General features: G+C 39.6%; 3 protein-coding genes across 8 annotated transcripts in view; 1 reads left to right on the plus strand and 2 right to left on the minus strand.

Moving 5' to 3' along the window:
• Positions 1-12,647: 12,647 nt before the first annotated feature.
• Positions 12,648-15,129, minus strand: LOC124873983 (granzyme B(G,H)-like). Of its 2 annotated transcripts, XM_047375097.1 has the most exons (4): positions 13,574-15,129; positions 13,353-13,488; positions 12,982-13,248; positions 12,648-12,883 (listed from the first exon to the last, which is right to left on the minus strand). In XM_047375097.1, exons 1-4 carry the CDS (start codon positions 13,885-13,887, stop codon positions 12,731-12,733), a joined length of 870 nt encoding a protein of 289 aa, XP_047231053.1. In that variant the 5' UTR covers positions 13,888-15,129; the 3' UTR covers positions 12,648-12,730. The 2 variants fall into 2 exon arrangements, with proteins under 2 accessions (XP_047231053.1, XP_047231054.1); XM_047375098.1 differs by lacking the exon at positions 13,574-15,129 and having other exon boundaries at positions 13,353-13,562.
• Positions 15,130-35,479: 20,350 nt separating this feature from the next.
• Positions 35,480-74,565, minus strand: fgf22 (fibroblast growth factor 22). 4 transcript variants are annotated; one of them, XM_047375109.1, is made up of 5 exons: positions 74,221-74,565; positions 73,962-74,055; positions 73,355-73,811; positions 40,491-40,594; positions 35,480-37,786 (listed from the first exon to the last, which is right to left on the minus strand). In XM_047375109.1, the coding sequence occupies exons 3-5, from the start codon at positions 73,725-73,727 to the stop codon at positions 37,592-37,594; spliced, it is 672 nt and encodes a 223-aa protein (XP_047231065.1). In that variant the 5' UTR covers positions 73,728-73,811; positions 73,962-74,055; positions 74,221-74,565; the 3' UTR covers positions 35,480-37,591. The 4 variants fall into 4 exon arrangements, with proteins under 4 accessions (XP_047231065.1, XP_047231063.1, XP_047231064.1 ...); XM_047375107.1 differs by having other exon boundaries at positions 73,355-74,055; XM_047375108.1 differs by lacking the exon at positions 74,221-74,565 and having other exon boundaries at positions 73,962-74,204.
• A 15,302-nt stretch (positions 74,566-89,867) lies between these two features.
• polrmt (polymerase (RNA) mitochondrial (DNA directed)) overlaps positions 89,868-144,179 on the plus strand; it is a 79,558-nt gene continuing 25,246 nt past the window's right edge. The window contains exons 1-15 of one of the 2 annotated variants that reach the window (XR_007039683.1): positions 89,868-90,055; positions 90,908-91,006; positions 91,243-92,090; positions 94,860-94,993; positions 104,247-104,433; positions 111,358-111,507; positions 115,472-115,639; positions 116,024-116,194; positions 117,949-118,188; positions 120,617-121,402; positions 121,562-121,684; positions 122,065-122,187; positions 124,170-124,349; positions 126,137-126,223; positions 128,978-129,091. Coding sequence is in view for 1 of the 2 variants with exons in the window: in XM_047375088.1 (XP_047231044.1) it covers positions 89,923-90,055; positions 90,908-91,006; positions 91,243-92,090; positions 94,860-94,993; positions 104,247-104,433; positions 111,358-111,507; positions 115,472-115,639; positions 116,024-116,194; positions 117,949-118,188; positions 120,617-121,402; positions 121,562-121,684; positions 122,065-122,187; positions 124,170-124,349; positions 126,137-126,223; positions 128,978-129,091 (3,543 nt within the window). In the remaining variant the exon portion in view is untranslated. The remainder of the gene's footprint in view (positions 90,056-90,907; positions 91,007-91,242; positions 92,091-94,859; positions 94,994-104,246; positions 104,434-111,357; positions 111,508-115,471; positions 115,640-116,023; positions 116,195-117,948; positions 118,189-120,616; positions 121,403-121,561; positions 121,685-122,064; positions 122,188-124,169; positions 124,350-126,136; positions 126,224-128,977; positions 129,092-144,179) is intronic. The other variant, XM_047375088.1, reaches the window with a different exon arrangement.

Below are 144,179 nucleotides of genomic sequence, written 5' to 3' on the forward strand. Positions count from 1 at the left end.
GATCCAGAAGTCCTTTCTATGGGAAGGAAAAGTAAATGTTAATGGATGTAGCTCCTTTAGTCGTTTCACCAAGAAAGAAAGAACAGATAAACTCTGAGCCAGTTTTCAAGGTTAGAGTCTGAAAGAGAGCACATACAGTTAGTCACAGTAAAAGCTCAGTCAATTTCCATGTCTAGGAGAGAGAAAGGGTTAAACACTGAAAGACAGGGCCATGTGGATCATTGGTAGAGGGTGAGCATTAAGTTGTTGCCAGCAGAAGCTTGGACGATGCCCCTGTACAGAAAGGTGTCACAGGTAGACACAGTCAGGCCAGGTGTAGCTTCTAGGAAGAGAAAAGAGAGAGAACGTCTCTTTTAGTGTTCTTCTGCTAAAGTAACATTGGCAGCGGCCACCACCTGTATCTGTCTGCCTGGTCAGCTGATCATGAGTACATTGGTATAATTTTAAAACAACTTTTTATCATGAATTGCTTAGATAGTCGAAGTAGAACAAAACCAGAGGATGAAACAGACTCAGCACACAGGATAAGACGGTAAATGAGGTTTATTTCTACTGTAGACTTTGTTTAAGGAATCTTGAGCTGGAGTTGTACAGAAGCCAGAGGAGGAGGAGGTAAACCCAGGAATCCAAGGAGAGAGAGAGAGAGTACTGGTGATGAGAATATTTACAGTGCAGTCCTTAGGAGGGAGTATTACCAGATGTTGGCAGGCAGGTAGGCAGATAGGCAGGTTGACAGGCAGACAGGCAGGCAGACGGATAGGCAGACAGACAGGAGTCCACATAACTGAGGTTATGTTCCAGCAAAGGTCTGTATCAGCAGCTACCTTAAGAAGCCCATGAGCTCATTAGGAGAATGCGTTGCAGCTGCAGACAATGAGCTGCCAGAACCAACCAGAAGGAGAGGAGCAGAGATCCTACAGTACCCTCCCCTCAACGATTGCCTCCAGGCAATCCAGAACGCTTTTCAGGATGGCGTTTGTAAAAGGACGTGATGAGAGCAGGGTCCAGGATGTGAGAACGGGGAACCCAGGTTCTCTCTTCAGGTCCATATCCTGCCCAATCCACAAGATATTGAAAACCACGCCCCCTACGCCGAACATCCAGGATACGATTGACCGTATATGCAGGGTGGTCATCAATGAGTCGAGAAGGAGGAGGGGGCTTGGTGGGAGGACTTAGGGGACTTTCTGAGACTGGCTTGATCTGGGAAACATGGAAAGTAGGGTGAATGTGCATGGAAGATGGTAGTTTGAGTCTCACCACAGATGGGTTGATGATCCTCTCGATGAGAAAATGGCCAATGAAACGGGGGCCAACTTTCTAGAAGTATCTTTTAATTTAATATTCCTGGTGGAAAGCCAGACTCTCTGATTGATGCGATAGACAGGTGCAGCAGAACGGTGGTGGTTAGCGAACCTCTTATTTTGTTCCAGGGTGCGTAGGAGGGTCCTCTTGGTCTGTTGCCAGATCCTACGACACCTGGAAACGTAATGCCGAACAGAGGGAACTAGGATGTCAGATTCAACACTGGGAAACAGCGGGGGTAGATAGCCCAGTGAAGCCTCAAAGGGGGACAATCCAGTAGCAGAGGAAGTATGTGTGTTGTGAGCATATTCGATCCATGTGAGATGTTTGCACCAGCAAGAGGGGTTGTCATTTATTACGCACCTCAAGGCGACTTCAAGTTCCTGGTTGCATCTTTCTGTCTGTCCATTAGATTGGGGGTGGTATCCAGACGAAAGACTTACGGAGGCACCAAGAGCTTTGCAAAACTCCTTCCAAACTTGCGAGATGAACTGCGAGCCTCGGTCAGAAACAACGTCCAAAGGTATGCCATGGATGCGGAAAACGTGGAGAACCAGGAGTTGGGCAGTCTCCAATGCAAATGGAAGCTTGGGTAAAGGAACAAAATGGGCTGTTTTAGAGAATCTGTCAACAACAGTAAGGATGACTGTGTTACCGTCAGATGGTGGGAGACCAGTGATGAAATCAACGGAAATGTGGGACCAGGGGGGGGCAGAGGTTGAAGAAGACCAGCAGGGGGGTGATTAGTGTTCTTGTTTCGAGCACATGTGGGACAAGCTGCAACAAAATCTTTAATGTTGAGGTTCACAGTCGGCCACCAGAAAAACCTTTTGGTAAATGTGATCATACGAGTCACCCCAGGATGACAAGTCAATTTATTGTTGTGCACCCAATCCAGAACTTTATTGACGACAGAGTTGGGAATGAACAGCTTGCCCACTGGGCCAGTACCTGGGTCAGGTTCAGACCTCTGTGCCTCCCTGATCTCCTTTTCAATGGCCCAGGTGAGGGCGCCCACAATACAAGAATCTGGTAGGATGGAAGCTTCAGTCTTGAGTTGGTCAGAATGAGAGAACTGGCGAGAGAGAGCATCAGGCTTAATGTTCTTGGAACCGGTTCTGTAGGAGATAGAAAAATGAAAACGAGCAAAAAACAGAGACCAACGGGCTTGTCTGGGGTTAAGTCTTTTGGCATTTTGAATGTAGGAGAGGTTCTTATGATCAGTCCAAATGAGAAAAGGGACTTCAGCACCCTCTAACCAATGCCGCCATTCCTCAAGCGCCAACTTGATGGCTAAAAGTTCACGGTTGCCCACATCATAATTTTGCTCTGCTGGAGACAAGCAACGAGAAAAATAGGCACATGGATGTACTTTATCATCCAGAGGAGACCGTTGAGAAAGAATAGCCCCTACTCCAATGTCAGAAGCATCAATCTCTACAATAAATTGTGCACATGGATCAGGATGGGTCAATATGGGTGCTGAAGAAAATAGAGTCTTTAATTCCCCAAATGCCCTTTCTGCCTCAGGAGTCCAATGGAACGTTTTCAGAGAGGAGGTGAGTTGAGTGAGAGGTGCTGTGACCTGACTGTAGTTTCTTATAAACCTCCTATAAAAATGTGCAAATCCCAAGAACCTTTGAAGTTGCCTGCGATCAGTTGGAGTAGGCCACTCTGCCACTGCCTTGGTTTTCTCGGGATCAGTTCTGTACCTGCCTGCCTCAAAAATAAAACCCAAAAAAGACACAGATGTGACACTGAATTCACACTTTTCGGCTTTAACAAAGAGTTGATTCTCAAAAAGCCTCTGGAGAACTGTTCTGACATGCTGGCAATGTTGTTCTATGTCCTGGGAAAAAATCAAAATGTCATCCAGATAAACGAAAACAAAGAGGTTGAGAAAGTCACCAAGAACATCAATAATAAGAGCCTGGAAAAAGGCGGGTGCATTAGTCAACCCGAAAGGCATAACCAAATACTCAAAATGTTATAGGGGGGTTTTGAAAGCTGTTTTCCACTCATCACCCTCTCGGATCCGGACCAAATGTTAAGCATTGCGCAGGTCGAGTTTAGTGAAGATCTTGGCAGAATGTAATTGTTCATGTATGGAATCAATAAGTGGTAGTGGGTATTTATTTTTAATAGTGATTTGATTCAATCCTCTATAATCAATACAGGGTCTTAATGTGCCGTCCTTCTTACCCACGAAGAAGAATCCGGCACCAACAGGGGAGGTAGACGGACAAATGATCCCAGATGCTAAAGAATCCTCAATGTACTCTTTCATGACCTTTCTCTCGGGTCCGGAGAGATTAAAGAGTCTGCTGGATGGTAGCGGAGCACCTGGGAGGAGATCAATAGAGCAGTCATAGGGGCGATGCAGAGGTAAAGAAAGAGCCCCTTGTTTGCTAAACACAGATGCGAGATTGTGGTATTCAGGTGGAACTTTGGACAGATCAAGAGGCTCAGAAGGTTTGAGTTGTTTGATAGAGTGAGAGACAGCAGTTCTTAAGCAGTTCTGGAGACAGAGATTACTCCATATCCCTACTCTGCCCTCCACCCAATTAATAGCAGGATTATGTTTCTGCAACCAGAGAAACCCCAAAACTAATTGTGGAGAGATGGAAGAGACAACAAAGAACTCACCCCATTCATGATGGTTACCAGAGGTGATGATGTGAAGCTGAGGCACTTTAAATCTCACTTGAGACATGGTTTGACCAGTGATGCCAGTGACATAAAGGGAATGGTTGAGAGGCTGAGAGGGTATTTGAAGTTTATCAATCAGATCCGAGGAAATAAGATTCTGTTCAGCACCAGAATCAATAAAAGCGTCAACAGGAAACTTCTCTTGGCCAACAATAATAGTGACCGGAAAGCACAGACGAGAGACAGGGGAAGAATGGGATATGCTCATCAAAGTCCCCTGACCTATTGACGAGCCCTCTCTTTTCCCTTCTTGGGGCATCTTGTGATAAAATGTCCTCCTTGTCCACAATATAGGCAAAGACCACCCTCAAAGCGACGTTGTCGTTCCTCTGGGGAGAGTCGAGTGTGACCAATCTGCATCAGTTCCGGTTCCGCAAATCCCTCTGAAGAGGAAGTGGGTGCGTCGAGGAAAGTGGTTCGATGCGCCAGAGAGTGCTGCCACTGTGAATTGTAGTTCCTTTCTGTTTGTCTCTCTCTTAGACTATTAATTCATCCAGTCTTTCGGGTTCATCTCTCAAAACCAACTGGTCCTTTACTTGATCTGCAAGGGAATTAACAAAAATACCCTTGAGTGCCGCTTCATCCCAACCCACCTCCTGCGCTGCCACCCGGAAGTCGATGGCGAACTCAGCCAACTCAGCCAACGCTCTCTCCCTGTTTGAGGGTGAGTATCTTCTTAGCCGCTGCCTCCTGCTGGAGTGGTTGATCGAAGACTCTCTTGAAGTGACTGAAAAAAATGGCATAACTAAGAGACTCAACAGGGTTAGATGCCAAATAGGCGTGCGCCCAGCGCACACCAGATCCCTTTAGCGAGGTAACAATATAACTAATCTTGGAGGCAGCAGTAGGGAAAAGGGAGGGGGAATGACTAAATGCTAATTCACACTGGAGAGAAAAACCACCAAAGTTATTAGGATTACCATCAAACAGTTCAGACGGACGGACGTCAGGCTCTCGGATCCCAGAAGATAGAAGATAGTGGGTGGCTGAGGATTCTCTAAACGAGCTGGAAGATTGGAAGAGGCAGGTGAGAGTTTGGTTATGATTTCGCTTAAAGCATGAACCATACCACCAAGTTCTGTGAGATGAGAATCCGTAGTCCTTTGTTGTTGCAGTAGCTGTTGAAGCATGGTTTCAGTAGATTGTAGGCGTTCCTTTAAGGAAGTCTGTTCATCATCTGAATTGTTCTTCGACATGTTAGATGGCTGGAACATACTATCATGAATTGCTTAGATAGTCGAAGTAGAACAAAACCAGAGGATGAAACAGACTCAGCACACGGGATAAGACGGTAAATGAGGTTTATTTCTACTGTAGTCTTTGTTTAAGGAATCTTGAGCTGGAGTTGTACAGAAGCCAGAGGAGGAGGAGGTAAACCCAGGAATCCAAGGACAGAGAGAGAGAGTACTGGTGATGAGAATATTTACAGTGCAGTCCTTAGGAGGGAGTATTACCAGATGTTGGCAGGCAGGCAGACGGATAGGCAGACAGACAGGAGTCCACGTAACTGAGGTTATGTTCCAACAAAGGTCTGTATCAGCAGCTACCTTAAGAAGCCCATGAGCTCATTGGGAGAATGCATTGCAGCTGCAGATAATGAGCTGCCAGAACCAACCAGAAGGGGAGGAGCAGAGATCCTACACTTTTACACTTAAAAAGGAACAAAATTGACCATCTTTGATGACTCAGCAAAAATGGCCAATGGTTGTTTACTTCACCATTGGCAGACTTGGAGCAGACTGATGAGTGGCAGCTGATCAGTTGGATTGATGCAGCTGACAGGGTTAATAAGCATAACTTTACTGCAGTAACATTAAAAAAACAGTGATAAACGTAACAGGCTCTTGTAAAAGTGTAGCTTGTTAATATAGCACTGTATCCCAAGGATATGAACATTTTAAGGTTTAGTTGTTTTAATTTGGTAAAATCAGCTCATCCAAGGTGGCACACATACTTCAAAGATGCAAGAGCACTTGATGCCTAATTAACTTCATGCTTAATTTTTTGAAATAAGGACAATGTAACATGATTTGAGATGCTAAAACATGCATGAAAAAAATAACACTTCATGCATATACAGTACAGACCAAATGTTTGGACACACCTTCTCATTCAAAGAGTTTTCTTTATTTTCATGACTATGAATATTGTAGCTTCACACTGAAGGCATCAAAACTATGAATTAACACATGTGGAATTATATACTGAAAAAAAAAGTGTGAAACAACTGAAAATATGTCTTATATTCTAGGTTTTTCAAAGTAGTACTTTAAGAAATGAAGGTCAGTCAGTCCGAACAATTGGGAAAACTTTGAAAGTGTCCCCAAGTGCAGTCACAAAAACCATCAAGTGCTACAAAGAAACTGGCTCACATGAGAACCGCCCCAGGAAAGGAAGACCAAGAGTCACCTGTGCTGCGAACGATAAGTTCATCCGAGTCACCAGCCTCAGAAATCGCAGGTTAACAGCAGCTCAGATTAGAGAACAGGTCAATGCCACACAGAGTTCTAGCAGCAGACACATCTCTAGAACAACTGTTAAGAGGAGACTGTGTGAATCAGGCCTTCATGGTACAATAGCTGCTAGGAAACCACTGCTGAGGACAGGCAACAAGCAGAAGAGACTTGTTTGGGCTAAAGAACTCAAGGAATGGACCCTAGACCAGTGGAAATCTCTGCCTTGGTCAGATGAGTCCAAGTTTGAGATCTTTGGTTCCAACCACCGTGTCTTTGTGCGGTGCAGAAGAGGTGTAGGTGACTCTACATTCCTGGTTCCCACCGTGAAGCATGGAGGAGGAGGTGTGATGGTGTGGTGGTGCTTTGCTGGTGACACTGTTGGGGATTTATTCAAAATTGAAGGCATACTGAACCAACATGGCTACCACAGCATCTTGCAGCGGCATGCTATTCCATCTGGTTTGCGTTTAGTTGGAGCATCATTTATTTTTCAACAGGACAATGACCCCAAACACACCTCCAGGCTGTGTAAGGGCTATTTGACCAAGAAGGAGAGATCACCTGGCCTCCACAGTCACCGGGCCTGAACCCAATCGAGATGGTTTGGGGTGAGCTGGACCGCAGAGTGAACGCAAAAAGGCCAACAAGTGCTAAGCATCTCTGGGAACTCCTTCAAGACTTTTGGAAAACCATTTCAGGTGACTACCTCTTGAAGCTCATCAACAGAATGCCAAGAGTGTGCGGAGCAGTAATCAAAGCAATAGGTGGCTACTTTGAAGAACCTAGAATATAAGACATATTTTCAGTTGTTTCACACTTTTTTGTTTAGTATATAATTCCACATGTGTTAATTCATAGTTTTGATGACTTCAGTGTGAAGCTACAATATTCATAGTCATGAAAATAAAGAAAACTCTTTGAATGAGAAGGTGTCCAAACCTTTGGTCTGTACTGTACATTTATAACACAATTTTCAATCCCTCAAGAAAGACTGTTTCTCTTCAGTATTCTTTAAATTCATTAAATAACAGCACTTTGCCATAAATGAAAATGTGCATACACAATTTCTTTCAAGGGGCCTTAATGTGTTTCTAGTATGGTTTTTCATGATAATTTCCTTTCATTCTCAAGTTTTTCATTTTTCAATCTTAAAACATTTATGAGTGGTGTGTAAATTGACTGCATGCACTCATGAACTAAGATGTCAGATAAGAAAGTAAATGCTTAAGATATGCAAATATTGATGCAGTTAAATGTTTTCAGCCAATCTTTTTCAGCTTTCTAGCATTTTTGTTTGACCCCAGGGAATTATTTATACAAAGTCAAGAAACGAGCTGAAATATTTTAGTATTTAGAAAGCAATCCCATAAGCAAACCTGTAAGAGTGCAACTTAATATCAGCTGGTTTAGTTCTTATTGATAGCATATAAAAAGGTTTCTCATCACCAACATATCACAAAAGAAGCATTTCATGCTGAGCAGAAGTGAACGACTCTCTCAATACCTTTGCAACCTTATTCTCAAACACATACAGGTGGTATTGGTAACAATTTTTATGAACGTTGCAGTGCTTTGGGGCCAGAGTCTAGATGTGCAAAGAAAATAATTTTATCCTCAAACAGTCAGAACACAAAATGTAGTTTTTTAATAAATGTTTTTATTATTAAGGGAGAAAAAAAACAAAATTTCCCAGATTTCTCCTCCATCTATATGCTGCCACTATTTTTGAGTGGAAAACCCTTTGTCGCATCACTATAGTTGCAGTTTTTGGTTATTGCTTTGTTCTATATGTACTCCAGAGCAGCGGACAGGACGTTAGCTGACGTACTATTGCAATACCCTACAGCTGCCACCTGCTATAGTATCTGAAGAACCATTGTGACTCATTGTGTCATTTCTTGTGTCATTTCTCTGAAACAGATAAGGATCTCTGTAAGTGACATACATAAAGAAAATGGAACTAATCTGATTGGAAAAGTTCAAACCTTGTGAACCTCTAGAATCAGACAAATCAAATATTTGAGGTTATTTACACATTTATGGGGATAAAGTAGCTGGGTGATTTTTGTGTAAACTGAAATAGCTCACATTAAAGCATTAACAAATCCTCCCTGTATTAGATGATTTTAGCAATTAAACGCAGCTCAGACAAAAAAAAATCAGATTCATAGAAGACCAGGGGGTCCTCATAAGATTTCTGTCAGTGAAGTCAATAGTAATTAGAAGCCTTGTCCAAGAGCCACCCACAGAGAGCTCTAGAAAGACTTGGATTTGCAAGTAGAGTTTTTCCATAAATATTAGGTAATTTAGTCAGTTGTATTAGTATATACACACACTCAATGCACGAGACCCCAGTGCTGAAGAAAAAGCTTGTTGAAACTTGTTTAAAGTTTCCTGTACAAGTCAGTGAAACACTGGGAGATTGTACATAGTCTAGTCAAATGAGACCAAAATTGAACTCCGCACTACACACCATACCGACAGTGACATTTGGAGATGAAAACAACCTAGACTTTTTCACAGGATTGTCAGATAGAGAGGCTTGTGTCCAGGGACAGCATTCTTTACACCTCTTCATCAGACACTTTGCTTTGCATGTTCGTTGTCGTCGTCTTCCGCTTTATCCGGGACCGGGTCGCGGGGGCAGCAGATTCAGCAAGGACGCCCAGACATCCCTCTCCCCAGACACCTCCTCCAGCTCCTCCGGAGGGAGCCCAAGGCGTTCCCAGGCTGGTATGGGGGCCCAACGTCCACAAATGGAGGTGGTTCTTATAGCCCAACACCGTGCAGGACGCTTGGCATTTGCCAGAGAACACAAGGATTGGCAAATTCGCCACTCGTGCCCTGTGCTCTTCACAGATGAAAGCAAGTTCACACTGAGCACTTGTGACAGACGTGACAGAGTCTGGAGACACTGTGGAGAGCGATCTGCTGCCTGCAACATCCTTCAGCAAGACCGGTTTGGCAGTGGGTCAGTAATGGTGTGGGGTGGCATTTCTTTGGAGGACCACATGGCCCTCCATTTGCTCGCCAGAGGTAGCCTGACTGCCATTAGGTACCGAGATGTGATCCTCAGACCCCTTGTGAGACCATATGCTGGTGCGGTTGGCCCTGGGTTTCTCCTAATGCAGGACAATGCTAGACCCCATGTGACTGGAGTGTGTCAGCAGTTCCTGCAAGATGAAGACATTGAAGCTATGGATAGGCCCATCCGTTCCCCAGAACTGAATCCGATTGAGCACATCTGGGACATCATGTCGCGCTCCATCCACCAACGTCACGTTGCACCACAGACTGTCCAGGAGTTGGCGGATGCTTTAGTCCAGGTCTGGGAGGAGATCCCTCAGGAGACCATCCACCGTCTCATCAGGAGCATGCCCAGGCGTTGTAGGGAGGTCATAGAGGCACGTGGAGGCCACAAACAATACTGAGCCTCCTTTTGACTTGTTTTAAGGACATTACATCAAAGTTGGATCAGCCTGTAGTGTGTTTTTCCACTTTAATTTTGTGTGTGATGCTAAATCCAGGCCTCCATTTGTTAATAAATTTGATTTCCATTGATGATTTTTGTGTGATTTTGTTGTCAGCACATTTAACTTTGTGCAGAAAGTATTCAATAAGAATATTTCCTTCATTCAGATCTAGGATAAGTTATTTGAGGGTTCCCTTTATTTTTTTGAGCAGTGTACGTATAGAAAATGGAACCAATCTGATTGGGACAGTTTAAACATTGTGAACCTCTAGAACCAGACATATCAAATATTTGAGTGTATTTACACAGTCATGGGGCTAAAGTAGCTGGGTAATTCCTCCAAGAAGTGTAAACTGAAATAGCTTACATTAAAGCACTAACATTGCAAAACTGGCACTATCATAAAGAGATTGTTTTTTGATGTGAGACTCTGTGAGGTTATAATTCAATTCAAATTCAAAAATACTTTATTAATCACAAAGGGAAATTAAATATAACTGGTTGTAGTTCTTTTACATGTTGTAGAAAGCTGTGATCTTTAGTGAGTTTGTAGAAAAATGAAGAAATCCTTCCTGTATTAGCTGATTTTAGCAATTAAAAGCAGTTCAGACAAAAAAAAAATGTTCAGATTCATAGAATCCAGCGTTCTATTGGACATTGTTAACTATCTGTACTGTCACAAAAGTCTGCTGCAAAATGTATTACTGATTTTCAGCCAATCTCTTCAATTCAATTCAATTCATTTTATTTATATAGCGCCAATTCACAACACATGTCATCTCAAGGCACTTCACAAAAGTCAGGTACATACATTCCAATTAATCCTAACCATTGAACAGTGCAGTCAGATTCAGTTATTTATTCAAATTAGATACAACGTTTTTCTGTCTAAGGAAACCCAGCAGATTGCATCCAGTCAGTGACTTGCAGCATTCCCTCCTCCCAGATGAGCATGTAGAGACAGTGGATAGTCACTGGTGTTGACTTTGCAGCAATCCCTCATTCTGAGCATGCATGTAGCGACAGTGGATAGGAAAAACTCCCTTTTAACAGGAAGAAACCTCCAGCTGAACCAGGCTCAGTGTGAGCGGCCATCTGCCACGACCGACTGGGGTTTTTGAAAGAACAGAGCAGAGACACAAAGAGAGCAAAGAAGTAATGATCCAGGAGTCCTTTCTATGGGAAGGAAAAGTAAATGTTAATGGATGTAGCTCCTTTAGTCGTTTCACCTAGAAAGAAAGAACAGATATACTCTGAGCCAGTTTTCAAGGTTAGAGTCTGAAAGAGAGCACATAGAGTTAGTCACAGTAAAAGCTCAGTCAATTGGAATGTCTAGGAGAGAGAAAGGGTTAAACACTGAAAGACAGGGCCATGTGGATCATCGGTAGAGGGTGAGAATTAAGTTGTTGCCAGCAGAAGCTTGGACGATGCCCCTGTACTGAAAGGCGTCACAGGTAGACACAGTCAGGCCAGGTGTAGCTTCTAGGAAGAGAAAAGAGAGAGAACAACGTCTCTTTTAATGTTCTTCTGCTAAAGTAACATTGGCAGCGGCCACCATCTGTATCTGTCTGCCTGGTCAGCTGATCATGAGTACATCGGTATAATTAAAAAAAAACTTTCACACTTAAAAAGTATTTAGAAAGCAATCCCATTAGCAAACCTGTAAGAGTGCAACTTAATATCAGCTGGTTTAGTTCTTATTGATAGCATATAAAAAGGTTTCTCATCACCAACATATCACAAAAGAAGCATTTCATGCTGAGCGGACAGGACGTTAGCTAACGTACTATTGCAATACCCTATAGCTTCCACCTGCTACAGTATCTGAAGTACCATTATGACTCATTGTGTCATTTCTCTGAAACAGATAACACATGTCGTCTCAAGGCACTTCACAAAAGTAAGGTACATTCATTCCAATTAATCCTAATCATTACTAACAGCTGGTTTCACAACTAGACTTACTGCATATGTGACTTCCTATCATTGTGCCAAACTGTTTTCACTGAGTCACCAAAGGTGACCAATTCTTTCATAAATGTTTCTAGCAGCAGTGTTCATGCCTCTGTGCTTGATGTTGCACCCCTGTGGCCATGGAAGTTGTTGGAAAGTCTGAATTTGGCTATTTGCAGGGGTGAATGAATACATTTGGCAATCAAGCATTTACATAATAGACCAATGTTTGTGCAAGCTACATGACAAAACATAAAAAACCCACAGACCACAGTTTCCACAGTTCAACGGTTTTTCTTTTTTAAAGATTATACTCACTAGCCGAACACAATGACAGTCATACATTGGTTATATTCCTTTATCAGAGGATTAGTTATCTAACTAAATTATCTTTCAAACAGCTGGTCCACTAAAAGTTTAAAACATCATTAAACAGCTGAGGGCTACGGGTGTATGCAAATACTGTATAACCAAATGTGCACTGAAGAACATAATTACACCACAAGCAAATGCATTTTCATTTTTTGTTTAAGTCAGAGCAACACACTCAAAATTATACATCTTACATACCCTACAAGAGGTAAAATATTAAAGTATTTGCTTTTGGGTGTGTTAGCAATTTTCATTTTTGGGACCTTTCCAGGACAATCTAAAATTAGAGCAACTATGAAAGATTAATTCCTTTTTACCACTCTAAATGGAATTCCTTCTGTATTTAGGTAGAAATGAAACAGTATGAAACAACACACAGGTTTTAAAACACATATCTTTTATCATCTAATATAAGAGCCAACACAGAAAGACCTCAACATTACATGTGAATGCTGTGTTCCACTTAACAGTGTTTTTGCTTGAGAACTTCTTTGATCCAGGACACGTATTTTGATATATCTGTGTAGACGTTGGGTACATGTGGATCACAGTCCTTGCTGAAAGACACGATGCCTGTGGCCATCTTTCCACACACTAGAGGTCCACCTGAATCACCCTGTGAAGAAAACAGGGCTTGATAAGTTAGTTTCTTATTTGACACTTGGCAACAAGCAAAGCTTTGTGAAAAAAATAAAATAAAAAAAAGATGTATACCTTACAGAATCCTGTTTTTGTCTTATGTCCAAGTGCACAGGTAACATTGTTTGGAAGATTGTGCCTCAAATATTTCCATTTACCTTTACATTCCTTTTGGGTAATTATGGACACTTGAGCTACTTGGAGCAAATTGGAAACTTTACCACGAGTTCTGGTGAAGCCCCAGCCAGCAACACGACACTTAGCTTTGTCTTTCAGTTTCATCTCAGCCCTTGGTATCTGGATCAGCTGCACTCTGTCATTGAGTTGCACTTTTTCTGACAGCTTCAAATCGTAGAAAAACACAACGAGGGATTTAAAACTTTGACTTGTTTTCAAGTTTCAGGATTTCCACAAACATTTTTGAAGTGATAAAAAAACATGCTTACTTTGAGAAGCATAATGTCATTACCAGATATAACACGGTCAAATTTTGGGTGCTTGCACCTGGTAATGCCATATCTTATTGTGCCATCATCAGCTTTCTTGAGATTGTGAGTTCCAAGAACGACACTTGTAGGGTTTCTAAATGAATGAAGATTTTGTCACTTTTATTTGAATAAAAATATTAAATATCACACCTTTAAGTATTGTAAGTCTGAAAACTCACTGTTCATCACAGTGTGCAGCTGTGACCACAAAGTCTTCACTAATGAGAAATCCTCCACATATATGTTCTCCGTTGTTCTGAACAGAGGCCATATACAGCATCAAGCCATCAGGTACCTTGTTGCCATGTATGATCTCAGTCCCATGAGCTGCAAAAGTGGAAAAAAAAATGTTAAATGCCTGTATCTGCTTTAGCAAAGAACAATAAATATGTTTTATAACATCACCTGTTTGTCTGAGAAGTGTCAGAAAATAAAGAGGCATTAAGACCTGCAGGGTCATTATCATTCTATCAACGAACTCATAAATTGTCATCGGGGGGATGCTTACTCTCTTATATACAGCCTGTGGTTTTTATTAAACATGTGTCAGTGCATTTCTTCTCTGTCTGTGTGGTCAGTGAACAAACAAGGCATCAACAGCTTATGTGTTACGGTAAACCATATGCCTGTGGTTCTCTTGCTGGGAAACAAAAGTGCAAATGCTCTGTGCATTTAGAAGAAGAAATGAGTTCAGCTTAGCCTATTATTACAAAACAAGACAGTCAGAGGCCACATACCTCCGCCACCTAAGATAGGGTCCCTGACGGCATAGAAAAAGGTATTTCTTGGAAAATGTCATGGGTTGTTCCTTGGGTTAAGACACACCTCTGGTAAAATAAATTCATAAGAATTTGTCTGTGTGAAGTTACAAACAGACAGACAGACAGACAGACAGACAGACAGACAGACAGACAGACAGACAGACAGACAGACAGACAGACAGACAGACTTAACTCAAAACATAACCTCCTTGGCAGAGGTAACAATATGACAAACTGAAACCACTCTCAGGTTTGAAGGTTTTTTCACTGGTCCTCTATGATTACAGTAAAGCAGTAGTTTTCCCAGTCTAAGCCTACGAGCCTCCTTTAGTAAGAACAGTGGTGCAAACTGTCATAGTGTTAAAGTCCAATCTGATCCACATAAACAGAAACACCCGGAGAACAGAGGACCGTTTAGGAAGTTTATTTACAGGCTGTGGAGTGGGAAACGACAGCCGCTGCTTGGAACTGGAGGCTGCAACAGAGAGAGGGGATGAGACATGGCTCGGAGGATAATTAAAATAAACAAACTGTTGTACGGACCTAGCTGGGTTCTGATCCACCAGGGAGAGAGAGAGTCCAGACCTGCGGATAGCTGCGCTCTAGTCCACCAGGGTTTCTGAGACCGGAGGCTGGAGGATTGTCGGAGGGCGAACAGGTTCGGCAAGGCGGGGCTCAGGCGGATTGCCGGCCGGTAAGTAGTCCTGGTCGTCTTCTGTTCAGGTAGGTTATGATCTCAAAGTTCCGCAGGAAGCGAAGGGGAATTCACTCAGGCGACAATGTACTGGGAATCCATCTTCTTTATACGTCTCCAGGTGATCATCTCAATCAGCCACACCTGTTACCCTCCGAGAACGGTCTCTGGTGGCACCTGTTGGGACCCACAGCCACGAGTTACAACGTGAAAGGCCAGTACAAACCTTCCAGAAACTTTCAAAATAAATTGCATTAACCTACTTCCAGCACAGCCAAGAAACGGGGTAACTGCGGACTTGCTGTGATGTCACCAGTGTTGGACCACTTGTTTGCTGAGTATTGGACTGTCTGCACGTTGTTGGATGTCACTGTGCCTCTCCAATGGCATCGGCCATTTTGTATCCAGGACAGCCCGCTACTACATATCCCGTCGAGCACTGCGACTGATATGACGAGCGTCCCAAGTCTGACGTCACAAGACGCTATATAGGAAGGGCTCCGTTTGAAAACCCCGCCTTCTGCTAGGAACCGGACTAGCGTCTGAAGTGCGCCACTTCAAGAGAAGAACTCTTTGCAGAGTTCATTCATTCTCTCTCGTTGGACAACGAACAATTCATAACTGAGGTTTCTGGACTAGGAAGGCCAGAAATTTCACTTTGCCGATCGAAGACGTGAGTTTAGCACGTAACTAAAAACACGGAGTTCGAGGAAACGAACCGCCACCGTGTTTTCATCACAAGTCGACTTTGATGGTCAGATCATATTTTTCCTTTTTGTCAAGAAGGCCAAAGGACGGGGACTGACCGCTTTCCTGGAGTTGAGCTGCAGACGCGCACAACGCTTCAACCCCCCCCTCTTTCCCTCTCACTCGCTGCCCCAGAAGGAGCTTCACCAAGTAAAACCCATCCTTTATTTTTATTTCTTTATTAGAAGGCCTGGGCAGGGTCAGAGGTTGTAGAGCGATCAGAATCGCTAGTTAGGATCTCATGTGTTCTGAACGATATGTGCATGTAACCTTGCTTATTGGAACTTTGATGTGTTGTGTTGATGTATGAAGCCGCTGTGCTAGCTCTTTGCGTGTTTTACCACATGAGAGTCAACGCAGGTGTGTGGTAAGACTGGACTGTTAAAATCACCTCATGGTGAAATTCTCCATTTTCCTTTGTCTCCAATCTCACTGCTCGCTAGCTTGCCGCCAAAAGTTTTATAACGCTTTGTCTGCTCAGGAGTTGGGGGACGTTTTATGATCAGGACATCACTGAGTACAGTTGGAGTTGCGCCCCCCACTCTCCACTCACCCCCCACACCTCTTCGTCATATTCTCAATTTTGCCATAAATGCTGGTTGATTCAACACCCACTGCTGTTTTCTTTATTTTTGCTTAGTTAGATGTGTTACCCTTGTTATGTAGAATTTTGCATGTTGAGTAGGTGAAGATTAATAAGTATTCACATAGATAAAGAGAGAGCGTTTTGTGTTCATTGTGTGCAAAAAGTGATTTGTCAGTCAAGATAAGGTTAAAGTTCCACACGTTTCGGCAGAAACCGTCAATTAAACAGTGACATTTCCGGCAATAGTTATTAATTATTACGGAGTATTTAACGGTTGTAATTGTCAAAGGCGTTGAGCCGCAATTACAACACCAGAAACATCTCTGGTCTCGATTCATAAATGAGGATTTTGGTTAAGAAATTGATTTTGTCAAATTATGATATGTAATTATAATTATTGATCAAGATTAATCAATCAATAATCATAACCCCCAACACCGGCCAAATAAAAGCACCGCTCTTGCTACATCCTGCCTCTTCCACACAGCCTCCAGAGAGACCGGATAGGGGGGTCTCTTTGCTGGCAAAAAGACATAAACTCTTCAAACTGGATCCAAGGGTGTCATACGATCATCGGTCACATGCACTAAGATAAGTACAAATGAATCACTGTCTGTGTATCTGGTAGATTCATTCATGAATGGGAATTAAGGCATAAGCCTGGCTTGACTTTCTCTCTGAGGCCTACAAAAACAAACTGTGTTCCAGAGAAACCCCTGTAAAGACGCTGTCTCTACGAAGCCGTCTGGAGCAGTTTCCCAATCGGAAGGACTGCATCACCGTGGTTATGGTAACGTGCAGTTGGTTGGCGGACAGAACGAGCCATTTTTCATCCACAGCTCGGAGGTTAGCTGGAAGCTAACCCTTTGTTCACAGAGCTTTCTTCAACTTCGTCGTCGCCCGGACAACCCCTCTTCAGCATGGTTCATACGAGGTTAGGTTTGGACAGGATAATAGAGAGGTAGAAGTGATTTAGAATGAAATAACCTAAAAGTTTTTCCATTTTATGAAGTTTGTTTTGTTTGTGTGTTGAACTCAGCAACTTGGTGCTAGCGGACCATCAGCAGCACATGTGCTCAGCTTTATGTTCTGTGTTTGTATGTTTTTAAAGTTAAGACAAACTTTACTTGAAGGGTGATTTTAAACAGAAGATTGATCATAACGCGTCGTCCGCACTTATGCATTTTAACCCTTTTATTGACGGTATTTTTAAAGGTGTGTGTTTGATTCTGGTGCTAAGCTATCAGCTTCTTTTGTTAGCTTTAACTGCCAACAGCTAAGGACACGTGCTTGCTGCCAAATAATATTTACCCAGAAAGGTTTAGTTTTCAATCCAGTAAATAATGTGTCCCTAACATCATTTTATTAAATTTGATAACTAAGTAAACACCATTAAGCCTCATTTCTCCAGATAGATTTGGCTCTTTTCCAAAATATTCCCTTAAGTATTTTACCATTTCCTTTAATAATATTTCTTTAAACATTATTTCAATAAATAAAGGCAGCTAATGAGACACCATGGAGAATTAGTCATCCAGAAGGTTGGTTTTATTGAGCAGATCATTCTTTAAAACATTATTTTATTAAAATAATATTTTATCTGATCTTGCATTGTGAAGGGTTTTCTAAACGTTTGCTGATTATTGTCTAAGTTAGTTCCAAGACTAACTTAACTTCACTTCCAGATTCTTCAAGATAATCCTTGGTTCTCAAACATAAACAACATTTCATGGTAATGTTGTATCACTCTTTTGGTCATGGTTCTCAATCATCTTTAATCAACTTGTTTATATTTTACATAGCCCATTAGTCTTCCCTATTCTTTAATTCTGCTTGGTAGTTTAGTTAGATTGTTTTAGCATAGTAAAGAGTTTGTTGATTGAAATATGTTTGACTTTGACTTGACTTATTTTTATTAATAAATTCTTGTATTTTAAGAAATTGTGTGAATTCATTCCATGTGTGTAGAGTTTATGCTGTTCAATAATGTCAGAGCTTGGCTCACACTTTGTCCTAATACCATCGCCTTACTGGGCTGGTATTCAGAGGACAACCCTTAACAGACCGAAATATTATTTGATAAAATATTAAAATATTAATATTAAATAATATTCTCAGATTCATAATCACAACACACCTAGTGGTTGAAGATGGTTAATAGCAGCTTCAGACAAATCCAGTCTGACACAAAAAGTAAATCTATGAAAAGCCATTATAATTCGTAATGTTGTGTTTGACAAAGTCTCTCACATTTATTCTATTTTAGTATAAATGACTTATCTGAGCCTCCCTAAAGCTGCTATCTGAAGTCTAAAGTAACATTATAGCTCATAATGTAATTTGTCTGAAATCCAGATTTGCTTCTTAGACATGCCATTCTAAACACTACAAACCACCAAAATCAAACAAACCAAACATTTGCATGAGAAGCATGTATCCTTAGTCATAGGGGTGATGTCTGCATGATTAGTTAACAGGGCACACTACCCACCTGCAGCAAAACAGACCTGGGTAAGAGCAAAGGAGTTGGTTTTTGTATTTGCACAAACAATTAATGGTGCTCACAAAGCCAGCCTGTGGATAGATACTACTCTCCACATCTTAAAGCCTGACATTTTCCTGCAATCCTTTTTAACAGCCCAGGAAACTAACAGTAGTAACCATCACAACTATTTATATACCTTTGGGTGCCAATACCAGCCTACCCCTTGTCTGTATTCATGGTGTATCAGATCTCAAGAGGTGGCTACACCCAGTGCACCTGGTTGCAGGGGTGGTTTCTAATATAGGTGATGTGGTCAGCTGCCCAAGGTGGCAGGGTGGCCTGAGTCCCCACCACCGCCCTCCCCCTCAGAAAAATTAAATACATGTCATATAGCCTGTCTAATCTACATATTGGTTTCCTATCGCCCACTTGTGGGGAGTGGGCACCCTTCGCCCGGTGCAGTGGTTGTAGCTTGCTGCTGAGGTCTGACACAGGTTGTGAAAGATGGGGAATTGGGGGCAGTAGGGGATTCTCTCACCTCCCTTGCTGCGCAGGGATCTTATAGCGCATCTAATATAATTCGTTTGCTGATTGCTCTGAAACATAGCACATTTCATTCATAATATTGTGAATATAGCCAAAAGTTCACAGCTTATGCTTGTGAAACTGCTGGAAAAAAATTTATCTGCATGCCAAGGAATGTGAATCTGTTTAGGCCTAAGTTACTTTAACTCTTACTACTCCACTGGGGCGACAATTACACAGATTGCAGATGGACAAGGAATATTCAAAGCCATCAGGTACCCAGTTTAGGATAAAGAGGAGAAACGAGCAAAACTTAAAAGGTATGCAACTGTGTCATCTCTTGGGAGAATGAAAGGTGTTATATAGGCTATAGCCTCTTGCAAGATAAGCCGCTAACTGTTGTTTACTAAACAGGCTAAGACCACCCATGCTGCTAAGAGCTCATTCTATCTGACAGCATTCCCACTTTATTATTTCAATCAGGCATGTTTAAAGACTGTTCTTCCTAATTTCTTCCAATATGTGAAATGCTCCAAGATAAGAACGTGTCAAATCTCTGTTGGAGAAAAACAAGAAAGACAAGAATAGCTGGAGATCGGGATGCATTTTAAGATTTTTATGTACATTTTTCTACTAAGCTAGAGCAGCATGCAAGAGAGAACAAGAGCATGCTTTTTATTTATGTGGTTACATTTGATCAGCAGACAGCAGACAGTCTCTCCAAGTCCAGTTCTTCTAGTTACCAGGTTCTCCAATCCCCACCTTTAGGCGAAGAAATTCAAACACAGGTAACTTCTCAGACTAAGGACTGTTTACATATTTACAGCAGCTAATTGTGAGTGTGTCCAGGATAATTTCCAAACAATCTTCAATGTCGTAGATCACAGTAATATAATTAAAATTATTACAAGTGAAGTGCCAAACTTGCTGAGTAACAGACAGAGAGTGCAACACTTTAATAATAATAATCATTATTCAGAAACTGATTTATTTTTTATCTGTCTAAGTCATATCAAGTAATCTATCATGAATTCTTAAAAGTATTTTAATGAGTTATGACAAGCACACAGTACACGAAGGAAATGCCACAGAGCAACTGATTTGCAATGCTGCTCTGCTCCGTGCATCTCTGCAAACTAAAGCTTTTAGGCTCCTTGCAGCATGTATTGTGTCTCTGAAGAACAAAACTAAAAAGTAAAGTTTCTACCTGAAATACTATATGTCCATTGGTTATTTGCTCTTTATGAGCAACATTACATAAATTTCACAATGAAAATATAACAAAACGTCTCCCACTAGCTTGTAATTCAGTCACTCGGGATGCATCTTAGTACCCAGTCTGAGTAGACATTCATACTTTTAACATAAAGACATTTGTATGCAATCGATGCTTACTTTAATGTTTCAGTCTTACAAAGGTATTCAAATTTTTTGCCTATAATATATGTCACAGGGTGTGCAAAGGAAAATAATGCTCCTTTCAATTTTAGCAAACTTTTTTTAATATGTCTCTTTTTTCATCCTATTGTTTATTTCATTTCCACTATTGATTTGTTTAATTTCTGTTCATTTCTCACACCATTTATGCATTTCCTTGCAAAGGCAGATTAGCTTGTGAGTCCACAAATTAAACCACACACAACACTGTTTTTGCAACAGATCTACGTGACAAAACTTAAACCCACAATGTACCTCAGGTTCCACCCTCTGAACACTGATGTCTTTGTTCTCATAGTTCAGCATCAGTACCTCATATTTCAGTTTTTTGTATAATCAAGAATTAAATACACTAGCGGGTAACGCTACATGTAATCACATTTTTGAGGTCTGATTGACATATTCAAATTACTGTTTGTAAGAATTCTTATTTCCTCCATACAGGTAATTAATTGCATCAAAAATATATAATCTGGTGAGGTTACCTTGAGTAGGGACAGGTGAATACTCAGTGTTCTGTTCAGCAATTTGTCCAATTACATGCTCCACTTTCAGGTTTCTGGTTTCCCACTCAGCTGCGACCAATTAGTTAACTATTCTCACCCGCTCTTTCTACCAGTAATCACTTCCCACATACAGACCCATTCAAGAAATTAGAAAGTTGTTTCACTAACTCAATGAAGTGAATTGAAACACATTACATACATTAATTATTCACAGACTGATGTTTTCAGACCTTTATTTTTGTGAATCATGATGGGTTTTCACTTACGACTAATGAAAAAACAACATTTAAGATTAGAATATTACATCAGACCAACAATGTAATGTAGAAATATCAGCTTAATGAAAATTGTTTTTGTTTGTTCTTTAATTTGTTTTTTGCGGCACTAGTGGCCTTTATTTTTCTTAGGTGCACTACTCCTGTGCCACCACCGCTCCCATAAAAACAGTGTTTAGTACCTGTTTAAAGGTTATTATTTACTAACATGACTTTTAGTCTGACCAATGAATGCATATTCTAATTTATTGAATATGACTGTACATTGCCCCTACTGTTGTTCACGGCTCATACTACTGGTTCATGGATTGTCTCTGTTAACCTCACCATTATGGATCCATACACAACGTATCTCATAGCTGTGATGAGAAAGAAACAGAAAGCAAGGTTTTCAAATCTTTACCTTGATCTCCCTAATTAAAATCCAGTGCAGCCAATTGCCTTCACTACTCTGATAAGTAAAATAAAGGATGACTAATAATTGTGAGCAAATCCAGAACTTTATGGAAGAGTTGCAAGAAGTAAACTACTGTTCAAAGAAAACCATTTAAATGTAGAATATGCAACAAGATGTATAAAGGAGCTCTAGTCAGGTAAGATCAAACTGAATTTTCTGGCCTACATACAAAATGTTGTGTGTGACAGAAAACTAACTCTGCACATCACCCTAGGAGCATCCTCCCCACGGTAAAATGTGTGGCAATGTAATCCCTTTCTTATATGGACAGATAAGCTGTTCAGAGTTTATGAGAAGAGGCTCAGTCCTGGAATAAAACCCCTGAGATTGAGGCAGAGGTACACCTTTCACTTAAAGTCTTGAAGGGCCCCAGTCAGAGTCCAGAACGAAATCTAAGAGAGTCTGCGGCAACACTTGAAATAGATGTTCACAGATTCTTAAGCTAAGGAAAATTGGAAAGGATTTCAATCTCTATATGTGGAAAGCTGGTAGAACCAACCACTATCCTAGCATAATCCCCCCATACATTGTTACAATAAGAATTTTATGCTGCACAAACACATCTAATTGTGTATGATGTACTATTTCATCATCTCAACAACTTATTGGGGAGTAAAAACATGAAAAAACTTTGCACGGCAGTATGCTCAGCAGGTTTTGCATTCCATGCTGGCCTCAATTACTTCTGTTTAAGTAAGATGTCATAACTTCCATCTACAAAGAAAATATGAAGAAAGAAAGATGTATAAATGACAGAAAAGCAAATAGGGAACTAAGAAGGAGCAAACTACTTATTGCACACTGTTACCAAAAACAATCTATTTATATCCTTTCTGGGACTTTCAACAATTATGTAGTCTGGATGGGATCTGTGTTTGAGTCTTCTTTTTAAGTCTCATGCACTTACTGTCACTGTTACAATCTATGTGGCAGACTGTTGAAGAAAACCAATACCCCAAAAGTGCCTTTTCCAAATTATATAGTATTAGAGATGCATGAAAAACGTGTAGTTATGCACTTCATCAACTTTTTCTTAGAAGTTTTATGATTTTAATCCAAAGTCCCTCAAACAAATAAAAGGCATTTAAAGCACCTGAATGTTAAGTACTTGCAAAGTAAGAGGATGGAAGATGAGAAATCGGTATTGGTATTTGTTTAACTTTGAGCAGAAGGAAGATGTAGAAGGAAGATTATTTATTGCTTTGCACAGCATTTTTGTGGTTTGTGGCCTGCTTCCTATCTACATCCCCCCTTTGCATGTGTTGCAGTTCTGGTGCACACTTATATTCACCGGTTATGTTTTTTCTGGTCATGTTTTAGGAGCCCTTTGATATATTTTCTTTCACAAAGTGTAATGTGCACAGGTTGCACAAAGTAAATAGCACTGCGCATATGTTGTATGGTTTCATTTAAACCAATCCACTTTATTGTGGTGAGGCAGGTCACAGAACAAAGCCATGCATGCGTTAATCCACCAGATAATTTACAAACTCATAAAAAACAACTGATTTAGGTGAGAAATATTTAAAGGAAAACGACAGCCAAAACGTTTTTTTATCATCTCCGGTTTTAACATCTTAATGTTTAGTCTAACTACAATGCCAGTATGGAGAAGATTGGAACAAATAGAGAATCCATGACTTAAAGTGCAATATTATACCCTGTTTTCTCTTAGGTCTTTAAAATACTAGTTATCATACTTCGTTTTTTCATATGTGCAACAAGAAATCAGTCCAAAGACTTTCACTCTGACCAACAGAGGGAGCCATTTGTCTGTCTCAAACTGAGGTAGTAAACATGATCTTTGTGCCTAATTTCAAGAAAAAACTAAACAAACTTTTTGAAAGTAACTTGAGTAATGTCTGGTAAATTGATCATTTCTCAATAGTAAATTAAATGTATAAGTCATAATATGCAATCTGATAACAGTTCTGTGTGTCAATAAACAGACAGTAAAATATAGGGGAATTGCAGTAAGTGAGGGGAAAACCGCTGTGAGCCAAATTAGTGTCTTTGCTGTGCTTTGCATGTTGTACTATGGTCTGAAATTTACAATGTAATCTTTTTAAAATTACTATGATGGCAAACATTTTATTAAAAGCAAGGCAATTATAGAGCTTCGAATTTTGCTGTATTAAAAGAAAGATGTGTTTTAATTTACATCCAAGCAGAGTTTGAAAGCAAGAGGAATTTGCAATGGCCCTTTGAACCTAATATTAGCATTATTGGTTTAATATTTCACTATTACTTTTGAGCTGTCAATCTGTTTACTGTTTATGTCTGGAATAACCATAACTGTGAATATAATGTACAAATTGCATTTTTTATGTAAGGTGTCCACTGAGGTCTAGTGGTCTCATTATGGTGCTCTTTGGATTCAGTTCTCTAACAGTGGGTTTTGAAGATTTCCCTCTCACTTTTCTTGGTGGGTCTCATGCCTTTGAACTGTACAAAGTATTTTGGAAAAGACACAGCGATAAACATATCAAAATGTTATTTTTATACAACGTTAACATGTCATGATAAAAATGGGCTAACTTTTGACATTTTGGTTTAGACTGACGTATTGGAGAGTCTGGGCTGAAAAGCAACAATTTGGACTTATGTACATTATGCAACAGTGTCTGTTTCACAAAAAAAGTGCTTACAACTTCATAAACCAATATTTGGATCAGTAGGCATGTAGGGGTCAAGTGCCTTGCCCAAGGACACATCAACATGTGAGCAACTATGCTTAAAGGGAGTAGGAAGTAATGGATTAATAATTACAAATGTCCTAGCTATTCCGATAAACTTTGAAAATGAAGTATAAATGACAACAAGTCACAGTTACATTTATTTTAATGAAAATATTATATAGGCCACAATTGTTGACACTTGTGATGACGTCAAAATCCATAATTTCTTAACCACTGATTTCATGATCCGGGGTACTAACCCTCACTGATTAAGTGTGCTCAAATTAAGGTTGGATTTTTTGAAAATTGTTATTGCAACATAACCCTGCTGCCATTGAAAATTATTTAATAATGTTTTTTTGCACATATTTACCAGGTGTGCCAATGACTGTGGAGTAAGCCTGGGTTTGACGAACATTTCCCTTGCTCACTCAGTTAGATGCCGAGGTGTTAAGTTTAGGTTCCTCATCTGACAACCTGACGACAGAACTGGAGGGAGGAAACTGACATTTGCTTATTGTCTGATTTTAATCCAATAAAAACCTTCATACCTGGTATATTTCAACCTTACCTACAACAAAATGGGCAGAACCTGACACTGTGCAGAAGTGTTAAAGTAGACCATCCACCTGTTGATCTTTGAAGTGAAAACAAATATCACCATGCTCGCAGTGACAAAACACAGAGTTTGTCTGGTTTTACCGGCATAAAGAATTACTTCACATAAAGTGGGTCTTAAGAGCGCAGGGTGGACAGGCTTTGGCACAATTCTGGCTTTGTGCGATGTCGCTCTGCCTTTGGTCTTTTCCACTCACTAATGGCCAAAGACAACCTCGCAATGACAACTGGGACGTTGGCCAACAGCCTGCTGGCCTGCCTCAGCTGACCAAACAATATAGATGGAGTCCATATATGTTTCTCCTTTTTATTTATTTATTGGCTTAACATCTTGCTGGCTAAGAAATTTCTATATGAAATATAGAGAAAGTTACAATTGCCTCCTGATATAGTTTTTGAGTACATGCAGGTATACAGGTCCTTCTCAAAAAATTAGCATATTGTGATAAAGTTCATTATTTTCTATAATGTAATGATGAAAATTTAATAGTCATATATTTTAGATTTATTGCACACTAACTGAAATATTTCAGGTCTTTTATTGTCTTAATACGGATGATTGTGGCATACAGCTCATGAAAACCCAAAATTCCTATCTCACAAAATTAGCATATTTCATCCGACCAATAAAAGAAAAGTGTTTTTAATACAAAAAACGTCAACCTTCAAATAATCATGTACAGTTATGCACTCAATACGTGGTCGGGAATCCTTTTGCAGAAATGACTGCTTCAATGCGGCGTGGCATGGAAGCAATCAGCCTGTGGCACTGCTGAGGTCTTATGGAGGCCCAGGATGCTTCGATAGCGGCCTTTAGCTCATCCAGAGTGTTGGGTCTTGAGTCTCTCAACGTTCTCTTCACAATATCCCACAGATTCTCTATGGGGTTCAGGTCAGGAGAGTTGGCAGGCCAATTGAGCACAGTGATACCATGGTCAGTAAACCATTTACCAGTGGTTTTGGCACTGTGAGCAGGTGCCAGGTTGTGCTGAAAAATGAAATCTTCATCTCCATAAAGCTTTTCAGCAGATGGAAGCATGAAGTGCTCCAAAATCTCCTGATAGCTAGCTGCATTGACCCTGCCCTTGATAAAACACAGTGGACCAACACCAGCAGCTGACACGGCACCCCAGACCATCACTGACTGTGGGTACTTGACACTGGACTTCTGGCATTTTGGCATTTCCTTCTCCCCAGTCTTCCTCCAGACTCTGGCACCTTGATTTCCAAATGACATGCAGAATTTGCTTTCATCCAAAAAAAGTACTTTGGACCACTGAGCAACAGTCCAGTGCTGCTTCTCTGTAGCCCAGGTCTGGGGAATGCGGCACCTGTAGCCCATTTCCTGCACACGCCTGTGCACGGTGGCTCTGGATGTTTCTACTCCAGACTCAGTCCACTGCTTCCGCAGGTCCCCCAAGGTCTGGAATTGGCCCTTCTCCACAATCTTCCTCAGGGTCCGGTCACCTCTTCTCGTTGTGCAGCGTTTTCTGCCACACGTTTTCCTTCCCACAGACTTCCCACTGAGGTGCCTTGATACAGCACTCTGGGAACAGCCTATTCGTTCAGAAATGTCTTTCTGTGTCTTACCCTCTTGCTTGAGGGTGTCAATAGTGGCCTTCTGGACAGCAGTCAGGTCGGCAGTCTTACCCATGATTGGGGTTTTGAGTGATGAACCAGGCTGGGAGTTTTAAAGACCTCAGGAATCTTTTGCAGGTGTTTAGAGTTAACTCATTGATTCAGATGATTAGGTTCATAGCTCGTTTAGAGACCCTTTTAATGATATGCTAATTTTGTGAGATAGGAATTTTGGGTTTTCATGAGCTGTATGCCAAAATCATCCGTATTAAGACAATAAAAGACCTGAAATATTTCAGTTAGTGTGCAATGAATCTAAAATATATGAATGTTAAATTTTCATCATTACATTATGGAAAATAATGAACTTTATCACAATATGCTAATATTTTGAGAAGGACCTGTAGGTGCCCAACACTGAAGGTAATGTACAGTTGAAACCAGATACAGACATATAACCTTTTTTTTTTTAATCACTGTCTGATTTTATATTAGACTAAACCTTGTCTGTTTAAGTCAATTAGAATTACTGCTATTTTTACTACTACAGCTTAATTTGCTGAATACCAAAATAATGAGTCAGAGAGATAATATATTAAATCTTTTGGTTTTGGGTATCCTTACAAAATGTAACAATAGTGAAATATGGCCAAGCACCTCAATTTTAGTCTCATCAGACCACAGGGCATGTCTCAAAAGATTAAAGTCAGAGTGCATTTGCAATCTGTTTTTTTATGCTGCTTTTGGAGTAATGGCTTTTACGTGTCTGAGTGACCTCTGGACTTGTTTTACTGTGGAAACTGAAACTCTCTGACCAGTTTCAGCCAGCATCTTTACAAGGCATTTTGCCTTTGTTTAAGGGTGGATTCACATGTTCTGCTCCAAAACACGTGGGAACATAACCTTTCTCCATCCTGAACAGTATGATAGCTGAACCTTCCCTTGCTGTTTATAGTTGAGTATAATTACCTGAATGGATGGACATGACATATTCAGGCATCTGGAAATTGCACCCAACGATGAACCACACTGGTGGTTTCTTGGCTGATTTCTTTGAAATTTTCTACTGTGTCATATGAGGAAGCAGTGTATTTGAGATGTTGCGTTAAAAACATCCACTGGTGTGCCTCCATTATTCATGGCGTTTATAATGTCCATGTAAATAGTTAGTTTCAAGTATGTTTTAATGTTTTATGTTTTCTTCAAAGGTGGATGGAATTTGTTTCCATATTCCTATCTTTTAGTAGACAAACAAAAGAGCAGTATCAAACCAGTCCCTCAGCAAAAACGCAAATATTCCCACTTGCTTTCCCTTCACAAATCATCTCTCCACTCGTCCCTCCAACTCAGTCCCCCAGCGTCTGGCACAATGACAAGCATGCAGAGAATTCCGGACGTGGGGTTTGGCTGGTCAGCACCACACATACCTGCAGCACGGTGTGGTTGGGATTAGGGGGAAACATGGCGCAGGTGCCACTCAGCGGCCCCATCTAAAGTCCACTAAGTGGCCTCAGACATGAACACTAATCCACTCAGTGATGAGATGTCCTCAGTCTGATAGGTCTGCAGGAGCCTGCCAAGACTGTCCAGGCACAAAACAACTCCAGAGGGAACTTTTGTTTTCATGAAATTGTATTTCCTTTGTATGTATTTTATGTGCGATGAATCAATTTGTTCATGTTTTCTCTTGCTCTTATGAAATATTTGCTTTAGAGAGTCAAGACATGAAAATCTGTCTTTATACTCACTTTGTGCAAATGAGAAGAGATACACAAATATATGAAAGAGATAAATATGTTGGTTCTCTTGAGAACCTTCTGGATCTGGAATTAACACATCACGAAGAAAGCGTGAACCACCTATGGTATATCATGCACCATAGAAGGTACTCATACTCCTACTTCTTTCACGTTTTGTCATGTTGCAACCACAAGTTTCAATGTATTTTATTGGGATTGTATGTTTTTCAGTCAGTCAGTCGGTCAGTCAGTCATTTTCTACTGCTTCTTCCATAGTGGGCTGCGGGTACACCCTGGACCAGTCGCCAATCCATCAGGTGAAGATAATGAAACATGGTTTACAATATTTTTGCAGATAAAAATCCTGAAAATTGGGGCATGTTATGGAATTAAACCTCCATTTTCTCTGATACTCTAAAACAAAATCAGGCAATATCAACTGCTCTGAGAAGTCACCTAATTAGTTAATTGAATCTACCTGTGTGTAATTAGATCTCAGTATGAATGCAGCTGTTCTGTAATCGTGTTTAAAGGTTTGTTTGAGAACATTAGTGAACAAACAACATCATAAAGACCAAGGAATAAAAAGGAAAAGGTTGTGTAGAGGTTTAAAGCAGGGTTAGGATGTTGTATATCCTAAGCTCTCGACATCTTAATGTGCTCCTATCATCAACTCCAAATCTACCACAACATGTCCCTCCACATAAACTGACAGGGCATGCAAGGAAAGCAACTATCAGAGGAGCAGTCAAGAGGGCCCTTGTAATTCAGGTAGAACTGCGGAAGATCCACAGATGTGAGAATTTGAGTTGGCAGGTTTTAGCTGTGTCTACAAATCTGTGGCCTTGTGTACAAAAGAGTGCACAGCTTTCATACTAAAAGTTTGCGATAGGGCAAAATTCTGAAACATGCGGTGCAAAAAGAAATACAGATGTACGAAAGCCTGCGTAGACATGTCACCGCACACATAGCTTTCATACCTCCCAATTTGCGGTGACTACAAACATCCCTCATGTTGTGTAGACACCGTGAGGGATGTTTGTAATACGTTAGAGCAAACTAACAACTTCTTTAATGACATCAGTGACTCAAACCTGGCTGAAAATAAAACATGTGTTGGCTCGTACCTGTTTAGTTTAGTGTGTATCTAAACCAAACAGCGGTGTGTAGATGCTGCACTAAGCTCATTCAAAGCTCAATGGTGATCATCATAATAACATGAATATGCCTCCTTTATTTTTATTAAGAAGACTGTCACCACACACACTATATAAGGGGCTTTAAATCTTTACAACCATTCAGGACGTCACATAAAAAAATGGAAAATTACCTAGTAGCCAGCCATTGCGCACAGAAGTTTGATCCCAACACAACTATTATTATTAGTCAGTCAGTCAGTCATTTTCTACCGCTTCTTCCATAGTGGGTTGCGGGGAAGCTGGTGCCTATCTCCAGCAGTCTATGGGCGAGAGGCGGGGTACACCCTGGACAGGTCGCCAGCCCATCGCAGGGCAACACACAAACAACAAAGCACACACTCATTCATACTACTAAGGGCAATTTAGAGTGACCAATTAACTTAACAGGCATGTCTTTGGACTATTATTATTAAATTAATTATAATTATTTTTATTGTATAAAAAAATCATGATTTGAGGAGACCATTGTGCCACTGCATTAGTGACACATTTGCGCATCACAAATAGGTTGCACGTATATTGAATTAAATTTCTATTCATAAAAACATATTCACTTACAGATGTGGCCCTCATAATAGTATGAGTGCCGTTCATAGCTCTGATTACATTCAGAAACCGCCTCCTCGCTGCAAATGAGAGTAACAGTTTAGGGGAACATTGTATATCAGAGCAGCATACGGATGAGGCTGTTCCATATGGCTGACATGGCCCGGCTCAGGGATGACTGTTAAATACCCGACCTGTCAGTCAGCTCCACCTGAAAAGCTCTGGTTATAAGGTAAGGAACTTGAACTGGTAGCAGTGATGCATGGTTCTTCCTGGTTCCCCTCTGTAACACTGAAGCCAGCTCCGTGTAGAGCTCCAAAATAATTGCCCTGGGCAATCTAAAGCGGCTGATAAGCCATGCAGCATCATGTGCCGGCAGATTAGTACGATCCCTGAAAAAAACGCTCCCTCCAACTTCTTCCACTGGCGATGTCCTCCAGCTGTGCCAAAGCTGCCATCGTTTCACAATTATGTACTTATTCCAAGTAGTATGTTTGGCATAAAAACACCTCATATAAGAAACACCATAGCCCATATGAAATAGTAAGATGGTGGTGGCTGCGTCATACTCTGGGGTTGCTTTTCTTGAGATAAAACTGAAGTTTTTGTCAAGGTGGATGAAGATGAAGTTATGCGTGCTTCCAAATACATGTAATTGTTAATCTAAATGCTTCTAGCCCTTGCTAGAAAGCTGAAGATGAAGCAAAATTGTATTCTTCAGCATCACACTCAGCACTAGCACACATCAAAGTCAGCAAAATAATGAATGACAGCAACATTAAAGTTTTGGAATGGTCTAGCCAGAATTCAGAACTAAATCTGGCAGCAAATCGTTGGGCTCACCTGAAGAGGGCAGATGGAAAAAGATGTCCTCATCATCAGATAGATCTGAAGAACCTTTGCATGGTAGAGTGGGCAAGTTTTGCCAAGTCAAGATGTGGTATGCTATATAATTGTGATGTCACAATTACACAGCTTTTGAAAGTGTGCGCTTTCTAGAAAAAATAAAACATTCATTTATAACCAAAAAAAGGCTGAATGTTGTTTTTTTTTTGCATTTGGACTGTTTGTAGAAGCATTAGAGATCCAAATGGAAGTATAAAAATGATCAAAATGTGAATTTTGCAAAATATATCCTCTTTAAAACCATTTTAAAGTACAAGACAGTATTACAAACACCTCAGTCAGTGCTGTACTAATGTCTAGATATGTCCCGCTTCTATACCTTCTCTAAATAGGTGCATAAACTCTCATTAAGAAAACTTAATACCTGAACTTGATCAGAGTGTAACGTAATAACTATACATGCACACATACTCAAAAACTCACAGCCTCACTCATCCATTGCGCACCCTTCTGTCCATCTATTCAGCGTTATAGCTCGGACTGTTTTTGTAACAAAACAAGCTCTAATCCTAAATTCAGGGAGCTGTGAATGTGCCTCAACAAATGGCAGACAAATGAGAAGGATTAGCAAGGGGCTGTGAAAGAGTGATAGGTTTGCCATTGATCTACGGTGGTCCAGTTTCTCTTTCAGGGCCACTCGGTTTGAAAACCCCACTGAGTAAGAGCATACAGGGCCACTCCAGAGCCCCCTAGGCCACCGAGATACACACAACAGCCACAATTAGTCTCAGGAGCTGTAATAGCAATTCAATAAGCGCTTTAAAATTGTGCCTTAGTCCGTCAGATACCCCCCTCATCGCATCCCCTCCCATTGCTACCATTTTCATCAACATACATAAGATTGGTATTATGAGTGGTGAGGGGCTCTTTTTTCTTTCCCACCCACCACAGTTCTTTTCAGCTGCTGTGAGAGAAAAATGACCACACAGGGTTTCAAAGGTTTCAGAGGCTGTGGTTTGTTGTCGCTAAAGCAGCATGACTTGTGCCCCTGTAGATTTTGGCTGAGGCCTTCAAAATGGGCTTCTACTATTACTTTCTTCTGTCACTCAGCTGCAAAAGGAAGGTTAAAGCATTTAGAGTATCCTTTTCTATAAATTCTACTTTAGGTTATTTGTGTAGAATTATTCATGTGGAGTTTTGATGAAAATGAAGACGTATTAGGCTCTGCAGATTTAGGTTTCTTTAAAGATTGTGAACCTTCTGCTGTGTGTGCAGATGTATGAAGCTAGAACCTCTCATGCAACTTGCCAGGTGCTGTCTTGTAAAAACTTTAGGTCAGTCTGTGCATGAATTACCCCTGATCTGATGTAAGGATGTGTAAACACCTGTGCTAGTGACATAAAGGCCACAGAGAAGGAGCTGTCAAGTACATTCACCTCAGCACCCTGTTTTTCGGACATTCCTTTTTTTATTTTTCACAGTATTTAGGGTTTTTTCTTATGCTCCCAGATCAAAGACCAAAGCCTTTGATGAGGACTTCCAAAGAATCTTTGCCAAAGAGCAGACACTGACAGGACAGTGGTAGAGCAATGATAATCACAGCTTCCATTTACTGTGCCTGTAGTTGGCACCAAAAGTCAGTTGCGCTCAGAAAAAGAAAGAAAGGGGAAGTTCTTGGATGGTTTAAAAGGGAGAGAGAAGAGGTAGAGGACAAAAGAGTGAGGACAATGACAAAGAGGTGAATAAGTTCAAAGTACGAGCAGAAAATGAGATTACTTTGCACCATGCAAGTTTTGGTGTGTATCTGCAATCCCTCATTATATATTTCTGTCCAGAGGTATGGAGTTAGACGTTGTTTTCATGTAAATGCCAAACCTTATAAATCCAGCAAAATTGTAATGGATATGTAGAAAGAACAACCAGACTGGTATGGTTCATTTTCAATGCATATGGCCATAATAAATATAACATGGGGTAAGGAAGTCCTCAAACAGCAACAGATGTTTGAACACATTTTCTACAACCAGGAGCAGATGATCACTTCTATAATCATATATAAATATGTGGTCTTTAATTGACTACATATTTGTACACACATTTCACACCCAAACACATTCATATCTGGGACACAGAACCAATCTTCTTTCTGGACAATCTAAGGGCTGGACATTCCCATGATTTTTATACTTGGGTATAAGTTCTTGAACAGATAAATGTGGCACTTTTAAGCATCTGAACATTTTACTCATGGATGAACCAGACGCGTGGAGGTCCACAATTATGTTCCTGATATTTTGCTAGATGTTTTTGATTTTTGGATAATGTCACAAAGCTAAGCAGTGTGTTTGCGGTGCTGCCTCAAAATACATCCATGGTTTGCTGCACTAAACTATAATGTCGTGATAAATAACCTTTCAGAACCTTTCAAAGCCGTTACAACATCGTCTGTGGTTTTCGGTATCATTTAAAGTCATACTAATCGTAGTTTACTTAAACTTCTGACTTTGAATAAAGTAATAAAAAATCCCAATAAAATTGAAATTATTTTAATCATCCTAACTGACTTAAAACAAGACAGCTTATTGTGATTTAATATTAAACACTACCAAAAATGGGTAGATGCCTTTTTTTTACACTTTATATAAATGTTTGGTTTCAATAGTATGTGCCACAGTAAAGAAGTTTATGCAATTGTTGAATACATGACCCGATGATAATTAATCCCATGCTACATTGTGCAGACAGCCTGTCAGCACTAACGAAGAGTCACTCACTTCTACATGTTGAATGCTTTAGCTCCAAAAGCAAGGGAGACAACCCTGTTTGCTTATTAATTTTGCTAACAATTATTTGACGACTTGGGGGCACTGAGACTGAAGATTTGAGATGGTCAGGTATAAAAAAAAATTAAAAACAGGGTAATAACATCCCAGTAAAAGTAACTGGGTCCTAAAACTGTAGATATTCCATAACTGCAGTCCTCACCGGCCAGTGTCCTTTAAATGTGTGTCTGCTTTAACACACCTGAATCAGTTAATTAGGTCTCTTGACTTTGTAGAACTTTTTAGAACTTGATTGCGAGCTGAAGAGTCTGTTCAGGAGTTCAATTAAGGTGTGCTGGACCAGGGACACATCTACAAATTGTAGGATACCAGCCATTGAGGATACACTGTCACATTCAATTAATTAGAATATGCATTCCGATAAGGTTCATTGGTCAGACTCAAAGTACCTTTTCAGAATAACATCTAAGCAGAATAGTCAGAGCAGCAAAAGCGCTGCAAAGGCCTGTTGGAATTCAAATGTATCTTATTCTCCTGACAAATAAATTGGCTCTTTGGAGGCCTAAGGATAGATGAAAACTAGCCAAATTTTGCACACGCATCAGTCATGCAGCAAATTAAAATATTCCAAAGGTTTCGCAAAAGTCGCAATAGAAATAGGTCCACAGCGCCCTCCTGAAAATCTCAAAATACCCTTCTCATTTACCGTACTTTATTGTAAAAGGAATGAAATTCGATACATTTGAAGAACCTCCCAAGACCTTTACAAAATTGTCTTGCACCCATGGTCTACAACAAATAGGACATTGGCCATCTTGGTTTGAATTTGTGATATTTACCTGCATTTATCTGCATTTGAATGAGCCTAGAGGTTTTGACTATTAAACACATTAATAAGGTAAATTTATAACATAGCTATAGCCCTGCCCACTGAGAACAAAATCACAGTCTTCTGTCTATTGAAATTTCAAATGTTGTCTAAGAACATTTTATAATTTTGAATTACATTTTCAAAACACCCCAGGAAGTCTTGCTTAAGCCTTCGCAGCCAAACACGAAGTGACTACAGCTACCATCAAGGAAGGATTTCGGCTGAAAATTGGCTAGTGGCAAAGTGTGAAATTGCATGATAGGCTCGCTGGAGGCGTTGAGGTGGCGATGGGGAACATCTGTGGCTGCGGCACTGCCCGGAGTGGTGCTGAGGTGCAAGGGCTGTTCAACACTGTTTGCAGCTTTATTTAATCTATGTAAGGCATATCACTTTATGAACTGAGTAGCTCAAATAAAATAACTTTTCAACAATATTCTAATTTATTTAATATGACTGTATATCTGAAACATACCTCATAAGTGTGGTAGGACTTGATGTTTTAAAAGATTTGATTAATTTCATCACCTGTAGATCCATGTTAAATACATTTTCAGATGTGCCAACATAATTAGCAATACAGAAATAATGTGTGCCAAGAGGAAGTCTTCTGCCTCAAGGCCTCTCCTACTGTAAGATTTGATCAAGAGGAGGAGGGGGATTTATGTCACACAACTCTGATGGAGATGTTTCAAACATTTCACAGACAGTCGCACGTACCAGATAAGAATTCACAGGGAAGATAAGAAATTCAGCGTGAATTTTCCAGATTTTATTTAGGTTTACCAAACTCATCTTGCACAAAGTCACTCAAGTGCTTTCTAAGAATGTATCCTTATATACAGCTGACCAATAACTGAAAACTGTGCTACATACAGTATGCAGATCACAAATGTACCAATATCCAGTAGTAGTATCATACAAACTGAGACAAACATATACTTGAATACAGCTATTTTCCTTAAAGTCCAACAGAAAAGTTGAAAATAATGCACATCAACTTCCACAATCAAAGAGTAAGAATAATGTTAAATATATTAAATGTTCTATCAGCAACAGTTGTCTAGGGTTAGCAAGTATTTACAGAGAGGCCATCTGTATTAAACTATTCACTACTCAGTTTGAAAGTTTATTGTGTCTGCTGACATGTGCTGTAGCAGAAGCTAGATAGGGCATGCTGCATGTTTTATGTTCCTGCTTTCAGAACTATTATCTATGGGCTGGGTACTAGATGAAGTCTGCCAGAAATATACCGAAGCATACAAAGATTATTGAAGAATATAAGCTTTTGAGGGCCTTAGTTTCTGTTCTTCTCTAATATATGAAGAGGTTGTAGTCATTTTACCTCTTCATATTTTTTTCATATTTGCAGTTTTGATGTTTTTGTTCACTACTTTTTAGGATTCAAAATGGAGCTGTATGCTGCGAGGAGATTTTTTTTACCAGCCATGCATCAAATTGTACCCATTTGGGGTTGTTTCAAACCCACTTTTACAGTAGATGATTTAAAGTAATTTTCTACTATATACTCATACACACAGAAATGTAGTTATTTGAGCTGAAAAAAAACAAACCGATTTGAACCCATGTTAAATATTCGAAAATCTTTTATGTCAAGTATTTTCCGAAATTATGGAGATAAATAGTGATAAAAATGCTCAAACTTCACATACAATATGAAAATTATTTTGTTTAAACTTGTATTATACCAAGTTTGTATTTATTTTTATTTATTTATTCTTTTCCCCATTTGGGCAAGCTGACTTGTACGCCCGAAGATCAGCCCAAGGTAACTCTATGCGACATCCTGCCGTTAGATGTTTTTTTGTCAAAGTAAAATAAAAACGTTACTTTAGACTATGAATATAATATAAAATGTTTCAAACTGCCGGTGGCCATACTTGGTAGAAAATATCCTCCTGATGAGTACAACTGATGAATGTTTGTTATGAAGACGTTCCATTTCTTTGTTTTTTAAATGACCAAAACTCTACATGAAATAGCAAAGGGGGGGAATGACCAGCACCGAACCCCTACTGTCAGAGTTTGTATTTATTACTAAAACACCCTATATAAAACTCTTCCTTTTAAGTCATATTTTGACTTAGAAAGTAAGAAATACCAAATTCAACACAAGAAAATGTACTGGTTTTACACAATGGTTCACTATAAGTAAACCAGTATATGAAGTAATGCTTAACACAGTGAACTCCTATGTGCAATATGTAATTTACTTTGTACCTTATGAGATTATGTTTCTTATGTAAATTTGATTACATGTTTTATTGTTTTATTTGATCATTTTACTTGATTTTTATGTCTTAAGTTAGTTTAAAGTAGTGAACTTTGCCTAAGATGTAAGGTAAAATCACTTTATTTGTTGGTTTGTTTTAGATACACAGTATAGATGAAAATAGGTTAATCTGTGATTAACCTTAAACAGATTTTTGTATGGTTTTAGAATCACCTTAAAATCACCTTAAAAATAAAAAGAACAAAGCCGTGTTTTTTACCTCTGATATTAAGCAATTGTATAATTGCTTTTTGTCTTAATACTTATCTTTTGACAAATTGTCAGTCAAGTTTGATGCAGTTTACACATACACAGGTGGAAGCTGTGCAGAAGAATGCAATATATATTTGCGTTAGACTGCACTGTATTATATTAAACTCATTAGACAATGCAGAAAATAACTTAAGAAGCAGATATTCTATCTCTAAAATGTTGCAGACCTCAGCAAATGTACATTTATGTAACATGAGGATGGATAAATAAAAAGGAAAGATTGTTGTCACATCTAGATCAGCACTAATATGAGAGGGCAGGTGAGCTAAGCAACTGCCAGTTAGAGTTCAGACTCGGATGCGACTAGGAGGGAAGCATGGGCAGGAAGTGAGTGGATGGGTGCCTTCGTCGAGCCTTGTGACCTCGCCGGGGTTTCCCGCGTCCATTCAGCGAAACAAACATCTGCCTGCCGCTGTGCTTCCAGCGAAGTGAGGCATATGTGTTGTAGCCGTTTTCCTCAATACGTTCTTTGAACTTGCAGCTTGGGGTGTACTTCACCTGCAATCAAAGAGAGGACGAAGACATATTAAGGATGTTGTAACAGGAAGGTCTAAATCTTAAGGCTGAGAGAGTTTCCTGTCAAGGCCAGCTTCTGAGAAGGCCCAAAAAGGTCAAAGTCTGTTGTTGCACTGAGAGATTTTCCAGGTGTTTGCAAATGTTGCAGTAGGGTGCTTTTTTCTACCATAAATAATCTTGATTGTTCATATTTTTAAATTAAAGGTAATGATTATAAAAGTAGAATTACAAAAAAAAAAAAAAACACACTTGCCTCACCCTTGACTATAATCATCAAAGCAAGAATTATCATATACAATTACTGGACACTTTTTTAGGCACACCTTGCCAATACAGGATTGAACCTTTTTGACTGTAGACCTGCCATCATTATTTCTGGCATAAACTCAACAAGGTGTCGAAAACAATTCTCAAAGAGTTTGGTTTATATCATCATAAACACATTTGTTTGTTGTATTTAATATGTCTGCTGACTGCAGAGGCCTTTGAAGTACAGAGAACTCGTTGTCATGCAAAATAAACCACTTTGAGATGATTTGAGCTTTGTGACCTGATGTATCGTCCTGTTGGAAGTAGCCATCAGGAGATGAGTTCACTGTGGTCATAAACGGATGAACATTGTCGACAACAGTAGCAAGAAGGCCCCATTTAAATGATGCTAAATTGGTACACCCAAAGTGTTCCTAGAAAATATTCCTGTACCATTACACCACCAGCAACAACCTGAAGCATTGATATATGGCATGTTGTTTACTCAGATTTCCAACCCTTGATGTTAATGTTGCTGAAATGCTGCTGTTGTTGTTGAAATTGAAACTCATCAGACTAGGCAGTGTTTTTCCTATCTTTCAGTGTCCAATCTTGGAAAGGCTTTGCAGATTGTCGCCTAATTTCCCTGTGTTTAGCTGACAGCTCTGTTCTAGCACTTAAAAGGCCAATTCAGATGTAGATTGATTTACTTTTCCTTACTGTGGCTGTCTGGCTGGATGGATCATGTTGACTTTGGACAAGTGACTTTGGTGTCCAAATCAGACTGTAGTGCATGGGGTGTATTGGACTGAATCAAATTGGTAGACCCAGAATTTTGCTATTATTCGTGATACCTATTATTAGTTTGTGAGTTTTAAAATGCATAATAAGAATAAACAGAGACAAAACATCTTCATCCACAGAACTTCACCTCACTGGATATTTTCTCTTTGTCAGACCATTATAAGTAAATCAAGTTCTGATTATTTCTGATGCTTGCTTTGGACATCAGCAAGTCATCAACAGCACATCTGGATAAATACACTGACCTGCTATTTATGTTAACAAGCAATTAATTAAGTATAAAATATATTTACACATTTGAAACTTCTTTTGTCCAATCTGTTCTGTGTCAGTGGGCAGCAATAGCCTTTGCTTTCTAGTTTACTGAGTCCTGACAATTACATTTTTCATTTGGAGGATCTTAAAAACACTAATCTTTGGCTGATCCTTTTTATTGGAAGGACATTTTTTTAATTCAAACGAGACTTTTTATGGATATCTTTGAGAAATGGTTTTCTTCTTGCCACTCTTCCAAGGCCAGATTTGTGCAACGTACGGCTGATTGTTGTCCTATGGACAGACTCTCCCACCTCAGCTGTAGATCTCCACAGTTCATCCAGAGTGATCATGGGCCTCTTGGCTGCATCTCTGATCAGTCTTCTCCTTGTTTGAGATGAAAGTTTATAGAGGGACGGCCGGGTCTTGGTAGATTTGCAGTGGTCTGATACTCCTTCCATTTCAATATGATTGCTTGCACAGTGCTCCTTGGGATGTTTAAAGCTTGGGAAATCTTTTTGTATCCAAATCCAGCTTTAAACTTCTCCACAACAGTATCTTGGACCTGCCTGGTGTGTTCCTTGGTCTTCATGATGCTCTCTGCGCTTTGAACAGAACCCTGAGACTATCACAGAGCAGGTGCATTTATACGGAGACTTGATTACACACAGGTGGATTCTATTCATCATCATCAGTCATTTCGGACAACATTGGATCATTCAGAGATCCTCACTGAACTTCTGGAGTGAGTTTGCTGCACTGAAAGTAAAGGGGCCAAATAATATTGCACGCCCCACTTTTCAGTTTTTTATTTGTTAAAAAAGTTTGACACATCCAATAAATTTCATTCCACTTCACGATTGTGTCCCACTTGTTGTTGATTCTTCACAAAAAATTAGAATTTTATATCTTTATGTTTGAAGCCTGAACTATGGCAAAAAGTTGAAAGGTTCAAGGGGGCCGAATACTTTCGCAAGGCCCTGTAAGTGCTTGCAGTAGACATCACACATTTATTTCGTGTGTCTGATTTTAACAATGAAAAGTGATTACTTTTGAAAGCTTGTAATGCGAGACAATAAATGGCAGATAGCATGAAAGCACTTAAATGAACCCAGCTGGCTCTTTGTCCCTGTCTGATGTTTTTTTTTTCTTTTTTCTCTTATCTATTTTGACAGTGTAACAAGATGGGTAAGGCTGCAGGTATTGTCAGTCATGGACCAGGTGTAGAGCTATGATTAAAAGCAATCCTGTGGCCTCTTTTTGGACTTTCTTGTAGAGGTTTACCTGCAATCCATCTTGTTTACCTTTCCCACCCTCCCCGTGGTCATATTTGGAAGTTTCAACCACCAACAACAATGTTATAAGGTTCTATACGCACCGATCCAAACAGTGTGCCTTTCTTGGACATTGCTAAGTACAGCCCGGTACTGACAGATTTGATGGCAACAACTCCCACACTGACGGATCGGATTTCCATCAAGCCTGAAAAACAAAAGAGGGGACAGGAGTCTGGGTTAGAGGCTTTAAAGGTTTCTCTGTTTCACCATGAAAGGCCTCTCTGCCATAAGATCACAGGTAGTATGTTCTTTAAGGACACAACAAGATATAAGCCATTCCCATCACTCAAAGGATTTTTATAATAGATATTGTCAATGTTATGCAAGTTCTGTAGTGCAAACACAGCTATAGAACACCACAGTCTGCACCTTCTGGACATTTTATGTCTGCCTTGCTGTGTGCATCAATAAAAACCTCTTTCCTCAGGATGTGACACTCCATCCTAATGCTACCAAGTGTTGTTTACTGAAAGAAATAAAGCCTATGTCTCGCTGCCACTTAAGTGGGCTCTAAAACCCAAATAGGGATGCCATACAGGCACCACACTTTTTATTTGCATAAGAAAATAATGGCTGCAGCTATGACAGAAAGGTTTTTGAGATTCCCTCCTAGTATTCTGAATTTAAGTTGATTTGAAGTCTTTCTATCTCTCTATTTTCCTGCTTACTCCTTCAAAAAGACCTTGATGTGGTTGCCTATATGACTGATGTGAAACCTTTTTCATCACTGCGAATTATTTGCCGGAAAACTAGTTTGATGTCTTATGCATATTTGTGTATAGATTTTTTTTATTTCCTTTGTATTGTGTTGTATGCCATAAAGACAAGAAGGATCATAAAGGTCTTGAACAGGGTGAACCAATATTGGTAGTAAATAGGTTAGATTTAACCCATCCAGTTGAAAAAAAACAGCAATCATATTTTTGCTAATCTATCTGACAGAAAGCAGAAATTAAAATCTAAGTATCTTCTATCCTTTTTATTAGTATGAACAAGAAATAAAGCCTAACAGATTTTACAGAAAACACAATCAAGTTTAATTTGACCTTACCTCACTCACCCTCTATTCATTTTAACTTGGGATTTCTTTACTGCTTGTATGGATGGGAGCCTGAATTTCATCAGACATACAGATCCTTGAGTACTTTCAGACTTGATCAATTTGCAACCACGAAATTCTATTTCTTTAATTTCTTTTCTCTAATAAATCAATAAAACATAGTGAAAATGTTTACATTTGTTTCACAAATATAAATCTAAAAAGTATGGTGTGGATATGTATTCAGCCCCCCTGAGTCTATACATTGTAGAGCCACCTTAAAATGCAAAACAGCTGCAAATTTCTGCCTGTTCTTTTTGCATATTAGCTCATACTGTGTCAGATTGGATGGATAGTGTCTAAGAACAGCAATGTTGCAATGTCTTATTGTACAATATTTTTCTGATTCAATTTAGCTCTGGACTTTTACTGGACCTGTTCTGGACAATAAACCTCCACTCCTATCTAAAGTCTTTTGCAGCCTTTGACGGTTTTTATTTTTTTTTTAGAAATCACGGACTGCCCTATATGCTCCATTTAGATCCATCCTTCCATCATCTTCAACCAGCTTCCTGGTTCCTGCTTAAATAAAGCACCCACACAGCATAGTACTGCCACCAGCATGTTTTGCTGTGGTGATAGTGTGTTCAAGGTTATCTATAGTACTAAATTCACAAAAGTACAATCATGTCTGTGGTTGTAGCATCAGGAACATTTGTTCATGGGGCCTTTATCTTTTTGCAAGGCACTGTATTATTATTTGAGTTGATGATTTCACATATAACATTGAACTATCTACACTTCTGTGCCAGATGGCTACCAATAACATAAGAAGCTGTCAAATGCAATATTTCTTGGGGCCTCAGAGAGTAAAACAAACAGATAAACCTCGTTCCTCTCACAGTTGTCAACATCCCTAGTTTTAGTTATGCCTAAATGAGGTCATCTGCTCCAGCCACCCACACAAAGAAGTACAAAGAATAAAAACATGATAAGGAAGAGTATTGTAAGTAAGCTCATACTCCTTTCTTCTCTAACAGGAACGTGTAAATAATGCCTTGTCGAAGCTCAGGGACAGCTGCAAGGAAGGCAAGAATGCCTCGGTTTAGTTCATCCAGGTATCTTCCCAGCTGCACCCCTATGATTCCTGCACTGCCTCTGATCCAAGGAGGAAACATTAGCACTTTAAAGGGTGTCTCTCTCTCTTTTTTCATGAGCTGTGTGTACAAACACCGGGTGTAGTCTATGGCAACACCTGGGGCGTGCAAAGGACTTGTAAGCAATGAGCCGAGGCTCGGTTGAAAATTTAGGATACTGCACGGGTTTATTGGGTATTAGTCCAGGCCAGTGAAAACTGCTGGTGCCTAAAAGTGGTGCCAGCAGTAATTGCCACCATTTGCTGTTTGGAGCTCCAGGATTGAATTTGTCACATCTGAGACATTTCAAGGATTTTTGTGTAAATAGTCACATTTGGTTATTTTAATGTGTCTTTTGGGGTTTGAAACATAGGCGAGTGTAGAAAACCGCTTCGGTTTGTTTATTTAAAAAGGGGGACATAGCTGACGCTGAATCATTTTAGTTTTTTAACTTCTTCTATTCTCAAAGCTTTTAAATTGCCATCCTAAATATCGTTTTTTTCCACTAATACATTTTATTCCTACCTGTTGCATTCATCCTTTTCAGCTAGACAAGAAAAAGATCTGAAGAAGCGAGAGGGGAATTTCCCACTCACTTACAGGAATCACTTAGGTCCTTGACGCTTGACCACACATCTATAAACACCAGGGAGATCCATATAACTCACAGGCCACCATTTGAAAAGTTACACCATTGTGTTCAGAGTGAGTTATTCCAAGCTATTAAAGAGTTTTCCTAACTGTTGAGTTTCAAATATCCCTAACCCTATCACTTTAGTCTGGGCCTTATACTAACAAAAGGTGTCAGTATGATGGTATAGTTTTCTAAGTATGCAGGGCAGATTTTCCCCTGAAATTGTTGTGAAATGTATGTAAATCCTGTTTTAAATCAAACTAGAAATGTAATGACTGCATCAAACATTACATTTATTCCTAGGTAATTTTGTTTAAAAATATTACATTTATCCTGTACAATTCCACAGAAAAAAATAAATCTGTTAGATTAATATAAGGAAAGCGGGGGCAATTACCAGGTTGTAAGTGTGCGCACTCTAAAACTAATACTTTGTTAAAACGTTTTGCCCACTCTGTCTTGTAAAACATTTTTCAGATTATGGGTTCTTCAGCAAAAGGTTTTTCTGTCAGATCTACTCCTGAACTCTGGCTAAGCCATTCAGAAACTGCAATTTTCTTCCGGTGAAACCATTATTTTATGTATTTTTATTTATGTCTGGACAGACAGTGATGATCGAAAGTTAATGTCCATGTGCCAGTGGTATTATAAAAACCTCTTGTCAGGGGGTGTGGGTGAGTTGAAGGACCAAAGCGCAGACAGGAAAGTGAGCTGAGCAATATAAAGATTTAAGAATGGTAAAACTTACAAAACAATACAAGGGGAACAGGACGTGGAGCACAAGCAGAAAAAAAGGGGCAACGAAGGTAGGCATACGGACAGTAATGGGAAAAATAACAGGAGGAAAGAAAGACAGGCAACCCAGAGGTCATACCAAGGCAATACTGAAATATGACAGGCGGTTCGGAAGTTGCATCAATGATGCATATAGTTCTTGTGGGCATCGCGCTCAGCAAAAGGGTCTCATGTAGGAATGGCTTGGGCTTGAGATACAGGAGACGTAGAGGTTGACCTGGACAATGACAGCACAAGGAGGTCTGGAGACCGGCGGCGATGGTACAGGATTTCTGGAGGTTGGCCAGAGGACTGGGAGATCCCAAGCAGAATTTTGTTTGGAGGCTGACGGGGAGTCATAGTCAACCCAGGGAGGGCTCTGGAGCCTGGCCCACAGGTTTCTGGAACCCACAGTGGAGCCCAGGAGGATGGCTTTAGGGCAACCCTCAGAGGAGCACTGGAAGACTGTGCTGGGGCATCTAGAACCCTAGGAGAAGCACTAGAGAGCAGCATGGGAGCTGGAAAATCTCAGATTGGGGCTCGGGAACAGAAAGACAAGGCGCGTCTAAATGGACACATTTGCCAGAGAACTTGGGATCAGAAACATGAGGCAGGTTGTCCTTGATCCCCTTGGAGAACTCAGGAACAAGAGCATAAGTCTTAAGTGGAGTCATAGAAGGCTAAACAGGAGGTGCAGATGGCCACAATGATCATGAAGGAGCAAGAGGTGCAGATGGCAATGAGGATGATATTGAGGTGAACCTTATTAATGATTAATCACATTTTTAGAATTGATCACAGGTGTGTACTCAAGGAGATTGAATGCATCAAATAATTTAAAAAGTGTTTTTTCAGGGTATTGTGTGGTGTAGGGGTAGAATGGGTGCTCCATTTACAGAGGCTTTGACGCAGCCATCATGGCTTCGATTCCAGACCTTGAGGCCCTTGCTGGATGTCGTCCCCCTTCTATCTCTGCCCATTTCCTATCTGGTAACTGTAAATAAAGGCCACTAGTGCTTATTAAAAAAGGTGTTTTGTCAAAGTATTAGTTTAATGGTGTTTAACCAGTTTAAAGACTTAAAGGTCTATTAAACGTGTGAAAACAATCTGAAATTAATTATCCTGGTCTCATTTTCACTATTACAAAATCCAGCCCTTTTAACACTTTTTATATCCACTGTAACATATGGTCATGACTACATGGGAGGGAATTCTCTTGAACACAAGTGGTTATGAATATCTATCATACTCTAATTAAATCCTGATGGTATTTCAAGAATGAAGATTTCTTAAGCAAATAAATAATTCAATAGTTTTGAACAAATATCACTTTAAGGAAGACCAGAGAGAAACAAACAATGAGAACAAAATAACTCTTTTTGCAGTTGGATCCGAAGGTCACCACTTTGCTTCATTCTGCAGAGCAAGTATCAACTGATGGCCCTATTGAGCAAAATAAAAAGGCACTTTTGGCTCTCCACTTGCAATTGGCAAGATCTCTTAACCTTTGACATGTTTTGGCTGGGATTGTCAATAAGCTCAAGCTGCCATTACAAGCAAATCCTGCACTATACGTGTCTAGTCAACTGTGGGCTTACCATTTATTTCTTCTCTAAGGGATTTTTAAATCAGAAAAAGTCTTTACGAAGACTCTCTTTTACTCTTTCTTCTCTTTCTTTCCCCCGTATTTTGGACGCCAGCCCATCGTCAGATCATTGAAGCCTTTTCTGACCTTGAAAAAAAAAAAAACTGAAGGGAACTAAAGAGACACTCTCCCTTAGTTATCTTTTGTCAGAATCCCAGTACAGGGATGGGGTAGGAGGGAGAAGGACAGGAGGGAGTACAGGGTGAAGGTGCTGGTTGGACAATGATGGGTTTGGTGGTGGGGGAAGGTGCCTTGAAAAACCGCCCTCTATCAAGTCTTTGTTGCCCACCTGTGAGGTGAAAAGCTGGACAAGATCTAATTAATGTACAAGTGTTCTGAATGATGGGTTCCACGGTGGAGGAAAATGGCTCCTTGTACCTCTTTTGCCCCTGTTGCCTTTTTTGCTAATTTACCAAGCCCTTCAATTTTTCATGCTGCTCCCTGAGCAACCCTACGTCCGTGGCTTCATTCTCGACCAGAGCAAGGCCTGGGAATTCTGGAAATCCCGCTGTGTTTCTGCACTTGATTAACATAACTTTTCAATTATTTCACAGTTTGCTTGCTTTTTAAATGAAGAGGGTCTTGTTGATTTTTTTTTCTTTTTTCCATTGCCCTCCTTTTCAAAAAATAAGCTTTTCATGTTGGGTTGGAGCTGCCAGGCCTAATGGCTGTGACCAGCACCTTTGATCTGCCATGACCCCCTTGAAGTGTCTGGTAGTGGGCAAAAGAGCTGCCTATGTATCAATGAGGACAAAGCATGCATCACTCACTATGGCTTTAAACACCTTGAGAAATTAGCATGAGAAACAACTTCCAGTGAAGGTCTTCAAAGTGCCGTGATAGAAACGCTTGCATGGCAAACCTTTAATGTACAACAATGCCACATTGTAGAACTTGTGGCAAAGGACATTTCTAGACATAAATTTACACTCTACACATAATGCATGCGTTCAGAATTATATAAATTACTTTTACAGTTTTATAACCTTTGATTTTCTATTTTCCAAACAATGTTTTAGGATAAAAGCAAATTGAATGACTGTACGGTTTTAATCTCAAGCCGTCAGTGGATAAGAAACAGGATGCACCCTTTACAGGTTCTCAGTCCATCAGGAGACATATGCGACAAAAAACCAATCAATGTGCACACTGAGGTGAGCATAGAATCCCACAGTCTAATAACATAACCTTTGGGCTGTGGGAGAAAACTTGAGTAGCTGGATGCAACATGCAAACTCCCCACCAAAGTGTTTCCATATTGCTTAATTTGATAGACATTTTTTTCATTTTGTTTGGCTGGGAAAGCAAACATTTTTAGCAGTGCAGTTAGTTTTGTCACTTGTAATTTGTCAAAAATACTTTTCTGTCTTAGAGTTTTCAAAACTTCTCATTTGATTTCAATAGCCCCTCAGGAATGCAGAAGGTTCAGGTTGAACTTGTTAATGGGAAAATCACAGTCTGACAAGATTTCTAGAATTGGTAACACTGAAACACTGAGGCTACTGGCATATTGTGATAAAGTTCATTATTTTCCATAATGTAATGATGAAAATTCATTCATATATTTTAGATTCATTGCACACTAACGGAAATATTTCAGGTCTTTTATTGTCTTAATACGGATGATTTTGGCATACAGCTCATGAAAACCCAAAATTCCTATCTCACAAAATTAGCATATTTCATCCGACCAATAAAAGAAAAGTGTTTTTAATACAAAAAACATCAACCTTCAAATAATCATGTACAGTTATGCACTCAATACTTGGTTGGGAATCTTTTTGCAGAAATGACGTGGCATGGAGGCAATCAGCCTGTGGCACTGCTGAGGTCTTATGGAGGCCCAGGATGCTTCGATAGCGGCAATTAGCTCATCCAGAGTGTTGGGTCTTGAGTCTCTCAACGTTCTCTTCACAATATCCCACAGATTCTCTATGGGGTTCAGGTCAGGAGAGTTGGCAGGCCAATTGAGCACAGTGATACCATGGTCAGTAAACCATTTACCAGTGGTTTTGGCACTGTGAGCAGGTGCCAGGTCGTGCTGAAAAATGAAATCTTCATCTCCATAAAGCTTTTCAGCAGATGGAAGCATGAAGTGCTCCAAAATCTCCTGATAGCTAGCTGCATTGACCCTGCCCTTGATAAAACACAGTGGGCCAACACCAGCAGCTGACATGGCACCCCAGACCATCACTGACTGTGGGTACTTGACACTGGACTTCTGGCATTTTGGCATTTCCTTCTCCCCAGTCTTCCTCCAGACTCTGGCACCTTGATTTCCGAATGACATGCAGAATTTGCTTTCATCCGAAAAAAGTACTTTGGACCACTGAGCAACAGTCCAGTGCTGCTTCTCTGTAGACCAGGTCAGGCGCTTCTGCCGCTGTTTCTGGTTCAAAAGTGGCTTGACCTGGGGAATGCGGCACCTGTAGCCCATTTCCTGCACACGCCTGTGCACGGTGGCTCTGGATGTTTCTACTCCAGACTCAGTCCACTGCTTCCGCAGGTCCCCCAAGGTCTGGAATTGGCCCTTCTCCACAATCTTCCTCAGGGTCCGGTCACCTCTTTTCGTTGTGCAGCGTTTTCTGCCACACTTTTTCCTTCCCACAGACTTCCCACTGAGGTGCCTTGATACAGCACTCTGGGAACAGCCTATTCGTTCAGAAATTTCTTTCTGTGTCTTACCCTCTTGCTTGAGGGTGTCAATAGTGGCCTCCTGGACAGCAGTCAGGTCGGCAGTCTTACCCATGATTGGGGTTTTGAGTGATGAACCAGGCTGGGAGTTTTAAAGGCCTCAGGAATCTTTTGCAGGTGTTTAGAGTTAACTCGTTGATTCAGATGATTAGGTTCATAGCTCGTTTAGAGACCCTTTTAATGATATGCTAATTTTGTGAGATAGGAATTTTGGGTTTTCATGAGCTGTATGCCAAAATCATCCGTATTAAGACAATAAAAGACCTGAAATATTTCAGTTAGTGTGCAATGAATCTAAAATATATGAATGTTAAATTTTCATCATTACATTATGGAAAATAATGAACTTTATCACAATATGCTAATATTTTGAGAAGGACCTGTATGATCATCGTATGTTGTGATACTGATGCTGTAAGGATATTAGTGCTGACTTCAACATGACCCACGACTAATACTAGCTACTTGACGAAATAATATGTATTGCACTTCCTATAATATGACATTTAAAACCACATATTTCTTCACATGTTGGGAAAGTAAATTAATCTAAGTTTCAGCAGTTTTCAGACATCTGGAGCTTTTTGTGTTTGTGGAAGGATCACAAACTTCCTTGTGACTAAAGAGTAAACTATTACCTCCCATATCTGTCACATGGGCATGGCTGTAAAGGTCCACAAGACAAGAAACGATGATCATCTTCCCGCGCCTGTGTTAGTCTGGCTGAACTCAGAAAATCCAGCTTCCAAGTTCAAGTCCAATTCACCTTATCGCTAGTACTGTACCAGAAAGTTTTTCATTCTGGTTTGTAATACATTTTATGTCCATGTAAACATGTCTACTGAATACCAGTACTGTGATAGGATGCCACCCGTGCAACAAGTCCAGTTGTGAAATTTCTTTGCTACTAGATATTCCACCTACATCTGTCAGTGGTATTAAAAGAAAGTGGAAGGCCACGTAAACTGACCGAGCAGGGTCAGCGGATGCTTATGTGCATAAGGCCTGATCTTTGAAAGGTTTGTGTGCAAAAACAAGAGCAAACTGGATTGTGTGTGCAAAACTGATCTACAAACCAAGTGAATCGAATTGCATGTGCAAAATCAGTGGAACAGCAGGCGCAAACGTTTTACCTTGTTTGCCTGCATGAATGTGCAAAACATAAAATAATGACCAAATATGCACATTTATGAGAAGAGGGTATGTAAATGTAATTGCTTACCACCCACAATGAACCTGAAACAGTTGCGGGTGCGTTTTTGCGTCTATATGTAGCACTTTTGAAAGGCACATGCAAACTGGCATGCAAAAATGTTGTGCCATGTTATTTAACAAACAAAACTGAACAAAAACAGCCACCTGAGACCAGAAAACCATCTTGGAGCCAAAGGGACCTTGAATGAAAAACAAATAATAAAAAAAACTGACCTGTGCGCTTCTTGTGCAAAGAGAGATTATTTAATTATTTTCTCTCTCATTGTTCCGTTATGGCTCAGTACGAAGCACAGTCATGTTATGGGGGGCCTGAAAGGCGTCTCTGTTTTTTTTTGTTTTTTCTGCATGGAGTTTGCATGCTCTCCCTGTGCATGCGTGGGTTCTCTCCGGGTACTCCGGCTTCCTCCCACAGTCCAAAAACATGACTGTTATGTTAAGTGGTCTCTCTGCATTGCGCTTAGGTGCGAATGGGTGTGTGCATGGTTGTTTGTTTTGTGTGTCAGTGTTGTCCTGCGATGGACAAGTGTTTTGTAGCACTTTGAGGGAGTGATATACATGTATTATTGTTATTATTATTATATATATTATATATTATATATATATTATCTGACACTCTCCATGGCAACAGCCAGTGGCATACGCAATTTCCTCATTTAAATAGGGAAGTCCAAACTGCTTTTGCACCTGTTATCTTCTGCACACGCTACCTTTGTAGATCACGCGCAACACGCCTACTTATAGAACGTGCAATTTTGTTTTTGCACAAGCAATTTCGAGCTCCTTATTTGGAATCTTTGAAGATCAAGCCCATAGTGTGCAGAGGTGGACTTTCTGCAGAGCCAGAGGCTACAGATCTCCAAATTTGATCTGGCATTCAGATTAGCTCAAGGACAGTGTGTAGAGAGCTTTATGGAATGGGTTTCCATGGCCAAGCAGCTGCATCCAAGCCACACATCACCAAGTGCAATGCAAGGCATCGGATGCATTAGTGTATCTCCATCTGGGAATCTGATGGGGAAGTCTGGGTTAGGCGGTTGCCAGGAGAACTGTACTTGTGCGACTGCATTGTGTCATGTGTAAAACTTAGTGGAGGAGGGGTTATGCTGTGGGGTTGTTTTCAGGAGTTGGGCTTGGCCCCTTAGTTTCAATGAAAGGAACTCTGAATGCTTCAGCATACTAAGAGATTTTGGACAATTCCATGCTCCCAATTTTGTGGAAACAGTTTGGAGCAGAGGTGCACAAAGCGAGGTCCATAAAGACATGGAGGAGACAGTGGACAGCTTACCAAGAGGGATTAAAGTTATTATAGCTCCAAAGAGTGGACCAATATCGTATTAAACCCTGGATTAATGGCATGTCACTTAAATTCATATCCGAGTCAAGGCCGGTGAGCGAATACTTTTGGCAATATAGTGTATGTTGAGTACTGTAGTTGGAGCCAAGGTATATTTGATTTTGCCATATGTTTCTGTTCCATACAGATCCACACAAAAATGGCATAAAATCACAGTTTGCTTCTCATTAAAGATGAATGTTAATATAAATATGAAGCTATGAAGATTTTTCATTCTGTGACAACAACTTGTACATTTGACAGTTCTTTTGAATCAAAATTATTATTTAAAACATTTAAAATTCATAACAATGTACCATTCAGATTTCAGCAAATTTTAAAATACAGAAAGTCTTCACAAACGTCACAACAAATATGAAATTATGTCAATATATAGAGATCTCTATTCTGTATGAGAAATCAAGTACCCTTGGGGTTGGGGATGGGGGTTTCTGGCCTAGAGGTCCTAATAATAAGCCTAGTTCACCTGTGCATTCCCTTCTGACCTATTCGAAGATGTTGGATTTTTTATCATTTTCTTTTTTTTTTTGCTGCTGCTGCTGTTCCACAACTTATTTGTTCTTTTTTTTTCCTTTTTAATGAGTTTACTAGAGAAAATTCTACTGTATCTTCTAAGCTGAACATTTACTCAAGTTAACAGGAAACTGCTCTGTTATAATTCAAAACATTTGAGTAAAAGGTTTATATCTAAATAATTATTAACAATGCAAAAATTCACCAACTGATTACTACCAGGCCCTTATTCACCTTCTGGTAAATTATTTAGAATATAAATAATATTTAGAAGAGAAATAATTGTTTTGCTTGTTTTTAATTGTATTGGTGTATACAGTATGTGTGTGTCTGTGTGCTTGCAGCTGACCCAAAACCAGCTGTAGGTTTACACATGCAACAACCCCACCCTCCAACCTTCCCCTCTCTTTCTGGGACTGTACCTGTCGTTCTCCCATTTCTCAGCCTGCGTTCCTCTGTCCTTGGTGTGTTTTGGTCTCAGTTTAGGTCTAGTTATTTCCTGGCTGGGTCACAACCCCAGCCCCGATCCTTACCTCCCACCTCCATACAACCCACCTGAAAATGCATCATATCTCTCAACTCTCACAGTACCAGGGTGATATATTCATCCAAATAGCAGCTGTGAGATTTTGTTCTAAGCAAAAGCTGTATGGTTTGCACACAGATGACTGCAAGAAACACAGAGAACGCTTACTAAGAAAGTCTGCAGTTGCTATTGGGACGTTATTGACAATTGTTGATATGAGTGTGAGGAAAACTAGAAAGATTCCTAAAAGTATCTGAGCTCACAACCGTCATTCAACAGATGTTAGTCAAAGAAGGCACATCCAGACCAGCATCAAGACCCTCTTGTGCCTGTGATCTGATTCTGTTCCTCAGATTAGCTCTGACTTTAAAAGTCTAAACAGTGTCTCCTTTAACTTATTTTGCTCTAAAATTCACGAGTTTACAATTACTTAGCAAGAAGCAATGTGAGCTTTGATCAGTTCTAGTCAAATAAAACTAAAGTAAATAAGAAACCAGATTACACTTGCACCTCATTCTCACTTCATTCTTTCCTGCATGTTTGATGTTTCACAGACATAAACACACTGTCACTTTTGTAATCTACCCATACACATGGTTCTGGGGGAACAATATAATAGCCACTAACCTGAAGAAGTAGGACACTAGGGAAGCAGTTTGTCTCTGAGTGCATTTCCCTGCATGCGGCCCACCCTTTTAGGAAAATAAGGACAGACGATGAATAGAAAGAACAGGAAGGCAGAGAAAAGACTGGTCCCAAGCATCGTTGCTGTTCCCACATTCCTTTAAATCCCTGGGGAAATGACAGAAAAGATGAGCCTGAAAGGAATTTGTGCGTCTTGTCCTGCTTTTTTAAGCTTAATATCATATTGTTATTATTAATATTATTATTATTATTATTAATTAATTAATTCATTCATTCATTCATTCATTCATCCATTCATCTTCTATACCGCTTATTCCATAGTGGGTCACAGAGAAGCTGGTGCCTATCCCCAGCAGTCTACGGTCGAGAGGCTGGTTACACCCTGGACAGATCGCCAATCCATCGCGGGGCAACACAGAGACTTACGGGAAAAGCAACCATGCACACACTCATTCACACCTAAGGGCATTTTAGAGTGACCAATTAACCTAACAGTCATGTTTTTGGACTGTGGGAGGAAGCCGGAGTACCCGGAGAGAACCCACGCATGCACGGGGAGAACATGCAAACTCCATGTAGAAAGACCCCTGGCCGGGAGTCAAACCCAGAACCTTCTTGCTGCAAAGCAACAGTGCTACCAACTGCGCCACAGTGCAGCCCTTTTTATTATTATTATTATTATTATTATTAGTAGTAGTATTATTATTATTATTACATAAATCATTCCAATAACGGTAAGTCAAATCAACAAGTCTCTAACTAGTTGTGACTTGGCAACATTGAGATATTTAAAGACATTTATGATTGGTAGACCACATCTTACTCATACATCTTACTTTTTTGCACAAATTACAGAAAATTGCAGTATCATTAAACCATGCCCAGTGCAGCTTTGTGCAGGTTTTTAGGTCTCTCTTCCCTGCCGTACTGACCCATGCGGGGAGGTGTAAAGCGGAGACGATCTACCTCTCTACAAGCCAGGGATCAGTTTTTTGAGCCTGTGAACAAGCAACTCACTAGTGATCTGCTGAAAGCTGACTCCCAGACTCCCTCCTGCCACAGTCGAGGCCACGAGGGGTGACATTCTCTCACATCCAGAGGCTGGTCTACTCCCCAACCCCCCGCCTTTTCTCACATGGCGCAACTGGGAAAACCACTCCAGGGATTAGCCTAGCCAGGTCTTTCAAAGGCCATTAGAGCAAATTGCAGGTATCCTGTTACTATTGCACTGGGACAGGCCAGGTGAGGGGCGCAGAGGCCAGACTAGAGCGCAAGGGTCAGCTTGGGACAAAAAGACGAGGCCACTCTGGGCCCCACTCTATCGGAGTGTCTCCCTGGCTCCACAAACTGGTAGGCCAGCATTTATGAATGGCTCACTTGATGGGACCTCTGAGACATTGTCTCACAAGCGTAACTTTAGCCTTTTTCTTTAGCGCACACCTACCCCCACACCTTGCTTTCCCAATGCTGATTTTCTTGTCTTTCAATCAATGTGCGCTTCCACACAATGCAACTATAAAATTTGACCAAAGTCACTAGCTGCAGAGCAACAGAGCATGCCAACCTGCTCCTGTGGTTCCAAAATACTTCATCATTGTTTTTCCCTTTGTCATGGTTTTAGACTAGATTGGAAGTAAATTAACCATTTCCACTTGAAATTTAAATCTAAACTGTAATGACAACCACACAATCATTAATGTGTGGTCTGTCAAAGTCTCACAAAGATGCAGGCATTAAGAGGATGATGCTGCTGATAAGTTGTGTGGATGGCTACAGGGAGTTCCGCATCCTGCCATTTTCTACACACACACACACACACACACACACACCCATACACATTCACAAACACATGACTCTTTCCCAGTTTTGTCAACCACACTCATGCAAACATAAGCACACACATGCCTCACGCTATTCCAAACGGTGGATGACAATCTAGTGGAGGGTGCTGCGGAAGTGTTTCATTAGTCAATTTCCGTTGGTAGATAAAGCCTGCGTTCCCACAGTCCTCAATGCCGGGGGGTCAAATGTGACCAATTACCCCCCGTCCCCTCGCAGTACAGATTAGTCTGTCTGATTTATCCCCAGACAGGCTGACCCGTGTACTCCAAAATCACCCTCCACATCTGGATACCTCTGTGCGATCCTGTGAGAGTGCATGAACAATGTCACCGGGTTTAAACACTGCTTTTGCTGGCAATTAAATTACTATTAAGGGCGGTGAGGATAAACCTTTAAGATAATCTCACTTTAAAAAATAAAGATTGTAGACATCTCTTTGCACTACCACACAGGTAGACTCCATACTTGTTAAGGTACTTCATTGTTTTTGTTAGTATGCACTCTATGGTTGATACATTATTAAAACACGAGCCTCCCTGGTAATGCTGAGTGGTGATTGTATGTTAGGAAACATCAATCGGTTCATTAGGGACCTCCAGGATGTTGAATCCAACCCCCCACTCATCAAAACCGAAATTTACAAGCCCAGTGGGGTCAAGCCAGCCAGAAAATGTAACACAAGAGGACAACATGAGGAAGTGGATAACCAGCAGGCGGAGAGTTGCTGTAATAAGGTTTGGGGACAGAAGAGGTGAAAAAGGTTAATGAAGTCGTTGCTCTGGATTCCAGCTCATCTGTGCCTGCATGTTTCTAAAGGGGTTCGAGTCATAGTGATCATTAAAGCTTTTCTTTAATCAGGCATGGAGAGCAAACTGCCTCCTAACAAGCAGATGACTTACTATCAAAGGTCTTGCAGATAGTTAACAGCAGATCTGCCTTTAGCAAGCTTTGTGAGTCACAATCTCTGCCTTTTCCTGTATTTGGAAAGGGGCAATAAGGATAAAGGGATTGTCTACATCAAACTGAGGTCACTGTCTGTGCAACTAAATGTCAATGAGAATGAGTAGGTCTGCTTGGCTGTCTAGAACAAAACCATACAGAGTTAAAGATAATTGTGAAATTGCCCTTTACTAGTCCTGAAAGCAATCCAAACAAAACATGACAACGTTCAAATTACTAGCCAGACTTTGCTTAAAAATCAGCCAGACTCACAATTTATATCGACTTCAGGACATATAATTTTGTATCTAATCTTTGCCATTTTGCAACTTTTCTTTGGGTTTAAGTATTTTTATGAGTCACTGAGATATATTACAAAATAAAATAATCAAATATCACACATGCCTGAACTTAGGTGTGTATAATTTTCAGAAAAGGTTGTATTACAAGCTATTTTATTGTGGTTCTTAGACTTATTTGGGCCATTTGATCCTTAAGAAATATAGATAAGAACCCTTGATAAAAGTTAGTAGATAATATTTATTAGAAACATAAATCCACATTTCCTTAGAGAAGACTGAGTAACATAGTGAAAGTGACTTTAATTATTATTACTATCAAAGCGTATAGGGGACGTCCCTTTGGCATGTATGAATTGATGCATGTTTATTATGAAACATCCAGCAGCACATAGATCCATTTTATACTCTAAAACGTTGGCTACGAAACAGCCAAAACAACAAAATATTAAAATGGCAAAAGGGGCAAAATAACAAGCCACCCCCACCTCCCCTTAAAACAAAACAGCCACAGCACGTACATTATGTTTAAAGAATAAGTTGATTGGTTCACTGATTTTTCCTTCCATTCACACCAGAATTAAGATATTTCTAATTTTACATAATCCTGTAAAAGTATTCATTCATAAGCTCACTACAACAGTACAGCAATAAAAACACAAAAGCATTTAAGATTCTGTCAAACTGTTTTCTATATGCCATTTGTCCTGACCAAACAAAAATCAGATGTGGGGTTCATCAAGGCACCCTACTCAGGCCACTTATGTTATGGAATACTGAAAGATCTCCTAAAATATTTATGCTGATCACACACAACTTTATATTTCTGAGTAACTATTTGACCACAGTTCAATACAGTCATAGTCAATGTGTCTACAAATTTCAGAAGTCATTGTTTTTGGTCCCATATTGCAAGATTAGAAATCAGGCACTCAACTTTATGTGAAGGCGTGTAAGACCACAGAGCAGGAAATAAACCTAGGTGTCATCATAGTCTCAGACTTGAATTTTAGCAGCCACATAAAGCCAATAACAAAGTCAGCCCAATAACAATTATTTTTAGATAGCAGTCACAATGTTTGATGTGTTTAATCTCTGTAAAGAACTTTCTATCACACCTGGCCAATTGATTGATTGATTGATTGATTGATTGATTGATTGATTGATTGAAATTATTATTTTGTAATCCTTCAAAATGTTGCCAGTTTTGGCCACAAATACAAATTTTGGGAAACAGAAATTGGAATTTTGGAAAACCAAATAATTTTGGAAAAATGTTATGTACACTAAAGAACTGCTATGCTAGCCTAAAGACTTAAATATATGGGATGAATATATCCACTATAAGATCAAGTCACCATGATGGTTTTCATTTTGCTTTTACAACTAGTACTTTTGGAGCCAGAAGTGCCCGAACCAAAGGATTTTGATTGTGATACTTTAAACTTAAACTGACTAAAATGCATATTCTAAGGTCCTGATAATGACTATATTATAAAAAGGACCAATAAAACATTAGAATAAATGATTGATTTTAGTCCAATACCTAAAAGAGAGTTCCCAACTGCTTTCACAAATGAGTGAGCCAGAGGCAGGTTACACCCTGGCAGCACAGAAACACACAGGACAAGCAACCATGCAAGCACACAATCATAACTAATGGCAATTAGAAAGACCAATTAACCTAACAGTCCTGTTTTTGACATGAGAGGAAACTAGAGTACCCAAAGAAAAACCACGCCTGCATGAGGGGAACATGCAAAGTCCATGCAGAAAGACTGGGATTCGAACATAGGACTTTCTTCTTCAAGGCAACAGGGCTGCATCTAGTTTAGTTTTGGAGAGTCCTCCAAACCCTATCCATCAGATTTTAAGTATGCATATGTATGGCTCAGGTGCACAGCAAGTTTCCAGTGACTGAGCACCAGGACACAGAATATTCTCTGTGGCCTGAACTTGCCCCGTATTTACATTATTAAAATGAGATAGGCATATCGCAGTTGACAGAAGGCACAAGAGTGAAATCAGGCTCCTGTCAAAGCTGTCTTTTGCTTCACTGGCCAAAGGGCCCTGACCCTAATCCCATCCACTCCGGGGGGGAGAAAGAGTGCCTGGTCAGGTACTCTACTAGCCTTTTTGGTTTTTTTTAAACTAATACAATCTTCTGTACTTTATTTGGGATTTTAAAGTTGTTTACAATTGCAAAGAAAATGATAAATGGTTTGATACATGGTTTGATTTTTTTTTCTGTATTTTACAAATAGAAATCTAAAAAATTGAAGGATAAAGCATCTTCAAATATCAGATCCTGTAAAATTTTTAAATAAAATTTATTTTTGGACCATTGAAACACATGATTATGCTTTGATTGAAACTATTCCATTGTAGCTCTGGCTGTATGTTTAGGGTTATTGTCCTGCTGGAAACTGAATCATCAAACCAATGTCATGTCTTTAGCAACCTCTAAAGGTTCTTCCAGCTTTACTCCATCGAGCTTACTCTGACCAACTTGACCTTGTCCTTGCTGAAAGAAATACATCCCCACAACATGATGCTGCCACCACCATTTTTCACAGTGATGATGGTGGGCTACGGCTGATGCAATGTGTTAATTGTCTGCTAACCATAGTGCTTTGAATGTAACGTCTGAGTATAGTTGGTCGCAATGCAATCTTTTTAGGGGTATCAGAATAAAGGGGGCTGCATTCATGTGCACAACAAGCTTTTTAGATTCTTATTAGTAAAAAATAAAAAAATAAAATAAAAACATGAACACTGTTTTTTCCAGTTCACTACAATGTTACTTTGTGTTGTTGTATCACATATGGTCTAAACAAACTACATACAAATTTGTGGGTGTAAAGTGACAAGATGTGAAAAATTGAATATGTTTGCAAAGCGGTCTATGTATGGCTGTGAATACAAAAAAAAAAAAAAAAAACAGGTATGCAACCTTTACAATCCAAAAAGCCATTTTTACCCTCAGTCCAGCTAAATAAAAGTGGTTAAGAGCAACAAATGTTATATGACCTTTTGTAAACAGGCACTTATAATTTTGAAAAAAAATATTTACTGTAGGAAATTTGTAGGAATCAACATTTTATTTGTATTTTTAGATTTTAAAATAAGGAAAAACATAAAAAAAACTTTAGCAAAGGATAGATGCAGTTTCTTCTATGGGATGTTGATATTTATGGAAAATTATGTAAAGAAAAACAAACATAGAGTCCAATCTAAAATCAAAAGAAAGATTTAAAGAAATATTCATTAAATATATTACAGGTACTTTTAGTATCATTCTGTTTTGGAAATTCAATGCAATTTTCCCATGAAAATACTGAAAAACGGCTAAAACCTGGATTTGTATTTAAAAATATTAGTTGGTTATTTATCATTTCACTCTAAGTTATCAAGAGCCATTGTGCAAGGTCCAGAAAGCCACTTGCAGCTCCGAAGCCTCAGGTTGCAGACCCCTAATTTATTGACTATCTATTCTTTCACAGTCATTTAATGTAAAGTATTTTTAACGAGTGGAGTGGTAGTGCTGAAACAACCGGGTAAGAATTTACAGACAAAGATCTGAGATGTGAAGTATTCCCTGAGCTGCTCTGCTATGTCACTGCTCTGTGCCACCCTCCGAGTTGTAATGAGGAGCATGGCCTCCCAGATGAGAAAATCACCCATGTAAACAGAAGCTTGCACATGTCAGCGTGCACGCAAACACACAAACATGTATTTGCCCGAACCAAGCCCATGGTAAGGTCTGGTTCATATTAGCCATCAGGGAACAAAAACGCACATCTTTTTCAGTTTAGGGTCTACTTCATGCTCCCGCAATGGCACAAGTATAAACACAGACACATGTATTCAGAATGCACAACACTCACAGTCTGTGCTCTGACATGATGCTCACATCCTGCCCATGTTCATTTAGTGAAATGGCCTCAGAGATAAAAAGCAGGTATGTCTGGGTTTGTGTAATCTTGTTCAGAAGGCTGTTGGTGCGCCAGGACTTGCATTAGACTGGCTGTTCTTTATTTCCTCTCACATATATGTTACGATGTCATTTGTTCATATTAAACATGAGGAAAGTTTCAAATTATGAGGTAAGTGTATATAATATATTCTTTGTGAGCCAAAAGAGCATATTTCAGACACTCAGTTTCCAAAGGATTTTATCCACTCTTGACTTAGTAAATGCTCATGTGCTCCTGGCACGGCACTGGCTCCAACACATGTTGATTTAGTTGAGCAACTGGTCGTTCCACACAGCCATCATGTCACTTAGTGAATTTTAGAGTCTTGATTTGTAACTGGATAATTTCTTACACAGAACTATCAATGTGTTTTTCTATGAACTGTTTCAAAAGGGTAAAGAACTTTACAAAATTACAGGACAGGGACCAGATGAGTTATTTGTCCATAAGATTCCATTAAGGGTCCAATATCAATCAACACGACAACAATCAACATACTTCTTTGTGTCAAAAAACTATGAAAAAAGTTAATCAGCACATCATAACTCTGAAAAACTTTTAACTTTGAAATCGAAATAAACTGTAACTTGATAACGGTCACCGACCTGTAACTTGCCTTTGTAGCTTTGAGAATTGAAGCTTAATTGGCTTGGCCACAAACACAAACCCCAAAACCCAGCAATGTAGCTTGTTTCAAGACTGTGTCAGTGGTAGAACATATTTGGCAAGTATTTCATTCTCTGTTTTGACCAAACTTTGCTGATCTGGTAAATTTAAGTTCAAGTAAAAACTTAATTTGTTATTATTTTCTTCAGAGTTATAGACTATATTAACCCTCTGCTAAGGTCCTTAATTAATAGCATGCTAAACTCATCAATGGAATTGTATTTATAGCAATAGTAGAACAATTTGTGCTTGTATAAACCACTGAACATTTTAAACAAGACAAACAAGTAATCTGAATATAGGTAGATAAAGAAGAGAACATTTGATTAATGCACTTAACACAACTGGGGTCTCATTTATAAAACATTGTGTAGGATCTATTCCAGGGGTCCCCAATTAAAATAGCAGGAGGTCCACTTCCTCCCTTATCCAAACACTTTGGGGTCCGAACATTTTAAATCAAGAATTTTGTTTTTACTACTGATCAACTATTCATATGCCAATGAAATCTCCTGCTGAACAGAAAAGTGCAATCCAATTTAAGAAGCAATATTTAACACACTTTGAATGACAGTCAAGCTGTGTATGTACAACGTGGTCTAATTCTGCTCTTCATGTGCTTGTTGCAGGGAGGGCAATTTGCTTAACCTTTTCCTAAGGTTGTTGTCCTTCTTTTCCATGTTAAAGTGTTTCTGCCATAGCTTCCATGCACTCTTTGATCATTTCCCAGTCAGTGAAAGGCTTTTTGTGTTTTCCAAAATCCACTGTACTCCCAGTGAACACTTGTATGCTCACTGTTGTGCTGTAAGAGACCGTATGTTTCTGTCCATTTATCATTAAATGTGTGATTGTCATAGTAAACTTTACATATTTTTTGAAGCCATTTTCTTTTACCCACTCATCTGTGCACCACCAATTCATTGTACTATCTTCAAGCGTGAGCTCCCAAGCTAGTAACCTAGCAACCCGCATAGCTTCTTCTTTGTCGTTTTCCGGCAGTTGACGTACAACGATGTTGCTCCCACCAGCTGGCTTTGAGTGTCGCTGACCTACATATCCTGTTCAAAAGTCTGACGCAGCAGCCGGCAGGAATAAAATTTTATATCTACATAGTAAATAAGAAAATGCTTTGTGGCCATACGCTCTGCAGGGCTTTAACATATTAACACGAGATGCGGCGCAAGTGAAGTAGGACACTGTTGGACAACATGCAGTAACATATAAATGTGTAAAATCAGGGTGGGTCCACGTCAATCTGGATCTGGACCTTGGTCCGCTAATCCGTGACCTCTGATTTATACTAAAAGTGTTTGTACGCCCAAAAGCCGGAAATAGCGTACGCCAAAGAAATTCAAGACCTTTAAGACCATGCGCACGCACACCTGGAAGCAGTTTCCCCTTTTATGAATCACAGCTGCACCTCAACATTTGTGTACAAGGTACTGCCTCATGTTCTGCCCTCTATACGCCCACATCCAAACATAAATGGTCAATGCAAAGCATGAATGTCAATTTGTATTTAAATGAGCCATGGTATCAATGTTATTTTATGAAAAGCAAAGTAACACGATTTCACCAAGGCAAAATGAAATAGCGGGTGAGTGAGTTGAAGAGTTGAAAAAATACATGGTTTGATAGCCACAGTGTAGAAAAATCTGATGTATCGTCATATTATCAATGTCATGCAGGTATTATTGTGCTTAGCGTTGGCTGCAAAATCCCAGACCTGTGCATAATTGAACAGAATTATGTTGTTCCTAAAAGTGGCAGATTAATTGTTGGTTATGGTAAACACATACCTGTCAGATAATTGGCGTTGGTAAGAGCCAGTTTCCAAGAACCCCAAAGTGGTTAACACCTGTAATTGAACAGGGATGACGTGGGTCAGTTTCTCCAAAACTGGACCCAGTTCACCACACAGATCCAAGAGCATTGCTCTAGGGAGTCTAAATCGGCATATTAGCCAGTGATCATCATGGGCCAGGAAATCTTCTGAAAATTCCTGAAAAGGAGTTTCCTCCTAATTCTCCCATTTGAAAGGTTTACCAGCAGTGCCAATGCATCCATCGTGCAGCATCACGCACGAGTATCTCCACGGTATTTAAATATTTACTGCAACCGGCGTTATTGCCTCACACCTTCTCACAATATAAATGTGTTAATCTCTGGGACGCATAACACTGGTAATCATCGAGGAGAGAAATGTGATGGCGAGAGAGCTTTGATGGAATGTTGTGAAGACTTTGATTTAAAATTTAAGTTGGCTTATAGGTCTTAAATGGATTTATGTGAAAGGTCCTTATGTATAGTTTTGGCTCACCAGCACAGGCATAAATAACACTGTGGTTTTAAATACTTATGATAAAGTCGATCTATCATTAAAGTTTGATATGGAGTGTAATTGAATATCTGAATGGAATTATGATGCAGTGTGGCTTCAATTGTCCACTTCTTCATTTGAGTCACTAGTTTCCCCTGTCTCCAAAACGAGCGTACATATGGGTGAGTTTGTGGGACCCCATATTTTGCTGTCAACATTGTTTTTATAGATCACAACCTTTGCGTGGAAAGTCACGTATGCCAGTTCAAGCTCAGTTTTGTGTGTAAATCACATTTATAAATGAGACCCTGCGCCTTTACATAGAAGTGGGGAGCAAAAAAGCATAATGGAAAGATGGCTGTAAGTGTTATGTTTGGGACAAAACAAACGTGTAAGAAAGAACTCTGGTCTGATAAAACCAAAATTCAACTTTCAGGCATAAATGCAAAACAACACGTGAAACAGAAAACGGACATGATGGTGGCAACACCATGCTGTGTGGATGCTTTTCTTCAGTAGATAGGTAACCTTTAAGAAGAACCAACACTATGCAATTATTTCATGTGTCAACCAAATGATTTCATCAAAGAAAATCTTTACATAAAAATCTCTTTATAATCTACATAAATAGCACAATAAAATCATGACATAAAAGCCGGGTGGAAAAAAACTATTTTCAGTAGGTTTTAAAAAATCTACAGAATCAGCACAGTGAAATTGTGGTGGTGCTCTGTTCCACAGTTTAGGGTCTGAAGGCTATGAGGACCAGAGTGTTTAGTTAAAAATTGACACTATGCTGGGATTTTATTTAGTGATTTGTTTTGATAGAGATTTAAGGAGGTAGACCTGTATGGCCAACTGCCAACAAGTGATAAACAAGAGGTGTACATTATACAGATTTGTTTCTTTTATAGGTAGTACATGGGGGTCAGACATACTCTGGCCTTCTAGGCAAAATATATCTTCTCCATTCCTCCCAAATTTTATTTAAATTGTCCATTTGAAGTCTGTTATGAAAAGTGATTCGTTCCATAATAAATATTGAATAAACTAAATTATACGAGTCATCCAGGTTTGAGGTTACAGAATTTAGCCATCTTCTAGTGATGGATTGTCATGCTGCCAAGCTCAACATGCCGAACAAACATTTAGTATTTTTATATACATCTATGGAGTACAAAGTACCAAAAAATAGTTCATCCCAATTTAAAGGTATCTGCATATTCAATATTATTTTCAATTCAATATGTTCAGGTTCCAGAAGCTTTGTATTAATGGGCATGACCAGAACAAATTAAACTGTATTACTCCCTGTACACCACATTGTCTCCAACAAGTACTTAAACCAGAATAGTGTGAACTCTGTGCTGGAATTATAAAATATCTACAGAGCCTCTTCCAGCCAAAGCGTCTCCATGTATTGGAGTACAGTGTACTGTATCTATGAATGAATCAACTCCACAGAGTTCTGTGTTTTTTTGTTCTCTACCCACTCCATGCAAATGCATCTGAATCCAGCTAAATAAAGGATCAGTCCTCCGTCCAGGGAACACAGCAGCAGAAAGGGAAATTTATATCCTGATGCTGTGATACATATGTGAGTTAAAACCCAAACACAGGATTATTTTCTTATGCTTGTACGACAGATGAAGAAGGATACTACTACTGAAATATCATGTGTTATTGTGGCTAATAACTTTCCTTTAAAAACAGGAAAGGTTCAGATACACCTGAATGCTATCTGTGGGAGTCTACTTTTATTTTATTTTATTGTCTCCTTATAGAAGTCCTTATAGTGGACCAACTTATACAGGAGGGGTAAAACAGGTGCACGGCTATTCAAAAGGCCAGGTTTAAGGCCTTATCTACTACCCCAGCATCGTCATTCTGGGGTTAAAACTGGTCTGAATGGGATTACATCAGCATATGTAACCATGTGTATTTCTACATGTCTGTAGACTTACTCCTACATGAGCATTTGAAAATTATTTCAGACATACAGGACTCAGTAAGTAAAGCTAAGTGTTTCCAACTGATCAAATTAACACTCATTTTACCAAAAAACAGTAACAATGTCCTCCTATTGAATAAAAGGTCAAACTCTCTCCTCTGTCTTCTAAGACTTAATTCTTGGTTGTGGCCAGGCTTAGAGTTATATTACTCCACTGTAATTAGCAGTGGCTCATTACACTGGTGTTTAAAGCACCTAAATCATTAAGGCAGCTGCTTTTGGAAAAGAAAGAAAGTCTGCTCATGCTTACATGGCTTGTTTTTTCTGACCCAATTCAAAGATTTAGACCTCTTTTTCTGTTCCACACTTTAATAACTGACATTCACGTTATAGTGTGCATTAGAAGTTATTGTCTGCTTCTTGAAAACTTTTAGAACATCAGTGCAAACATCTTTGATCAATAGCTATAGAGTCTGAGTAGCTGGGTTCTGGCACTGTTAAGTCTTTGTAGTGACTTCACGCCTACAGGTTATCCATGGCTATGTGTAATGTTATAAAGAAATTAGCTGCCGGAGCCAGTTTTTGCCTCTATAAACCTGCTGATAAACCCATTAAATTCAAGAGAGGAGCCAGAGCCACGCTTGCTAAAGGTTGTTAGCTACTAATTGCTACATTTTGTGAACCCATTCAGGATATAGAACCCAGTTGGCACTGATCTGGGATCTTTGGCTAATTAGGCTGACATTGACACTCTTGTCCTGCAAAGTTCCCAGGAAAGTGATAGCGCATGCATTTGTGCAAAGGATTTTGCATTCCTGTTCAGCAAGCATGCATGTGTAACTAAAGTTTAACACAATTTTCAGGTTCAACAATGAACAAGTGTCGGTTTAATCTTTTACAAGATGTAGGGAATTTGGAGGTTTAATTAAAGCATAATTTGTACAATTGTACTACTCTGCTTGCATCTGAAATGTTCACAACTGCCCTCACATTTGAAACAGCCCGGAGGAAAAAAAAATGAGTAACGGGAAAGGCTCCAGCACTCTAGCATTCTAGCCTTTAATTTCCACCTCAATGCAGAGCAGTGCATGCCCCAGTCCTCCATCTGGCCTCATTAACATGCATATTCTCCTTATTCAAAACACCAAAGCACTTTTTTTAAGCCAGGTGCTTTCCTCCTTAGCTCTGGGACTGTTGTACGTAAAGCACAGAGCTTCACCAGCATTAACACAGAGTTAAAGCAAAGCTAATAAAAAGGCCATACCGCAGTAAACCTCCAGAAAAAAATTGACTCTTTGAAAACATTTGATGTCCCAAAATAGGGACAGTTGCCATGTAGAAACTAGTGGAGCCCCACTATGGCAAGCCAACAACACCTAACTTTTGAGAATGACCACAAAAGTACAGCCATGGTTTCAACAAAATTTAAATTGTTGTACATTCATTCATACCATTTCTAGAATTTAAAGCCTTTTCAATGAGTTGTCAGAGAAATTGCTGCAGTGACTGGAGTATTTTCCAACTGTCAGGAGCATAGAGTAAAGCAGTGCTGCCCCTTCCCCTACCTGTTGCTGTGCACTGTAGATCAGCTGTCTGAATCAAGATTTTCTGAATCAAGGCTATAAAATATTACAATACAATACAAGAAAACCCATTACTCTTATAGGGTAGGGCTCTTTTAACAGTACAGTTGACAAGTAACAAGTATATTAAGCAGACCACTGCAGCCTTGCTACCAGACCAGATAGCTTGACTAAATACTAACCAGCTACGATTAACTTGTTTTATGTGTGTAACTCTATAAAATCAAATGGAAAGAAATGTATAACATTATGTCCACTAAGCATTTAAAAACTATATTTAGTGGATGTTTATTCTATTCTGCAATCTTGTTTAAGTCTTTGCATCAAAATGACAATAACTCATTTAATCATGATAATACGTTTTTTATGTGCTGTGGAAATAGTTATACTGTATGTACAATGTACAATACATTTTTAACTCAGATTTATTATCTCCTAAGAATCTTATAAAGTGAGATAAGGGGTCTGAATAAGTTACACTAACAGTAAATTGAATTATCCCTTGTAAAATCAGGACATGGATCCAGTACCTGATTGAAATACATTTTATTCTTCTGCACAAACCCTGTGCAAGGCAAAAAAAAAAGATTATAGTCAATTTGTTTTCCTTCTTCTACCATTTAAGTAGATTGCTTTACTTTCCAACCTCCTTGAGTCAAAGCTGGGTAGAGCCACGCATTTGCAAATCTTCTCCCTTATTTGAGGCTCAGATTCACATCAGTCTCTATTTTTTTTGATGGACAGCTTCCCCCATCGACAACAGGGTTAAAACATTTCCACAACACATTTCAGTGCGGTAGTGGTTTTTCCTTCGGGTTTCGTTCCAAGTCAAACATGCTCAAGAACACAAAAAACCTGTGCTTCTAACAGGAACACGTTGCACATCACGGGAATGTCGGTAAATAAAACTCACCCCAACTGTGAGAGTTGCACAGCTGTAGAGACAGAACAGAGCTAAAGTAAATCAACCTCCGTTTTATGGGGACAGCAAAGCCTGCCCAAAGTTCAATGAGGGCCAGGGCAGAATTTCCTTTTGAGGCCCATGTTTTCATTTTCTGTATTTAATTTTCACAGCTTTTTATAAAGCTTTCTTAAGGTCAGAATATTACATAGAGGTTTATAGGTTAAAATGACGAAACTAGATAGTAGTTTACCTTTTCCATGCTAATGAATTGATGCAATTTTTGGCTCTGATCATAGTCTTTTTCAAGATATTTTTGCAGCACTAATGGCCTTTGTTTTTCATAACCTTAAGAATTAAGAAAAGACATGAAAAGTAACAATATCTAAGACAGTAAAAATTTAACTATTTCAAAACTTTTAAGCCTAATTAGGAGAAATACAATGTGTTTATAGATTAAAAGTGATATTATTTTTGTTTCTTTTTGGGTAATAGGGGTCAAACTTAATGTTGCATTTCTACAGCAACCACAAGGAACACTATTATTTTTTTCTAGCACAAACATAAGCAGAATTTCTTTAAATCCAATTAATTGGATTTCAATTGTCACTTGGAAAATTTACATTTGAAACCAGATATTTGCATATTCTGTATAAAATTATACATAAGCCTATTTGTTTTCTTCAGTCTGACATTATATCAGACTACACTTTTTTCTGTCTTTGGTCAGTTGGGATTACAACAAATATTTCCATTTGCTAAATGCAACTATAATAAAAGAGAGAATTTACACGTTTTAAACAAATTCAAAGGTTTACATAACATAGCATTTCATTGAGCATTGACTATGAGAATTGGGTCAAACACTTTGGCCCAAGTCCTTCTAGAAGCTTCTAACAATTATTTACTGGGATTTTAAACTGGGATTTTAACCCATTCATCCTGCCAAAACTGGTGTAACTAAGTATGGTTCGTGGGTTGCTTTGCTTGTACACACATCTTCAGCTCTGCCCACACTGGGATTTATATAAGGATGTTTGATGGTCACTTCAAAATCTTGACTTTGTTGTCTTTAAACCACTTCATTAATAATCTATATACATGTCTAGGGTCCATTTGAAAGATCTTATTGTCTCCAAGCTTTAATTTCCTGGCCTATTTTACAGTTCCTTTTTTTGGTTTTGGAGTAATGTCTTCTTCTTACATGTTTCAGCCAGCATCTACACAAGGTTTTTGCTTTTTTTCTGTGGTTAATCCATACATTTCGGACCTTCAGCCCTGGGATGCACAACCCATCTCCTTCATCATCTCTATGATAGTTAAATATTCCCATGGTGTTTATTCTTGCACATACAATAATCGTAAAATAAGTACTGAACAAGTCAACGTTTTTCTCAGTACACATATTTGGAATATTTCTGTTGAAGTAAAATTCGCTTTAGACGTCACTAACACCCTAATTAATCCACAAACAGAAGGAATTCAAAACTAATTTGTCCATAATATAAATTATGTGTAATGAAGTGGAACAGTACAGGGAATAAGTATTGAATTTTTAAAAAAATGACCTGCAAAGAAAGCCAAGAAATCAGCTGAAATCTTCAGTATCTGGAAAGCGATTCTGCTGCTACGTGCAAATCAGTATCAGGTGGTTTCATATAACCCGATTACCAGGTTTCTCAATGTCAAAACATTGCACAGAGCAGTATAACTGGTAAAATCAAAGATACTCTCACAAGTAAATACTTACTGTTGCAAAACATACTAATTGCAATGATTACTGCTGCATTTCTGAAATTAGAATCCGGAAGTGGAAAGAATACATTTAACTGTAAACCAGGCATGGCCAGACACCCCCTAAGAATTCTGTCTTAATCCAAAGAGCTGTTCAAGAGTCAAGGAGCACTGACAAAAAGCTTCAGAAGGACTTTTAAAAAGCAGGTACAGTCATCTTATGAAAACAATAAGTAATGTACTCACAATGGCCTCCATGTAAGATTAAAAAGCATATTGATGCTTACTTAAAGTTTAATTTAGAAGATTCGGACAAATACTGGGAGAATATAGTCTTGCCAGATGAGGCCAAAGATGAAACCTCTGCATGTCGGTGCACACACGTTTGGAGGATGAATGTTTTTGCAATTAGCTCAAAAACGGCAAACCAAAAGTGAAGTTTGCAGGTGGGATCATCATGGTTTGGGCTGTCTCACAGGATATGGTACTGGCAAACTTTACATAACTGAAGGAAAGATGAATGGAGAAATGTAACTGGACATTTTTGATAAGAATCTGAAAATGAAACAAGTTTAGATATCCAGCCAGGAAAATAATCCCAAACACAGTCAAGGAAACTGAAAGGACAGAAAGGAGTGCATTGAAAGGGCCCCCAGAATCTTCTAGATTTGAACACAGTTTGTGTGGAAGAATGAGTCAAAATCACATCTGAGCAATACACGTGACTAGTTCCTCTATATAGGAGAGGTCTTGAAGATGAAGAGAACCTTGGTCCAGCCCTGGATGGGTAGGCCTATTTCTTAAGAGTGAAATGCTTTTGATGTAACTAGCGTTTCACTGCCAAATGCAACACTCCATCCTTTCAGATGTGATTAAAAACAATTATGCAAAGAGAAAAGTGAAGACCAATGAAACAAATCAGAAATAAAAGAATGATCAAAAAAATAAACCAGAGTTTGAGTTATATAATTTTGTCTCTCAGTGGAACTTGACTCAACATTTGCTGTTGTAATGAAACATTTGCTGGGCGTGCCAGTACAGCTGTTGTGTTGCAGCTCAGTCTAATTAGCAGCCTGTGACCGATGACCCTGGACAGGATATGATGTGTACCTGCCTCTGCTGCTTTTCTAAACACTTGGGTGTGTTTTTCCCCTTTTTCGTCTTAGCCATAGGTTAAAAGAAAACATTCTGAAGTCCTCCACTTTGGCCCCTGAAACAACTGTACTTTGTGCCCTCTGAAGGTCTATTTATAGTCACTTGTATGATGAAGTAGTTTATGATAATGTGTACTATGACCTATATTAGCCCTTTTTGATTTTTATCTAATTGGATTTATTAACAAACACTGTACAATAAATAAATTTCCAACTGGCCTGATTCTGATAAGAAACATCAGAAATGGCTATCTGAGGAGTTAGTGTTTGCAATTTAGTGTGTGATTGTGTACATTTCCACATGTGTGCTCTCAAGGCAGAACATTTTTCTTGGAACACTTTGGAGATTTTACAAATGTTAGCCTGTCCTCTCTGTTTTTTTGCCACAGTGCTGAAATGTCATCACTTTGCAAGAAGAGTTTCCAGACTCTCTCTGTCCCTGCTTTGAGGAGATTCTTTGAAAGACTATTGAACCACTTAAATGCAAAACTAATACAACCATGCACACATTTTCTGCTGGAATCAAACTGAAGAGCAATAGACAAAAACAGACTTCTGCGCCAAACAAGTTTTGCATTTCCCTTTAACGGTGCCCAAGGCTTTAATCCCTCCATCCATCCATCTAAGTCCGCCTTTCTAGCCTCTCGCCTCTTCGCTCAGCTGTTCCATGCCCCTGCTCCAGTGGGATTGATACAATATTTTCCACCCTCAATTAGCAGAGAGCCTGTTGACTAATTCCGACTGTTTTTGCACCTGAGAGGGTGCAGGGAGTAAGAGCTGGAAAAACTGAGTGGGGTGGAGGTGAGAGGCTGTGTCGACAAGAATGCGAGGGCAAGCTAAAGACTTCTAAGCTGCGACACTTGAATCTGTAGTGGGTTTGAAAGCCTGCCTATCTGTCTCAAACCAGATCTGTCTCATTGAGAGGCACAACCACAGACTAACCCTAAGATCCATTTTGGTGAATTCCAAGCAAAGCCTACATGACCACTTGTTTGGCACGGTGCCCCGCTCATGGTGTAACTACACACCCTAACTCTGTGTGAGCACAGCAAAATCTGTTCTTTCCAATGAAGGAAATGAAAGGATGATGGATAAAGTGTATAAGAACATTACATGTAAGCAGACAAGAGTTCTTGTTGACTACAACCTCATAAATGTAAAGGATTTTTGGATGAAAACTGTGAACTGTGAAAATCTGGACCACCTTTCTTATTTTCTCTTAAGTTTGACAAATGTCTTCCATCTCCCAGGACAGACTATTTTCAAACTATCAAATTTATTTAAGTCAAGTTGAATCATTTCCTATGGTAGCTGACATAAGTTGACTTTGATGAAAGAACAATGTCACAATTTCTTCCAAAATTATGACATGTATAATTAATCTTAGCTTGAGTTTATGCAATTATCAGTGGTTTTTCAAGCCAGATGACTGCTTCTGACAGGATAACAAATCTCTGCCAGTCTGCTCAGAGAAACAGTGGAGGCAGACTGACTGGCCCGTCAGCTCGACCCAGCAGCTGCTCTTCCCCCAGTAGCTGAATGGAAAAAGCCTGACTCACCTACTTGTATAAAAAGGTAATAACGACCAAATACATAAATATTACAGTCAAAGGCTAAACATGTCTCTAAGGGCTATCCAGTCATTCAGTCAGCCAGTGACTAATGGAGAGGGAGGTCAGATCATGGCCAGTTTTTGTTCATCTGGCTTTGTCCAGCTTTTAACAGACTTTCATGGGCTGTCTACAGAGGAACAACTTCTTGCATAATTAAGCTCTTTACAAAAGTTGCTAAACTAGAGACTGTGGATGGTTGCTGGTCGTCTCACTACCATACCATTTCATACTTTTGCGATTTTGGTTGTTTCCTTTCTAACTGCTATGGGTACAAAGTGTACCTGTTTATAGTCTCATGTGGTTATGTATCTCCCATAAATATAATTAATCAGCAAGAAGTTATTTGGTTTGATCAGTGGTAATTATCTCTCATATTTTATGAGTCATCAGGTCTATCGACAGATCACTAACACAAATAATGGAAGCAGGGTGTGATATAAAGTCTTAAGAAAATTATAAAACATTATATATTATAAATTAAACTTGAGCATGGCCTTGATTGTCCACATATTTCCTCAAATATACTGAAGTACCAAGGTAAATAAACTAATAAACATTGAAGCAACATAGAAAAAGGAAGTCACAAACTGGCAAAGGTGCAAACTGGCCTGGAGCCATGATGTATAGACCATGTTGCATCCTTGCATATATATTAGAAAACATATTCAGAGAAAAGCAAACAATATCTCCAAGGACTATCTTGTCTTTGAGTCAGTCTGTGACTAATTTAGAGGGATGTCAGATCCTGGCCAATTTTACTTTTTCTAGCTTTGAATAGTTTCCAGCAGACAGGCGTTGATTGGATGTTATGAACAAGCCATGCCACCAGATGGGTGTTTGGTACCATTTTAAAATCAAATGATCTAAGGCAATTTTTTAAAGACTAATCACATGGTTAAGTGAGTTTAGATATTGTTTGCCAGAAAATCAGAATTACAATCAATAGAAACTGGGTGTAACATAATGTCTTTAGGAATCAGAATATACAGAATATACTTATAGTAAAGCTTGTGTCAGATTTTAGCATTACACTGATTGTTTAGCTCCCAGTTCACTTAAAATATCGAATTATTAAAATAAATAAACTGACACATACATTGCTACTGAATGGCATGTATATTGATAGAAAAAAATGTAAGTAGTAAGGGATAAAATGACAGGATACAAAAAGGGAGGAGAAACTGGTGAAGATGTCAACCGACGTTTACTAAGTTGCCCTTTTTGCGCAGATAAAGCTGCAGATTACATTTGCTGATTTGCAGTGTTTCAAAGCATGAGCTGTTCCTTGTGGGATGCTTGGGGTTGCACTATGTTAATTTAGGGGAGATTTTCATGCAATAGCCAACCTACATGCACAAATCCGCATGTTTACCAAGAGGATAACTTGTGAAATACACCATCTAACCTGCTGTGGTTTACACCTGCTTACTTAAGGCCTGATGCACTTTCACCATACTTTCGACAAGTTAATTGCCAGTGATACTGAGACATTTTTCCAACCCTAATGTATAACACCAACTGATGGTCAATGTCTTTCTTCAGCGTCTGCTCTCCCATTAGGCCACTTTGACACAAGGGTATTCCCTTCCTACTTAGCAACGCCTCTCTCGTGATCCAAACACAACTAATATAGCTCACTGGTGATATAATCTTTGGAGATTCCCATGAACTATTAAAATCAAATAGATAACAAAGTTCAGTCATAAAAGTATAGGATATAACAACATTGCAGATGCAAAACAGCTACTTACTGTCAGCATAGTTTTTTCGCCGGGTGCCATCCACTTTTCCTGTTTTGTCAATGCAGAGGAAAAACTTGTTGGCAGAATAAAGCCGCCGCAGTCTGACGTCACCTTCTAGGTGATTGTAACTGCGCGTGTGCCTTTCCAAAGTCCATGAACAGTTGGTTCCGCTCCCCAGTCCCTGAAGAGGTTCATGGCCTGTTCGAGGGGGACAGGCCCCTGTGGACCTGCCAGCGGTGACCAAAAGCAGGGTGAGGCATATCAGGGTAAAGGAGGATGCATTGGGCAAGGGGATGAATATCCCAGTGGAGGCCGCAGCAGTGGTGGTTCTGAGGGTAAGCCTAGGGTAAAGATGAGCTGAGGATGATGTCCATCTGCACATGGTGGGTCAGGCTCCCAAGGTGCACCTTGTGCAAGCTGTAGGCATGCTGGTGATCAAGAGGTGTCAGTTTGGAGGGTGGGAGTCCTGGAGAGAGAAGGGAGGGGAATGGCAATCACAGCAAATCCTCTCGATGTCACTGATAGTCAGTCTCCACTTTTGGTTGAAAGCAGGCAGTTCTTATGGAATCAAAACTCTCAATGTCCCTCTGGTTGTCATCTTTGGTTTTGGACTCACTTGTTCTGCTCCTTGCATGAAGTCCACTTTCTTAAGTCCATCCTTGATACTGCTCCTTCTTGCTCCTCCCTGGACAGAAGTCTTCTTCACTGGTCTGTAAATAAAGTCCTAGGATGTTTAAGGATAAACATGTGTGTAATATTTGGTAGTTTAGTCCAAATGGATGAGTGTATGTATTTATGTGTGTGTGTGTGTGTGTGTGTGTGTGTGTGTGTGTGTGAGTGCAGGTGTGTGTGTGTGTGTGTGTGTGTGTGTGCACCTTGCGATGCTCTGCTCTTTCCAGCTGGATAAAAACAAGTTGCCTGTCTGAGGTGCTGACCCGTGGCTGAGAGAGAGTTGAATGAGAGTTGCTGGTGACTGACTCTGTGTGTGTGTGTGTGTGTGTGTGGGGGGGTGTGTGGGTGTGAGATACTGAGAGAAACAGAGAGGCAGCAAGTGTGGGAGGGATCGAACCAGTGTAAATCTGCCACAGTGAGAGAGAGAGGCAGCAAGTGTGTGTGTGTCAGAGTGAGCAGCAGCCAGCAAGTGTGTGTAAGACCTAGCCCAGGGCAGCAAAGCAGTAAGCTACCGGCCTCATGCTCTGCTGTGTGCAGTCAGTCAGTCATCTCCCTTGTGCCGGCACTGGCTGAGTCGTCCTGCATTTTATCCTGGGCAGGGCCAGCGTCTAGGGGGCTGAAAGGAGAAGGGGTGGGGGGATGGGGGGCATCATTCATCGCAATTTTCAAACAAATGAGAAAGTTTGCACCAAGTACCGTCCCCTTTTTGTAGTCATCTCTCAAAGGAGTTTGCTCTGTGAGAAACAAGTATTTTGCTCTTTCATGGTCACGGACACCTGGAAAAACTTAGAAAACCTCAGTTTCATCCTATGACCTCTGCTGTCTCTCCTTGATGTGAGGCATTATGAAGCAAATCAGCTCCATTACTGTCTTGTAACAGACCCTAAACCAGGTAGGAGGCAGCGTTTTTGACACATTCCGTCTCATTTCTTCTCTTTAGGCACATGGGGCAAATTAAGGGAAGGCTTTGCTTTTTTTTTTTTAGAGTGGCTGCTGGTTTAAATCATCAAGCAGTCAGAGACACAGAGCAGGTTGCCTGTTGCAGGTTGAAGTGTTAGCAGAGCAATTCCAGAGGATGCCTGAGACACTTTGGTCACCTCTGTTAATATTTCAATGAAACACCCTCTCTGATCTTTGCTGTTTAATTTAGCAGAGCAGGACAAAAATGAAGAACACATTTTTTGTGACTTTTTGCGCTCTTGTCTTTTTTTACAAGCTGTGTAATGATCCTGATTAGGCCAAAGCAGTAATGCACCGCGAGCCTGTTTAATTATGTCAACCTTTATATTATCTTTTAAGAAAGTGAAAATAAAAAATAACTATAAGTTCAACAAAGAATATAACAGGTTTGCTTCCTTTGTTTAGAGTGAAAAGAAAGTTTTGTTTCCAATTTCCTTTGTCATACAGCTAATTGCTAAGTTAAAAATAAACATACAATGTACACAGAAGACACAAAGAACACAGAAGAAAAGATGCAAAACTTCTTTGGTGAGCTTGTGAATCATTTCTTTTAATAGGGGGCTTGTTTCAAATACAAGTACCACTGTTGGGCCCATTTGTCCAGCAGTAGAAGTGTTTTTGAGAACTCCATGCATAAAGACTGTGGCAGCTAATTGCCTAGTTAACAATAAATATACAATGTACACAGAAGCAACAAAGAACACAGAAGAAAAGATGCAAAACTTATTTGGTGAGCTTGTGAATCATCTTTTTAATAGGGAGCTTGTTTCAAATACCAAGTACCACCTTTGGGCCCATTTGTCCAGCAGTAGAAGTGTTTTTGAGAACTTCATGCATAAAGAGTGTGACAGCAGCTTTACACTCCTTAAGCCTTTTAACCACTTCCAGAGACCTGCTGCTGTCCCCTCTACCCTGCATTTAAACTTTAACCATCCGTAAAAACACAGGCCAGAGAAAGAGGCCAGTCACTTGTTTTCTTAAAGATTCAACTTTCATCTTCATCATCTTTCATCAAGTTTTTTCAACTTATGATTGTTTAACCCTATTTACAGTACTGTGAAAACATATTTGCCCCCTTACAGATTTATTCTGTCTTTGCCTTTTAGTCACACTTAAATGTTTTAGATCATCATCCAAATTTGAATATCAAAGGTAACCTGAGTAAATAAAGGAAGCAGTTTTTAAATAATGACTTTATTTATTATGGGATAAAGGCCAACCTGGCCTTTATGTGAAAAAGTAATTTCCCCCCTTGTTATCTCATGAATTGAATTTGATTAGCCACATCTTTTGGAAACCTGGTAAATAGAACCAGTCTGACACACAAAGAATGCTCAAAGATCTCAAAAAGCAAGACTCTATGTCCATTAAGTGTCAGCTAGTTTTTATCTTATTAGTTCATTTCTTTGTACTTAGTTTCTTGGTATGTGTTCTGTTTGCTGTTTATACTAGTTTATTTCCTTTTAGGTTGGTATTTGTCTTTCTCCCAGTTTTAGTGTTTCATTGCTCAAGTTCTCTGTGTTAATTAGTCTCCCTTACCCAAACTTACCTTGCTCCACATATCCCCTGACTGACACATACAGGGGTTGGACAATGAAACTGAAACACCTGTCATTTTAGTGTGGGAGGTTTCATGGCTAAATTGGACCAGCCTAGTAGCCAGTCTTCATTGATTGCACATTGCACCAGTAAGAGCAGAGTGTGAAGGTTCAATTAGCAGGGTAAGAGCACAGTTTTGCTCAAAATATTGAAATGCAAACAACATTATGAGTGACATACCAGAGTTCAAAAGAGGACAAATTGTTGGTGCACGTCTTGCTGGCGCATCTGTGACCAAGACAGCAAGTCTTTGTGATGTATCAAGAGCCACGGTATCCAGGGTAATGTCAGCATACCACCAAGAAGGACGAACCACATCCAACAGGATTAACTGTGTACGCAAGAGGAAGCTGTCTAAAAGGGATGTTCGGGTGCTAACCTGGATTGTATTCAAAAAACATAAAACCACGGCTGCCCAAATCACGGCAGAACTAAATGTGCACCTCAACTCTCTTGTTTCCACCAGAACTGTCCGCCGGGAGCTCCACAGGGTCAATATACACGGCCGGGCTGCTATAGCCAAACCTTTGGTCACTCATGCCAATGCCAAAGCGCATATTTAGTCAATGACATGTACACACAACAGTATATATTTGATCACTCATTTTTTGACATTTTAGGGGAAGCTGAGCTTCCCTTTCAGTCTTAGAGCAATCGCCACTGTTGGATTCTTCTCTTCCACTTTCATGTAACCCATTACCATGCCTTTTTTTCCTATGCTGTTCTGCTTGTTGCTCTGTCCAAATCCACAAAAGGAGAAAACATGGAACAGTGGTGAATGTTGCCAGGAGTAACAGGCCTACCAAAATTACTATAATAACATAAAATGACCCATCAGAGGTCACAACAGAAACCAGAGCAAGCTCTGCAGATCTAAAGCACTGTAGACTTCACTTTCATCAGTGTTCATGATTCAAAAACAAGGAAGAGACTATGCAACAATTGGAGCCTCAAGGCCTAAACTAATGCTGACTGACAAGAACACAAGGGCCAGTGTCACAAAAAAAGATTATCATGACGATGACCATTACCTGTTCCATTACATCTGATTTAAAACAAACACATCGTTTAAGAAAAAGATCATCATTCTAACAGCTAAACATATTGGTGGTAGTGGAATAGTCTGGATTTGCTTTGCTGCTCTGGTACCAGGACCATTTGCTGCTCTGTCTTTACAAAATCCTAAAGGAGAATGTCCATACATCAGTTTATGATCTTAAGCTTATGGGAGCAAGTCAGCTTGACTACATCTGGTAGTGCCTGATGCAGCCTTTAAAGGTCGATTATGCCTTAATTTTTCCAGTTGTTGAAGACACTTCTCCCAATTGAGACACTTCTCCCAATTATTACAGCCCTGTTGACCCAGTTCACAAACATCATGTTTCCTTAGCCCCAATATTATTATATTTTAGTCGAAATCTAAACAACAAACTTGGTAATTATTCTGCTACAAATCATTGGTGCCAACTATTCAAACTGAAAGTGTTATTCCGTGTTTCAAAAAAACTATCAAGCTTGATGAGGTGTAAAATCACCTGTTACACCTACATGCTTTATTGCTGGAAAAAAAGTATTTTGAAAAAACAAAAACATATCAAACACAAAGAGCAAAACAACAGAAATTGAGAGAAAAACGTAGCCGAGGAAGACCCGGTTGTTCCTTCTTTGATAAACGTCCCTGTAATTAAAATCATACAGTCCTATGTAATGAAAATCTCTTCAAAAGTTGGAGAGCTTTCTGACGTCTTCAACAAAGATTGGACTTCATGTGAATGTCAGATGTGGCAGCAGATTGCATTGTGGTGTCTTAGAAGCAAATGTTTGGGCTCTGAGCTCAGTCCCAGAGCACAGACAAGCATTATGTGTCTTTTTATCTTAATGTCCTAACATGCAACATCCTGCTGTTTTAGAGTGCTATGATTTGAAGTTGTAAATAACATGTCAAGTTCAAATTCATAATCTGCATAAAAACCTATGTTTATTATTTAGTTTCCTATTTTATAAGATTAAAGAATGTGCTTAATAATAAAAGGAAAAAAATGGGAATGCATGTCTCAGAGTCAGGAGGTGACTGCAGCTTTTAAGGATTTGATCATCTTCTGAGACTAATGAGCATCAGACTGTGTGACATCAGACTAAGAAACTTACAGAAAGATTTCACAATTGTAACCTTACTATAGTCTCGACTGTAATGTGTAGCTGCAAAATGTTGTATTCCATGTATTACAGCATCATCACTTTTTCTTTGATAGGCATGTTGATGTAGCTATAATTACATTGAACAATAACCATGCTGCATTTTGCGTTTTTATCCCAAACTGCCTTAGGTCACATAATGCATGCAAAAACCACTATTATGGATCATCTGCTAGAGATATCTACACAAGAATTTCTCTATATTAAACTTTTATTGGGAACTGTCCATAATTACACAGTGAACAGAAAAATCTGGTGACCCTCAAAGGCACTCCAGGATCTATGTTAGAATCTTAGCCTTCATATCACCAACCTTCCATTTCACTTTTAATATAGAGTTGCAAATGTTTGCATATGATATTGTTGTAAATCTAGCAGCTATTAAGTTAACATAAATACAAGTTGCCTTGAATCCTTGTGTTTGTTTTTTGTTCTTAAAAGTACTGAAAATCTTATTTAAAATTTCATTGCCTGATAAAGTAGAAAAGTAATTTTAGGAAAAATCTAGAAATGATACCAACTGCCACTTTTTCATTCCTGTTCAATCATTTATTATCACAATTAGTGAATCAGCTAATGGCAACGTCTGAAAACATTTATCTGTCTATATAAGGTGAATATGGTTAACTAAAAGTCAAACCGAACATCAGAATGGGAAAGAAGTAACTTTAAATGTGGTATGGTTGTTGGTTGGTTGTTGGAGAGTTTCAGAAACTCTTGATCTATTCAGATTTTAATGCACAACCATCTCTCAGGTTTACAGAAAGTGCACTGAAAAACTCAAAATATCCAGTGAGTGGTAGTTGTGTGTAGGCAAATGCCTTATTGATGATAGATGTTAGATGAGAATTGGTAGATTGGTTTGAGATGATAGAAAGTCAACAGTACCTTCATCAACCCCTCATTACTACAAGGCAATTGCTACTTGTCCAAAGTTACCCATAACTGAGCAGTTTGAAACAACTGGAACTGAAACCAAGAAGGCTGAAAAAACAGCAATATTTATTTTGCTGCCATGCACAGAGATGAGGAGAGGTAACGAAGTGGAAAGAATATCTCAAAATATTGCTGTTAGAGAATTACAGCTAAGAGTTGCATCTTCAAGTGACAAAACCTCCTTAACAAGAATCTAAGAGCCTAATCTTCAAAGAATTTGCAATAAATGGCCGTGGCACGCATAATCTTTGAAGATCGTGCGTGCTATGATAACAGGTTGCAAAAGAGGTGCAGACCGCACAATTTAAATGAGAATATTGCGTGTGCTACTGGCTGGTTCCTACTGCCCCCAGCAGAACTAGAGGAAAAGCATCAGAAGCTGTGACGTTTGAAACATGCAGAGATGATTGCGCTGCATCATTATGAATGGTCTAGTTGCTGACTTTTTTCCTTCTGTTTCATTCTGCTCCTGCTTTCTGGACTGTTACAGTTTGTTAACCTTTCTGGTCGCTATTCAAAGCAGCAGGTTTGTCATCACAGTCTCTATCCTGAGGAAATAATTTCTCCTCTCTGTCCATTTGCTCTTGCCTCTGAATGTGTAATTGCATATACAAGAGGCTGAATTTCAAGTTGTTCTGCAAGCAGATGCTTAATGTTTGTGGTTCGGATGGACCCATTGAGGCAAAGACTACATCCTGCTTTGCCTTTAACGAAAATATTGGATTACAGGCTATTGCGCAGGAAGGCAGAGCTGAGTCCAAAGTATTGTGCGCTCACCGCCATCGGTGCACACAATAGCGCACACATCGGGGCGAGAGTGAAGGTAAGGTAAGGTAAGGTAAGTTTATTTATATAGCGCTTTTCAGTAACAAGACAATCAAAGCGCTGTACATACAATTACAATACAATCACAAAGAAAATAAACACAGAAAAACAAGTCAAATGATACTACAATCCTTCTAAGAAATCTAAAAATCTATCAATCCATCTGAGAAATCTAAAAATCTTTGGCCAACATTACAGTGATACAGATAACATTAATAATCCTTTGGGTTTTACTCGTAAGAGCTGATTCTAAACCAATCTTTCTAAAGAGGTAATTATATCATTAAGTCCTCTATGTAGGGGAAAGCATCTTGTGCTAAGAGAGAATGATCCTTGGGTTCACTGGTATAATGCAGTTGTAGTCCAATAATAACAGTTATTTGCATCCATTGAAATTTAACTAAGCAATCATTGAGTTCTAACTAAGGAAGCTGAGTCACTGGTGTAAAAACAGCTTTTGTTCAAATTTTTAAGAAACTAGTATTATTTTCCTTTCACAAATCTAAAAATCTATGAAAAGGAGAAGAAATGAAGAAATGAAATCCACATTAAGGTTTAAAATAAGGAGCATGGGAAAGCAACACACATAAGCAAAGATTTTGCAGGGGCATGGTGGACTCGTGAGGGTGCCAATATTTATGTATGAGCGTGTGTGCAAAGAATTAGACTGTCAACACTGACGAAGGTGCCATTGTCCTTGAAAAAGAGAAGGAAGTTTTATCAAATACAGTTCAGTTCACAGATGAGGGGGGTTGCTGGGGCAGTGCGTCGTATTTACAGAACATCCAGGAGAAATGTTTTGATAAGAAGCCTGTGAAGGCCATATTGGGGCGCCTGAATTAGACAAACAAATGGTTTGGTTCAGGCTGGCTGGGATTTTCCTCCTGCCTTCAAAGTTTTACTGGTATTTCTCAATTTCAAATCTAAATAGCCACATTTCTGGTACTTTCAGTAGATCCTGAGCAATCAACTTTCTCCAAGATTAAATCATATCACCTTTGAGTCTGGGAAACGCAGCCAGCCTGCGATTCTGGATCACGTCCAGCTTGCGATTCTGCTCTCTTAACATTTCAGTCTGAGTGCTGAGAGCTCTAAAGATCCCTTCAAACATCCAGGCAGCTTTGGAGTGCTTTGAACAGCTGTTTTACAAATCTTTTGATAAGCCAGGTAACCGCCTACTCCAAAATGCAGAAATCCTGTTATCAGAAATCCAATTATGTACAAATCTTCCACATCCTCGACTGACGTTGTCAGGCACACAATCCTCCACTGCTGCCAGGAATCTATTGCATGTCCGGAGAAAAACGTCCCGTCTGGACAAGAGGGTTCCCCTTTGCCCTGTCTTCCCGTCGATAAAATTTGATCGATTGCGTTGAGAAACCAGCTGACCAAATCCATAATGATCAAATTAGGAGGATATGCGAAAAGAGGCTCTAAGAAAAACATAGACAAAAAGCTGAAGCAGGGCAAAAAATGGGGGAGGATCAAGGAGAGAATGTAAAAGCGAAGAGAAAAGCGAGTGAGAGCGTGTTCGGAGTTGATCATAAACAGCCGCAATATTTAAACACAAATGTAATATTAGCAACATAAAAATAGTTTGTTATAACAGTTGGCAATCTTCATATTATAGCTTTGAGTGTCAGGGTGGTTTCTGGGCTTTGTTTACAAGGCTGGTGGCGGATGGGAAAAAACTCTTCTTGCGGCCTGAGGTTTTGGTCCGAACGGACCACAGCCTCCTTCCAGAGGGGAGAGTTTCAAAGAGTCTGTGACCGGGGTGGGAGGGATCAGCCAGAATCTTCCCAGCCCACTTCAGGGTCCTGGAGGTGTACAGTTCCTGGAGCGACAGTAGACTTCAGCCAATCACCTTCTCAGCAGACCGAATGACATGCTGCAGCCTGCCCTTATCCTTGGCTGTAGCAGCGGCATGCCAGATGGTGATGGAGGAGGTGAGGATGGACTCAATGATGGCTGTGTAGAAGTGCACCATCATAGTCTTTGGCAGGTTGAATTTCTTCGGCTGCCGCAGGAAGAACATCCTCTGCTGGGCTTTCATGATGAGGGAGATGATGTTTAGTTCCCACTTGAGGTCCCGGGAGATGCTGGTTCCCAGGAAGCGGAAAGATTCCACAGTGTCAATTGTGGAGTCACAGAGGGTGATGGGGCCAGGTGGGGCTGGGTTCTGCCTGAAGTCCACAACCATCTCCACTGTCTTTAGAGCGTTGAGCTCAAGGTTGTTCTGGCTGCACCAGTCCAACAGATGGTCCACCTCCCATCTGTACGCGGACTCGTCACCATCAGAGATGAGTCTGATCAGAGTGGTGTCGTCCGCAAACTTCAGAAGCTTGACAGACTGGTGACTGGAGGTGCAGCTGTTGGTGTACAGGGAGAAGAGCAGAGGAGAGAGAACACAGCCTTGGGGGAAACCGGTGCTGATGGTCAGGGAGTCAGAGCCGTGCTTCCCCAGCCTCACGCGCTGCTTCCTGTCAGACAGGAAGTCAGTGATCCACCTGCAGGTGGAGTCGGGCACACTCAGCTGGGAGAGCTTCTCCTGGAGCAGAGCTGGGACGATGGTGTTGAAGGCAGAGCTGAAATCCACAAACAGGATCCTGGCATAGGTTCCTGTGGACTCCAGGTGCCGGAGGATGAAGTGAAGGGCTAGGTTGACTGCATAGTCTACAGAGTTGTTGGCTCTGTAGGCAAACTGCAGGGGGTCCAGGAGGGGGTCGGTGATGTCTTTTAGGTGTGAGAGCACAAGGCGCTCAAGGGACTTCATCACCACAGAGGTCAGGGCGACGGGTCTGAAGTCATTAAGCCCTGTGGTCCTTAGCTTCTTGGGAACAGGGACGATGGTGGAGGACTTGAAGCAGGCTGGCACATGACATGTCTCCAGTGAGGTGTTAAAAATGTCTGTGAAGACTGGAGACAGGTGATCAGCGCAGTGCTTCAGGCTGCCTGGTGAGACAGAATCTGGTCCAGCAGCTTTCTGGGGGTTCTGTCTCCTGAAGAGTTTGTTGACGTCCCTCTCCTAGATGGAAAGAGCCGTCCCCGGCGTGGGTAGGGGGCTGGTGGGGGGGAACTTCAGGGTGGGGGTTGGAGGTGCCAAGGCCCCTCTTGAGGTTGGGGAGGTGGGGGTGGTGAATTGTGGCTGCAGCTGTTGGGGGGTGTCATGGGGGATGGTTGCAGGACTGTCCCTTTGTCTTTCAAAGCGGCTGTAGAACTCGTTCAGGTCGTTGGTGAGGCATCGGTCGTTGATGGAGTGGGGGGCTTTCGGCTTGTCGTTGGTGATCTGCCTGAGCCCTTTCCAGACAGACGCAGAGTCGTTGGCTGAAAACTGGTTTTGGAGCTTCTCAGAGTACAGTCGTTTGGCCTCTTTCACTGCCTTGCCAAACTTGTACTTCGCCTCTCTGTATATGTCTTTGTCCCCACTCCTGAAGGCCTCTTCCTTGTCCAGTCTTAACCTTCTGAGTTTGGCTGTGAACCAGGGTTTGTCATTGTTGTAACTCACCCTGGTGCATGATGGTACACAGCTGTCCTCACAGAAGCTGATGTAGTAAGTCACAGCCTCTGTGTACTCGTCCAGACTGTTGGTAGTAGTCCTGAACACATCCCAGTCTGTACAGCCTAAACACGCCTGGAGATTCTCCACAGCCTCACTGCTCCACTTCCTTGTCGTCCTCACAACACGTTTGCAGAGCTTTAGTTTCTGCCTGTATGCAGGAATCAGGTGGACCATGATGTGGTCGGATTGGCCCAGTGCAGCACGTGGGACCACGTGATAAGCGTCTCTGATGGTGGTGTAACAGTGATCCAGAATGTTGTCCTCTCTGGTCGGACATTTTATAAACTGTCTATATTTGGGGAATTCGTGGGTGAGATTACCTTTGTTAAAGTCGCCAGCGACGATAACTAAGGAGTCTGGGTTGGTCCGCTCCACACTCAGTATCTGGTCGGCAAGCACGCGCTGTGCGACCTGCACGTTAGCTTGCGGTGGGATGTAAACACCGACCAGGATGTTCAGCAGATGATCTCACTATCAGTGATGGTGCGCTGGAATGATCCAGACGCAAGAAAAAGTGTTGCAAAGAGTTTTATCATAGGAGATATGTCATGGCTTCTGTTTGTGATTGGCTCCAAATCAGACTTTAGATAATCCTACATAGAATCCTCTCTTTTTATTATTTTTATTTTTGACAACCCAAATCTGTTGACACTAGCCTAGAGACAATTCTCTCTCCCTGTCATCTGTCATTCTTTGTATGACTCCTCACTGCAGACAGTTTTGCATGCCAGTTAGCACCTGCATTTCAAACGTGCTAAATCTAGATGCAAAAACAGCACCGCAATCCGTTTCAGGTTTGATAAATCCCATTGTGTGTGGTAAAGGATTACATTTGCATATCCCCTTCCCATATTTGTGCATTTGGGTCATTATCGTATGTTTTGAATATTCATTAAGGCAAACACGCTAAAAGCTTTGCATTTGCTGTTCTGCTGATTTTACACATGCGGACACAAACAGGTTTGCGTGTCGTTTTGTACACGCAAACTTTTTGAAGATCAGGCCATAATAAGTATTTTGCTCACATCTTTACCAAAGGTGCAAATAACTGCGGAGGATCCTGTAAACTGGATTGAATTAAATGAATTGATTCTTATGGAGGCATAAATACCAATGCCATAAATGGGCTAACATATTATAAATTGTAAAACCAGGGTTCATTTGATTTTGTGTGAGACGTATAACAGTCAGTAACAACATATCAATGTTTTTTTTTTGTTTTTTTTGTCAAATCTGGTTACCAACTGTTGAACCCTTAAACCCACTATTAGAAGAATTAAAGGAATACGATGAATCTGCATTCAGTGAGTTTTGTTGAGCTTTGTTGCTTTGAACTGATTTGTGTTGACCTTTGCAGTGTGGGTATGCAGTGAACAGAGAAAGGCCTGCTGAGAGCCATGCACCCAATGAGGATGTTCTTGAATCGAGGAACCTAATCTTTCCCAGCAGGGATCGAGGCAGCTCTGTAAGTATCTGAAAAGAGATAATATCTCTATAATGAGGCCTGTTTTGTACCATCAAAGTCTTCAAAAGGATCTGAAACCTGACCTCCTTCCTAGCATGAACAATTCCTTGGTAAAAGATCCCTATTATTGTTTTCTTTTTCTGCTAAATACTTGTCTTGCTTTTCCTCTTTCTGTTTTTAACTCTATACTCTTGGCCTAATGCCTTTTTATGTAGTCACTTCAATTTCTCCTATTTTTAAACAAATCATTTCTTTTTTAGATAAATGTTTATCCACATACATACAGTACACAGTTCAAGGCAAAAACCTAGTAGCCACAGTGCCAGTTTGGTTGGTTCAGACCAAAGCACAGGTGTGATAGACATCTTCAGTTGTGGTTGGCTGCTAAACAACCGGATGTAGTTGAAGGAACTGACCAGACCACGGCAACTTGGACCTACTGATGATATTTGCATGTCCTGCTTCATGACCATTGTCCATTGTCAGAAGCTCTGTGATAAGCGAATTATCTTTCTGAAGCTATAAAAAGGAGTTTTGAGAGATGCAGGACAGGTTTTTGTAAGATAACAAGCAAAGGTTCAAGCATCTGATAGAAAGGGATCAAAAATATTTTACACCTTTGTGCACAGATAGTCTGATCTATAAAAAGCACAATGAAGTGGACACAGACAGGGAAGGATGTTGAGTGAACTATTTAAAAAACAGACAAGGCATTTTTTCACTCCCTAAATAAAGACAGTGGTTACAATAGTTGCCTTTTGAGTTGGCCATGTATCATTATCTGCAAAATACAGGATTAAGGCATTTTACATGACTTATTAAAACAATCATAAAATGCAAATATGGGGAAACTAAGTTCTAAATCTGATCTTTCTTGCTGGTAAACCTAGCCACTATAAATATGACATAACAAAGGGGCCCATTCTTTTTCAAATCAAAGTTCAAATAAATTCAATTCAATTCAATTCAACTGAATTCAGTTCTGTTTGTTTTAATTATGCCAATTCTTCAAAAGGGAAAGACAAGAGAACATGTCATTTAGGCAAGTCAGATGTGTCAGGAAAAGGCTGCAAATGAAAGTTATTCATCGGAACTCTTCCATTTCCACAGTCAGAGCAATTATTTAAAAGTTTAAAACAAATGGAACTGTGACAAACAAGGCTGGATGAAAACCAACATTTATCTTGCCACCATGCACAGTGAGGAGAATGGTAAGGGAGAGAAAAAAATCTCCCATTCCTGATGGGTTTAGTGTAAAATAAAGGATGAGTATGTGAAAATCAACTCATTTTCGCTGTTAAGTATAATGGACAATCTGTGATGCTGTGCATTGGATTATTTTCCAAAGGCCCTGGAAACCTTGTTGCGTATGACACCATGAACTCTTTGAAATACAAGAGAGAAAAAAAGAAGCTGGTGGACTCTACCAGCAAACTGAAAATTCTTCATCCTTGGGACTTTCAGTAGGAAAATATATTTCTAAAATATATGGCCAAATTAATACAGAAATAGTTTACCAGGTCTTCCACCATGATCATCTGAGTTGAAGTCAGCTGAGGAGTAGAGAGGAACATGATTCTGGAAGATCTAAAGAGATTTTACAAACAGTAATGGTCAAAGATCTCTCTATCTCTCTCTCTGTATACTCCAACCTTGTGATAAGAGAAGACTAAGTGCAAAATAAGGTTGCAGGGGTACAAACGGATTTTAGTGAAAACAATTATTTCCTAACATGGGATTTTGTCCCACTGATTAGATGTAGTCTAATTAAAAACATGATTTTTCTAAATGTTTGTGTGCTACTGAATTAAAAAAAATAGATTTTTCCATAATTAACAAGTCATTACCAGGGTGTATTTGGCTATCTCTGCGTGTACTCTCAGCAGGTTTGCACACACTGACAAACCGATGTCAAAAGGCATATAGCTGCGCACAAATCTCACACAGAAGCATCTCCATCACATTTCCTTGGCCAGGTGAAACTATTTCAACAACAGCCTACTCTCCACCTGTTAAATAAATAGGCAGCCCCTACAAAGGTGTGCAAAAGAATCCCCATGATCAAAGTGTGTGAGAATGGCAGCCTTGTCGTTGCCTGGCCATTATCGGGCCCCTTGAAAGCCTGTCTTCTCCTCTTTTGTTGGTCCGGGCATTGACAGTCACTCACCCGGCAATGACTGTCACACCGGCGCAAAGAGCAAGCCGCCGACAGGGGCCGACCACATCAAACGAGGCTGTCAAGGGGCCCTGCTTGTGAACTGTGGCAACAAACACCTCCTGATCCTCACCAACAGCTCAGCAGCAGACACCCACTGCTGTGCTCCCAGCCACTGCCTCCGCTGAGAAAAGATGTACTGTCCGGACCTCATTTCCTTTTCTGCAGCACCCCTCCCCACTACCACCACCTTCTCTTGTCTCTCCCTCTCTCTGTCAAGTAGTGCTTCTACTAACCTCCAGTCTGTCGAGACACAAAGGCCCACTAAAGTGTGCTTTATGGGTGCATGTGAAGGAGAGGCTGGGGGTCAAAAATTGTACAGGATGTGAACAAGATAAATTGTCTTTTATTTTCAGTTTGAACCAGTCACACTTGATTTGAACTTTATAAGGGTTGAACTTCAAAAATCACATGGAGAAAGGAGGCAATATATTTCAACAGTCTGTGAAACGTACTCTTCCTTTGATAACCTCCAGTGTTTGTTAACTCAGTAGTGATACATTACACTTTATATAAAGTTATTTCCCAAACTGAGTTTAGAAAATTGTTTCTGTCTTCAGAAAACGGTATTGCTGGATTTCTCGAACATTTATTCCTTCCTGAAATTCATTTCACAAAATTAATCACAACTCAGGACCTCATTTGGGGGTGGGAAATCAACAAGGTTGGGGTCCTGAGGTCATTTATGACAAAGTATATTTTACTATAATTATAATGATGGATAAAATATAGTGCATACTAAAAGAAAGACCCCATTAGACCGCCATTGTCAGTGATTTTCCAGTAAATGCTTATAAGAAGGTCATAGTCTCTGAAAGGTTTGGGGATTGCTGCTTTACACAAGCAAGTGAATATGTTTTACATGTAAAATCTGTTCATGTATAGATGTATGTTTTGTATAGTTATCAGTTGATGAGAACAAATTAAAACACGATACTTCATTTGTCTATTATGAGATGGCCCCCATCTGCCAAGCTCTTTTTCAGTTTAATTGACTGTGTGAAGTCTGCCACCTGTAGGCCAAACACATTTAAGTTTTATGTAAAAGCAATAAGTGTGCACATGTGAGGCCAGAAAATAAATAAAAAATACTGAGAACTTGAGTTTTACTATAGTTTTTTTTTTATATAAATAAAAACAATAAATTTAAATAAAAATTGAAAATGGGTTGAATTACTATGTGGGGTGACTCCACTGGCTTGGGTTTGAGAGTGGATGGATGTGTCTTTGGGGCACTGTCCACCTGTACTGGAATTGACTGTCTTAGCAGTGGACAATGGGGCAAGTAAAACAATATATGTATATGTCTATATAAAACTACCATTTTAATTTAGTATTATTTTTTTAAACTTAATTTTTGTATATTTTTCTCGTTTAAGTTTTCATTGAATTTTCATCTTTCTTACAACATACAAATAAACCTTGACTACGTACATAGCATCACCGTTTCATACAAATAAAACAATAAAAGATAAAAATAAAAAATAAATAAAAAAGGAGAAGTGGCACATCCCAAGAGATGATGCAGTGAGCATTCTGGCCTATGATCTAATAAATGACATGAATTGACCCCATAATTGGTTTATTTTTAACTGGACATTGTTTACCTTAGCAGTTAGCAGTTCAAATCAGGCCGACTCTGTCATGACTTTAACCCATTCCTCAATCTGAGGCCTGTGGGGACTTTTCCAGTTTTCCAAGTCTCAGCCACGATACATCCAGCCATCACAGACCCCAGAGTTTCTTTGGTCACTCTATGGGGTATGAGAGATTTATCCCCCAACAAATTCGTTTTTAATTTTAGTATATCAATATCATCATCATTATTATTAGGTTGTTAATATCGCAGCTATTTAAAGGAATTAATAATTAATTTATAATAAATATTATTAATAGACATAACAACTAACTAACGAAAGCTCTCTTGCTTTGTTATTGTGGCGCCACTGTTTTTAAGCCACAATAATAATTAAAAAAAAGTATCTGCTGTCTTGTGAATTTCTATGGCCCCTCAAATCGTCGTTCGATGTTATCTGCACTCCTCTTATCAGGCCTGACAAACGGGATAGTACCTCGTCTCTCGACTAGCGGGGTCTATTCTAAGATGGCTGCGTAGTGCTCTAGAAGTAACGCGGCTGTTACATGTCAACATGTCTCTTCTCAGAGTTTGCTCCTTCGCCAAAAGCCTCGGTCGGCGCAGTTTAGCGGATGTTCGCATGTGTTTTGCGGAACGCTGCCAGCTGTGTGTCTTGGTAAGAAGCGGCGCAGTCAGACGGATTTCAGGTGAGTCTCACCAGGGATGTCTGTTGCTGTTGGATATCAGTTTATCCTCCATGCGAACTTTACGTCATTCAGTCGAGGCGTCTTGTGTTTAAACGTGTTTAAACGTGTTTCTTGCTTTAATTACACTTATAACCCGGTTTTGCTCAGAACTTACGTCGTCCTGTAAGTAGCTTTCTTAGCTTCCTGATTGGTCAATAAGAAAATAGAGTGAAAATCTCATATTTTCAAGCGAACACACACCATTCAGTCCCTGTTATTGTTTACGAGGATGACATCTACTTCTAGTTGATGGTTTGAAGTCTCTTCGTCCTTGACAGCGGACTTCCAGATCCTCCTCATGTTTACAGCACCACGAGGCTGCCTAATTTGTACTTGAAAGCCAGTAATGTTGGATGTGTATAAAGTTTGGGCTTTATTTGCCGCTTTAAGTTCTACTGACATATTGCCCCGTAGAGCTGCACAACAGTCATCTGAGTTTCAATGTATGCAATATCGCACTCGCAAAGGCATGCATGGATGCAGGATTAGGTGGACTTTTATATTTCAAGTATGTATTTACACTCAAGGTTGCAGTGATATCTTTTTGCCGGTTGAACAGATTCTCATGGCCCCTTTGCCCACACATTTTATGCAGATTTTATTGACTAGATGAAAATCTCAAAGGGAGTTGTAGGGACATAAGGAAAAATATTGCAAATGCATGTTTTCCGAATATGGTTCACCATAATACAGAGTGAAAAGCAAATTGCTTGTTCTTAAGAACTAGAAACAAGTTTATGCCGGGTAATATTTCACAGTAATTATTGTAGGTTTCTTTCTGACAGATGAACCTGACTGTGTTTGTTTTTCCAGGGACACTTTTGTGTCTGCAGAGAAGAAATGTTTCATCTGTAATCCCAAAACCAGAGGATGCAAAGAAACGTGTCCATGAACAGTCTCAGTTATTAGACGGTATGTTGACGTAGACTGCAATTATCTTTTTGAAGTCACACTAAATATTGGAGAATCGGTTTTTAGTAAGGTCTTCTTACACATGTTTGTTACAAGGCAAAATCTATTATAAATACTGGTTGACCTGTTAAATAGCATGCTAGAGGTCAATGTCTAGTTCCATGCTGAAATTATGTTGTGTATCATTTTACATTATTGTTGCTATTATACGTTTCTCCTCTCTTTCCTATTCATAGTCCTTAAAGTCAGGATCCAGCAACTGCAATCCGACTTCGTTTTAGATGTCCAACATGCAAAAGTGCAGTTTGTTAAAGCTCCATCTGTTGGAGGAGGAATTTCATCTGGAAGAACTCCCAAAGGATCCTCTAAGGACAAAAACGACATTCCTAAATCGGGACAGATGGTTACAAAAGGGGCCTCTAAGTCTCAGCCGAGCCGCTGGATGGAAAAATTATCTCAGGAGAAGAAGAATAAACTTAAGAAACAGCAGCACCTCCAGCAGAAAATGCAGAGACTCGTCAAAGACAAGGTACCAGGAAAATCTAAAGGTGGAAAAAGCAGCTTAATTCCTACTGGTACGACACATAAAACTATATCTTCTGCTGCAAAGGGGAGCAAGGGTGACACGAAGCTGTGGGATGAAATTCGCGCTGCAGTTTCTTCAGCAGCCGCAGTAACTGCTGTTGCATCAGCGAAAGCAGCCATGACTCCTGAAACATCTAAACAGAAACGGAAAGACTCAAAAAGTAAGGGTGCTGACAAAGAAGCAACAAAAAGGACAACCACTGAGTGCAAGGGCAAGGACGAAGACCTGGCTGAGGTTGAGGAGCTCGAAAAAAGACTTAATCAACAAGTACGGCACTGGGCGTGTTCGAGTACCATGGACAGCTTCCAGGAGAGCAGCATGGGAAATTCATGCGGGGACATTCAGCTCAGCATTCGCTCCTACCTGGAGGCGTGCGTGTTTGGGGGGGATATTGAGCGCTCACACAATTTCCTGCTCAGTCAGCACAGAGTGATGAGTCGGCGTAAACATCTTACCACAGATGTTTATAACATTATGATGAGGGTTTGGGCCAAAAAGGTAAGTACCCACTGCACACTTTAGAGATTAATACAGTGGCTTGTAAAAGTATTCATTCCCCTTGAACTTATCCACATATTGTCACATTTCAACCACAAATATAAATATATTTTACTGGAATTTTATGTGGAAGATCAACACAAAGTGGTATACTTGGAACAAAAGTTATACATAATTTATTTTTATTTTTACAAATAAAAAACTGAAAAGTGTGATGTGGAAAAGTATTCGGTCCCCTTTACTTTGAGTGCAACCAATTGCCTTCAGAAGTTGCCTGATGATTGCTAATGACTAAATAGAGTCCACTTGTGTGTAAACTAATCTCAGTATAAATACATCTGCTCTGTGACGACCTCAGAGGTTGGTTAAGAGAATATTGGGGAGTAAACAGCATCATGAAGTCCGAGGAACACACCAGACAGGCCAGGGATAAAGTTGTGGAGAAGTTTAAAGCAGGCATAGGCTATTAAAAGAGAGATCCACTGCTCAGGTGGGGGAATCTGTCCACAGGACAACGATTAGTCATGCACTGCACAAATGTAGTCTTTATGGAAGAGTGGCAAGAAGACAGCCATTGTTAAAAGAAAACCATAAGAAATCCCGTTTGCAGTTTGCCAGAAGACATTTTTACATTTCCACATTTATTTATTTCTGCTTTTCTGTCTCCGTATGGTAATGAGGTGGGTGCCTGCAGGCAATTCCCACTGCAGTCTCCCTCATAATGCAAGAAACAAGACAGAAAATGGTATTCAGGTGAACAGGATTTTGTGTGCAACTGTAAGGGCCTCTTTAATATTGGGATTTTTATTATTCATTGTGATTTTATTTTAGGTCATATTGCATGAACTTTTTTGTGTGCTCATGTAATGGCGTCCGATCTCAGGTTGTGACACACTGCAAACAGTAAAGGAAAAGTTTAATATTATTTGGTTGTAATACAGAGTTATTATCAGTATAAGAAAGTCTGCATCAATAAAGGCAATGTTGTGTTTATTCAAAAGATTCAAGATGAGGTGCTCTATGTGTGCTATGAATTTGATGGCACTACAACAGGCTACAGTGAAGTTATTGACCATTTTATGCATATTTTACTGAATATTTAGCTATTTAGGCTATAGTCTTTGGGAAATTCCAATTTTTTTTTAAGTATTAATTTCCAATCCAAGAAATGTAGTATGAAAAACGTGACATCACATACACATTCAATGATTTTAATGACAATACACCTCTCCTTGGCGACTTTATTGAATATTTCATCATCATATTTTTCTGGTGTTGCAATTTGCAGACGGTCCCTGCGCATTTGAGGAGCAGCAATCTCTGCATAGAGGCCAATGCAAGTCTCCCAGCGCGGTGTTAGGCTCGTTTTGAGGAAAATACGATTGTAGCTCACTGTCTGCCTTGCTATGGTTGCAGAGAGGTGTTGGTTTTCCAGAGGCAATGTTCCGCTGATGAGTTATTGATCCGGAAAAGCCGAATCTCTGAATATCTTTCAAACTTTACTGAAGTAAGTTGGCGACCAACTTCCTCCAGACTGTCCAATATAGTGGAGTCAACCTCCACATCCATCTCAGCTTGGAGCTGATTGAAATCCTCCATGACCCGTTCAAAACGAAAATGGAGATAGTCATTTTGGTCAATATCATTTGCCAATTACCTTAAATCATTGGCAGTGGCTGTAAGAGAACCCTCTATCGTGCCAACCAAAAGAACTTCGGTACCGGAGTCTAGGCAGTAGCAGCAGGATTATACACACAATTCTAACCAATGGTGCTGAAGACAAATGTTAGAACCACCCACCTCATTAACATACAGAGACAGAAAAGCAGAAATAAATAAATGTGGAAATGTAGAAATACAGAAATAAATGTAGGAATAAATAAATAAAAGTAGAAATAAATGAATGTATGAATAAATAAATGTATAAATGAAAAAATGTATAACTAAATGAATGAATAAATACATAAATGTGTAAATGCACAAAAGGAGAAAATAAATAGATAAATAAATACATTTATATGTGTATTTATTTATTTACATATTTATTTTTCATTTTGTCATTTTTGGTCCCTCATAGTGCCATACCTTTTTCCTCAAATTATAGGTTGAACAGTGCTCCAAAATATGTTCAAAGTTCGGGATGTTTTATAGCCGAATCCTACTTCAAGAGTCTCCACAACTTTGTCCTTGACCTGTCTGCTGTGTTCTTTGGTCTCCATGATGCTGTTTGTTCACTAATGTTCTCTAACAGATCTGTGAGGAAGTTAAATTACATACATGGGGTCTCTGTTCACTAATCAGGTGAATCGTGAAGATTGGTTACACTGCAGTGTATTTAGGGGTACCAGAGTGAAGAGGCTGGATACACTGGGATGCCACAATTTTCAGATTTCTGTTTGTACAATAAGTCTTGTGTTGTTTCCATTTCACTTTACAATAATGCAGTAAGTTCTCTTTGTCTAACACGTAAAATCCAGATAAATTATACTACAGTTTGTGGTTGTGAAAAATTGAGAAATGGTGCAAGGGGAATAAATACTTTTGTGAGCATATCACAGTTGTTGTAAAATCTCATCACATGGAGATTGACTTCTTTCATATATTTATGGCCAACAATTTTTTGCGTTTATGCATGGACTTCAGATATTAGATAAAGGCTTATGTTGTAGTTTTCTTAAGCTCTATCTTTCCTTCTCATTGGTGTCATCAAGCATCATGTTATTAAAACCCTTTGCCTCAAACATATAACCTTGCTGCTCTTCTGTTCAGGGCATGTTGAATCAGATCGGTCGCATCTTTATTTTGTTGGAAGAAGCTGGTCTGAAGCCAAACGTGGGCTCCTACTCTGCTGCACTGGAGTGTATGGGTCGCAATCCGAACTGCTCCCCGAAAGTAATTTCGAGGTATGTTTGGGAATGTGCACATCACCATACAAACACAGAATACAAAATATTATGTTTATTATTGTTATTATTTTGAATTCTTTTGTTTTTACATTTATTTAGTAATGTTGACACCAACAAAATAAAAATGATCTTGAGTAATAACAATACTACAATACAATGTTTTGCCACGAGGGGTCAGACTGTGGGCATTTGTTGCCATATCTGTATTTCTTTTTTCTATTATTCCCGGTTTCAGGGCTAATTTGCACCTTTGCAATAATTTCTTATCCTGCAGCTTTTGTACTGAAGGCTGCAGCAATATAAATCCTTCCAGGATAAAACAAAAAAAAAGAACCTTGTGAAGGTTGGGTTTGATATTCAGCAGCATATTAAATATTTTCTCCAGCATTCACTGCAGTGTCATGCAGTTAATACAGATGTTTCTAAATATGAATAAAGAGAAAAATAAGCAATGATATTGGACAGGTATACATTTATCCATTTTTTATTTATTTTATTGCAAAGCTGGAAAAACATGTAGTAAATAAATATCCCTAACCCATCTGTTAATTATTACATGTATTGCCTGTTTTGTTTCACACTTAGCTTAAATAAATCTGCTGGACATGGCTTATGGCTTCAAGAGAGATGTACATGTAACGAAGCACACATGGCAAAATGCTCCTGTTTGCATTTTGAATCAGTTGCCATTAATCAGCTGGTCTGCTGCCCAGGCCTTATATTAGATTTTTTTTCTGGATATATGATTAAGCTGGAGTTATTGTGTCTGCAGGGTGCAGTGGGTTTTCTCTATATTTCAGTGCATGTTACTCAATGAACCCTGTTTATTTACCATGTCCGCACAGAACTAAAAAGAGAAGTAGAATGCAGTAAACTATGAAAAAGGATTTGGAATAAAAGAAACAAGGAGGGAGGTGGGATAACTTTGTTTTTCATAGAGAAGTTTAACATGGTTAAAACGAACTTAGAGGAACCATCTTTTATCCTTCTAGTTTAGTATTGGTGTTGTTTTTGTTTTTTAGCCAGTGTTGCTTATCATAAGGGTTTGGAAATTGTAAGAGAAATCACTTGGAAATGCCAAACATGGGTTTAAAACGATGCTGAGAATCCTGGACAGCTCTTACAACCTCCAAGAAAACCAGAATTTGGTATTGGTTAGTGAAATCTTGATTTGTGCATCTCTAGTTGGATATGTTGATGCTGATATAAAGTATCAAAAAAAATAAATAAATTAGGGGAATTATTATCAAGGACCAATCGTTTTATAATTAAGAATATATACAGGAATAATTAAATGGCTCAATAAAAAAATTACTAGGCCAATAGGTAGCTAGACATATAAATGCAACACAAAATAAGAAAAAGAAAAGATTTATACAGTAACCGATCAGATATAAATACATACTTATACCAATTAATCTTTAATTATTGTAATTTATCTCTTTGCTATTATGCTGAGGTCAAACCTCAACCAATAGGAGCATAATAACGGTGACACTGATCCAAAGACCGGCCCCTCTGTCTCTACCCGCCCCGTTTTAGTTTTCACGTTTCCAGCTGCAAGTAAAATCGAACTGATCAATTATTAAATAAATCTCTTCTTTTTATTTATTCTTTGTTGCTTTTTATAGCACTCTATATGTCTAGATACGTTTTGGCCCAGTATTTATTTAATAATTGTTTTTAATTTCTGTGTATATTCTTAGTTATGGCAGGATTCGTCCTCCATACATTAAATCTACCCCGTTTTTTGCCTATTCATAAAATGTATCAAGCCTATAACTCCTGCCATTTTCGGTCCTTAAACGCATCAACTAGCAGCATGTACTTCAGCTTTAACATTAATGGTGATAATATAGTTATTATCTCCGCCAAGGCGGTTATGTTTTTGTCGGAGTTGGTCCGTTTGTCTGTTTGCAAAATATTTCACAAAGTTATGAATGAATTTTGATTACATTTTCAGATTAGGTGCGTATTAGGACAAGGAAGAGATTTTGGATCCAGGATTTTTTTTGAAGGATTCTTCATCATTGCCAGCCCGTGGTGTGACAACTTGCAATTCCCACATGGTTCCTCACCCTGTCAGCAGATGACATACGGTGGCCTAGTTGGAGGTCTGCACTCTCTTGAGTGCTTTTTTTAGTTGTTTCTTTTGTATTTTCTGTTGGATTGCAACCTATCTCTAGCAAAGAAGCTGAGGCACATGTTTTCTTTTGTGGGATTTAGTCCTCAAGGAAAAAAAATTGGAATAAGTCAAACTTGAAATCAAATCTTCAAGAAAAGCAGCTATTCTTGTAGGCTAGGAAAACCATGATTGTTTCATCTCTTTTATATTTACTCCCATTGAATTAAGCAAGGGAAAATGACCATAGTAAAGATGTATTTTTATGTATTATTGTTTTTACAGTTTCATGTTTAACTCAAAATATGATCAATTAGACAACGTAGGAGTTTGTTCCATCTGTTCAGCACCTCTTCTAAAGATGTCCCGTTATTAAGCCTCATCTCATTAAAACAGAAAACCTGCTTTGGCTCCACTTACCTTGTTTAACATCCTTTAAAATATAGAACGCTGTTAATGACTGGTTTGCGGAACATTTTATTCTTTTCAGGGCTCCATGCACTGGTGCAGTTGCATTAGTAATGTAAAACTGTGCCCTATTCATATCCTGTTATGATTCCTGTTTTGGTAACGACATACACAGAAACCCAACACGTATACTGGGAACATCACCCTATGCTGTGTGGGCCAATAGCATGCCAGGTGGCAGGGCGATAAGGTTGGCAGTGGGATCGGGTCGGTCCATCGATCACTGTAAGCTGATCCAAACATGACATTGTGGTTCTGCATCGTTGCATTCTGTCCTAGTCTTACCCTCTTTTTAACTTCCTTATTATCATCCTGTTTTCTTTCACTTTTTGTTATCACTGTTCTTTTTTTCTCAGATTTCTCTCTCCTTTTAAGTCACTTCTACCACATCCTTGTCCTGAATGTACCTTATTTTAGTCTGCTTCTGTCTCACAGACACATGCGCTCATCCCTTTAAGATTTCCTTTTGTAAATGCTGTGTCCTCTAGAGCTCTGCATTCCCCAGGGTGCAGCAGAGCAGTCACAAGGCTGATTATGCTCTATCTGTCAACCTCTCTGCCCTCTTTGTTCCTCTGGACCACACTGCCAGCTCCCAGACTAATCCTACCTTTGTTCGAGGCTTTCTCATTTGCTCAGACCAGAATTGCACATTTCAACACAAGAGTCTCCAAGGCGGTATGGAAAATACCGTGACCCCTTTGCATCACTGTACGGCTGTCCCAAGCTGTAGAGCTGCCGTGGTCCTTTTAGTTTTTGGCTGTGACAAGCAGATCTCTTCTGATTAGTTTTTATTAGGTGGAAGCTGCTGAGCCAGGGGTTTCTCCTGATGCTAATTAGCTCACCAGTATTTATAATTGCCTGGAGTAAAAGGTGTTCAGTCTGAAACAGAGCCCAGCTGTCCTCTGTGACTGTTGATAAATGGGCTTCTTCTCACTCCTTTCTCTTGGCTTTGTGTTGTTGTTTTGGGGGCCTCTAGGGGGCACTGGAAGCAAACAAACTTGAGAACAGAGTTGTATTTATTTTATTTTTGAAAAATGTTTTAGGCATACATTTCTAGGCAGTTGGATGAAATACAGTCAGCCTCAAGATTAAAAATGTACATTGTAAATATGTCAAATTCAGAGTAAAATGTTTAAATCAAAGATGTTTGCAGGCCATTTTTTCCGCAGAATGAGTTAAATATATTTTCAATAAATAAAATCTTTTGAACACCGTTACCCAGTTTAGCTTAGAAAAGCAAATATTTAATTTACAGTTCCTTGCAAAGATATTTCTAACTTGAAAATGTTTTCACTTTTTGTCACATTGTCACTTCAGTGTATTTTAGAGGGATTTTACTGTATGTGATAGACCAACACATAGTAGTGCATGATTGTGAAGTGAAATAAAAAGGTTTTCTGAACGTTTAACAAATACACTTCCTGTTCAGCTCCATTCACCCTGCTACCCCTAAAAAAGTGCATTACAATTTGTTACCTGCAAAGGTCACCTAATTTGTAAATAGACCTCCCTGTAATCTATTCTAAATGTCAGTCCAGCTGTTCTGTAAAGACCTTAGAGATCTGTTGGAGAACATTAGTGATCAAACAGAATCATGAAGCCCATAAAACACAGCTGGGACGTCAGGAAGAAGTTTTCAGTTTGCCGCAAACCATAAGTAAGTGCTCAGGTCAGATGAGATCGAAATTAAACTTCCTGGCCTATGTGATGGTAATGGTGAAACGTGGTGGCAGCAGCATCATGCTGTGGGTATACATTTTTTGTCTTTTTTTTCAGTATGAACAAAGAAGCTGGACAGAATAGATTAAAATATGGATAGAGCTAAATACATGGCATCTTGAAGGTAAACCCGCTGGTGGCTACAAGAGTTTACTTTCCAGCAGGACAACCACCCTTAACCTAGAGCCAGAGCTACAATGGAACAGTTTTGGTAAAAGCATATTAATTCAGTCATTCATTCGACCTAAATGTACAAAGTAGGCACTCGTTTGGGATGAATACAAATACATGCCACACCTTTCAGTTTTTAATTGGCCAAAAAATTAATTGAAAACCAAGTATTTTCTTTTTCATTTTACAAGTATGCACTACTTTGTACTAGTCTATCACATACTGTAAATCTACATTGAAGTTTGCGGTTGTGACAAAATGTGTAAAAGTTAGGGGTATAAGTACTTTTGCAAGGCACTGTAGTTGTAGATACATTTTATTAAACATTTCATTTATATTCAACAGAGTGTTTGCTCATTGGTATTATCTGCAGTCTGGATTCAGTAATGAAGACATTTAATCCCTCGGGAAGATCTCCTGGTGATTCTATTCAAATAAAACTTTTACTGTTGTTGTCAGGAGCCATCTGCTTCTGGATCAAACTGTTCGGCCTGACAGAAGGATCATCAATGCAAATGCCCATATTTATATTCTGTAACACTCTGTCATGTATTTTTTCCCTTTTAAAGCTGAATTAATCAGAGAGTTGGCTGGTTATTATCATTCCAGCATCAGCAGGCAGGTCAGATGTCATGAACTTTTAACATGTGATCTGACATAACAACCCTAAAGTGACACATTTCTGAAAGTCCACCTTAAGTCTTTTGATGGGTTGCCTTCTGATGAATATATTGTAAGGTGGAGGTATGTGGTGTGTGCTATATAATTAAAATGGTTTTGGTTTCATAATCTGGGATGCTATGGGGATGGCAACAGATGTGTTGGATACAAAAGCTAATATATTTTAAAACATGACCATATATAGCTAGCACCATTACCACTAATATGATTATTATGTACAATTATACCTATAATCAGCTTTTTAATTCAACTTTATTTCTCGAGTGAGCTACATTGTTACAGAAACACCTCAGCTTTACATTAAATCTTCCTGCATTTTTATTGTATGTGGGCTAAGTCCATGATTCGAGGGACCCGGGTTCAATCCCGGTGGCATTAGTAACGGTATCTGGTGTAAAAACTCTGCCAAGTGTGTGTGCAAGTTGTAATGACTTGCTGTGGTAACTCTGAGAAATATTTTCTTTTAAACCCTTGCATTTGACAATTTTTTGTGAAAGTTTTCAGGTTGAACTTTGTATTTGAATGTATCTTTATCACACATTTTCTGCCCAGTCCCTCTATCTGACCAATTTTAATTGAGTTTTTCTCATATTACTTTGTATTGTAAGCCACTTATGTTGAACCCATTTAGTCCTAAAAAAGCCTCCTAACTTAAGGTATGAAATGGAGGTGTCCTTAAATGTAACATTAGCCAAACATATATGTGTGAAAGATGATGCAAGGTTTTTCCATAAATATATAAACAAAACACATGCAAAAATAAAATAAACTTTTTATCTGAAAGAGCATGTCTAAAATTGAAACAAAGCAGCCAGTCTCTCATAACAAAATGATATTAATCAGAAATCCGAATTCTTGATGAAGGGTTTAAAATCAGCTTGTTAATTGGCTCTGATTGGTAATTGATAGGTCAAATACAGAATTTCTATTTGTTTTTTTTTTTATTCATAGTAATTCAATGCAATGACCTTCACTTTTTCAGTTGTATTTGGTCTGCAGCCAGCACGTTCTTTGATATACTTTGTTATTTTGAGTTTAATATGAACCTGATAAATGTTAGGGACTAGGCAATGGCTGTTATGAGATTCCCATGCTATGATGGCTTTGAGTTAAAATACCAATTTCTTTTGCTGCTTTACTTATGCTCCACAAATACGGTGTTAAAACCGTTGCAGAAAGGTGGCCCTTACCTATTAGTTTGTTGCGTATTTGGGGTTAATTCCATCATTTTACGTTGGATTCAAATAGGGCTGAAACAATTATTCGGATTCGATTATTGAAATAATCAGGGTTACTCCTCCTCGAGAGATATCGGCTAGACATAGTTGGGCTCACCTCCATGCACAGCGTGGGCTCTGGAACCCAGCTTCTCGAGAGAAGTTGGACTCTCTTTTTACTCTGGAGTGGCTGGCGGGGAGAGGCGGCGGGCAGGGGTGGGTTTACTTGTCGCTTCCCAGCTCAGCCGTCTTGTGGTGGGGTTTACCCCGGTGGATGAGAGGGTCACATCCTTTCACCTTCAGGTCGGGGAGCGGTCTCTAACTGTTCTTTCGGCCTACGGGCCTAGCAGTGGTGCAGAGTACCTGGCCTTCTTGCCATCCCTGTCGGGGTTGCTGGACAGTGCCCCTCTTGCGGACTTCGTCATTGTGCTGGGGGACTTCAGTGCCCATGTGGGAAACGACAATGACACCTGGAGGGGTGTGATTGGCAGGGATGGCCTCCCTGATCTGAACCCGAGTGGTGTTTCATTATGGGACCTCCGTGCCAGCCACAGATTGTCCATAATGAACACCATGTTCAAGCATAAGAGTGTTCATCAGTACACTTGGCACCATGACACCCTAGGCAGGAGGTCGATGATCCACTTTGAAGTTGCGTCTCTGAACCTTTGGCCGCTTTTCTTGGACACTCAGTTGAAAAGAGGGTCTGAGCTGTTCACCGATCAACACATGGTGTTGGCTTACGGTGGAGACTTACAGTATGAGTTGAATATGTTCACCTCTAATGTAGATGCTGGCCGCCATAGCTGTGGCCATAAGGTCTGCGGTGCCCGTCATGGCAGCAGTCCCCGAACCCCGCGATTGACACTGGCAGTAAGGGATGCCGTCAAGCAGAAGAACGAGTCGTATCGGCTGTGGGTGGCTTGTGGGACTCCTGAGGCGGCTGACGGGTACCGTGAGGCCAAGTGTGCCATGGCCCAGGTTGTGGCAAAAACTTGGGCCTGGGAGGCCATGGAGAAGGACTACCGGTTGGCCTCAAAGCAATTCTGGCAAACCGCCCTGCACCTCAGGAGAGGGAAGCAGTGCTTTGCCAGCACTGTATACAGTGGGGGTGGGAAGCAGCTGACCTTGCCTGGGGACATTAGCTGGTGGTGGAAGGAGTTCTTCGAGGATCTCCTCAATGTTGCCGTCGACGCCTTCCTCGGAGTTGGACTCGTTCGTCACCCAGGCTAAGGTCACCAAGGTTATCAAAAAGCTCCGTGGTGGCAAGGCTTCGGGGGTGGATGAGATCTGCCCTGAGTACCTCAAGTCTCTCGATGTTGGGGCTGTCCTGGATGACACTTCTCTTCAACAATGCATGGTGGTCGGGGACAGTGCCTCTGGACTGGCAGACTGGGGTGGTGGTCCGGAGGATGTTTTCCAACTACAGGGTGTTCACACTTTTCAGCCTCACTGGTAAGGCCTATGCCAGGGTATTGGAGAGGAGAGACCGGCTTAAAGAGGAGCAGTGTGGTTTTCATCCCGAAACTGGACCAATTCTACACCCTCTACAGGGTGCTCAGAGGGTCATGTGATTTTACCCAACCCGCCCACATCTGTTTTGTGGACATGGAGAAGGCATTTGACCATGTCCGTACTAGGTGCCCTGTGGGGACTGCTCCAGCAGTACGGAGTTGGGGGTCCTTTATTAGGCGACATCCGGTCTCTCTACAAGCAGAGCAGGAGTTTGCTGGCACTAAGTTGGACCTGTTCCTGTGCATGTTGGACTACGGCAGAGCTGCGCTTTGTCACCGGTCTTGTTTATAACTTTTATGGACAGAATTTTTAGGAGCATCCAAGGGCCAGAGGGGGTCTGGTTTGGGGACCAGTGGATTTTGTCTTTTCTTTTGCAAATGAAATTGTCCTGCTGGCCCCCTCTAGCAAAGACCTACAGCATGCACTGAGGCATTTCACAGCCAAGTGTGAAGTGGCTGGGATGAGAATCAGCTCCTCCAAGTCCATGGCCATGTTTCTTGGGCTGAAAAGGGTGGCTTGCCCTCGTCAGGTTGGAGGGGAGCTCTTGCCTCAAGTGTAGGAGTTCAAGTATCTCTGGGTCTTGTTCACAAGTCAGGGGAGAATGGAGCGGGTGATCGACATATGGATCATTGCGGCTGCCGCAGTAATGAGGACGCTGTGCCAGTCCGTTGTGGGGAAGAGAGCTGAGCCGAAAAGTGAAGCTCTCGATTTACCGGTCGGCCCACATTCCTACCCTCACCTATGGGCATTTTCAGTTGAATTCAAATAGGGCTGAAACAGTTAATCAGATTAATTGTGATTAATCGATTATTGAAATAATCGTCAACTAATTTAGTAATCGACTAACTGGAGTATACAGACTCTAAGACATCCCATTTTGCATTTAAGATAATAAACTTTCTTAGTCACTAAATATGTTCTATCCAGAATCCTCAAGTGGCATAGCTTTAGCCTGATTCAAATTCTGTAAATAATCCCCATTAAGCACCTTTTGCTATCCGATTGTTAATCGACCAATTAATCAAAAACATAATGGACAGATTAATTGATTAGCAAAATAATTGTTAGTTGCAGCCCTAGATTCTAAACTACTACATCCATCAAGAAACCTGCAGCACATTTTTTTCTTTAATGGACCATGTTTGTTACATTTAATTGCTGAATTAAAACAAAGCTTAAAGCTTACACAAAAACATTTGCATGTTCCTAAAAGAGACTTTGAATCAGCAGATAAGCCCTCAAAGAAAACCTAAAAACAGTTTAACCAGTGAAAGACTGAACAGTGTCCATCTGTGAATCACCAATTGCAGACAAAAATTCCCAACCTCCCATCCTCTGGCTGTGTCTCCTTGTCCAGGTGTTTGAATCAAATGAAGGAGGACGGGGTGACAGTAGATGATCTGTTCAGCCATTGTGTTTTCCAACAAGATGAAAGGGACATGCTGCTGAAGGCGATTCAAACTGTAAAGCCAGACTACGAGCCCTGCCACACCCTGAATGCAAGTCAGTGTTTCTCGCCGCTTGTGCAGGACTTCTACACAAAGGTATGTTGGCTGCTCAGTGGCTATTTAATGAGTATCAAAGGGAATTTTAGGTTTTATGAAAAAAAACACCAAACACATTGATGCCTTTTGTGAAAATTAATCAGTGCATATAATTAAGTGTTTTCATTTAGTAAGCTGACAGAGATATATGTTATGTTGAGGTGGTCTGTTCCTTATGCTTTGTCACGTGGAGCACTAGATGGATGAAATAGCTGCCAGGAGACGCCAGTGTGACTACGATAGATTTGATTGTCACCCCTTAACAACCAGAAAAGAACAGGCCTATTTATAGTCACCCAGCTCTGCTGTCTAATGGCTTCTCTGCTTGTGTTGCCTCTTTTTCTCTCACCTCTCCTCCTTTTTTCTCACCCTTCTTTTGCTTGTCACATGACTCATTAACAGCTTTTTGAACAATTGTTGTATTTTTAGCCTCTGTCCATGCACCATTTTTACTTTTTCACTTTATCTGGTTGTCATATTTTTGGCCTGATGGTGTAAGATTGCTGTTATCAGCATGTGATTTGTTTTTATCTTGAGCTCATGCAGTCACGGTACAAAGTAAGTAGACCCTCTTTCAATTCTAGGCTTTGATGTGTTTCATAAAACTCCTCTTGTCCTTACCTGGTCCTGAAATTACTACAAGTATATTAAGCCACAGTTGAACAGCAGGACATGATGTATTACACCTGATTGTTATTTTTCTGAAAAATAAATTGCCAAAATGTTGCATCAGAGTGTGATTAATTGGCTTCTTGAATTTCTCCTGGGATCAATAAAGGCCATTTAATCTAATCTCACGTGTAGATGGACCTCCATCAGCAAAAACGTGATAGCATTCCACCTCTGTGAGGGGTGTACTTTAAAGCGAATTCATCTTGGCGGGGTTTAATTAAGCGGACTCAGCAAAATCTAAAACTCCAGCCAGAGAACAGGTACTATCAACGTGATTTTAGTGTTTGTTAGTTTGTCTTTGCTCTCCAGACTCATTTCACTAATATGTTGCTTTGCTCAAAATACATCAGTTGTCCAAATAAGCTTTTGAAGGGCTTTAATAAAGAATTCTGATTGGCTTGATGATTACAGGAAAATCGCTGTTGGGATCTAGTTTGGAAAAAGGACAAACATTAAAAAAAAATATAAGTTAGTACGGGTTTGCTGTTTAGGTGTGACCTTTCAACTCTGCATCCAAAGGTTTATTTTACTCTAAAACTTCCATAATAAAGGTCATCATCTTTTACAAAACAGACATTCAGCAACGTTTTTTCCAGTATCAGCATTTGAATTGTCACAAAAATATGAAACTGTATAGCTACACTTGATTCTACATAGTCAATATAATTTGTGGTTCTGATTGGTGTCAGTGGAAGGAATGGTAACGATTATTAATTTATTTAGTTAGTTATGTAGCTGCAGTTTATTACCTGTGGATTTTTGTTGGTGCCACGTAGACCATGCAGGTTTGTGGCTGTATTGATCTTATTAAGCGACACCTTATCCTATTCAATTCAATTCAATTCAATTCAATTCAAAGATACTTTATTGATCCCCAAGGGGAAATTAGAATTCCAGTACAACCCATCCAAACATACATCATGACACAAGACAAGGGGGGGACGGGTCACCGAGGCTTTGCTGCCCACTCACAGGCGCTGCCCTTGTTAGATGAGAAAAGAGGCCACATTAGGTAAGTAGAGGGAAAAAAATCATATTTCACACTTTATCCTTAGCAGGATACAGTTTGAGATTGCAAAAAAACCTCAGCATAAAGAAGCAACAAGTTTACAAAACAACATCATGCCGGGAACGGTGAAGGTGGTGTGAGGGGTGCATATGTTCATCTTGAGCATGTGTGTGTGTGCAAGTGAGTGTGTGCAAGTAAGTCCATGAAGCACTGTCACAGAGGCCATTGTCCTTGATGGTTCGTTGAAATGTTCATCAACCGGCCACAAAGTTCTGAGCAGGTCCACAGATGTCCTCAGGGAAGGGAGGGGGCAGAGCGTCATGTTTACATAACTTCCAGGAGAAGTTGAAGATAGCCAGCCATCAAGGCCGTGCAGGAGAGCCAGATTCAGAAAAACAATAATTATTTGGGTTAGGCTGACTCTTAATTTTCCGTCAGCCTTGAGAGTCTCGCTGGTGCTTCTCAAAGGGTGATTCCAAACAGCCAAATTCCTGGTCCTTTCATCCAGATCTGAGCGAACAACTTTCTCCAAGATTTATCCCATTTCACGCCTGAGTCCAGGAACCGCAACCTGCCTGCGATCCTGTGTAAGGATCACATCCAGTCTGTGATTCAGCTCACGTAACATTTCAGTCTGAGTGCTGATCACCCTGAAGATCCCATCACACATGCCAGGCAGCCTCACAATTGCCAGAACAGCTGCTGACATTCTCCGAATTTCTCGATATGCCAGGTAACCGCTGACTCCAAAAAGCAGAAAACCTGATATCAAACATCCAATTATATACACATCTTCCACATCCTCGACTGACATTATCGACAGACACACAATCCTCCACTTCTGCCAGGAGTCCATTGTATACATTGTTATACAGTTAACTTTTTACAAGTTGATCTAGCTGGACCCTCCTGTAGTGCTAAACATTGTGATATGTCATGATAATGATAATTGCTGATATTTGCAAACCCCTAAAACAGGCAGTGTGGTTGGGATTGTTACATTTGCTGTCTTAACAATTTTCTTTACTACTTTTGGTTCTAATTGGAATAAATACAATTACCTTGTGCTGTTTAGAGGCCATTTACTGGTTTAATTGCTCTTTATGTAACTGGTGTGCTGAATAGGCTATTCAATGATGGGTAATTTTATTTTTTGAAAGTAATTTAGGTCTGTGGTGCTCCAGGTGAATGTAGTGTTGTGCATGAATGTGTTTGAATGAAACCGCTCATAAGTGGGGCTCACATTTTTGCGAACTCTGAAATGATAGATACAGTTTTTTACGTGAGGAGCAGCTCAACTTGACGTTGTTTACCATCGCCTTGTTTAGGTGAAAAACAAAAGATTTACATTGTATTTTTTAGCATCAAACTCTGGATATTTCACAGAGAAAATCTGCATAATTTCTCCTCAAGGTGCACTCTCAGTTTCCGCTGACCGTGTGTGCGCGCACTGGTAGCAGATATTCAGTTCAGCTTCATGATGACATATATGGGTTATTTATCAGGTTACATTAAGGAGTTTGTTGCTGCCTATTTGTTTTTATTTATTTTATAGACAGGAGATAGAGCAGAGACAAAGCTGCAGCTTTGAACTTCTACCACCCTGCAGATAAGTAACTAGAAGATCAACAGAGGTGTATTTAATTTACACGAGCGAAGCTTTAATCAGCTAAAGTGTCGACATGGAAACAAGACTTTATTAAAGAGGAACTATAAAAAATTTTTTTTAAATGTGCAATGAGTGACTGTCTCTATCAAATACCATGTTAACTTTCACTTTTAGTCTGTTTTTCACAATAACAGTTTAAAGGGGAAAAAACTCCTGGCAAATCCCATCTGCCCCGACTTGATGTTCCAATTGTTATCAAATACAGTTTATATGAGCAAAGACAACAGGGAGAATAACTTTGATGCTAGGTAATGGAATAATCCAAATTATGATAAATGAATGAGAACTAGTTCAAATTGGAACTGTGAACTTCAAAATATTTAGGTGAACTATGAATATGAATCAATTCATTTTAGCCTGATTGAACTGAGTTCTTGCTAAAGATGAACACATCGCTGACTGTATGCAATGATGAATGTATTGCCAAAAAGACAAGGATGATGTTTTATTCATTCTTAAATATGTCTTTCTTTTAATAATTTTTGTCATTATTACAACAAATGCCACAAAATATCATGTTAAAAATTTTCAGGTCTATGTCACCCATTCCTTGCCCAAACTACCCCTCTCCACCACAATGCTTGACAGTTGGTCTGTGAAGTATTGGTACTAATATGCTGTTTGGTTTTACCCTAACATGGTGCTTGGCATCATTATTAAACATCTCTAGTTCAGTTTTGGTTTTTGTGGTTTTCTTCCAATGCAACCTTACAACCCCTAACTCGTACTGCCGTGCTCTATTTAGAGAAACAAGTTCTCCTTTTGGCAATCTTTCTGAATAGGTTTGTTAAGAAATCAGTAATTGTCACCATTGCTGATTTCTGTTTATCTGAGGTGGTCTTTACTTTACATTCTAATGGAGGGCTGTCCACCTAAGAGATCAGTTACAGTCATATTCGGTTATTCTGATTGTACTCTGCCTTTTTATTATAGTTAAAACGCAGTGTTATTAATGATTTTTTGTTTTTTAGACTGAGCAAAAACAAAACAAAACTTTAGACTTCTAGAAGTGGCACTCACAATGTTTTGATTGGCTCTAGTGCCCCATGAGCTAGCCACTAGCTAATGACGACAGCGGGTATTTCCTTCTAGCAATCAAAATCTTATAATTACTGACCAGGTTTTTTGCATGTTTCCACTGGTGCTTTGAGATTTTATCCTTGGTCGTAAGCTCCAGATTGTTTAGGTTGAAACACTCCCTTGCCATCACCCTAATCTTTATTACCCTTCACTGGTTATCTATCAGATTTAAGATAGGATTCTGGCAGGGCTGTTGTCAATATTACGTCCGGTCAGAAGAAATATTTAGGTTAAATTAAAAGACTACTTTAAAGTTGAATCTGCCAGGGTCGTGAATAATTTTGGGTTCAACTCTTTGTGAGACCTTGCCCTTTTTATAAAATAAGAGAACAGGTCAGATGTGCTTGTGTCTTTACCACTGGCTCTCATGCCCTTTGTAAAGGTGGTTGTTTGAATATCCAATCCAGACTCTGACTTTTTGGCAGGTCATAGGAGCTTAAAGGCTGTCCAAATAACTGGACCACTTGATAAGAGAGGAGCAGCCTGTATGGCCTCTGGAGAATTTTGATTCTCTGTTTGCAGCAGACGCCTGGTCTAATTAGAACATTGTTTGTTGGTGTGAGATTGAATTTTGATGAAGCTGTAGATCGTACAAAATGCAGTTTGATCTAGTTTCAATGTGTCTACAGAGACTGACATGTTTTTTCTCATTGAATTATTTTGGGCTGCATTGCTGTTAATCTTGCTTACCATGCAAGAGCTAAATATTTTTTATTTCCTTTTTCTAACTTTATTTCACTCAGTTAAATAACAAGTCCACTTTGCAAAGAAAAAGTATATTACTTTACAAGTCAAACAGCAAGTTCTTTTTAAGAATTATTGCTAAAATCTCCTCTGTGTTCCCAGCTTTCTGTGCATTAACTAGCCATCTTAAAGCGATACATCAATCTGGCATAACATTATGAACACATTCATATTCGTTTGAAGCTCCCATTTTTGCTGCACAAACATCCTTGGTCTGTTGAAGCATTAACTCCACTAGACCCCCGAAGACATTCTGTGGTATATGGCATCAACATTGTAGTAGATCGATTATGTTCTGTAAATTGCCTACATAGATCAGACTTGTTTGTTGAGCATATCCCAAAAATGATTGAATTGAGACCAGGGACATTTGTAAGTCAACACCTCAAACTTGTTGTGCTCATAAACAGTTCATGAAACATTTTTGGTTTGTGGCAGGGCTAATTATTCTGCTGAAAGACCCCACATCCACGAGGGAATATGGTTTCAATGAAGGTATGGTCTGCAACAGTGCTTAAAGTGTGATACTCAAAGCATTGCCCTGCCATTACCAGCTTGCCTTTTTCCCATAGTGCATCCTGATGCCATGTTTGCCCCAGGTAAGACAGGCACCTGGCCCATCCATATGATAAAAGAGAAAATCAAAGCAGGCTGGCAATTGCTTCGTTGGTTGATGCTTTTGTGACTATTGTTGTTGTGGTGAAAAAGGTGATCTTGGCCAACACGACTGTTCTGAGGTTATTAATGTCGGACCACCTGGGCCAGTTTACACTCCTTATGTGCATCAGCGAACACTGTCCAACAATGACCTATAAAATCAAGAAATCAAAGTTTCTTGAATTTCAAGAACGATGACAAACCACTATATCTATCATCCTGAAGGGGTTCCACTCCAGTGAACCACATTGAGAACTTTTATACTAATGTAGAAAGAATTGAACAGTGGTATGCCTTATAAGGATTGGCCGGTCTACCAAAATTACCTAAAATGTTCCTCAATGGCTGGAAATTGCTCAGTTACCTCAGTCAAAGTGTTCATAGTTTATAATATCAAGGCAACTGTGCAAAAATTTCATCCATGGCAGAGTTGGAAGGTGAAAATTGCTGACCAAGAAGAATACAAAGACCTGTCTTACATAAAAAAAAAAAACATAAAATAACATTTATCTGATCTTCATGATTTAAGGGAAATGTTCAGTGAAACAAAAGTGGAACTCTTCGGAAGATTCTCAGCCCGTTACATCTTGCGTTAAAATGGAATAGAACCTCATACCAACTGTGAAACATGGTCATGGTAGTATAATGGTCTGGGGTTGGTGTGCTTCCTTAAAATCCAAAATGAAGTGGCCTAGTCGGAGTCTGGATTTAAATCCATTTAAAAGTTAAACTGGACTTTCATGCTCAAAATGTTCAAATGGAGTTATGCACAAAACATCTGGCTTAATGCAACATGTAAGTGACTTCAAAATGGCTACGGAATTACCGTATTTCTTTGGTTTCTCTTCATCATGTGTTCATTGTAATCTTTTAAATCATAACGTTCATCTGAGCCTTATGAGTGGACCAGTTAGTCCATTGCAATGGATGTTAAAAACAAACCAATTTAGCAGCAAGGCAGCTAGTTCAGAGAACCATCAAGGTTCCCTTTTTGTTGGGGTTAAGCTTGAGGGAAAATGTTTGAGTAGTATCATCAAATGATGCTTTTTTTTCTTCTTTTTGTGTCTGTCTGGATTTTGTTTCTTTGTTGTAGAGGGAACATCACACTTATCCCAAACTTGACTTCACTCAGGAAGAGCTCCAGGAGCGTTTTAAACGTCAGCTCAGAGTGGAGCAGGCCTGCACCGTCACCATAGACTCTGTTGAAGCAATCAAGCCCGTCACTGAACACATGGCCAGAATGGTAAATATACTGCCTCCACTTTATCTCTTAAACCTGAAAAACATCTTCTGCGCTGAAAACTAAAACTTAAGGTTTTCTTGGATCATCCGTGAAATTATATACATTCAGAATTGACAACTTTTAGTATGAAGTATCCTTTTCTTGTCCTCAGCCTTTTTTTCAACTCTGGCATTTACGGCCAGGCCTGGCTTGTGCAGATGGGCTATGTGGGAAGCGAACAGGCTAAAGTCCCAGGTGGTCTGGCAGCATTTACAGACTGCCAGGGCTAAATAATTATACATTTTAATGGAGCCCTCTGGAGAGCACGAGCAGCCACCTCTCCATCCACAATCTGAACCAGTGTCTCTGCTTTATTCAAACTTCTGTGATACTTAAATACAGGTCCTTCTCAAAAAATTAGCATATTGTGATAAAGTTCATTATTTTCCATAATGTCATGATGAAAATGTAACATTCATATATTTTAGATTCATTGCACACTAACTGAAATATTTCAGGTCTTTTATTGTTTTAATACACATGATTTTGGCATACAGCTCATGAAAACCCAAAATTCCTATCTCACAAAATTAGCATATCATTAAAAGGGTCTCTAAACGAGCTATGAACCTAATCATCTGAATCAACGAGTTAACTCTAAACACCTGCAAAAGATTCCTGAGGCCTTTAAAACTCCCAGCCTGGTTCATCACTCAAAACCCCAATCATGGGTAAGACTGCCGACCTGACTGCTGTCCAGAAGGCCACTATTGACACCCTCAAGCAAGAGGGTAAGACACAGAAAGAAATTTCTGAACGAATAGGCTGTTCCCAGAGTGCTGTATCAAGGCACCTCAGTGGGAAGTCTGTGGGAAGGAAAAAGTGTGGCAGAAAACGCTGCACAACGAGAAGAGGTGACCGGACCTTGAGGAAGATTGTGGAGAAGGGCCGATTCCAGACCTTGGGGGACCTGCGGAAGCAGTGGACTGAGTCTGGAGTAGAAACATCCAGAGCCACCGTGCACAGGCGTGTGCAGGAAATGGGCTACAGGTGCCGCATTCCCCAGGTTAAGCCACTTTTGAACCAGAAACAGCGGCAGAAGCGCCTGACCTGGGCTGCAGAGAAGCAGCACTGGACTGTTGCTCAGTGGTCCAAAGTACTTTTTTCGGATGAAAGCAAATTCTGCATGTCATTCGAAAATCAAGGTACCAGAGTCTGGAGGAAGACTGGGGAGAAGGAAATGCCAAAATGCCAGACGTCCAGTGTCAAGTACCCACAGTCAGTGATGGTCTGGGGTGCCGTGTCAGCTGCTGGTGTTGGTCCACTGTGTTTTATCAAGGGCAGGGTCAATGCAGCTAGCTATCAGGAGATTTTGGAGCACTTCATGCTTCCATCTGCTGAAAAGCTTTATGGAGATGAAGATTTCATTTTTCAGCACGACCTGGCACCTGCTCACAGTGCCAAAACCACTGGTAAATGGTTTACTGACCATGGTATCACTGTGCTCAATTGGCCTGCCAACTCTCCTGACCTGAACCCCATAGAGAATCTGTGGGATATTGTGAAGAGAACGTTGAGAGACTCAAGACCCAACACTCTGGATGAGCTAAAGGCCGCTATCGAAGCATCCTGGGGCTCCATAAGACCTCAGCAGTGCCACAGGCTGATTGCCTCCATGCCACGCCGCATTGAAGCAGTCATTTCTGCCAAAGGATTCCCGACCAAGTATTGAGTGCATAACTGTACATGATTATTTGAAGGTTGACGTTTTTTGTATTAAAAACACTTTTCTTTTATTGGTCGGATGAAATATGCTAATTTTGTGAGATAGGAATTTTGGGTTTTCATGAGCTGTATGCCAAAATCATCTGTATTAAGACAATAAAAGACCTGAAATATTTCAGTTAGTGTGCAATGAATCTAAAATATATGAATGTTACATTTTCATCATGACATTATGGAAAATAATGAACTTTATCACAATATGCTAATTTTTTGAGAAGGACCTGTATGTGCAATAAAACTGCAAGAACTGCCGAAGTGTGACTTAAGAACACTTTTATTCCCTAAAGTAAAATGTTTAAAGACATGAATGAGTTTAGGTGGTTTAGGTTGCTTTTAAGCAAGATACTTAAGTTTCCATATTTTGTCTGCCTTGGTGTTCTATAAACTTCTGTTTGGTGAAAAATATTCAAACTTTGTATTGACATTAGCATAGCATTAAAACTGGCATAAGGAATAAAACTGCTAAATTAGTTAATGTTACTTTTTATGTAAACTATTTAAAACCCCTTCAGATTTGTCACTTTTTGTATAAAACTGCAAACTTCTGTGAATTTTATGTGGAAATTGATGTGGTACAAATAAATAATATACAAATAAATGTAAAGTAGAGTCCACCTGTAGGTAGTTTAAATTCTGTATAAATACAGCTTTTCTGTGAAGACCTCAAAGGTTTGTTGGAGAATATAAGTTGACAAACAGCATCACAACGGTCAAGTAACACACAAGACTGGTATGGAAGAAAGGTGCTGCGAAATTTAAAGCAGGGCTGGGTTATAAAACATCCTAAGCCTCCACAGATCTCACGAAGCACTAGTTAGTTCATCATTCAAAATAGGAAAAGTATAGCACAATCTGAAATATTCAAAGACATGGGTGTTGTCTTAAACTGAAAGGCAAAGAGAACACAATGAAAAAAATAGCAAGAAGCAAGCCATTAAAAAGGTAGAAAAGAAGCCATAAGGAGCCCCAACTGCAGTTTGCCACAATGTAGGGGATACAGCAACCATGCCGTAGAAGGTCTGGCCAGATGGGTCCAAAATGAACCAAAACCATCCTGAAACATCACCCCCATATAGAAACATGGTGGTGGCAGCATCATGTTGTGGCGATGATTTCCTTCAGCAGGGACAGGGAAGCTGGTCAGGGTTGATGGGAAGATGGATAGAGCTACAACCAGGGCAACCCTGGAGGAAAACCCTGGCTGCAGAAGACTGAAGACTTTGGCCATGGTTCATCTTCCAGCAGAAGAATGACTCCAAACATAAAGCCAGAACTACAATCTAATGATTTAAAATAAAGCATATGCATGTCTTTGAATGACCCAGTCAAAGTCCAGACCTAAATCTAACCTAGAATCTGTGGCAAGACTTAAAAGGGCCGTTTACCGGAGCTCTCTATCCGAACTAACTAAGCTTAAGCTGTACAGTTTGCCTTCCACTTTACAGTTACGCACTACTTTGTGGGGGTCTACCATATAATGTCTCAATAAAATACAAGGTGGTTGGTGGGTGTAATTAGACAAAATGTAAAAACATTCCAGGGATGTAAACAATTTTGCCAGGCTTGATAGAGTATGTCATGCAATTTAGTTTTTTTGTGTTACTGCCAACTCCATAGGCTGTTAATAGTCTTGCCACACATCTCTATGTAATGAAAAGCTTGCTGCATGCCATTACATGTTAATTAGCAAATCCATTTATTAATCACATTGCATTTGCATTCTTCTACTTACCACTCCTTTACAATATGTTTGCCTTGCCTCTCAAATATTTTCTCTACCTATACAGATGCACAATAAATCAAATATTTGAACATTTATTTTGTTTGTGCCCCATTTAGATGAGATGTTACGCTGCATTAGTCTAAAATTGATCAAAGCTGCTACTTAAGTAAAACTAATGTCTTAACTGCACCATAGTTTTTATATCACCAAAGCAATGGATAAATACATATATATTTGTTTGTCTTATATCTCCTTTCTACAGTGTCAGATATCCAGGAAAATCAATCTATCTTCCTTTTCAGTGTCTGTTTATGCATATTTCTATATGAAGGACCAAGCCTGTTCCCCAGTTTCATCTTCATATCTTATTTTTGTGAAGGTTCATACTGTGTTTTTTCTGTTTGTTTTTGGCTTTTGCATTGTGTTCATTTTATTTTTGCGCTCAGATGGATGACTTCCAGTTGTGTAATCTTTTAGAGAGAACTGCTGGCAGAACAGCGGGCGCAGTGGCAGAAGGTCCTCCTTCAGGCGCTGAGGGAGAGCAAGCTGATCCTGACCAAAACCAACACCAAGGACTACAAGCTTAACCTTTATCCCTATCTCTGTCTGCTGGAGGATAAGGAGTATGTTGACATTATGATACAGGTAATACAAGCCTGCTGAACAGACCTCTCAACAAAATCTCACAAAGACTTCCCTGGGTTTGAAATACATGTATTTGATATATTTAATTTACGCAGTAATTAAACTTAATCTGCAATATCAAATTAGGAGCTGAAAATTAGAATATCTGGCAAAGCTAAAAGCATCACAATTTTTTATGCTTCCCTCAAGAACTAGAAAAATAAACACATTATAATGTTTGTTATTAGAAGGCCAGGCTCAGAATGCTTTACTAATAGAATAAGGGCTTTTCCCTCATTGGTTTGTACTTGAAGTCTCAAACTTGTATTTATTGCTACATGGGATTGAGTACTAACTCAGGTTTCTGTGCCTCTGACCCCTCGACCTGTGCTGTGTTTTCTGCAGAGTATTGCCAGCCTGCCTCTTAGTGGAGAGTCACTAAAGATTTTAGCTCGAAATCTGGGCAACAGGATCTACACCAAGTACTGTGTGCGACAGAAGCACCAGAATCGGACTGTAGAAAAGCTAGCAAGTATCTATGATGCCTACACAGATCTGCTGGCCAAAGATACCAAGGTAAAAAAGTAATCATACTTTATCCTGTCATTTCCACTGCAGAGGCCAGGGCTAAATCAGGTTAACAGGATAGAAATCTGCCAATTGGGTACTTCCAGATCGATCCTGGGTTATGGGAAGGTTTTGTGGTGGGATGATGCTAGCCTTTTTTTTAGAGGTTGAATATTCCCAAGATTTTCTTTTCACTCCCAGTTTAAACTCTGTAACAACTTCCAATTACCTTTAAATAATGGCAATAGATGGAATTTCTGTTTTCAGAAACAATATTTTTAAACCAACAATGTTGAATATCATTGTGCTTTACACTCAAATACATTAATAAAATCAGCTAACCTTAGTGGAAATTTCTTTTTGTTAGACAAAGTGATGTATGGATCTGTGGGGGCAACGAGTAAATTCAAAGTAATTTTAAGGGATTGATTCAGCATTTTGACATGCTGCTGCTGCATGTGTTGCTCCTTTGGGTCAAGGCTTTAAATAGTAGAAATCTTTCTGTGTTACAATCTTCTTTCTACAAGGTCTTAAAAAGGTCATATATTTACCCAGGTCTTAAATCACATTTAGTGAAGTCAGCCGGCATTCATTTATTGCATGATCTGTAGTTCTAGCTAAGGTATTTGATGTCAAACTTTATCTGTCGTGATCTGTGACTAAACTACAAGCCTCATGATCCAGGAAAGCAATACACCCTGTATTGAAGTTCACTATATACTTTAGGCATTGAGCTCTGGTAACCCAGGTGTAAAAGCACTTGAGCTACATGCCAAAACGCTAATTTAGGTTCATTTAGTTAAATTTAACATTCTTTTGTTCTTAGATAAGTTAAAATAAGCTATTGGACAAATGTAGGTTATTTAAATATAAGTTATTTGTCATAATTCATGTTGGACTAAAATTTAAACCAGAATTTTCTTACAAAGCCTTAAAGTAAAATATTTGCCAAAACTTGCTGAAACCCTGAATTATCAGGTTATTTTTAATTGTAATCCAATAGAAGTGTAAAAAAAAAGTTCTGATCGTAGCCGTTCACTCGAGAAAACCTGCAAACATCCTTGAGTTTTATTAGTTTTAGTCAAGGAAATTGCCTGAAATTTATCTATGTTGATATGCAAAACTGATGATTTTACTGTATTATTTTTGTCTGGTCTGTACATCATTTTAGAACTTTTGTTAATAGAAATTATATGTTGTTTTAGGCCACACTCTGATTGCCCTGATTTTGTCATATTCAGACGTGATTAAAAACTCTGTTGTTTTTTTGTACCTTTCATCCAACATCATTATGAATTTGGTATTTTTCTGTATTTACTAAACAACCAGCTCTGTTACTTCTTGAGGCATAGTTGACTTACTGTGTTTGCTTAATGGGAGTTTGCACTCTTTCTCCCTGACTCTGTGTTTTGATGGCTTCATAAGCCCTTGGGAAAATGCTAAAATTATCAAGATTATAATAAGCCGGATGCTTGTTTACTCCTGCTGTCAGTAATACAGGAAGTTAGTTACGGTGCTTGTTTTTCATCTGAGGTCCTTTTATATGGAGACTTTGTACTTAAAACAATGCTAGTTATAATATGTTTTTTAGGACAGCTCATCTGAATGTGTTACTTTTCTTTGTTATCAGTTCACATTATTTTTTCGCACACAAATCTGGAGACTAGAACATATGCAACAAATTTCTTGTAACTTAGGGTTGATGTGCTTTATGTAGACTAAGACAATCATAGATTAACAATTGTTGTGGTGTTTTGTTTTAGGTGTACAATGTCCTTCCAAGGGAACAGTGGTGTAAACTGGAGATGGAGCAGCGTTCAGGACCCACTCTGCAGGGGGGCGAGGCAAGCTGGCCGTATATTGTAACTTTGGAGCTAGGCACCTTCATGGTGGACATGATGGTGAAGAACCTTAAAATCAACAGTGATATCCTGAACCCTGCCTGTGACAGAAAGCTCATCCCCATCCTTTACCACATGTACGCCTTCCGCAGCACCAGACAGGTACAGTTCAGCGGTGGCAAGACCTGCCTTTTGTGTGTCGCCTCCCTGATGTAGAATCCCCAGCAGCTGTAGCCAGAATTGTGCTTTATTTGAAATTTATTTCAACAAGCTTCACAAAGCATTGACTTTGCTGCTCTCTCACATTTTCTTTCATGATACAAAAAAAGAAAACTACTTTGTAACTTAACTTCACAACCTCTATACATGTTGCATTCAATATTTTTACAGTTACTGGATAAGCCTTATCCATAAAGCTTATCCAGTGGGTACACTCTCCATATTAGAGGATATTGCAAATGTGGCAGTGTGAACAGTGTGTATTTGGAGACCAAGAGCATTTTCTGACCCAAAATAGTGATTTTATGTTTCAAAAGGCAATACTGTTAGAACTATGCTTAGAAAAGCAGCCATTCCAGGAGTGCAGCACCACAAGGAGCCGTACCCATACAGCTCCTGACCACAGGTTGGGTTTCTTAGCAGCAGAGGTATTTCGAAGGGACGTAGCAAACTGATCAGGGCTGATTCTGAGCCAAGCCCTGACATCTGTTTGGGATGGAAATATCTGTTTGTCAGCCAGATTTATCAAGTCTCTGTACAATACAGTTAAACAGGCCAATATTAAGGCATAAAAAAGAGCAAGTGTGTCAATAGAGGTATCAGATATTCTGCCATGCACACTCAATTTAATGTTGATTGAAATATACATAAGAAAAGTGCTTGGATTCATACGTATGCACAGTTTTATAAAAATAAATTTGTGTGTGGGCACACAATTTTCTCAATTTATGCATGTGTCATGTTTCAGTAAGAAATATACATACATCTTTGTACACAAGGCCCTAGGTTACACTATTCTCAGCCGCAAGCAGGGGCTTTTTTGATGTTTCAAACAATTTGTGTTTAATTCTTGAACGTTTGTGCCGCCCTCAGTCAAATGCCGCTCTGGGTATTATCCATTTAACCCTTATCAAAAACCATCACTGCTGCTGAAGAGCAGATCTTTGCAGCAGGGGGATTCTTTTAATCTAACATTTTTTTGGAAAACATGCTTCAGGGTAAGCTCTCCAAAGCATTAAAAATACTAATCTATTTTTAACACTCTTAATTTGTCCAATTAACTCGCTCAGTTGGTGAAAATTATACAGAATTACTTTAAGTAATTGAGAGTTAATAGTGAACAAGCTGTACAGCTGACCTTTTCATTAACAAAGAAAAAGGAGTAGAAACAAAAAGAACAACCTTAAAGGACTTGACCTTCACTTTTGTCACAAAGATTGTTTACAATCTGTTACCTTGAACACTTGAGAGCAATTCTATCCAGCATGAAGCTCTTCGGAGTGTGATTTATTAAAACCACTTTCCCCTGGTGGGAATTAGTGGTGGTAACAGTTGAGTAAGATGAATAGGGCCCAGCCTAATCCCTTTTTTCAGTGTCCCCTTAATTGGCTGCTGATTTACTGCCGTGGGAGCCTGCTGCATCTTGAGGTGACCACTCTCGGAGAATCGGGCTAAAACTGAGATGGTGGGTCTCAACAACCCACACATCCTCAGTTGAGGATGTGTGGGTTGTTGAGCTTGATGCGCTTTGACACTGAGACATAGTCTAGTCAAGTATAATTCTTGTGTAATTTTCTATTCTTATAGTTTCTAGCTCTTTCTCTTCATAATGATTAACCCATCAGGGGGGATCCTAATGATTTTACTGCACAGCATGAAGGTTTGACTCATTGGAGCGATGCTGAGCTGTTTCAGTCAGATTACAGTCAACAAATGGAAATCTTTTTATATACTGCCAGATGCATGTTGCATAAAAGCTGTGGCACAATATGTGTAACATCAAACATGTTAGAGTCATTTGCTCCAATAATGACTCCTGACAGAAATTGTATATAACATTTAAGGGTATTTTTATATGAATTATGAATTCACCAAGGGTTTCTATGCCTTCTGCGAAAGTCCAATCAGGATTAAGGTATCTTCCAGTACTGGATAGAAATGGAAAAGAGTAAGAAAATATATTTGTATGTCCTTAATTCCCTATGCAATCTCTACACATTCTGTCCGTCCATCCATTCATCCATTTACACAACATCTCGGAACCCTGCTTATAGTTTCTAAATGTCCAAATTTTCACAATTCTATACTTATTTGGCATAATTTGATTCCTAAAGCATAATCCTTTTCCTAGAGTCTATCAAGATGTGTGGAAAATCTTATTTATTATAGATTTTAAAAAATAAATAAATAGTGGGAGCAGTTTTCCTGACAGCAACAACAGTTTGACAACATTTTGAGAAAAGCAATTAAACCTCAAACTCTCTCCCTAGCTGTTTTTTTTATTTACAGTATCTTTTTTGAATGGCAACATTTTTTATCTTCTATATATGAACAAATGAAATATGCGTGTTTCTCATGTTTCTCTCTTCAGGTTGGCTTCATCAAGCCTCACCCCATCTTGACACAGATGCAGCAGGAAGCCATGGAGACCATGCTGGCCTTTGATTCGTCCGTGATGCCGATGCTGTGCCCTCCGGTTCCGTGGACATCAGTGAAGTTCGGAGCCTACCTGCTCACTCCAGCCAAGCTGATGCGCACATTGGAGGGGGCCATGCAGCACGATCAACTGCTGGAGAAGTGTCAGAATCTTCACCCTGTTTTTGACTCGCTCAACCAGTTGGGTAACTGCGCCTGGAGGATCAACAAACCAATTCTGGACATTATCATCTCGATCTTTAATGACCGAGGGAGCGATGAGCTGGACATCCCTCCACCTCTGTCGGAAGCCCCTAAAATACCCCACTTCAATCCTCAAGACCCCACTTACACAGCCAGCGAGAAGGCCCACATGAAACGAGAGGTGATCAACGCCAAGAAGAAGTGCAGCGAGATGCACAGCATGCGAATGGACGCTCTTTATAAACTCTCCATCGCCCACCACATGCGGGATGAGTTGTTCTGGTTTCCCCACAACATGGACTTCAGGGGGCGCACCTACCCGTGTCCTCCGTACTTTAATCACCTGGGAAGTGATGTCACACGGGCGATGCTTGTGTTCGCTGAGGGGATGCCTCTTGGTTCCAAGGGTTTGGACTGGCTAAAGATTCACCTTGTCAACTTGACGGGGTTGAAGAAAAGAAGCTCCCTACAGGAACGTCTGGAATACGCCAACAGCATCATGGAAGACATCCTGGATTCTGCAGATGACCCTCTAAATGTTAGTCCACCTTCATGTTTTGATCAGTATTATCATAAAGTGTGTTATATTATAATTGACTTGGTAGAAATGTCCTTAAAGAATTGACCAAAGAAGTGACAAATATTTCCTGCAGATGTTTATCTAATCAGTCTGCTGTGTCTTATCTGTCACTGTTAGGGTAAAAAATGGTGGATGGAAGCAGATGAGCCATGGCAGGCGCTGGGCTGCTGCATGGAGATAGCCAATGCAGTGAGGTCACCCGATCCAACAAAGTTCATCTCTCACTTTCCTGTACACCAGGTACTGTAAAATACTTGTACAATTATTACATTTTTAATAGATTAATACAAAGGTTCTGCAAAAATGTATCTTGTGATTTGAAAATAAATTTCAAGATAGTTTCTAAGAGGGCATAGGAGTGAAAAATAAGAGAAAGAATGTGTTGTTTGACAGAAAATAAATTACATTATTATTGTACCAAAACAGACGCCACTATTCTTTACTCAGTTAAACTATAAAAGGGCATCAAAGTACATATTGTTGGTTGATGTGTGTGTAGAGCATAAGGTGGGCGCTCTTAGTTTTAATGCACTTATATGAAGTAGAAAATATCATCATTTTTAACTAACTCTACTTCATCCTCCAATGTCTTGTTTGCCAATTCTCCATCCCTCTTTTAGGATGGCTCCTGCAATGGTCTCCAGCACTATGCAGCTCTTGGCAGAGATGTCATTGGTGCAACTTCAGTCAACCTCATGCCCTGTGAGGTTCCCCAGGATGTGTACAGCAGCGTAGCGCAGCAGGTGAGCAGCGGGTGGTTTTTTGAGGAATTTAACACAATTTAGTTTCGCCCAGGGCTGCCCTTTGTCACCGGTCCTGTTCATAACTTTTATGGAAAGGATTTCTAGGCACAGCCAAGGGCCGGAGGGGGTCTGATTTGGGGACCAGAGGATTTCGTCTCTTCTTTTTGCAGATGACGTGGTCCTGCTGGCCCCCTCTAGCCAAGACCTACAGCATGTGCTGGGGCGGTTCGCAGCCGAGTGTGAAGCGGCTGGGATGAAGATCAGCTCCTCCAAGTCCGAGGCCATGGTTCTCGACCGGAAAAGGGTGGCTCTTCCTCTTCAGGTTGGAGGGGAGTTCCTGCCTCAAGTGGAGGAGTTTAAGTATCTCGGGGTCTTGTTCATGAGTGAGAGAAGAATGGAGCAGGAGATCGACAGAAGGATCGGTGCAGCTGCCGCAGTAATGGGGGCGCTGTGCCGGTCCGTTGTGGTGAAGAGAGAGCTGAGCCGAAAAGCAAAGCTCTCAATTTACCGGTCGGTCTACGTTCCTACCCTCACCTATGGCCATGAACTTTGGGTCATGACCGAAAGAACGAGATCCCGGATACAAGCGGCTGAAATGAGCTTCCTCCGTAGGGTGGCCGGGCACTCCCTTAGAGATAGGGTGAGGAGCTCGGCCATCTGGGAGGGGCTCGGAGTAGAGCCGCTGCTCCTCCACATTGAGAAGAGCCAGTTGAGGTGGCTCGGGCATCTATACCGGATGCCTCCTGGACGCCTTCCTTGAGAGGTGTTCCAGGACACGCTGGAGGGACTATGTCTCTGGTCTGGCCTGGGAACGCCTTGGGCTCCCCCTGGAGGAGGTGTCTGGAGAGAGGGACGTCTGGGTGTCTCTGCTGAGTCTGCTGCCCCCGCGACCCGGTCCCGGATAAAGCAGAAGACGACGAGTACGAGTAGTTTCGCCCTTTAAACTGCAAAAACTTGCTGTTACACAACAGGAGTTTTCATTTGCAAGGCACGCTACAGTTGCTCAGTGGTTATTATTCAGATGGCCCACTAAGCCCTATAGTGAGTGACAAGCTAAGCATGGAAGATATTTTTAGGTTTCTAAGTTTAGGTCTTGCATTTAAAGGTGCTTTGTTTCTCGTGCTCTGCATCAAAGTGGAGAGAGAGCAGAGACTTTGTTATTCTTATAAAGTTTTAACATTTATTTGTGTGTTTGCTTGAAAGCATCCATGTTGCAGAAACATTTAAGCTTGGTCCCAGTTGTGATGTTCTGGCATTTCAGAACAGCAAGATTTAAACTGAGCTAAGGACAAGGCTCTGCTCCTCCAAGGGCAGTGACTGTAACTTCAGCCTGTACTCTGTAGACATCGGATTTCTGCAGGACTCTGTTTTGGTGGACTTTGTTTTCCACTGGGCTTTGTAGTTATTTTTAGACAATACTGTAGATGGCATCAAGCTTTTAAACAGTAAACGACCACAATGAAAGAAAATCTTCCTTATTCATAAGGGCAAGCTTGTGTGTCCAGTCTCTCTGTCAACAGTCATGTAATTCGAAACTTACAGTGAGAGCAAATACTCTCAGTTTCTAAATCCATTAATCAAGTTCTCTTCCCCAAGCATCTCAGATGGTAGGATTTGTTTAATAAGAAGCCGTGTTAAATATTTTGTGGTTGAGTATTACCTTAACATAACGAAACATGGGAAGGCATTGAGCAGGATGTTAGCGTGATCTCTTTAAATGTCATTGCTTAGTGTTTTCTTGCATTGTAGATGTGCAGAAATGGGAATGCTCAGGGGACTAAGATGCATCAGATGCATCCATCATGTGCCTTACAAAATCCCAATAAGCTCCATTGAAGCTTGGGGTTGTAATAAGAGAAAAGGTGAATGAATAATTTTGGCAAGGCACCGTATGTACATATGTGCTTTAAAACAAGAATGAATCATTTGACCGATATTAAAGATGTGTTTTAAGAAAACATCTCCACAAACGCGTGTTTCAGGTGGAAGAGTTGCGAGCTCGGGATGCAGCAAAAGGCCTCAAGATCGCCCAGGTGCTGGACGGCTTCATCAGCAGGAAGGTGGTCAAGCAGACAGTGATGACCGTGGTGTACGGGGTCACGCGTTACGGGGGCCGCCTGCAGATTGAGAAGAGGCTAAAGGAGATTGATGAGTTTCCAAAGGTACAGTAGTGGTGGAGGTGGTAATGAGTATGGAGGTTCCCTCACACACTGTTCATATTTTTAGCATTTAATCAACATGATGTCACTGAGGAGCAGCGATTTAAACAAAGGGTCTGATCCCTACCCTCTTCTCCCAGGTTTTCCTACTTACACAGCGATTATTATTGCATCTTCAAGCATTTTTGTAATTTGGAAATTAGTTAATTAATTAGTTAAAGAAATTAGTGCACTTAATTTGTAGCTATAATTATATGTTTAGTTTACTCTCAAAAGCAGTGTTCAACGTAATTTTACTGTTATCCAACCTGATCAAACACATGTGAGAAGTGGAGCGCTGCAAAGTTCGCAGATCATCATGCGCTGTGCTTAGTAGCGCCCGGGAAATTAATATTCACTCATTTAAACACTAGTTCAGATGGCATATGTGTTTACATTTCAAAGTGCAATAATAAGCCTCTATTTCTTAACACGTTTTTGGTTCTGTAGCTAATAAATCGCTAAATTAATGCGTTAAAGCCCCAGCCCTGCATGGACCAAATGTGATGGGTTTTTTTTATGAATGTACAATAACCTGAACCTTTTTTCTCAGTCACAATATTGTGTTTGCAATACCACTATTTCAAATGACTGACTGTATTGTTTTTGTACTGTTCTTGGTGTGATATGTTTTTATGTGTCAGGGACTTGAGATGGAAATTAGCTCTGGGAGCTAAAATCTGGTAAAAAGCATATTTTGCTTTGAGATTAATGTTCCTTTAGATGGGCCCAGTTCAATAAACTATCAAAGAAAACTAGCAAAGAAGAATTAAGTTAACCTGGTTCTAGAATGAGCAACTCTTGTTTATTTGCGATTGTTTGACTTTCTGATATTCCGGTGCAGTCTGGGAAATATAGAAATGTATGGAAATAAAGTATGGAGAAATGTTTGTGGTTTCAAGCTATTGTCCCCTCCACCCATCCACCTACCCATCCATCCTCCCCCCCTCCATCCATCCATCCATCCATCCATCCATACATACATCCATCATATTTAAGTCAGGGAAAATACGTTTTTTTACATGGAAAAAGTATAGTCACCCTGGTAATAGAGACAATGCACTTGTAATGTGAACACTGCAGTGAAGTTAACATAGCAAACCTTAATGAAATGAGTCAGGAATATGTTGTTTTTAGGTTTTACACACTTCGACTATATTTTTAGAAGTTTAAGCCAACAATTCTTCTGCTTGAGATTGTGTCTATATATTTACCTTGAATCTATTTTTAGTCCAGAATCACTATTCTTTGGACATAAAAGGATTTTATGGCTCACTTGCTACCTTGGTTGTAGAGTGGTGGTCTAAAGAACATTTAATTCTTATTATCTCTCCAACTGCTAAATAAATCTCTAAAACACTTGAAATAAATGACTTATTTCATATAGAAAACATCAGCACAATGTATCCCAGCCACTAACTACAGCCGAGTTCTAAATGACTTCTGCTTAATATCCTATATTGATTTTAACAAGGAATTGGGTGGACCTATAATTGTGAGTGATTGTGGTGGGGATGTGCTTTGAGCATGAGGTTGCACCTACTGTGGAGGAGATCATGTTCCTGTAATTTGAGAATAAATGCAATCCACAGACCTGCAGTCTATATCCCTTATTTCCATCACACATCTGATTTGCAACATTAAGTTCAACACTAACTGTAACTAAGAGCCCAAAAAAATACCATTTTATTTTATAATTAATTTAGAAGTACCATAAATAGGAGCATAATGATAATTTCTTGCATTTCCAGGAGCATGTATGGGATGCATCACAATACCTTGTGCGCCTGGTGTTCAGTGGCCTAAAGGAGATGTTTACGGGAACCAGAGAGATTCAGGTGAGACAATTTCAAACATACAAACATGCACTGTTGTGTTACTCTGCTAATACTGTAACAGAGGTGGCATTTGGCCTCCCTGAAAAAGACAAGACATCTGTTATAGAAAGAAAATCCCTCATAACTTGGAATAGTTATCCTTAGTCAGGGAAAGTCGGGGTTTCTGGGTTGCATGCTGTCTTGTTTTTTGTGGCACCACAATGTTTGCAGTGAATCCTGAATGACCTGAGGGCTACAGGTTGAATCCCAGGTGGATCAGGCTTGCTGTAGCACAAATGGGTGCTCAGTGACATTAACATGCGGATTTTGTAGATAAGGGGTTCTTCCTGAGCAAGTTTTTCCATATGCCGGCGCATAATATGTTGCCGGCAAAGACATTACACTCATGGTCTACTGCTGCCATGGGCTATGAGGTTCTTCCTTGTTGTCATGAACAATTGGTTCAGGGCAACATAAGATTGACCTGATTCAAAGAGCTCAAGCTTTTCCATGCAGAACATGGATGATCAGATCATAAGTAGGTCCTGGGTTCGAATCCCAGCTTGGGTATTTTCTGAATGGGGTTTTAATGTTCTCCTTGTGCATTCATGAGTTCTCTCCAGGTCCTCTGGTTTCCTTCAGCGGTCCAAAAACATGGCTGTTTGGTTTGATCTCTCGAATTGTCCTCAAGTGTGAGTGTGTGTGTGTTCTTGGTTGTTTGTCCTGTGTGTCTCTGTGTTGCCCTGTGATGGATCGGTCCAGGGTGTACTCTGCCTCTCGCCCAATGACTACTGGAAATAGGTACCAGGTCCCCCATGACCCTGCAAGGACGTGTAGGTATAGACAATGGATGGATGGATATTTATACTGCAGACATTGTTACTTTTATTTGCTACATCTTAATTTGCTAATTTAGGCCTCATCAGTTCTTAAATTAGCTTTTTAATCTGTGTGAATTTTTACTGTGAAAGACATTTAAACTATAACAACAGACGAACTCAACCTGCACTTTAAAATTAAAATTAATTAAAATTAAAATAAACAAACATTGCCCTTAATTTTACTGTAATTTGCGAAATGCCAATGAATTTGGATAATATTTTCTTATAATGAAGATTATGGTTTCTGATGTTTTGGTTTTAATAGATGCATCAATCAAATGGCCAGAGATTGGAATCAGTTATTTATTTTTTTTTATCAAATCTGATCAGTGATTGGTGGTCAAATACTGAAAAAAGTGTTTCTATTCATTAAATGCATCAAAGCTTAAAAAAAACTCCCACAATTGTTTTTATCAGTAAACTCAACAACCATTTGCATTTACTTTGTTGCACTTTTTTTTTTTTAGTTTATTACAATTTACATAAAGGTTAGGAAGGTATGCTTTGATGCATAATAGGGTTCATCTTGTAATTCCTTCATTCACTGTTGAGTTCAAACATACTTTCTCTATCAAAGAGCCGTTGTTTTCTCTTTATGTTTTATCGAAATAAAATCAGTAGGTCTGGCCTTAAGGGACATATGAAATCACTTCAGAAATACTTGATTGGTTTGTCTCTAATAAAAACTCAGTGATTAATTCTTTCATATAAATGATTTTGAAGTTTTTATTATTTTGTTAGCTAAACATGCAGAAAGTGCCTCTGTGAATGATTTTTAAATCTCACTGTTGTTTCCGAGAAATGTTGTTTTAAAGTTTATAAATTATCATTAAAGCAGTTTCAACTACCCAACCTACTCCTAATCATGCCATTTATTTTGTTTTTCATGAATACATTTTGTATTCCATGTTACCCGGGCAACAGCCATTCACCTCATTTCTATTTATGGCTTAAGTAGGTGCAGCCGGTTGCAGATTGGACCTTTTACCAACAGGGGGAGTCTCTTGAGCCTTAACAACCATATCCTGCTGCTGGTTTGTGTTTTTGTGGTACAACCCAGTTTAAGAAACCTCAGGCTGACATACACCTGCTGCTGATATAGGTCTCATCCTCTGGTGTTTCATTGAGGGATGATGTATTAGTGAGGCAGAAAGATATGACTGATCCTTGATGCAATCATCCCTAACTTCTGCTGAGATCACTGTTAACTCTGTTGGTCCTTTCCTTCAAACCATGTGTCCAATCCTCGCTTTCATTCTCATTTACCCTCCACGGGTTTACTGACAGAGATGTCCATCTAGTTATGTTTTTACTTCAGTGTACTTGATTCCTTACTGTCTGTTTCAGATAAATGGAGTTGCTTGGGGTCTAAGTTCTGCTTCTAGTTTCTAGGATAAATCTTTATGTGTGTGTCTCTGATGAGGCAGTAAGGGATCTTTTAAAATAAAAATAAAAACTATCTCAAACATACATGCAGACAGGGTTGTTGCTGGTGTTATAGTGAGCAACAACTTTCCACCTGTTCCACAGCAAGGCCACAACAATTGTTGGCCCTTCTTTGAGGCAGAGCGACAGAATCTGAGCTGAGATCCAAAGATCATTTCATGATTTAGTAGCTGGCCGAAGTTTCTGGGTTCTGTGGTTTGAAATGTACCAGAGGATCTATTTATGAGTCTGATTTATTAAATTTTGATCCAGCAGACCATAAAAGCTTTATCTCAGTGAATTCAGTCATTTGAACATTTCCACATACGCAAACATGTACATGGAAGCACGGACATGACCATATGTGCATAGCAAATATTTAATTGGTGCCGGGTACTGAAAGTCTTCTGAGTTTACTCATCAGCATTCATCCTTTTTCTCTCCCTCTGCTGGTTGTCCCTCTGTGCAGGACTGGCTGACAGAAAGTGCCAGGCTCATCTCCAAGTCTGGCCACACTGTGGAGTGGGTGACACCCCTGGGTTTACCAATCATTCAGCCTTACCACCGCACACGCAACCAAGTGGTAAGTCTTGCCATTAGACTTTCTGTTCTCATTACACAGCAGAGCTTTCACAAAATTTAACAGATATATGATATATATCTGTTCTTGTAAAAGTATTTATATACCTTCAATCTGTTCTACCAATGCTTCACAGATCAGCTGTATTTATACTAAGATTAAATTTCCATTTTCCGAAAGGAAATGGGTTGTGCTGGATTTTATTTAGCAACATCAGAGCAAAGAGGATGAATACATATGCAGACCACACTTTTCATACTTTTATTTGTGAATCTATAGAATATACAGATATCTATGGTTGTTACATGACAAAGTCTGAAAAAGGTTAACTGATATGATTAATTTTGCAAGACGATGTAAGAGCCAGTTTACATTTGTCTGCTTTGTTTGAGTTTCCCACTTGACCTTTGATATTCTTAAATTTTTTGTCTCCATTTTTCCATTTCTTAATGAAGCCATACCTGACCTTTTCATGAAAGACACGGTCAACACCTTCCGCTTGAACTGAGTTAAGAAGGCATCCAAACATTTCAGATAATAGTTTTTGCACTATTTTAAAAAAATCACAAAAATAAAACATGTAAATAGACAAACTAGCTTTGATATTTTATAGTTTTAAACATATTTTTCCACCTCATCATTCTTGTTCTTGCACCTGCAAAGTCAACCCCACTTTTCCAGACACTGGGGAGATGTTTCATGAATATTGCCTCAGACACATTTCAGCTACCAATAACCCAGCAACATTTGCACACTTGCAATGGCTTTATTGTGTCTTTGTAGAGGTTTATCAGCCATAAAGATATTTTTTCCTCTTTCAACACAACCCGTGCTGTAAAAGTAGACAGTTTTTAATATTTGTTGGCTGGGGTAATGTACTGATCTTAGAACAAACACATACAGCATCAAGAAATATTTGAATACATCTTAGAGATGTTCATATTTTACAATTGGTACTTTACTCATTTTTTTTAATATGCTTTACTTAAATGTATGCTGCTGAATACTTATCTTCAATTTTGATTAGACGTCCCTCAGGAACTTGCACCTAAACCACATGCTTTTTGTTGCTCTCTCCAAACTTCTTGCTTTATTTTGGTTGGATATTTGACCTCTCTTTTTGGTAGCATCGGTAAAGTTTATTTAAATTGGTTTATTTAATGGCACAGACCCAGCTGTAGGGCATAGTTCATGAATTTCATACAAAGTTAAGCTCAGGGATATTCCAGAAGTTTGTCACCTTGCCTGATCCTTTCCTAAACCATTTCTTAATTGTGTCCAATTTTAACTGTCTAGCTTTTGTGCAGTGCACCAGCAACTTAACATCCTCTCAGCATGACGCTACCACCACTGTGCTTGACACCTGCTGTGGTCTTCTTACGTTTCAAAGCTCCTCCAAGCATTACTTTTGTCGTTGTAGCCAAACCGGTCTTTCACTGTCTCACCTGACTATAAGTCCTTTCTTCATAAAGCTTTTAGTTTGGCCATGTGGGTTTGAGGGTTAGGGTTTTTTCTTGGTGATTCTACGTGAAACTGTTCTTTGTGGACAGTGATCTGCAGTTCCAGCATCATCCAGTTTATGATTGACTTAAGCCTTGTTACTTCTTGAGTTGTTCCTCGATATCCCCAACCAGTGCTCTCAGAACGGCATTTTGGGTCAGATCATTAAAACGCAACTGGGTATTCCCAGAGCACAATAATACCAAACACACAGCAACTTGCTGAGGGAGATTTAACCAGAGCATTGGTGGGAGTGTATGAATATGAAGTATTTGATCCTGTTTGGATAAGAGAATATTCACAGAAGGTTCAGCTTTGAGTACCCAAGTTTTGTTTTCTAATTTGTTAAAGTTGTTTGTCTGTAAGATCATTATATCTTGTAAAAGGTATACATGTTATACTAAACTATCTAAATTACTAACACCACATTCCTGCCAGTGATGAATGGGGTTGCCATCATACCAGAACAAAATCTGAATTTTGTTTGTTTTTGTTTTTTTGTTGCTTTTTTATTTTATTTTATATCCTTTGCTACTTTATTTCCAATGCAAAACAGGCTGACAAAATATTCAAGCAATAGGAGTTTTAATCTTCACACTCTATCTCATTTAATTTCAAGTGTTGTTTTTTGTAGATGGATGTTTGTCTCTGGCTTTCCCAATCTTTTTGGGTTTGCTGCCAGAGTGCCCCACTGATGGTGTATTGCGATTACTTTAAGTGGTACAACTTTAATGGACCTCAACAACATTGCATGTGTTGTTTGTCGCTATGGAGATCCTGGCAGTCTTAGAGATATAACATGATGACTGTGCACTAGTACATCTGCAGATAACACGGTGTGTCATGTGTGCTGCACAAAATAGGAAGTGTTCCTGTCTATACAAAGAAGAAAGAAATACTTACCTCTTCTTAATTGTTAATGAAGTGAATGCTGGAGGTAGACATATTGCTGATCAGATAGGTAGCTCATGGGCTTACTCAGCATGCCAACTGCTCTTTCAGTCTAACATTTGGCATAAGGTTGCCTTAGATGGGTGAATGACACCTTAGTAGCAGGTGCAAACCACTTCGAGTAACACATAATAGATCCACTGAAAGTGCTTCTGTCTGGCTGTTGTTAGAGGATGTCTTTCCCTGATCTGTCCTGCTTCTTTTAATGTCCAAAAGGGACCAGAACAATCATTAGCTAAGTATTTTTTCCCTTTAAGGCCTAAAAATAAATAATAGAATAAAAGAAAAAACAAGGCTTTACAGATAACTTTCTTGATCCTCTGCAATAATTCTCTAATCCAGTTGCATCACTGGACAACAAAGATGAAACCATCTTGTTGAAAGGTCACCTTTGCAAAGCATAGCTGGATTAAATATAATCTCTCAGTCTACTCTCTGCATCTAAAATACAGGGCCACTGTGTTCCTCAGGGTTAATGTTGATTAGATTGTAGCTTGAAGGCTAGGATGGAGAATAATGTTGAGTTAAAAAACAGAAAGCAAGGTAAAAGCAGCGAATGTTATGTAACAGGAGAATTCTTTGTGTACATGTGTGGAAAAATGTAGAGAAATCAAAAAAAGATGGAAGAGGCCATTAATAGACTTCAGAGAGGGCGCCTTGTAGGAATAGAAGATACTAATCCAATCAAAGGTCACTTTGGCTCTTGTTCAGTTTAATTTGTTCATACTGTATCCACCACCCAGTGAGGCTATTTTATAATCTTTCTCAGTGGATGGTAACCTAAGGGAATCGTCAGATGGATTTGCTGGATTTGACCGGATTTGTGAGTTTGTAGTGTGACTAAAAGCTTGTGATCTAATGTCCTCTGTACTAAAAGAATGAGCCTCCTCTAGGTTTCACTAATCGGTGCTCTCTAGTCAAAAACTTTATATTAAGTACACTGTAAAGCAGGGCAAAAAAGTAGCTGCTTATGGCCTGTAGCACTTCCTACCTGTCTGGAAGAAGCTCTGTCTGTCCGCCTGGGTCAGATTTCCTCCTCTAAAGCTCCTCTGAATTGTGGTGTTCCCCAAGGCTCCATCTTAGGACCCCTTTTGTTCTCTCTTCATCTCCTTCCTCTGGGGTCTATTTTGTCAATTTGTCTTTTCATTGTTTTGCGGATGATGTAAAAATCTATCTCCCGCTAAAAGCAAGTGGAAGCCAGTCAGTAGGAAACCTGTTAAATTGTGTAAATGACATTAAAGCTATGGAGTTTAACTTCCTTTAGACTGAGCTGATAGTTTTTTGGAAAACTGACTTGTTAACAGAGTTTAGAAGTGCAATTGGAAATTTAAAGGGGACATATGCAAAATCCACTTTTTTAGCCTTTAAATACATTTTGTTGTGTACCTGGAGTCTAAAGTGTTGCAGAGTTATCTTTATATTCTTTGGGTCATATTTTTCAGTCCGTTCAGTTTTCTCTATCATCTATTATGCTTTCCCAACTGTTACATCACAGTATTTGCTGTAGCACAGCTACATAAGGTCATGGACTTCCGGCTGATCAAATTTGCTTATCCGCCATTTTTATTTCTCGCTGCAATTTTGTAGTCTGAGCTCAAGTATGCCTATGCTGAAAGAGAATAAATTTGGGTCAATTGTTTGGTGTATTAACCCACACAATTCATTACACGTCCCCCAGAATCAGAACCTCTTCAAAGTGCCTGGTTAAATTGTATTGTGTTGTATCAGTGGGGAAATTCCTATTTCCCCACTTTAAGGATGAGTGCCTTTAGCAACCTTCACCAGTATCAAGATTTACTCAAAGACTTCATCAGATTAAGGGATCAGTTCCTTCTGTATATGGAAACGATGGACAGAGCAAAGCAGTGAGCTGGAAATAACGCTAAAATGACAACAAACTTTATCTTAGACATGAATTTATTTTGTGTTGATATGATGTCCTAGCCATTGTGTTGAAAGCAGTAGCATCGTGCCTTCTGCTTATTGTGTTGAAAGCAGTAGCATCGTGCCTTCTGCTTATGTTAGTGCTGTGTCCTGCTTTTAGCTCCTTGAGGACAGAACCGTACTGTGTGGTTTGAATAGCATTATTACATTAACAGTTTTGCATTGTTTTTGCCATTTTTGTCCAGTTTCTGCACCCCTAGATAATTGTTGTCAAACTACAAAAATGGCTGACGGGGTTAAAGTGGAGCGCTCTTTGACTTGTAGGGGCGGGGTGTGAAGTGCCTCAAAAGCATTTAAAGAGACAGCACCAAAACGAGTTGCTCTCAGACACACCTCAGAACTGGGGTAAAAGAGGGGCCTGTGGAGCAAAGTATTGCAGTTGCACTTTATAGACCACAACTGAATGATATCAGTGTGAAAAGGAAGGGTTTAAAAGCATGATACTTTAATACTTTTTAGCTGTACTGCTATCAGAGTCTTGGGTGTTGATAATGGCTTTAAATTTGATAAACAGGTTCAGGCAGTAGTCCAGCCTAGCTTCTACCATCTGAGGTTGATTGTTAAAATCAAACCCTATCGACCTAAAACTGCCCTTGAAAAGAGTGGTTCAATATTTTGTTACGTCTAGACTTCTGCAACTCTCTGCAGCTGGTCCAAGACGCTGCTGCAGAGAGTTGCAGTCTGCCTGTCTGCTGACCGGAAAAACGCAATATGAGCATATTACTCCTATATTGTCCTCTCTGCTCTGGCTGCCCGTGCATCTTAGGATTGTTTTTAAGATTTTACGTTTAGTTTTTAAATGTTTATAAACGGTCTTCACAAAAGTATTGACATCCCTTGAACCGTTTCACATTGTGTCACCGTACAACCACATTTAAGATGATAGACCATGACATTTGCATCCAGCTCTAGTAATACTCCTAATAAAATCCATTGCAAACAATTGTCTTCAGAAGTCACCAAATTATTAAAAATGTACAGTTGTACACGTTGTACAAGTAAGGAAGAAGGTTGGGTTATAAAACAACATATTAAACGTCTCACCATTTAGTTGTTCAACGCATCACTTGAAAATGCAAAATATAGGGCAGAATTGTAAATCTACCAAAATATGGCTTTTCCATTTTTGGCCCTTATGTAAATGTGGCATGTAGAAAGCTATGTTGAAAGAAACCCCTTAATAAATTGTGTTTGTAGTTTGCCACCAACCATCATGGGGACCCAGCAGATGTGGGAGAAAGTGCTCTGGTCTGAATAGACGAGAGAGTTATGCATTTTGGGCTTCATGCAAAACACTGTGTGTGGTGGAAAACTATCACTACACATCACTGTGTGCACACTATCTGCACAGTGAAACGTAGGCGGTGGGGGAGGTCTGAGTACCAATAATCACACTTTCCAAAATTGCATTTGTAAAGAGGTGTAAAAGCCATGTATAATTTTCCTTCCACTTCACAATTACATACAACTTTTTGTTTGACTGTCTCATAAATTACTAAACAATTCGAAGTTTGTGGCTGTGAGATGACAAAATACAGAAAAGCTAAATGGACATAAACACTTGCAAGTTGCTGGAGCTTTTCAGCACTCTTGTTTTTTTGTTTTGTTATTTTGTATTGCTATTTGGTGATATTGCAGATCGTTGTGTTGATTTTGTGGTCATAACAGAAATAATACTGTCTGAATAGCTTTTAGGCCACTCATGTCAGATATTTCGGGTGCAATTTGCTGGTTTTCCTTTGAGTGGCTTTCAATTGACATTCTTGACATGTTTCTATAAATGTCAATGTGATGCCGTTTGCTTGTCCTACTTGGTTTTTTTTTTTTGACTTTGCAGAATCGTATGACATTTTGGACTAAACTAAAAATGCAGTTTGTTTTGTAAAGGCAACATGCTAAAAAAGTTATGTTTAGAGGAGAAATTATCAGGTATAGATCAGCTGAGGTGTGGCAAGCCGAGACCCAGATGATTGAGAAAAGAAGAACATAGCCGTTATAGATCATTTATGTGTGATGCCCACCTTCATTGGATGAGTAAAGATTTACCTGTCCGCTTTTACTCGGTTACCTCTTGACCATCTGCAGCTTAACTGTGATTTAATGTATATAAGCTCATTCCTGGCTGTAGGGCAATCCAAGGTCTCCATCCATCTTAGCTGCATGGTATCACTCTGCTCCCTATACAGATCATACACCCTGTTCATGCATTATAATGTACAGTAGGGATTTGATTTATGGTTTGGCAGTTAATATCTCACATCAAAGAAAGGATTCACCTTTTCTACCCATACCGCATTGAAAGCCACAGCTTCTCCTTTCTCACATAAGTCCATCAAGAGATTGGATGTTAAAAGGAGAAAGGCAGATTGTCTCATCAGTCCACCTACAGCCATGATGGATGAAATGGCAGCCATTAGAAAGTAATGGGGTTTATCATTCCAACGTTACCTCTGTTCCCAAGCTTTGTCTGATGATTGTGTGAATCTGTCAATCAATACACAGCCACGTTTAACCAATTGACTAAAATCACAAAAGCGAGAAGCTTTATGGCCCCCTAAAGCTAGGCTCAATGTTCTTTCATTCGTGCAGCTGCTCCTTCTCAATTTATCAGTTTGTCTTTCTTTAATGTATTCAGGTGATAATTCAGTGGGTTTTTTTCATAGAAAATGAAACAGTGAAAGATAAAAGAAGATGTTATCAGTTAAGCCTATGAAAATGGTCAAATAGGTGTTTGTAGACTGCTGTGTTTCAGGAATTATGTTATGTTAAGTTGTTTTTCTGCTTCTAGAGGTGTGTTCAGCAAGTAAAATGCCATCTGATTATGTTGGGGTCAGATGATTGGCTCATATAGAGAATGTTGTAACTATGAATATTAATCTATTATTTAATATTATTGCTTTAATATTTTATATAATGATAATTAGGTCTGTTAAGGGTTGTCCTGTGAATATCAGCCCAATAAGGCTGTGGTAATAGGACAAAATTGAAAGGGATGAGCCAAGGTCTGGCTTTATTGAACAGCAAAACTCTGTACTCACACAATTGCTTAAAATACAAGAATTTATTAACAAAAATAAGTCAACTCAAAGTCAAACATATTTCAGTCAACAAACTCTTTACAATGCTAAGACAATCCAACTACCTACCAAGCAGAATGACAGAATAAAGAAGACCAACTATGTACAATATAAACAAGTGAATCAAAGATGGATGAAAGCCATGACCAAAAGAGTGATGCAAGTGAAGTTAGTCTTGGAACCAAGTTGGGCAATGATTGGTTTACCTTCAAACAACAATTCACAAAGCAAGATCAGATAAAACATTATATAATATTATATAATATATTTAATAAAATAACATTTTAAAGAATGATTTGCTGAATAAAACCTACCTTCTGGATGACTAATTCTCAACGGTGTTTAATTAGCTGCCTTTTATTTATTAAAATAATATTTAAGGAAATATTTTGAATAAGAACCAAACCCTTTTGGATAAATGGGTCTTAATGGTGTTTAATTAGTTATCACATTTAGTAAAATAATATTTAGGGAAATATTATTTCCTAGACTGGAAACTAACAACCTTTCTGGGTGAATGATCTTCAGCTGACTCATAAAGTAGGCGAGCACGTGTTCTTAGTCATTAGCGGTTGGGGCTAACAAGAGAAACCTATAGCTGGTTACCGGAAACAAACACATACCTTTTTAAAATGCCACTAATAAAAGGGTTGAAATGTATAAGCGTGGATGGCGTGTTATAGCTGATCTTCTGTGTTTAAAAACCACCCTTTAAATAAAGTTTATCTTAGCTTTAAAAACACAACACAAACAAAAACCAAACGTCATGAAACAAACATTATTTAGATTATTTAACTCTAAACTAATCTTCTCTGCCCAAACACTACCTCTTACATGAACCGTGCTGAGGAAAGGTTGACCTGGGCGTTGACGAAAACATCCTCGTCTGGGTAAATAAAGGGTTTGTTTGCAGCCAACCTCCTTAGCTGTGGGGTGGGGCAGGTCTTTCTGCCGGCCCAGCCGAACCATACAGCAAAGGCACGTTTGGTTCCTTTAGTGGCCATAATGTGGCATGGTAGCTCTAACTACCTGAACATGCACGCAGGAAGGCATGTGATGTGGTCCAGGCCTTTTTTTCCAGGCCGTGGGGAAAATCTGCTTCGATTAGTCCTGCTTCTGGAGGCCTCAGAAGAAAAGTCAAGTCACACTTGTCTTATTTCACCCTTTATATGATACTCGAACAGCAAATCATTACTTAATTTTGTTGCATGTGATACTAGTTAATTTAGGATCCAAGTTGAAGAGTCATGTCTGCTTGCCAGCAAGGAGACCTACGCGCGTTTGGTGCCTCTCCTGTCTGGTTCCCGTCTGGAATCCGCATGGAAAGAGATCTGTTTGTTGGAACGCATGGTTTTCTTTCAAACAGTGACGTCACGGGAAGGCTGCTCTCCTTCTGTTCCTGGCTGTGCTGGAAGTACAGTACGGACCAAAAGTTTGGACACACCTTCTCATTCAAAGAGTTGTCTTTATTTTCATGACTATGAATATTGTAGCTTCACACTGAAGGCATCAAAACTATGAATTAACACATGTGGAATTATATACTGAACAAAAAAGTGTGAAACAACTGAAAATATGTCTTATATTCTAGGTTCTTCAAAGTAGCCACCTTTTGCTTTGATTACTGCTCCGCACACTCTTGGCATTCTGTTGATGAGCTTCAAGAGGTAGTCACCTGAAATGGTTTTCACTTCACAGGTGTGCCCTGTCAGGTTTAATAAGTGGGATTTCAATCCTTATAAATGGGGTTGGGACCATCAGTTGTGTTGTGCAGGAGGTGGATACAGTACACAGCTGATAGTCCTGCTGAATAGACTGTTAGAATTTGTATTATGGCAAGAAAAAAGCAGCTAAGTAAAGAAAAACGAGTGGCCATCATTACTTTAAGAAATGAAGGTCAGTCAGTCCGAACAATTTGAAAAACTTTGAAAGTGTCTCCAAGTGCAGTCGCAAAAACCATCAAGCGCTACAAAGAAACTGTCTCACATGAGGACCGCCCCAGGAAAGGAAGACCAAGAGTCACCTCTGCTGCGGACGATAAGTTCATCCGAGTCACCAGCCTCAGAAATCGCAGGTTAACAGCAGCTCAGATTAGAGAACAGGTCAATGCCACACAGAGTCCTAGCAGCAGACACATCTCTAGAACAACTGTTAAGAGGAGACTGTGTGAATCAGGCCTTCATGGTAAAATAGCTGCTAGGAAACCACTGCTGAGGACAGGCAACAAGCAGAAGAGACTTGTTTGGGCTAAAGAACACAAGGAATGGACCCTAGACCAGTGTAAATCTGTGCTTTGGTCTCATGAGTCCAAGTTTGAGATCTTTGGTTCCAACCACCGTGTCTTTGTGCGGCACAGAAGAGGTGAATGGATGGACTCTACATGCCTGGTTCCCACCGTGAAGCATGGAGGAGGAGGTGTGATGGTGTGGGGGTGCTTTGCTGGTGACAATGTTGGGGATTTATTCAAAATTGAAGGCATACTGAACCAGCATGGCTACCACAGCATCTTGCAGCGGCATGCTATTCCATCCAGTTTGCGTTTAGTTGGACCATCATTTATTTTTCAACAGGACAAACACACCTCCAGGCTGTGTAAGGGCTATTTGACCAAGAAGGAGAGTGATGGGGTGCTGCGCCAGATGACCTGGCCTCCACAGTCACCGGACCTGAACCCAATCAAGATGGCTTGGGGTGAACTGGACCGCAGAGTGAAGGCAAAAGGGCCAACAAGTGCTAAGCATCTCTGGCAACTCCTTCAAGACTGTTGGAAAACCATTTCAGGTGACTACCTCTTGAAGCTCATCAACAGAATGCCAAGAGGAGCAGTAATCAAAGCAAAAAGTGGCTACTTTGAAGAACCTAGAATATAAGACATATTTTCAGTTGTTTTACACTTTTTTGTTCAGTATATAATTCCACATGTGTTAATTCATAGTTTTGATGCCTTCAGTGTGAAGCTACAATATTCATAGTCATGAAAATATAGAAAACTCTTCGAATGAGAAGGTGTGTCCAAACTTTTGGTCTGTACTGTAGGTTCATGCGATTTATTTCGAAAGTTCCAGAAACGTTTTTACTGGCCTTTAATGTTGTAACCTATGGCTGGGTCCCAAAAATAATATTGTTAGAACATTTTGCTGGCAAAGCACCGTCTAGTAGGCTTTGCTGCATTCAGGTAAAGACACACCCATGCAATTTTGTTATGTCCATTATCTGACCTAGCATCTGTAACATTAATTCTAAATTTGTATGTTGATTACATATACATAGGAGAGGCCTGGATCAGGATCTAACTTTTTTGTCTTTGATATCACTTGCAGTTATTAAGACATTTGGTGTCTCCAATCTGACAGTACATTAGTACCATTTATATGTTCTTGAAAACTTAGTTGCTTTGAAATGCTGTAAAATATTTCAGTACATTTCTTCAGTATAGACTGCATCAGCACTGCGATTTTCTCTCACTTAAGTCATCAATAATATTCTAGATGCTAAAGTAGCTTTTTTTTTCCATTACAGTGTAAGTTTTTTTCTTATTGACAGTTTTAATATCATGCTCCTACACCGGTTTAAATGAGTTAAGAAATCTACTATATTTTTCTGATAACATACCACTTGAGGTTTGCGTAACATGAAACCTTTTTTAAAGATATATCTGGCTTGACACCTTAAACTACATTCCTTAGTAAACTTGCATCTTGCTCAAGCTAATGCTAGTCTTTTATACTTGGTTTTGACACAACTTGTTGATATACCTGGTTCCAGCTAAACATGTGCAGACAAAACTTATAGTTGTTCTCCTGTTTCATAAACTTAACGCTTCTCTTTGAATTTAATGACTGGTGTTCTTCACTAGTCTTTCCCTCACACCCACAGCTGAGAGAGCACAGATCGCTCACCAGATCAAACTAACCGATACAGAGTTACAGCAGCAATTGTAGTCTTCACTTTCATTAAGATTGTGATTGCAAAGGGTAAAAAAAAAAAAACAAAGTGAGGAAAACCCAGATTTGTAAATCAGCAAAATGATGACAACAGCCTGTAATACAGATTTTCAAGTCTTAAAATTGGTGGTGATTTTTAAAAAACTAACAAAATGTGCAAAATGTGAACGCACAGCAGGAGTTAAGTTGAGTCAGGGACTCTGATACGGATCATTTAAAGATGTTTTAATCAGGATCAGTGAACTGCAACACAACAACAGCTTTGGCTCACATCCCGTATGGCGTCGTAGGAACAATATTTTAAAATGACAGCTCCTAAACAGAAATTCCTTATTTGGGTTACCCTTCTACCAAAACAAAGGATCTTGTTCCCTTCTGTTTTCTTAGAGTTACTGTATGGTATAATTTTAGCCGAAGGATGGCTAGTTTCAGAGACATTGCAATCTTAAAACAGTTTTGAGCTCACAACAGCAGCATCTAAATACAATTGGCACACTTAGGCTACATACCTTTTATCTGCTTAATTATTGAAGGAATGATGTAGGGCTGAATCAATTACTTGGATTAATCGATTATTGGAATAATCAACTAATTTATTAGTCAAATAGTATGAATACTCAAAAACATGCCGTTTGCTGAAAGAACAATCCACTCAGAGCAGTAATTAAGCCAAAACTATACAAAAATACAGAAATACATTTGCATTTAAGATTAAAAATTTTCTTTGTCTGTAAGTACGCTCTATCCAGAACTCGTCAAGTGGCATTCTTAAGCACCTTTTGCTATCTGATTATTAATCGGTAAAGCAAAACAATAGACAACAGATTAATCGATTTAGCAAAATAATCATTAGTTGCAGCTCTAGAATTGTGGGGGAAATAGGTCACACCTGGTCATAAAAGAGCTTTTGACTGACTATTCACAAATGACATTTAAGCCCCTGAGAGAAAGCGGTGCACATTAAAGATCATATTCTAACATCTCTTTATCCAAAATGGAGGTGTTGAATAAAACCTCAAATAAAAGCTGAGCTCCTTTGCATTATTCAGCCTTTAACTCTAACATGAATATTTTGTGTTTATAGGTCTTACTATTAAACATTTCTATAATTTTTTAAGACAGTTTAGGTAAGAATAAATTCTGTAATATAAATACTGTATTCTTCAGGGCCATGCAGCATTATTCAAAGCCTCCGAAATGTTGCATATTCTGTCAACCAAAAACCATTGTTATATTTTATTGGGATTATTTGTTCCACACCAAAGTAGCACCGAATTGAAAAGTAGAAGGAAAATGACGCTCTCACACTGGAAGGTGAAGTTCACTGCAGTAAGAATGGTTTAGATTTGATTCAATTTTTTCAAACGGCCCAGTCAAGGTTCTGATTTAATTCCAACTGGATTAGTCATGTAGTACTAGTTCAGCATTGGAAAAGAGAAAGGCTAGTGGTGGTGGTAGCAGCATCATGCTGTAGAGACAGGGAAGATGATTACAGTTGATCAGAAGGTGGATGGAGGTAAATACAGGGCAATCCTAAAACAAAAATAACCCATTCAAAATCTGAACAGAAATCGGTTTGAGAAACAGTCAAGACTTGAAAATATTGCTTAAATTCTCTCTCCATCCAGTCTAACTGAAATTGAGCAATTTTGCATGAAGAGAGTGCAAACATAGCTAACTTTGTAGATGAGCAAATCTGATAGAAATAAACCCCAAAAGGTACAAGTTTATACCAGGATTAGATTCAGATTTTGTTCTGTGAGAAATGTTGAAACATTTTGCTTTCAACTTAGAAATATTCACTGCTTTCTGTTGGTCTATCACTTAATAACCCAATAAAATTATTTAAGGTTTGTGGTTGTAGTGTGACAATGCTCTGTAAGTGCAGACGTAGCCTAAAGAAACCAATAAAACTTCTGTAGGAAAGACTTTTGTGTAATTTGTGGTTTATGCCTAGATGTTTCTTATTGCACGATTCCCTGTTTAAAAATATCTGTTACATGCCTTAAACCTAAAGCTAATAGAGAAAACTGTTATTGAATGTGAAAAGGACAAAAACAGCAAGGAGACACCGGAAACTATTAATACTATGGGAGACTCTTGGTTGTCCTTCACGGTTAATTCTCACACCTAATATACAGCCATTTGGATATTATTCCTCAAACAAAGCTCCAGTGACTCTTTCAATATGACTGTGACCAATTTACAAAAGCTGATGTTATTATAACCAGATGAATTGATGCTGCAGTTTCGACCTTTTTTGCCTATGCTTACTTGGCTAAAATCAATGTGTAGAATCACTGAAATAGTCCAGTGTCCATCTGACGAAGGGTGTATTTTTCCCCTTAAATGTCCCCTTCAGGGGCCTCATGATATTTCATGTGTGCTAAAAAGCTGTACAACACATAAGAGATCTTACTACAGGAAATGTTTGGTTTACTTCTTACAATGATGTCATTTTAGATGCAAGATGAATGTGGCAAGAAGGAATATCAGTGTTTATTCAACAAGGAAGAAATCTGGGTCACGAATGAGTTATGTATTTGGACTGAATGTTTGGTTTTGACTCCTAGGCAGGTCATAATGTCAGTGGTTGTTTTTTTTTTAATCAATGCTACATTCACATTCAAATTAAAAGGCTTTCATCCACAAAATAGTCAGGATTTGCAGCCGCTTAGTGAATCATTTGAGTTTATTAATCAATTTCCCCTCAGCCATGCAACAGAGGAACTCAACACAGAGTGACTTACCGTGGATCTATCATGCTGCTTAATATGGATTAATTATCATCATTTGGCTGTCTGTGATGCAGCTTCTTGTACTTGACCTCAAAATCAAGGAAATGGATGCAAATTAGTCCTCATTAATCATTGGGAACAAACAAACAAACACATTTTCTGTTCATTCTATTTACTGCGGGTAATTTAGTTCAGATAACAGCTAAGGATGTCTAAAACCACTTTGATTATTTACAGATAGCTGTTTGCTGCACGCTGAACATAGTTTAATTGGACCTTTCAGCGCTGAAGCTCCATTCCATCAGTGAAATCACTAAAATGTGTTCAGTGGGGTAATAGACATAGAAACACTGGGATCCATTACTGGTGGCTCAGTGGAGGGTAAACACAATAATGGTATGAGCTTATATTGACAGGATGTATGCTATCTGTTCCAGTCATGTCTCTGTGTTGAGAGTAGCCTCTCATCACCACTCCTAGGCGAAACACTGCCCTGCAACACATGCATGGTACAGATATGTGGACGGACTTTTGGTAGTTTAGAAATCAAGAAAGGAATAGCTGTATATTGCTTTTTGTTAAACGGGGTGTCATGAAGATGAACTGTCTGAGGCATACTCAGTGTGCATGTATTAGCAAATAGCCTGTTCTATTCAATTTGTCTTCCTTTTCTACTGATGGTTAGTAGATAATTGCACTCTCTTTGCTACTTCCTGTACTTCTTCTCTGAGGAGTGCTGCACTAATATGGACCTGCATTGTCAATAAATGTGTTAACATATTTCCTAGTGTACAAATCTTTAAACTTAGAATTATTAGGCAATAGATCTATTTTGACTTTTTGATCATTAAAGTGTGTACTATATAATTTCTAACTCCAAGCTGTATATAGTTGAATACATATTAGATTTAAGCATATTAGGGGACATGTTTGTGGA

This window comes from Girardinichthys multiradiatus, chromosome 9 (assembly GCF_021462225.1).
Source record: "Girardinichthys multiradiatus isolate DD_20200921_A chromosome 9, DD_fGirMul_XY1, whole genome shotgun sequence".
Taxonomy (NCBI): domain Eukaryota; kingdom Metazoa; phylum Chordata; class Actinopteri; order Cyprinodontiformes; family Goodeidae; genus Girardinichthys; species Girardinichthys multiradiatus.

Coding starts and splice junctions, on each gene's coding strand:
- fgf22 (XM_047375109.1), bottom strand. CDS start 73,727: ATGTGCAGATGGACATCATCCTCAGCTCATCTTTACCCTAGGCTTACC. Junction 40,595..73,354: donor GCGAAAAAACTATGCTGACA/GTAAGTAGCTGT, acceptor TTTGTTTTTCAG/GCTTGATGGAAATCCGATCC. Junction 37,787..40,490: donor AAGGCACACTGTTTGGATCG/GTGCGTATAGAA, acceptor CTTTGATTGCAG/GTGAAGTACACCCCAAGCTG.
- LOC124873983 (XM_047375097.1), bottom strand. CDS start 13,887: ATGACAATTTATGAGTTCGTTGATAGAATGATAATGACCCTGCAGGTC. Junction 13,489..13,573: donor GCTGCACACTGTGATGAACA/GTGAGTTTTCAG, acceptor TCATTCATTTAG/AAACCCTACAAGTGTCGTTC. Junction 12,884..12,981: donor CAAAAACAGGATTCTGTAAG/GTATACATCTTT, acceptor TTTTCTTCACAG/GGTGATTCAGGTGGACCTCT.